Raw genomic sequence first — 144,179 nt, 5'->3', positions numbered from 1 at the left:
GGCGCAGTCGGTTAAGCATCCGACTTCAGCCAGGTCACGATCTTGCGGTCCGTGAGTTCGAGCCCCGTGTCAGGCTCTGGGCTGATGGCTCAGAGCCTGGAGCCTGTTTCCGATTCTGTGTGTCCCTCTCTCTCTGCCCCTCCCCCGTTCATGCTCTGTCTCTCTCTGTCCCAAAAATAAATAAAGGTTGAAAAAAAAATGAAAAAAAAAAACAAAAAAAACAAAGTTCTAGACTAAGGCCACAACTCTAAAGACAGAAATGCATATAAACTCTCCTTTGAGCAAACTTCTTTTTGGACTCAGAAGTAGGCTGAGATTCCAACCCACATCTTCTGTTCTTCGAAGGGGCTTAGTACTACCTGCCTCCCACCCATCCATTTCACCTGTCTCTATCTCACTTTCCATCCCTGTAACCTCTAAATAGCCCATGTTCAGTCCCCTCAACCCTGGCTGAGAGATGTTCTAGTTTGGTTCATGGATCCTCCTTCCTGACTGATGGGCTCCTACTCCAGGACTGAGTACCCGCCTCCTCTATGTGGTTATTCTCCACAAAAGAAGGCCGTCTTGATCCAAGTCACGTCCCCTTCCCAGGGGCTGCCGGCATTCAGTGACTGGGAGACGTGAGGGTACAGAGGCCTGGACACCTGACCCTATTTGAGATGACTCTCGAGGAGCCTCCTCCTCGGCAGCTTTAGCTGCCTGCCAACCTGGCAGAGACCTGATTGTGGTTACGCGAGATCTGGGCTTCTCTCCCCTTCCAGTTTCCTGCCTCCATTCTCCCACAAAGTTGATCCCGAGAGCACTCCTCAGGGACAACTTCCTGAACTCCAAAATCTGCCCCCCAGTCAGCTTCCTAGGGAACCTGTGCTTAATAGACCGCCCTTTCACTGAAATACTAAACTCTCCATGAAGCTACCCATGTTAAGGAGCTATTTTGTTCCCTCACGACCACTAAAATTCATATCAACAACTACCTACAGATAATGAACACAAAATCATATTTATGGTTTATATTTAAGAATTTTTTATGGTGATAAAAAGCACATAACATGGGGCGCCTGGGTGGCTCAGTCAGTTAAGCGTCTGACTTCAGCTCAGGTCATGATCTCTTGGTTTGTGAGTTCCAGCCCCGCGTCAGGCTCTGTGCTGACAGCTCGGAGCCTGGAGCCTGCTTCGGATTCTGTGTCTGCCCCTCCCCTGCTCACTTTCTGTGTCTGTCTCTCAGTAATAAACACACATTAAAAAAACTTTTTAAAAAAAAGCATATAACGTGAAATCTACCATTTTCACAAAGTTTTAGGTGAAAAGTACAGAACTGCTAACAACATAAGCGTTGTTGTATGGAAGATTTCTAGAACTTTTCACCTTGCCTGACTTCTTCATCTTGCATGACCCATTGCAAGAAGCAACGTTCCATTTCCCCTTTCCCTAGCCCCTGGTAGCCACCATTTCACTTTCTACTGCTGTGAGTTTAACGGCTTCAGATCCCTCATATAAATGAAATCATACAGATTTGTCTTTCTGTGGCTGGTTTATTTCACTTAGTATAATAGCCTCCAGAGTCCTCCGTGTTGTCAGGTATGACGGCCTTTCTTTCATTTTCCATTCTGGATAATATCCCATTGTGTGTATACATCACATTTTCTTTATCCATTCATCCACTGATGGATAGTTAGGTTGTTTCCACCTCTTAGCTATGGTAAATAATGCTGTAATGAACATGAAAATGCAAGTATCTGTTCAAAATCTTATTTTCAGTTCTTTTGGATACATACTCAGACATGCACTTTACTATGAATTGTCTTGTTTACTTAGTGATCTTATTATACACATACCTTAATATCCTTATTGATCAATAGAAACATATAAAAATACACACATTTGGATTCTGTTTACAGTATCCTAATCTTTGCACATTATGCGGCTATAAACCCCAGGAAATCTGAGGAGGGGTATTATTTACAGGGCTGATTTGATCTTGCCGAGATGAAGGGCATGAACTAGATCAGCTTTTCACAATCTACGATTTGTAAATGTCCAACAGTGGGTCAAAGCACTTGGGAGAGTTCGTGGCAACCATTTCCATTTCTCCAATGTTAATCCATTCATGAAACAAAATTTTTAAATGTTTTCTTTGTAACGCAACATGGAGTGAGCTGGTAGAGATCAAGTGAGAGATGTAATTAAGCCCTTGAGTACCACGCATGGATGTATGTATGTATGACTCAGTTGTACCTGACTGGACACCAAGGTAGTTTTGAGGGGTATGAAAGTTTAATTTTTTTTACTACTTTTAATTTTGATCATATCCTGTGTAATGTGTACCCATATTAGATCATTCATTAAAAGCAGGAAACGTGAAGAATGAATGAACGAAATTTAATGAAAGGCATACAAAGGACAAAAATCTAAAATTTTGTTTCATGGTGATCTTTACTACATCTAACTGGTCAAAATTCTTAACTGGAATTTTAAATGTATTCTTTGAGCTTAAAAATCAATGCTAAAAAGATAAAACACCTGGATGGAATGCCGCTAACTTGACCTTTACGTCTTTGGAAATAATGATTACCCAAACTCACAAAGCATTTTGCAAAATATGACTGAAATAATTTTAAATGGCCTCTCCTATTTGTTCACCTATAAACAAAACACAGAATTATTGGGGAAAAATTACAAATTGCAAGATTTCCCAATAGCAGATAAAGAAAGTTGCATCTGTAAACATTTAATTTTTTTTAACGTTTATTCATTTTTGAGAGTGAGAGAGACAGAGTGTGAGTGGGAAGGGGCAGAGAGAGAGGGAGACACAGAATCTGAAGCAGGCTCCAGGCTCTGAGCTGTCAGCACAGAGCCCAACGCGGGGCTCGAACTCACGGACAGAGATATGACCTGAGCTGAAGTCGGATGCTTAACTGACTGAGCCACCCAGGCGCCCCGCTTCTATACACATTTAATACCATCATACTTAATATTCCATATACATTTGACTTCAAAATAAAGTGCATCATTTAATTTTTATTATTTATTTTTAAATCACACTTTTCTTGTATAATTAATTTAAAAGAAATTAATGGGTAGATGTCATTTATCGTTTGTAAAAAAGCTAAAACTTCTATGTCTTAAGAATAGCCATAAAATGTACTAAAATGTAACAAATTACACCAGGGTGTCTCAGGAGACACTGTATCCTGGGTCTATCTCAGCAGAGAGAATACATTTAGATGAAGCATCACTGCGACATCCAAGAGAAATTGGAAGGCAATTTAAATTTTTTACTGCTGCTTTTGGAAAGCATTAAAGAGAAACTATATTTTTAACTCTGAGCAAAATGTGTTTAAAATCTCTTTATCTGAGACTCTTTCAGTGTCTTTGGCAAGGCATTTGCCCTTAATCTCCCTTCTCTCTCCTCCTCACGCCTCTGAATTCTTTCTCCCTAAATCTTTGCATGCTTCTGATTAACTTACATATGTAAAACCATTTGAAATAAAAAGGCATCCCAGGGAGCTACTCAAGCAATAAGGGGCTCTTTCTCTTAATGCGGGTATCTACACTCTTATTTTCTTCTAAGATTCTTTCTTTTAAATTGATTTATGATTTACAGTCTATAAAATGTATAGATCCTAAATGTACAGCTTGGTGAGTTTTGACAAATACATACACTTGTGTAACCAATTCCCAGTATTAACTATTATAGAACAGTTCAATTAACCCCTTTGCACCCCTGTCAGGCAGTTCCCCGCAATTAATAGAGTCAATCAGCATGATAATTCCTAATAATCATTTTGGGATTTATCCATATTTTTCACGTAGCAGTACTTTGTTCCCTTCTGGTGCTAAGTGGTATTTTGCTGTATGAATATAGCATCACGTGTTTATCCATTGTCGTGTTGAGGTACGTTTGGACTTTTCCAGTTTTTTGCTGTCTTGCTACTTTGTGTATAGTAACATATTCAACTATCATGCCTTTGCTTAAAACCACGTTGTTAATTTCTTATCCATCATACCAGGCAACATTTGAGTCTAACAGTAGCATATTTAGGGCAGATTATGTAGCAACCAGAACAATTACATTCTGCTGGATGGGATATAAATTATTGTAATCACTGTGACAAGCAATTTGGTGATCTTTAAGAAAGTCGTAGGGGCACATTCACCACTATCCAGTAATCCCACTCCTGTTTATACCACTTGAAGAAATTCACAGATTCGTGTGTAAGGAGTTCTCCACAAAAATGCTCACGGCAGCACTTTTTACAAAGACCAAAAAACATTAAAACAGCATAGACGTGTTGTCAAAAGAATGGATAAACTGTGATATATATCGTTAAATTAGATATTATATAGCAATGAAAATAACTAAATATGAGCTACTTGGGTAATTGTCACAAATGTAATATTGAGCAAAAAAAAAGCAAGTTTAACAGATGTTATGATACTTTTTGTTTAGATACTTAAAAGAATAAAAGAATAGCATATATTATGTGAGAATATATCAAATATATAGAAATGGTAACCATCATAGGGAGAATATTAGCTACCTTTGCAGAAATGAAAAGAGAATAAGAGAAAGCTTCAACTAATTTTTTTCACTGGGATGTGGATACCTGAGTGATCATCATAATATCTCTTGTGTTTTCTATTATGTCTGAAATATTTAATAATAGCAAATTTTCTTTCATGGTACTAACTCACTCAGAAGCGACCCTGTGATTCAACAAATTCCTAAGAGGATATCAAAGTAAAAAGAGTTGAAGCCAGAATGTTTGGGAGACGTTGAAGTAGCTGAAATTCTAGATTCTTGATTCTGTGAATCAGCATTGCAAATAGTTAAGCATGATGAGTGAGACACTGGGTAACCATTAAAGAATATCTGATCTTTTCTCAAGACTGGGGAGGTTGCTTTGAAAACACATTTTCTGTTTGATCCTTTTTACTATGTTGTGCTCAAACATAACATTTAATTAGATCAGAATATGAATATATAGATAACTTGGGGGCAGTGGTATGCTGGTAAATGTTTAGCAACCTGTGTAGGGGCAGGAGGGCAATAAAAGCTTGATTTGTAGCAATGGTCCATTCCAGTGGTGTAAACATTCCACCATGGTTGATTTATGCTACCATAAATCAATGATTTGAAGAATGCAAAGTTGGGAAGAGATGTGCACAGTTGGCTAGTATGAGCAGGCTCTGGCATATTAAGGTCAGAAAGAGTTGTCACAGATGACTTCTAGCGGTTAGAGAGGTCTGACACAGTAGAAGTCACCCACTCCCCAAGATGATACCAGATTTTCCCCAATGATTAAATGAATACGGAGTGACTCAACAAATACACTGGGGGAGGGGAAGAAAAAGGGTAGAAGAATAAGATCTTTTTAAAAAATTTTTTCTAATGTTTATTTTATTTTTGACAGAGAGAGAGTGTGAGCAGGGGAGGGGCAGAGAGAGAGGGAGACACAGAACTGGAAGTAGGCTCCAGGCTCTCAGCTGTCTGCACAGAGCCCGATGTGGGGCTCGAACTCACAGATGGTGAGATCATGACCTGAGCCGTAGTTGGACGCTCAACCGACTGAGCCACCCAGGCACCCGGAGAATAGGATCTTACTAGAGAAAGTTAAGGGTGGTTCCCATGTTGATCTAAAAGTACAAGTTTACAACCTTTCCTGCATTTCAGAAGGTAAGTTTTATCCTTCTGGAAAACAGATGTTTCCAGTAAAATGCTTCCATGTCTCAAATACTCTAAATCAGAGGTAGTACATTGTTACCACAATGAAATGATGACATCCTTGATAGAACGAAGTCAACAAGTAGTTAGAAGAGAGAAACTTACAGCAAAATATCTGGAAATGTATGGACTTGGTTACATAAGGGGGAGATTACACATAGGCACAGTTTCTCAATTCCCAGGACTATCATGGAAAGAGCTAGAGATGGACAGCTGTGCATGATTTCATCTGTGAGGCGAAAGCATACAACCACGTGAGAGAAGTTTTTCGCACATCCGCATAGAGGTCTCAGGCCCTCTTGAACCTCCTTCTCATTGCTGCACTGTTGGAAAGTCTTAGAATATGACTCTGGCTGTTCAGCAGGTGCATGAATCCAGTGTAAAGCAACCCCCAAAACTAAACGTTGCTAAACGTCTCCTGAAAGTCAGGAGTCAATTTTCCAGGCTCTTTTCTAAGCCCATGCAGACTTCAGACCTGTTTGAAGTTTACTCTTCCTGAAGGCAAATTAAGAAAAACTTAGTGACAAGATGAAAACCTCAAATAACGTAGGAAATATTGTAATTTAAGAAGAATTTTTGTTTTGTGTCTCATTACCTTCAGCTCAGCACCGCTGGCATCCACAGTCATTAAATGATGGCATTCAATACGTGAACTTTTTCTTTAACCTTAGATCAAAACTAGAAAGATGATCTAACCGCAGAAGTTTCTTGTTTAAAGTTAAAACGGATGAAAGCCTGACCGGTGGGATCTTCCTAGGAGGACTTAACATTTCTATCTCAGCTTCTTTGTTAAAAGATTTAACATCCAATAAAATTTCTAAAATTTTCATTTGGCAATGTTCTGCACATGTAGCTGGCTTATAGTAAATATTGCTATATATATATAACTTAAAAAAACACTTCTATTATTTCCAGAGAGCCATAAAAATAAATTTTGCTGTTCTCACTGTTTAATAATAGATTTTTAATTACTGTTTATTTTTTCCTTGGGATTTGGGAGGTTTGTTTCATTTTCTGTCTACTTTATGAAGAAATAACATACCCAATTTATTTTTCAAGAATTTATGAACACTTTCAAGAACTTGGTTCTTATGTTGGTTCCGTGGTCTTTCCAGCTACCGAGGCTTTAAGGCACGGAAAATACAAATAGTAATTCAAAAGAGAGCTGCTTTTCAGAGATCCCACACAATTGACTATCAGATGACGTTCTTAACTTCTTTATGCCCTCAACTGAAATGCTTTTAAAAACGCATTTTTCATACATTGAACTGACACTTAGAAATTTGTAGGGGGGGAGGAGTTTTTTCCCCTAATCTTTTGGAGTATAAACAAATGGCTTAGAAATTCCACCTAACTTAATTAAAAAGTAGCCCCATTGTAAAATATAATGACTTTGTTGGAAAAAAAAATATACTCCTTTTTATGATCTTTTTTGATTCACTCAGTTATTTATCTACAATAGGTAACTTTTGGTTAATATCATACCAAATGCTAAAACCAATTGCTAGTATCTCAGGGAAGAGCAGGTTTTCTGAACTGACCCAGATTAATCAGATTAGATTGGAGATGATCGTCTATCCCCAAGCACTTGTCTCAGCCTGAAATTTCAATCAAGAGTTATTTCTTGGTAGTCTAAAAGTCTTTTTGTCTTTTAGATTTCCACTGAAAAGAAATTCCACTATTTCTTTGTACCTGTCTGTATTTTTTTTTTCTTGCGGCAAAGAGAATGCATTCCTTTTAGAGTATGAAAAAATATATGCAGTGTTTCTAGATAGGCTAATTCTTTAAGCTGCTATCAACTAATGTCTTGATGGAGATGAACTGACAGCTGGTTGAGAACTTTATAGGTACCTTTCAGGGCATAAGTGAGATGGAAATAGGAAGAAGACATAGAAAGAAAGGCGAAGAGGAAAGACGTACTTCCCCCTCGTTCCGAATACTGTCTCAGGGACATCTGTTTGAGAATGGCAGATTGGACAGGTGCATTTTCTCATGCTGCCTTCAGGAATCTAACCAAAATGACAGTAAAGAGACAAAAAAAAGGTAAAAGCCATCATCCCACAGGGTTAAAGAGAGTAGTAGAGAAGTCAAGAGCAGACAGGTCAAAAAGAAATCTAGAAATAGAAAAAGACACAGATAAATGATAAAGCATTCAGGTGGCTGGAGAAAACTGAAAGCTACCTGCCTTTCCAGAAAGCAGATCCGTTGTCCCCAGAGAACTACGAAAAGGCTGAGGACCGACACATGGTGGGCAGATGCATCTCAAAAAAGGAAGGATGGTTGAGATTCCCTATAAGAGGCCGTTCGGACACTGATCCTCCCTCACCCAATGGCCCAGAATTGAGCACACTCTTGAGAAAAGGACTTGGGTTGTGAACAGTGGGGATCACAGCCTCACCATACTCTATCCCCAGACCTGGACAAGAAGGAAGGACCAGGAGGGGGAATGTGAGTTTCTTGGGCACCAACACATGGTGTAATAATGAAGTTCTGAGGTCACTACTTAGATTTAAACAGACATCTCTCTTGGGAATCTGTGGCACATAACTCAAATGAGCATGTAATTAAAAAATCATTTCTATTTAGTTGTGAATTGCATTATAAAAATTGCAGCTTTTTAATTTTTTACGCATTTTCTTAATGATGTTTTGCTTTGTGTAATATTAAAATTAGTTTTAATTCCCCATGCACTTGCTGGCTAAGAGTGAGGAGAGGTAGCCTGAAAATGGAGTGGGTGTTTACAAATGCAGAAACCACAACGATGGATACCTGGTAAACACATTCTCGCATAAAATGGCAATGACGTTAAATTTATCCCGGATCTCCAAGACTAATACAATTCCAGCCATTTTAAGAATCTGTAACAGTCAGTAATGATTCCAGGAATCAAGATGATCATTCAGGGCATATTTATTCCAAGTGAATAAAAGGCAGATGACTTGAATCAACAGCAAAATAGTCACAAAATTAAATGCAAGGAATGACATCATCTCAACAGATTTCATCTCCCAGAATAGTGGCAAAACTCAAGAATAGTCAGCAACATACACAAAATGTTTGATCTCCAGTCTTGTTACTTGACAGGTCAAAGATGCCCATCCCTACACGTTAATGTTGTGCAGTGGGTTGGATGAGAATCTTCCTCATTAAAAAAACAAAACAGCAAAACAAGGAAGCCACAAACCTTTTACAGAATCAGCAGTAATGGTTATGTGCCCCGAGTGGATTTTCATCTGCTCGTATGCACTGGTGGGCATAGGTAATCATCTGCATGTTTCCAGGAGGTATATGCTCACAAAGAGTTTTTAAATATATGATATCGCAAAATATTTTTTGTCCCAAGCCAGCTTGTGTCCAAAGAGAATTCATCTTTCATATTCTCTCTCACTTTCTTTTCTTCTTTTTCTTTTTTCTTTTTTCATTTTTTTTTTGCCAGTTAGTGAGATGTTCATAAAACCATGGAAATAGATAAACCTTCTATAACACAGGGTTGCACTGCACATCCTCGCTCAGAGATCTTCTTTTCAAAGAAGATTCTTTAAGTTATATGTAATTAAAGGAGGAATGAAGCATTTTATGAAGAAAAATGGAATGCAATTTTTCAAGTAAAACAAAGTTAATACATTTTTCTTGACATCATCTTAGCATTCAACATGTCAATGATTTAGAGTGCAATCATTATTTCTTCAATGCATATTCTCAGGGTTAGAGGAAAGACATTTTTCTTATGAGACAGGAAGGTAAATGAAGAGCTATTAAAGATAGTGATGTATGTATTCACCAGGCTTGAAGGTCACATGTCTATGAATGCCCCAAAGTGCCACAACTCTGAGCCCATATCTACCCTCTTGGAAACTTAATAATATTCTAATTACATCTGTGAGTTTTCCATGATTCTTTCTAAATATGCTGTCCTTCCCATGGGGTTGGCCATTGATGCTTTGACATAAGATTGCCACTCTGCTAGGCTCAGCCATCTGGGGCTAATAATGGGGAAATTACAACACAGAATAACTATCAGTGTCTGCTGTAAATACATGGCCTGAGACCCTGGGTTCATGGTCATTCGCAGAGTCATAGAGTGTTCCTAACTGCTGGCCGCACTCAACATGGAGGTGTCAACTCACATCTCTAACAAAGCTTCTTATCATCATACCTCTCAGTATAGCCTCTCCTGTCCCGAGACCCCAACTGAAAGAATATCTCCCTTTCACCTTACTGTGAGCTTTGTCTTCTTGTCACAACTCTCCATTTTTCCTAGTTGATTAACCGGAAACTAGTTTTTCTAGTTGATTAAGTCAAGAAGAGACACTTCCCCCTACCCACACCCATCACGGAGATGTAGCCTTTTCCTCTGGCCCTAACAGGACAATTGTACCTGAACACAGTAGCCCTGCATGGAGTCATTTCTTGGCATCCAGGTCGTTCAGCTCTTAGACAAGCTCATTGCTAAGAAACCAAAGGCCCACAAAAGCGTTCACACACAAAAACAAATGTCCTTCCTTTCCTGGTTTCTTTCCAGTGCAAGTTTAAAATTATGTCTGTATCTCTTTCTTGAAGTCGTCTTCATCTGAGATTCTCATTCCAAAAAACAGCTGCTCAAGCAAGAATACATGCAATCTCAAAGAATAAATTATAGTATACAAGCAGCCGACATTATAAATATATTCATAAAGCAGAAACACATCTCTCAAAGAAGCAACAAAATCTGTAGAGACATAGCTTTGCCAAAAACTTATGCACAACAGTTAAAATTACCAAAGAGACTACATAGTTTCTCAGTTTATAACATCTGCAGTCATGTTTACATACTGAGGAAAAGAGCCAGAGAGGAAGGAGATGCTAAAATGCAGAATAAGAGATACATGCAGATAAAAAGATCTCTTAAGAGGACTCTAATTAGGGAACAGAATGAGATGGAAGTTGGAACACGAATGGGTACAGTGAACTTGGGAAGAAGGTAAAGTTGGTTAAGTTTCGGAAACAGAGGTCTTGGAAAAGACTTCAACCTAATAACAGAAACCTTTAATACGATTGGGGGGGGGCGCCTGGGTGGCGCAGTCGGTTGAGCGTCCGACTTCAGCCAGGTCACGATCTCGCGGTCCGTGAGTTCGAGCCCCGCATCGGGCTCTGGGCTGATGGCTCAGAGCCTGGAGCCTGCTTCCGATTCTGTGTCTCCCTCTCTCTCTGCCCCTCCCCCGTTCATGCTCTGTCTCTCTCTGTCCCAAAAATAAATAAACGTTGAAAAAAAAATGTTTAAAAATACGATTGGGGAATAGATAGGATACAACATCAGATTTATTTCAATTCCACTGGTAACTTCTGCATGGTTAGTAAATAAGCCTCTTCACTGGCCTGAGTTTGAATTAACTTCATAAAACAGAAGTATCACTGTATCCCTGCTTATGTGTCCCATTAAAACATAGAAATAGCAAATGTGTGGCCATGGAGAAGTAGAAGACATCCCTCAGGCATATAATATCTTATCTACAATCCAGAGGCCATATATACAAGAAGCCTTGTATACTTGCGGGATAATGAGAGCACAGGCACTAATTGAAGCAGACAGAAGGCAAGAGTCTCTCCTCATTAGTTTGAATGTCTCATACTGAAGGTAGTTAATCATTAGGTCTATGACATGGGACATGAGCTGCATCAGATGTTGTGAAGGAGATTCCCAAATAGCACCATATTCACCATTTGGAAAGGTTGCCTGTTCTCAGAATTCTGGTGGAAAGAGAATGAGTTTTGAAGTTCTGTTATCTTAATATTCCATCTCCGTTGTTTATTATCTGTGAGCCAGACATGTCTATAAACCCCTTTAACAAGATGGCAATAAAAATGGTACCTCACTAGTTGGCCAGCCTTTCTCTCTCACCTTAGTGAGAGAGCACTGGTTTGAGTCAGTGTAAAAGACAGAAGTACAAGAGCAACCGCAGGGAACAGGATGATAAAAATGTCCAGAGAGTCTACGTAGGATAACATAAGTTGTCTATGTGGGAAGAAAATGCTTAGATACCATTGGGGTCAGAAACCAGTCAGAAACTGAGGCAACACCACAGAATCTCACAGATGGAGTGCCTCAGGGCTCAGTTATTGTATATATTCTCTGCATATATTCTATATATATTCTGTCACTGAATGTTTTCATCCAGATCCTCGCCTTTAAATACCAACTTACTAGTTTCCTGGCGTTGCCATGGCCTTGGTGGTTACCACAAACCAGGGGGCTTAAAACCACAGAAATGTGTGGTCTCACAGTTCTGAAGGCTAAAGATCCAAAATCAGGGTTTCAACAGGTCCAAGTTTCCCTTTCCCCTGTAGTGGAGAATCCATTCTTACCTCTTCCTAGTTTTTGGTGGTTTGTTGGCAATCCTTGGTGTTCTTTGGTTTACAGCTCCATCCCTCCCATCTCTGCCTCCATCAACACATGGCATCCACCCCCTCCCATGAGTCTGTATTTCTGTGTCTATTCTCCATTTCCTTCCCATAAGGACACCCACCAGTCACATTAGATTTAGGGCCCATCCTAAATTAGTCCTCTTGCCTTGACTAATTACATCTGCAACGACCACATTTCCAAAAAAGTCTATATTCGAAGGCACTAGGGGTTAGGACTTCAACATATCTTTTTGGAGGGCACAGTTCAACCCATAATAACATCCATACACTCATGATTCCCAAATGTGTATCTTTATAATGATCCTGAGCAATTTCCCAATTGCTTACTTGGCACCTCCACTTGGATATCTAAATGGGCATTTCAACACATGCAAAACGTCTCAACTGTCCTACCTCCGCAAGTCGCCTTTGTCTTATTGTATGGGGCTGACATCTGCCTCACTATTCAGTCTCAAAATCCACAAGTCATCTGTTGTTCCTCCCTTACCTTCGTCTCCTACATATATCCCATTAACAGTTTTTTCTTATTCTTTGACCTCCATGAGGGGGGAGGAATAATTCATTTCTCTCATCAGTTCTGGCACCATACAGGTCCAAATCACCATGAAACACAAAAAAATAGTCTCCAAAATTATCTCCTTGCTTATCTCATCATCACTCTAGAATCCATTCTCCATATGGCAATCTGTCATTTTTTTTAAAAGACAAATCGAATTGCAACATCCCTCTTCTTGGAATTCTTAAGTCTTCCTGCCATATTTAGAATGAATTTTGAACTTCTCACCACGGTCTGCCAAAACTAATGAGGCTTGAGTCCAACACCACCCTCCCGTCCCACTTGTCTTAGCCCAGCCATGCTTGGAGTCACTGACTGCAGAAACTCTCTCATTCAAATTGTCCAGGGTCCAAATCTGAAAGGCTCATGAAAGTAGGGAGGAGAGGAGTGGAAGAGCGGGGAGAGAAGGAAAGCATAGCAATGGGCATTTCATGGTTGCAGGGAGACATAGAGAGCACCCACTTTTATATATTCGCGTCCACCCAATCCCTTTTGTTTCACTGCTGCTTTCCGGTTTACCTGATACCTCCAAGTTCCGAGCATTGCAACCGGGTTACCTTTTGCAGATACTTCAGCTGAGGTGTCTTTTCTCTCTGCTAGGTCAGGTGCTTCTCCTCTAACGGACTCCCTAGCTTCCAAAACTCACAGCAGTCTCTTCTACAGATGTCTTCTCTCCTATTCTGTTTGGCCTTATGGATTGACACACTTTTAATTCTTACTTTGTCCTCGGTGAAGGTTGCGAGTGAGAGTAGATCCATGAGTGTAATCAAACTGCCTGATTTCTAGGAAGTATCCTTTTCATTTATTTGGTTTCTCTATTCCAACTCTATTACCAGTGGCAGAAAAACCCTGGATTTTTAGCAAAGTAAATATGATGTCATGTGGGTAACAACAATGAATGGGGGGATAGGTTAGAGTAGCATTTGTCGCCTCAGCACTGTTGACATTTGGGGCCAGAGAACTCTTTGTTGTGGGAAGCTGTCCTGTGCATTGTAGGATATTTAGCAGCGTCTCTGGTCACTACACAGTTGTAACAAACTCCCAGTTGTAACAAACAAATGCATTCAGCTCCCAGTTGTAACAAACTCCCAGTTGTAACAAGCTCTGTTACAAGCTCTGTAACTGTCACTACACAGTTGTAACAAGCTCCCAGTTGTAACAAACAAATGCATTCAGATATCATTAGATTTCTCCTGGAGGGTTTCATGGGGGAGATCTCCCCTGATTGAGAACCACCGATTTAGAGAAAAATGGGAGTACTGTTACCAGGGCAAGGAGGAGAGGGTGACAAACACAAGAACGATCCTCGGTTTTCATCCACGAAAATATGACTTAGAAAACCTCTCAGCAAGATATATCTTCATACTTCCCACCCTATCAAAAGGAGATAAACTTCCAGATATAAAATAAGTAAGTGACAGTGGTGCATTATTGGACAGCACGGAGACTACAGTTAATAACACTGTGTTGTATGTTTGAAAGTTAGTAAGAGAGCAGATCTTAACACTTCTTATCACAAAAAGGAGATTTTTGGTAACTATGTGTGACATTGGATGCCACCAGACTTTCAGTGGTGATCATTTGGCAATGTCCGCAAATATCAAGTTATTGTGTCCTCGACCCGAAACTAATATAAAGTCATATGTCAGTTATACCTCAGTAAAGAAATTCTTTTGACTCTACATTATCATATGACCTCAGGAAAAGGAAATCAGACCCGAGGAGAAGCAGGAAGCGGAAAGCGCCAAGGTGGCTCTGAGGAACCCAGCAGTAGGATCCTTCCATCTTCATACATATGTTCCACTATTTACAACATTCAGCATCTCTGCAGTGCAAGGTGTTTGTTTTCTGTCACCAACCTTCCAATATATGGCATATATAATTTTATATTTATCACATATTCTTTTAAGGAATATTTACTTCCTCCTTCCATATGTCAGAGACCACTGAGGGTACTGCACATACAGCAATTGTATGTGATATTCAGAGACGCTGCCTCCGTGGTGCTTATAATCTTGCAGGGCAACTGATAGTAAATAGCAAACTGATCAATAAGCAAATTAATTCGGGTGGTGATAAATGCTACACAGAAAATAAAAGAGCGTAATGTGTTAGAAATTAACGGCGGTGGGGGAGAAAGCAGAGAGGCAAGATTAGACTGGGAAATTGGGGAAGACTCACTAAAGAGGTGACATCTCACTCAAAACCCAAAAGACAATTGCAGGAGATAATTAAAGGTTTTCCGTATGAAGACCTAGAAAGAGAAATCTAGAAGTAAAGAGCCAGTGCCAAACGTATGTGGGTGTGTATGTGTATACACATGTGTGCATGTGCCCCATGATCTGAATGTTCGTGTCCCCCCATTATTCGTATGTTGAAATCCCAGCTCTCACAGGTGATAGTACTAGGGGAAGGGGCCTTTGGGTGGTGACTGAGCCATGAGGGTGGAACCTTCAGGAATGGGATTAGTGCTCTTACGAGAGAGACCCCACAGAGCTCCCTAGCTCCTTGTACCATGTGAGGACACAGTGAAGAGACAGTCAACTAGGTGGCAGGTTCTCACTAGACACCGAATCTGCCCAGCACCTCTATCTTGGACTTCCTGACTTCCAGAACCATGAAAAATAAATCTGTATTGTTCATATCCACCCAATCTATGGTGTGTATATATATATATATATATATATATATATACACCATATATATATACATATATATATCTTATATATTTTTTACAGCAACCCAGATGACACTATGCACACACACACACACACACACACACACACACACACACACATTTATGTTAACTTGTCTACTTCCTCATTCTATTCATTCATAGTAGCCTCTCCCTCATTGACACAGGCCAGCAAATGGTCATCGGAGTTGCCTGCTGTCTCCTAGTCCGACCTCCTCCACCTTGAGCTCCCACTATTACCTGCCTAATTATTGTGGTATTTCCCAACTTGAAATCATCTGATGGGCTGAATTTATCTTTTGGTTCCAAGTAATGCTTGCCAGTCCAGGGATTGACTTGTACATCAGATACCCTTTCCTAATGTCATCAAGTCTGTGACAGAAAAAGATCAGTTAGCACCAGAATACCTTCCTGGAGTTTCTGAAGAGCACGAATGCAGTCACGTCAGTTTCTTTTAAAGAGCCTGTGGGTAAGCAAGGTTCCTGACTGACATATCTCTTGAAATCACCAGCTGAATCACCCTTTGCTGTGTACTCAAAGTCATTCTGCCCTTCAGCTCTGCTATCATTCATGTTCCATTTTTAATTTATCATCCAGAGAAATCCCTGGAAGGTATCAGAAAAATCGTCCTGGCAGGAGCAGAGGTTAAAAGCAAATAGATCAGTATATGTCTCCCTCACAACAGTGTTGAAACTGACTTTCTGTGGACACTGAAATGAACATATATTTTGGATTTCTTAGTTCACATTCTCTGGTGTGAATCATAAACTCGAGTACTAAACCAAAAATCGTTGCACAGCCATCTGAGCCAAATTACATTTAAAGCTCTGGGTAGACTATCCACAAACAGAAAAGATGCGATTCCTACCTTTAAGGGTTTACGCTGTGGTGGAGAAATGCAGTGGCTATTTACTGCCCAGAACTCTTTGAGTACCCTTCCGGTGTTTTTCAAATTTTCCACATGAACTGGTCTGACTCAGGAAGATGCTAAAAACTCAACATCTCAGCCTCTCTGGCAACCAAGGCACAGGCATATGACTGTGCCCTTCTGGTCACATGCATTGTTAAGATATAAAATATAGAAGGTACTGTGAAGATGAAGGAATAAATAGAATCTTTTTTTTTTTTTTTTGGTGAGGGTGGCATGGCTTTGCAAAGTCATCCAGGCCAGAGAGAAATAATTTATAGAGATTCTTATATTAGTTTTTGGTGCCCAAAGTGTAGAGTCCCCAGTTAGGCAGGCTTACGGTATAATTTGGCATTTTCTAGATTTGTGCCTCCCAATATGGTAGCTAATAGCTCTATGCATCTGTCCACCTTTCAGAATGTGGCTCATATAACTGATGAACTAAATTTAAAATTAATTTAAAGTAGTATTTTAGGGGCACCTGGGTGGCTTAGTCAGTTAAGTATCCAATTCTAGATTTTGGTTCAAGTCATGATCTCACAGTTCGTGGGTTCAAGCCTCACGTCAGGTTCTGCGCTGAGAGTACAGGGTCTGTTTGGGATTCTTTCTCTGTCTCTCTCTGTCTCTCTCTGCCCCTCCCCCAGTCACATGTGCACCCTCTCTTTCTCAAAATAGATTTTTTAATGTTTTTTAATGTTTACTTATTTATTTTGAGAGACAGAGAGAGAACGAGTGATGGAAGGACAGAGAGAGGAGAAAGAGAATCCCAAGCAGGCTCTTCACTGTCAGTACAGAGGGCTTGAACTCATGAGCCATAAGATCATGACCTTAGCTGCAATCATGAGTTAGATGCTCAACCAACTGAGCCACCCAGGCACCCCCCCTAAAAATAAATTAGTATTTTAAAGCAGCCACTTCATTTAGTTATTGGAAGACATTTAAGTATAGTATTTGGAACAACTTTTGGTATGTGTATCTACTTTTTCAACTATAAATTTTATGAAGCCAAAATCCAGATCAGATTGTCTGATGGAAGTTTAGTATTCAAATTGAGATAAGCTGTTAAGGATAAAATACACAAAGGATTTTATTTTATTTACTTTTTATTTATTTTTTCAAGTTTACTTATTTATTTTGAGAGAGAGAGAGAGAGAGAGAGAGTTGGGGAGGGACTGAGAGAGGGAGAGAGAAGCCCAGGCAAGATGTTCACCATCAGTGCAGAGGCCAATGCGGGGCTCGAACCTACAGAATCATGAGATCACGACCTGACCAAAGTCAGAGCTTAACCAGTTGAACCCCCCAGGTGCCCCAAATATACAAAGGATTTTAAAGACTTCTTATAAAAAAGAATGTAAAATATCTCACTAATACTATAATTAGTAATTACTTATACCTTAATACTATACATTGATGGTGTGTTCTAATAATATTTTGGATTGATCAAGGTAAAGAAAATATATCTTTAAGTTAATTTCACCTCTTTCATTTTACTTTTTTAACATGGCTGTGGAAGACTTTCAATTACATATGTGGCTCGTGTTATGTTTTTATTGGACAGCAATTTCCTAGACCAGTGGTTCTCACATTTTAATATGCATCAGAATTACCTGGAAGGCACGGTGAACTAATACAGTGTTTTCATTGAGAATGGCAGAAGGAGATGAATGAAGCAGGAATCTGAAGAAGTGACCTTTCAGGTGAGGTCTGAAGGTGAAGGTTTGGGAAGAGGACAGCCACAAAGAGAAGGAATAGTAGAAAGTAGGGTCAGAGGCAAGAGAATGAGCGGTACTTCTGAGAAGCTCCAAGAGGCTCTTGTAGCCAGATCGCAGAGCAGAAAGATGAAAATGTGGTTAAGAAATCGGAAAGGCGGGGCGCCTGGGTGGCGCAGTCAGTTAAGCATCCGACTTTAGCCAGGTCACGATCTCGCGGTCCGTGAGTTCGAGCCCCGCGTCAGGCTCTGGGCTGATGGCTCGGAGCCTGGAGCCTGTTTCCGATTCTGTGTCTCCCTCTCTCTCTGCCCCTCCCCCGTTCATGCTCTGTCTCTCTCTGTCCCAAAAATAAATAAACGTTGAAAAAAAAAATTAAAAAAAAAAAAAAAAGAAATCGGAAAGGCAGATAGGAACCAAATTGTTCATGGCTCTGTTGGTCTTGGTAAGGAATCTGAACTTTATTCAAAGTGCAAACACATGAGAGAATTTCAATCAGTGGAATATGGGATCTGATAACATTTCTTTTTTTTTTTAATTTTTTTAATGTTTATTTATTTTTGAGAGACAGAGACAGAGCATGAGCGGGGAAGGGGCAGAGAGAGGGAGACACAGAATCCGAAGCAGGCTCAGGCTCCTAGCTGTCAGCACAGAGCCCGATACAGGGTTTGAACTCATGAACTGCGAGATCATGACCTGAGCTGAAGTCGGACACTCAACCGACTGAGCCTCCCAGGCGCCTCTATAACATTTCTAAAAGACTACCCAAGCTAACACTTGGAAAACAGATTGAATATGAGCAAAGCAGGTACAGGCTGAGCACTAAAAAGTCTATTGCAACAATAAAGGGGGGGGGGGTTAAGTAAAATATACTAAAACAACCAAATGGAATTCTAAGCAGCTACTGACAGTAATGATTATGAAAATTGTACAAATGCTGAAAATGTTTAGAATTCAATATTACCTGACACAAACATGGAATATAAAATTGAGCAGACATTATGCTTCAACTATGTGAAGTTATATATGCATACAAAGACTACATGGGAATTTATCCCACATACATCAAAGAAGAAAAATTAGTAAGAACATGGATGATACTTTTCCTTTTCCAAAGAAATAATTTTACTTAATATTACTTTAGAACAATATAAATTGGGACACTTCCTTCTGTTCATTGAAAGAGTTCTCTTGCCTACCCTCTTAGTAAGGTGAGATATTTTTACCAGCCCAGAAGGTAAAATTGTTGATAATATAATTGTTGATAATATGAGCCACATCTGCATTTGTGTTTAACCCTCCACAGTGAGTTCCAGTTCGTGTTTTATGACGGAGACACTACTTTTTCTAGACAAGTCTTTGCACGATACCACAAAGGAGATATTATCCACTTGAAGAATTCCTAATTCTTTTAAAAGTAAATGCATCAGATCTCCAATTGGAAAGCAATGGGGACCATCTGATTTCAAATCTCCTCATATAACCTCACACCAACAAAAACACGCGAAGTATCTTCTAACTAGTTATGATTTGTGTACTTAAATGCTTAATGATTGTTGCATGCTAACTTTATATCCTGCTACCCTACTGAACCACCTAACCACAAAGAGAGCAAAATGTATAAAATGAAAGCACACGAGGACTGTTTTTGGAGGTGCATTCCTCTATAACCTGGGAGTAAGAAGAGGCTCTCTAACCATGACTTCAAAAGTCAGATACCAAAAAAAGTAAAAGTAAAAAAATTTGACCTCTTAAGAATTAAAATAACTTGCATGGCATAAGCACCAAAAGACAAAGGAAAAACTGGTAGAAAAAAATTGCAAAACATGTAACTTTAAAAGATCAAACATGTAATAATTTTTTAATTGAGGGGAAAAAGCCCCACCAAACTCCTATAGAAAAATAAGCAAAGATGTGAATATCTAATTCACAAAATGATTGAAGGTAACCTATAGAAAGATGTTCGTGGTCACTCATAATAGCAGAAATGCAAAGGATACCACCTTTCCCATCAAACTGACCAAACAGAACAAAAATCAAAAGCTTAACAATGCATTATGTTGGCAGAGCTGGGGAGAAACAGGCACTCATATGCACTTCTGGTAGAGATGGAAAAATAGTACATTCTCTCAATGAAAGAATTTAGCAATATTTAACAAAAGCACATATGCATTTACCCTTCAACCCAGCAATTCTAAATTTACCCTAAAAATACAGCAATAATACATATTTTCAAGGCTATTTATTGCAGCATTGTTTGTAATTGTACATTAGAGGCTATAATGCCACAACATACTAGAAAAGTATGGTACACATCTTCGACAGAATACTATAGAGCCTTAACAAACGATGGAGGGTATTCGCGCTGGTTGCTGTAGGAATCCATGTATCTACGGTGAGGGCTAGGAAGGACCTGTGCCCACCAGCTCTTTTGTCCTTGGAGAAGTTTCCTTAAGATCCCCACCCTTCACTTGTTCTGAGATTAGTAAACAAATATCCTTCCCAATGCCCCAGGCACCTTTTAAACTGCTGCTTCTATGCTGTTCCTAGCAGGTTGTTTGCTATGCTGGCTCTTTAAGGGCAGGGGACTGTTTTCCATCCCACCCCCCACCCCCGCCCCAGATTTTCTCCTGCCCACTGAATTTCTAAAGTTCCTGATGGTAAGCCTGCTGGTTATAAAAACTTGCAAAGTTAAGCGCCACTGATTTTCAAAGCCAAATGTTATGAAGACTCATCTTCCAATGTGGGTCCCCCATGCCTGGGGTGCCTGGTGTGGGTCTACTCCTCTCCCCTCCTTAGGTTTGTGGGGTTGGTTAATCTCCCTAGGCATTTAGTTCCTGATCATGTCTCCACCCCTTTCATCCTTTTGATGTGGCCTCCTCTCTGTGATTTTCTGGGTTGGGTGCACTGATGTGGCTGTCGTCTAGGTGCATCCATGGGACGAGGTGAGCGTAGGATCCTCCTACTCCGCCATCTTCCCAGAAATCCTGGAGCAATAAAAAATGAATGAAGACAAACCCTATGAACTGATACGGAGTGATTTCCAAGATGTATTATTCAGTGAACTTACTTCCCTATAGACAGACTTTTTAAACTAAATTAATATTTCAAAGCATATGGTTATTACATGAACTCTCTCCCAAATTTCCTTTGAAAAGCTGATATAGCCATATTGAGTGAGGACCCCCACAAACTCAAAACCCACTTTTAATTATGAGATGCCCGTCAAATATCCTTAGGAGACATACAAATGAAGACTTCTAAAGGGTGGTTTGCCTAAACCTAGTGTGAATCAGGGATAGGTTTAAAGATCTCTGTTTTAACAGACCTGCAGGTATTTCTGAAGCCCACTAAAGCTTTCAGAACTATACTTCTAAACTATAGTGATTATAGTAATACAATTTATTTTAGGATTGTTGGGTTGATTAAATGAGACCTAGTTATTGAAGCTAACTGTAATAATTGCTGTTGAGAGAGCTCATCTGGAAGTACTTTGTCTCTTGTTTTTGATATGGTCCAAAGGGGAATCTTAAACTTCCCCCAAACCAAACAAGCTATTCGTTTTGAAAGACAGTGTAGCCCCTGTGGTAAAGGGTAGGAGCTCTGCTCTGAAGTTACATTTTCAGGGCACCACTCCTTGCTGTGTGACCTTGGGCAAAGTTATTTATTCGTGCAGGGTCTCAATAACTCTGCTCCTACAACAAGGGTGATAATAATTGCATCCACTTCATCAAGAGGTTGAAAGTAATTACAGTGTTAAAGAACTTAGAAACGGTTCTGACACAAAGTAAGCATTCAATACTCTTCCTGTGCTCTGAGTGCCATATTTTAGGTTATCTCCTTTCTTCTCTCTTTTTCTCCGCCCCCCCCCCCCCGCCCCCGGCTTGCTTTCTTCTAGATTTTTTGCCTTTGTAGGAGTCTTGCTTTTCTTGGCATCCACACATCTTCTAATGAAGATAAAGACCAGATACAAGTAGAACCCTAAATGTACCCACTTTTTTTTTTACTTATTAATGAGTAACTAATTGCAAGGAGTTATACTGATCTGACTCTATGGTGAAATATATTATCTGAAGAAAGAAAGTATGTGTCAGAAGAACTCAAAGGGAACCATCACAAAACTCAGACATATTCTATCATATCATACCAAAATCCAATATGGACCTCTCCCCATGGGGACTGCTGGGCCTCAGAAACAGACCTGGACAATCTGTGAAATTCTGTTCTCTTCTAACTCTCTGGTTCTAAATAATACTATAGGTTAACATTACTCACCTCTCATATGTCACCTATAGCTTTTTAATCATCTTCAGACGTTTAAAATGTTGGCTTATGTATCATCCAAAGGCAGAACTATAATATAAATCCAACAACATCAAATTACACATGATACATAATAAATGCTCATTGCTAAATATACATCTTAAAGTTTCTTAAAGTTTTCAAAGTTTCAGAAAGCCCACTAAAGAACAAATTTAAAGTTCTTAAAGTTTCAGAACTATGGCAGGAATTAAAATATCTTCAGAGATAAAACTGTTCAATTTTCAAAATGCGATAGTATGTAAAAGCTTTCATATTGTTAGGAAATATCCACTCTAAATGACATGACCAGACTAAAAGATTTTATTTAAAAACCCATTTTTTTACTATAAAATAATACACGTTTATTGTAAGATATATGGAAACCATAAGCAAGAATAAAGAAGTATGTATCTATGTGTTCCCTAAATTAGTATCTCAAAGGAAATACAATTTTGCTTCTTTCTTAGAAAGACTAGGAGCATTTTTCTGTATTAGTATTCTCCATAGACATGAGTTTAATAATGTAATATTGCAAAAGATGGATGCCATCTTTTTTTAAAGTTTGTTTGTTTGTTTGTTTGTTTATTTTGAGAGAGAGAGAGAGAGCACATTCACATGCAAGCAGGGGAGGGGCAGAGAGAACGGGAAAGAGAGAATCCAAAGCAGCCCTGCACTGTCAGCATGGAGCCTGATACGGAGCTTGAATTCATGAGATCATGACCTGAGCCGTAACCAAGAGTCGGACACTTAACCGACTGAGTCCCCCAGGTGCCCCTGGATACCATCTTTTTAAAGCTAGTATTTATTATATGCTATGAGCTATGTATAGCTATAGTGAAAATTCAGGGGGAATTATTAAGTAATAATTAATTAGAATTCTAGCACTCAAAAAATAGCTATTTTTACAAATTTGTATGTACTCTTATCTCCCATGTATGTATTAGCAATAGCTCTTAAAAAATCAACTTCCTTGAGGCATAATTTACACACTCCAGAACATGCATATTTTAAGTGTACTGTTAATGTGCATTTCCATGACTTTAGCACATGTATGCATCTGGGTGATGGCCACCATTATTAAGATATAGAACTTTGCCATCACCCCCAAACATTCCCTCATGAGACTCTGCAATAAAACTTATATTCCTACCCCATTCCAAGGCAATCATTAATCTGCTTTCTGTCATTATAGATCGATTTTGCCTTTTCTACAATATCATGCAAACAATATTATACAGTAATTTGTTTGTGTCTGGCTTCTTTGCTCAGCATATTCATCCAGACACTCATCCATGCTGTTGCATATTCTTCAAACTTGTTTTTACTGCCAAGTTGTGTTTCACTGTATGAATATACAGCACAACATGTTTATCCATGGATTACTTCCCTTGGATACTTTCCTTTCCCATTTTTCGTCTTAACTATGTATCTCAAGGACTTTCCCCATTATCTTAAAGTACTGGATATTAATCCATAATATGGATGTATCCTAATTCACTTAACTGGACATGTAAGCTCTTTATCATGTTTTAAAGTTATTATAAATACTGTTATAAACATGTTAACAAACTCAAATGTTAATGGAATCTGATTTGGAAATAGGATTCTTGGGCTATTGTCTTTATCTTTCAAAGGTACAGAAATATTTTTGCTCTTTTAAATTCTAAGGTTGCAAATGAGAAGTCTCATGTTGGATTCTTTTTCTAAGCAAACTTATTTTATTATATAGAAAAATTTATATTATTTTAAGTTAATGCTAGGTCAAATAGTCTCTAGGATATGTATATATGCATTCTTCTTTTTAAAAAAGGTTTCCTGGAACTCAGTCGCCATTTTAAATTTGAAAATTCAAATTTTATTATAGCTTGGAATTTTAAACAATAATCTTTTTAATATTTGTTTCTTCGTTTTTTTTCTTTTAAAACTGCATCTAGCTTGCATATTATTTTCATATTCGGTCTCTTCTCTATGCAGTAGCATTTTTTATATTTTTATTCATGGTTTGTATTTCTTTGCATATTTTTCTGTTAGAAAATATGCCCTCTCCTTGAGCCTATCCCCTCTAACAGCCTAAGTTGTTTTTTTTTTTAATCTGTGACAATTTTGTAATTTTTCTGTGATATTTTTAAAATTCCAAGTCAAGTTTTATTTTAATTTCCAGAAACTCTTTTCTTCCCTCTAATGCTGTGTTTTAAGCATTTTCATTTCATATAGATTTGTGTAGGCATGTACATACATATATACATACATATTTTGCACCTAAAGCCCCTGAGTACTTTAAGGTGGACTATCTTTTGCAATGGCAAACCAGGAGGCAAGCCTGCTTGGCCTCTTCCATTGACATGTGTGAAGAGAAGGTTCTCTGTTCTCAAAAGCAAGCTGGGATCAACATATTCCACTTGCCACTGGCCTCATTGGCAACAAGCTGCCAGTCCCAGAGCTGGGTGGGAGCAGTCCTGCCCTTCATCTCCAGATGCCTGTCCCCACCACCCCAGTCCTAGGGTTCTGCATCCAGTTTTATCTGCAGAGGAAAGCATCTTTCCATTCCAAAAACCTTCAATATCCTTCTCCATCTTTGCAAATACTCACTTACATGCGTTTCTTCTTCTTTTAGGACGTAAAATCCTATATACCTGAGACTTCCTCCAGTTATTTACAAATTCTCACAGCTACTTAGCAATTGTGTTCCCCAGCAGAATGTTGAGATCAGGTTAAGAACAACAGAACCCACTGATAAAGTTTCTCAAAAACCATGGATTAAATGTCTGGATTTTAACCCAAGAGCAAAACGAATGCACTGGGTTTTAAACCAGTGAGTGAATGTGATAAAATCTATAATTTAAGAAGAAATATTCTAGTTTTAGTCTGGAGAATATCCTTGGAGCCAGGGAGACTGGTCGTAATGGAGACTCTAAGAGCCTAGCTTAGAGCAGAGATAGAAGGCAAAATGCAAATATATTTGAATGTTGTTTGGGTGCACCATCAGAAAAACTGTGTGACAGATCAGCTGTTAGAACTGAGAGAGAGGAGCAATTGACCGGGCTTCTTATTGGACAGGTGGATGGCTAGGCCTTCACTGAAGCATACAGCCTGCTAGGGTTCTCCGGTTATATTTTTTTTGAAGGTGGTTTTTCCTCCCATCTTCTTACACCAAAGCAGCAGCATATTGATAGGACTAACCTCCTAGAGGAGGACAAACTGCATTAAACTGAATGTGTATTTGAATTTTGATACATATTGCCACATTGTTCTTAAAAGTTGGGTTGTTGGTTTTTATTTTTTATTTTATTTATTTATTTATTTGGTTGATCTGATATATGAAAGAATGATGTCTCACTGTCATTTTGGTTTTCACTTTCATTTCTTTTTGGGGAGTTAGGATGTTTAGAAGACTAGAAGACCTAGATAGATAGATAGGTAGATCAATCTATTAATATTCCTGCTCAGTTTTCTATTGGTTTTCTTTTCCTTATTGATTTTTTAAAATTTTTTAATGTTTATTCATTATTGAGAGACAGAGAGACAGAGCATGAGCACGGGAGGGGCAGAGAGAGGGGGAGACACAGAATCCGAAGCAGGCTCTGGGCTCTGAGCTGTTAGCACGGAGCCTGACGCGGGGCTTGAACTCACAAACTGCAAGATCATGACCTGAGCCAAAGTCGGACATTTAACCGACTGAGCCACCCAGGTGCCCCTTCCTTATTGATTTTGAAGTTCCTTACATATTAAGGAGATCAGGACTTTACCTATCCTATGCATCGTAAATATTTTTCCTAGTTAAATGTGTGGCTTGTCATATACAGACAGTTTTATTTCTTATGGAGTCAAATTGGTCAATTTGTTTCTTTCATGACTTCTGCGATCCTATAATGCTTAGAAAAGCTTTCCATAATTATTTACATGTCATCTTTCCATTTTTTTATCCAATACTTTTATAATTGCATCTTCAAGTTTAAATACTTGATTCGTATGCTACTGTTTTGATGAAAGGAGATAAGAATCCACAGATGCTTACTTAAGGCCCCAGCACTATTCACTGGGTAACCAATCATTTCCTCTTCTGCTTTAAAAGTATCTTTTTTAGGGGCGCCTGGGTGGCGCAGTCGGTTAAGCGTCCGACTTCAGCCAGGTCACGATCTCGCAGTCTGCGAGTTCGAGCCCCGCGTCAGGCTCTGGGCTGATGGCTCAGAGCCTGGAGCCTGTTTCCGATTCTGTGTCTCCCTCTCTTTCTGCCCCTCCCCCGTTCATGCTCTGTCTCTCTCTGTCCCAAAAATAAATAAACGTTGAAAAAACAAAATTAAAAAAAAAAGTATCTTTTTTAAAACTATAAATTTAGGGGCGCCTGGGTGGCGCAGTCAGTTAAGCGTCCGACTTCAGCCAGGTCACGATCTAGCGGTCTGCGAGTTCGAGCCCCGCGTCAGGCTCTGGGCTGATGGCTCAGAGCCTGGAGCCTGTTTCCGATTCTGTGTCTCTCTCTCTCTCTCTGCCCCTCCCCCGTTCATGCTCTGTCTCTCTCTGTCCCAAAAATAAATAAGCGTTGAAAAAAAAATTAAAAAAAAAATAAATAAATAAACTATAAATTTAATTTCTATGCATATGTATCTCCATTTTTGGATTCTCCAGTCTGATCCATTAAGCCTATCTATTCTAGTGTTAATGAAAACTGTTTCAATCATTGTGATGTTATAATATGGTTATTTTCTGTTGAGGCTTATCCCATTCATACTCTTTTGAATTTCTTTAATAAATAGAGAGAATTATCTTTATTCACTTACTCAAGCTTTTTTTTCTTTCATGACTAAAACAGAACTTTCTAATCGATTCTAATTTGCATGAAAGAAAATGATTGAGTGTCTGTAACTCTATTTAAGAGCTGTATAGTTGATTCTGTCTGATTTTCCACATACACAAGCATATCATTTGCCAGTGGTAATTTTTGCTTCCAATTTTTATAACTTTTTTCTTTCTCTTGCCTAATTGCATAGGCCAGTAACTCCAGAACAGCATCAACCAATAGCGATGACAGTGTACATTCTTGTTGTGTTTTCCACTTTACTGACAATGCTTTAGGTGTTTAACAAATAAACATTTTATCAGCTCTCAGCAGAGAAGCTACACACGGCCTCTGACTCTCCAATTCTTCTGGGCTTTCTTTAGTGGCTTCCTTTGTCCAGAACCTTCAACCCTGCAACTGCCCTACCCTTGTTGAAAGGTGAAAAGTTAGATTCTTCTTCACTTATTGCCTCCAAAGGAAAAATTGGAGCGCAGGGCTGGAATTCAAAAGAGCAACTGCCAGAGCACCGGGCTGGAAGAAGTTCCCTCTTGCTCCAGGACTCAAGCCACAGAAGGAAGAACCCGAGGGTGGGGAGGAGTCGGGGCCACCCCCGCCCCCAGCCCCACGTCGGTGCCACCCGCGGAGATGAAATGTGAGTCCGGGTGGCCCAGGACGCCGGAGCGGCTGCCTAGCCTGCCGCCTGAGCGCCGCGGGCAGAGACAAAGAGACCTCGGCCCCAGCGCAGCCCCGCGCGCCCCGGCCGGGCTCCCCTCGAAGACGCTCAGGGCAATGGCCCGGTCCCCGCGCGACCCCCCTCTCGGGAGCGCTGCCCTCTCCCTCTGACCGCGCTCCGGCTCCTCCGCGGCCCGGGCTCTCCCTTCCCCCCCCCCCCCCCCCCCCCCCATCAGCCCTCTCTCCAGTCTGTGCGTCTGTCCGTCTGTTCTGGCGCGCAACCTCCGGCCACCGGCTTGGATGGACGCGCTGAGGCTGCCCGGGGGTCCAGGAATCTTGCTTCCGAAGCTGGTCCTGCTCTTTGTCTACGCAGGTCAGTGGCCTGGGGCGGCGGGAGAGGGGAACGAGACTTGGGACTGAGCTCGGGTCGCCCTCTGGCCACGCGGGTTGGGCGGGAGGCACGGGGACCTTGGTGGGAGAGCCGAGACGGGGTGGTCCCCGCCGGGCAGCCAGGGAAGCCGGCGTGCTGCGACCCTCGGCTCGACCTCCCCCGAGGTTTTGTTTTGTTTTGCTCCTTTTCTTTAACTTTCCCTTTCCCCTTTCCTCCTCCCTTCTCTCTCTGCAAGCAATTTAAAACTCCCAGTCCAATTTAAAAATCCCAAACGCACATTTAGAGGATTTCACTCTCTGGATAGCGTTCCATTGATCCTGTCCACGACTCAGGAATCTGGGGGTTGAGGGCAGAGACTGAGGGGTGGGAGAAAAGCATTTTTTTTTTAAAGTACCCGAGATTCAGAGAGGTGTTTGCTGAAGTTTTAACATGAACTAATGTGGTGACTTTTCCATTTCAAGGTAGTCTATCTCCTCTCCTTGCTACCCCCCCACATTCTGAGTATTTCGAAATATAAAGCCTTAGACCATCGGGTTTTTTGTTTTGTTTTTTTTTTCACTTTAGAAGATGATTCTCAAGTGTGGTAGTCTGGATAATTGGATGCTTTGAGTTCAAATAGGAGGTTTTCGGGAGGCGTAAATTCACCCAGAGTCTAATCCTGTTTTCATCGATTTCGTGAAACACTGTTTATAGGTGAAAGGAATTTCATTTCCCTCCTCCTAATTATTCTTCCTGAGAATTGCTAATAATTGATAGAGCAAAGCGGTTTTCTTGTTTCATGATTGATATGGATCTCAAAATGGCTTTTCACTGGTTATTCATGTATAAAGTTAATTACACATGTGGTTTTGCATTTGCTTCCTATTCACAAAAGAAGCTGAAAGCAAAGTTCTTTGTAAAATGTTTTCATGTCTCTCGCTTCCTAGGACAAAAAAAAAAAATCACAGGCTTACCTGTGACCTTGCAATAGTAAATTTATGTAGCACTGTGATTTATTTCTTGATACTTAACAAAGATTGCGACTGACATGAAGAGGTTCTTCAACATTATTGAACGTGAACGTCAAGAGAATTGAACTTCTCATTCAACCTTGCCAGAAATGACTCCCCAAACTTCTATAGAAATTTTCAATTTATACACTAAAATGTGAATTAGTGGCTGTCTTTAAGTTATTTAAAAGATATTTTATGGCAAGGAAAATGCTGACTTTCAAATGCAAAAAATTCATCAAAGTAGGAAAAGAACTTCCTACTTAATGAGGAGAAACTGCATTCTCATCCGTTTGCGTATTTCTGTACCTTAAAGTGTATTCCAGAATTTGCGAAGCTAAAAGAAACAATTGCGTTATTGGCTTTATAGTAAAATCTTCCCATTCGTTCATTTGAAGCAATGATTCTTTTCACCTCCTCTGTTTATCCAAAAACAAAAATAAAAATAAGAAAATAGAACAAAACCTCACTCATCTTTACTCAAGCACACCGTTGAACAACAACTTACATTTTTGTCTATTTTATTCCCTGTGGTAAACTGAAAGCTTCTAATGCACAGGCTTTTCCTTCCTTTCGTCCTGTTCCCCCACCCCACCCCCACCCCACCTCCACCCCCACCCCACCCTGCGCTTGGTGAACAATCCCCAGGGTTCAGGAAATCTGCAAAGCCTTCTGGCAACAAGTTTGGTTAGTTTAGAAAGTTTCTCTGCATTCATTTCTTCTCTTCTTAGGCATACCCCCCTCAAAAGCTACAGAATAACTACAAGCCAATAATACTAAATTAACTTACTATCTTTGATAAGAAATATTTAGCCAGTGTGTTCTTTGGTGTTAACTCCCGAACTCTTTGCTTCAGAAATCCCTTTATGCTTGCCTTATTTATTTACCCAATATTCACTGAGTGAGGCATTTTGAGTGTTATATAGGACAGAGGCCTTGCTCTGAGTTTCATCTGGGAGATAAAGGAGGCCTATTATAATGTATAAAAGGCTGTGTCATAGGCGAATTACAGTCATGTGCCAGAACTGTTCACAGGAGGGAACCTCATAGCTGGCTTAGGAGAGTAAGCTCCAGGAAGATGATGTCTGTTTTGTTCAGCTTGATGTTCAGAGACTGGCAAAATACCTGGCCCATAAGAAGAACCCAATAAGTAATCGCTCAGAGAAATTGAACGTAAGGAGGAATTTAGGGACTAGATAGGGAAGCCTTGGACATAAGGAAATGGAGGAGGATATAATGTGAACAAAGGCAAAAACCATGAGATATATATTTGTAATGATACAGAATTCATTTTGGTTGGAACTAAGACATGTGGCTGGAAGTGAGGACTGGGGGATGATGAGGAAACAATGCCGATCTAACAGTTGAGACACCCTGCTAAATAAATTTCCAGCTTTAATGGGACAAAAACCTATGTAGATGCACCGCCTATAACCTGAATTATTTTCCCCCAAAGCAGATGCACTAAATTCATGCTCCCTTTGATAAGGAGGTACGGGCGAAGTTTCTGTGCCTAAAGCATCACGTTTTGCTGTGGAACCACCTTCGGAAAGAGACCCGATGACATTTATGCTGTTATCCAACTCCCACCGCAGGCAACAAAGACAGGATTTGGCCAAGGTTTTACCTTCCCAGCCTCAGCCAGGGACTGCCGTCCCCTCCCTTTCCTTCCTCCCTTATCCTCAGCTGTAGCTTACAAGAGCCATTTCTGAGCATGTGCTTTGCAACCAGATGTCGCTTTTCCTGTGCCACGAATTCCTTGAGGTGGGGGTGAGGGTTGGAGAACCTTCTTCCACATCATGCCTTTGATTCAAGTCACTGAAGAAAGTTTGAACTGGCTACTTTTCAAGAATATTCACTCGAATATTAGAGGTAATATCAATTATCTTCTGAAACAATTGGAATGTTCCATTCTTTACAAGTGAGAAAATGCTCCGGTGCCTTCCAAATCCGATTTTCACAGAATTGCTCTCCACTAAACTGGAGAGAGCAACTGACATAGAAGATTTGACGTGTGGTCAAAACCTCAGTTTGAGAATGTTGCGATTGTGAATCTGTTTGCCATACTCTTATATCTGCCCTTGTCAGTTGTTTAATTCTGGGAAGTAGTAGACAGGAGTGCTAGAAAATGCCATCAAAATAAGGAACAACTTGTGACACGATCCTGATGTTTGCTGCAGGTATCATCCAGCTCCTTGGCTACAAGATGTCGGGCTTGGTTTCCTGTAACATTGGTTCAAAATATTTTGATAACACCACATCCTTATAATAGTAGTAACTGGAATACAATAATAGTAATTGAACCTTTGATATTCATGGAGAGTTTAATAAGACATCACTATCAAGGGCATCATTCCGAAGGCACCCCATGAAGCTACTTACATATGGGTTGTCCTGCTCACACAGAAAAAATGGGGACATCGGCTCTTCCACTCTCCGAATGGCTTTAGAGAACATGCAGCAAAACAGCCCGGTTAAGCCTCTTGAGACAACTAACTAATCTAAATGTTCGAATTAACTAAACAGCACTAAAAATGAGAGCTATAGAAGTTCATAGGGAAAAATGAGAAGATAAATAGCCTTAAAAAGTATGATGCACTCTGCAAAGAGCATACCTTGTCAGTAGGTCATTAGATTGTGCTTCTGTCTTCAAAATTTAGCAGTGGTTTTCAGTAGAGTTACTGAATCTTACAAAGTAATTATTTCTTCCTCTCATTTCTTCTTACCTCATCTCAGAAGAAAACATTAAGGTTTATTAATTTATGGGGTAGAAGTAAAATGGAGGGGGAAAAAAGGTGAATGTTTTCATGTGTTCTGCAAAGGCCATGCATTATTGAAAAAGATCAATGAACTTTGCTACTTTGTGATGACATTCATTTGTCAAGAATCATCCTGTCAAGGAGGTGATTTAAAAACAAAATCTAGGGGCACCTGGGTGACTCAGTCGGTTCAGCGTCCAGCTTCGGCTCAGGTCATGATCTCACATCTTGTGGGTTCGAGCCCCGTGTCTGGCTCTGTGCTGACAGCTCAGAGCCTCGAGCCTGCTTCAGATTCTGTGTCTCCCTCTCTCTTTGCCCCTCCCACCTTGTCCTCTCTCTCTCTCTCTCTCTCTCTGTCAAAAATAAATATACATTAATATTTTTTTAAATCTAAATTTTTCTTTCTGGATAAATCAATCACCTGGACACACAGACATAATGTAACATCTTGTACTTTTCGGTTATGGTTTGACAGACAAGCAAAAGTGTTACATAATTTAGATAATAGTTGATATTACCTCTAGGGATTGAGTTGGAAAGGACTTCCTTTGTGATTCTTGAACACGTAACTTAAATTACCAGACTATATTTAGTGCGTTTCTAATCATGTACCTCAAACTCACATATCCATGATAATTTATACCAGTGATTGTAATTAAATAATCATCTGAACTTGTTAAACATAAATCATTTAGGTGGCACGAAGAATTTTTAAAAGCTAGGGCAATTTTTATTCAAATGTGGGGTCTAATTTTCCTTGCCGAAAACATATGGAAGAAAAAAGACAGTAATTTGGCTTTATCAGCTCCAACATGTCCTTTCTACTCAGAAAGCACCTTTTTCCCTTCCCATAGTGCTGTCTCATAACTTGTTGATTCTTAAATCTAACATTAAATAAATTCTTAATTATTCACAAGATAGTTATCTACGGAAACGCCTTCCTACAACTAACCCGTTATCTTCCAATCCAGATGAATTGACAGGATATGCAGACTCATTTGTGTTACCATATGTGTGCAAACTGTCATTACGAGGGTAAAACAAAATGTACAGAAAGAGTAACATATAATGCATTGTCATAAAAATATACATTATCTAAAAAGTATCTCCAGTTGACAATATACACGTCAATAACACATGCCATCAAATGACCTTAATGTGACCCTCAAGTCAAAAGACTTTATCATTTCGAAATTGTTATAAGAATTCTGTTGCAAAATTGAATGGCTGATCTGTTGGATCATTCATTTCTCCTTCCGTTGTCCCGTTCAGCACTTCCAACTACCAGTTATGGTGTTGGATGAAGGAAATTCAAAACAGAATGGTCTTTGCCTCTTCTGGATTTACGTCCAATAGGGAAGGAAGACTAGTTTAGATGCTTATTCATGTTTTAGAATTCTGAGTATGCAGAATGAATATCTAAATGCACCGAAGTGTGGTCGCTGACCGATGGAGATATAAAATAGAATATTTTTCATGAAGCTGTGATTTCAGAACTCTAAAGGACGTGTGTGGTGTTTCTTTTGCAGAGGATTGCCTTGCTCAGTGTGGCAAAGACTGCAGATCTTACTGCTGCGATGGGGCCACGCCCTACTGTTGTTCCTACTACGCCTATATTGGGAATATCCTCTCGTGAGTACTGGTCAAGTTCGGCAATACTGATGCTCTTTCCATTCCTCAGTTACGTGTTCACAAAGTACCAAGGTATAGAGGTAGGGGCAAGAAATTTTAAAGGGGGTTGTTTTTTTTAAGTTTATTTATTTATTTTGAGATGGGGAGAGAAGCGGGGCGGTGGGGGGGAGCCCCAAGCAGGCTCCACACCGTCACATGAAATGCTACATGTGACCTGAGCTGAGACCACATAAAACGCTTGATCACATGAAACACTAGATGTGACCTGATCTGAAATCAAGGGTGGGACGCTCAACTGACTGAGCCACACAGGTGCCCAAAGAGTGGTTATTGACATAAAGCCTTCCCTGGAGGTATTAAACACTCATCACTATCTACAGTGTTATATTATCTAACAAAATATGCAAAGTGATATGCAACATAAGCTTCTTTTATTAGAAGAGGGTTAAGAAGTATTCTTTCACGCTTAATTTGTGTTCTATAATAACAATGTTTTTAGTCGACCACATGCATATTACTGATCATTTTTTAACATTGTCAATTATATGGTTTTGTCTGCTTTGTTGAAGGATTTGTAAGTTAGAATTTGTCATTTAATTATGGCTAGTGTATTTTGCCATGTATTTGTCTATCTCATTCAGTAGATGAGAGACATTATGAATAAAAACAGTTAAGATACGAAACGTCAATTTTCTACATAATGTATGTTGAACAACTTCGGGAAATAAGCTTAGAGCCCAAGAAAGTCTAAGCATCAACCCTGTACGGTGGTAACCAAGTACAAACACGAGTGAAACAAACACGCATAGACTGTGTTTAACATTCCTCCATAACAAATTGAGAATTTATTTTGGAGATGCCCCTGGGCAAAGGGACATGGAGAAGCTGGAACGGCCTTCAGGGTTGTATGTCTGAAGGGTTTGCAATTCTTTGTTCTTCTACATGGATCTTAAAGTCAAGAAATTAGAAAATTAGGAACGTAAAACTTTTCAGAGTCAAAAATCACACGTGGCTTTCAAATAACAGCCAGGATCTAGTCTTTTAGACTAGCTCCTTAGTTTTTATTTTTTAAGTGAATATCACGATAACTCATTCTCCATTTCCTGAGGACAGAAGAGCTGGCACCACATACACTTTCTAAAATCAAAGTTGGGGCTGATAGTGGAGATCATAACTGTCTGAATAAGGCCAAAAATAATCATACTTCAGGATACTCTTGAAGTCTGACATGGCTCTAAGACTTGTCAGGCTGTAATAAAGATTGATGAACGGAATTTAAGCATTCTTGAAGTGCAAAATAAACTCTAAATAAAATGTTTGACATTTTCTCCCGGAAGTCTTGCTGAAAAAGGGTTTAAGTCTCCCTCTTACATTAGAGATCAGTCAGAATGGTATTTACGGGATTAATCAGCTCAGAATACGCTCAATATAAATATATAAGGATGTTTCACATTTGTATGTCACTTCTCACTCTTGAAGTACTTTAAAATAGGGGCGCCTGGGTGGCTCTGTCGGTTGTGCGTCCAACTCAGGTCATGAGTTCCGTTTGTGAGTTCGAGCCCCGTGTCGGGCTTTATGCTGACAGGTCAGAGCCTGGAGCCTGCTTCGGATTTTGTGTCTCCCTCTGTCTCTCTGCCCTCCCCCATTCACGCTCCGTCTTTCTCTCTGTCTCTGGAAAATAAATAAACATTAAAAAACATTTTGCAATTTAAAATAATTTAAAATACGTAATTACTAAATTCCAATTTCATTTTCCAGTGGATTCCACATGCCAGCTGTTGGTGTTTCAGGGAGAGGTGCAGGTGGGCTCAAAAGGTGGTATGGATTTGAGGAAATAAGCTTCAGAGTGATTCCGTGATTCTCTGGTCCCCTGGTTCCTGGTCCCATCCACTAATATCCATTACTGTGTGCGTTGTGTCCGTATTTGTCACCTCACAGCTAACTGCACCCTGGGGAATACAGAGAGAAGAAAAAATTACTAAAATCAGAACTTTAAAATTTTAAATTTACAGATGCGCTTTGTATGTTTTATATTGGCATTCAGATTTACATTTTTATGGTAGGCATTGTAACTCTTTAATTTTACCCTTGGCTAAAGTAAAGAGTTAGTGGAATTGATCTATTTGTCTGGGTTATTAGGGCCATGGACTGGTTATATTTGAAGAGAAGAATTGTGTTTTGAGTTAGGGGGAGAATAAACACAGATGGTGTTATATTTCAGGCGGTTATAACTGAATTCTGCGTTCAAAATAGAAGCCATTAAGTAAATCCTTTGGTAAACAATTCTCAGGAGAAAAAAAAAAAAAAGAGAAGCTTTAAAGTGTTTTCCCCCACTGAATAAAGGAGAATACATTTTCAGGATTTCCAGTAATTGTTTAAGATTTGAAAAGAGTTCTTAACTCCACCCAAAGCTTTTTTTTTTTTTTAAGTTGTGGGGGGAAAGGAGATAGAAACAAAATCATTCCAAGAATGCTTACAAAAGTTCTTTCATGCACATGTTTTCAAATATTGCTATTTTGGAACACATAAACTACCTTCCTCTCTTCCAAGTATCCAGCCACATTCTTGCTAAAATCATTTTAATCATCCTAACGGAAAGTTAAATCTTTGTCCTTATTAGAAAAGTAATAAGGAAGAAAGCTGTAAACACAATGGGATGTAATGTATCCTAAATGGCTAATTTTATAAATTGGTTATAATTTGCTTTCTATTTTTGTATGTTTTCAAAATAGAAGATATCTTGGCTCAGCTTAAAATGAACTAAAAAGAGTGCAAAGTACAATCTGGGTCATTCTAAACCGTTCACAAATCGGTAAGGTAATGTGCAGTCAATCCTCATCGCTGAGGCCCCTCTAAAATAATCAGAGAGAAGTGTTCAGCCCTAACTCTGTTTCCTTCAACTCCCTTTTCTGTTTTACAAATGAACCACTAAGGTTCATTTGTAAAGAGATCCCAAGAGCTAAATTTACCTTTTAGTTGAAAAGCCTTACTTACATTACTCAGGTCCCTTGTTTTTAGACATTTTACATTCTAAATATGAGTTAATTTTGACAAATAAATTTAGATTCTACATCCCCACATTTTTTTCTTTTTTCAGTTAGGAATTTTTTAAAGTTTATTTATTTATTTTCAGAGAGAGGGAGAGAGGGAGAACATGGGTGGGGTAGAAGCAAAGAAAATTCCAAACAAGGTCCACACTGTCAGCACAGAGCCTGACACGGGGCTTGAACTCACAAACTATGAGATCATGACCTGAGCTGAAATCAAGAGTTGGACGCTTAACCGACTGAGCCACCCAGTCACCCCCCTTCAGTCAGGAATTTTTAATTTTACATGTGTCTCCTGAAAAATTTTAAAAATTCAACTTTTAAAATGGCATATCTACTTTTTAATTGGAGTATAGTCGGCATATAACATTATGTTAGTTTCAGGTGTGCAACATATTGATTCAATATTTGTACATATTGCAAAATGATCACCACAGTAAGTCTATTTTAAATAGCATATTTATTTTTGATCATTATGGTCACACATACTAAGTTCAATATAGAAAAATAGTGCCATTTTCCAGAATTTAAGAATGTTTTCACAGAAGTCAGCATATACTATGTAATCAGTTATTTACAAATACATATTGAGTGCTCATTAATTACTCTAGCAGTACTGAGCTAGGTTCTGGGATCCAAGGATGAATAAATGATATACCTTGACCTCTAGGATCTCACAATCTCATAAGAGAAGAAAGTGAAGAACATTTAATTCTGATTCAGTGAATTCATCTATCAAGTGTTTTTGGAGGGCCAGGAAGAGAGAAAACAGCCAAGTCTTTGTGTGTAGTGTTTGGAAAGAAATGTTTAGGGAAAGTCTCATAAACATGAAATTGGATCAGAGTATTGAAAGATATTTATATAAATGGACAGCCAAGAAAGGGAGGTACATTCCAGACAGAGACTGTCACTTGCAAAGGCAAAGATATAAGAATGGAACTGGTCAGTTTGAGAAAACCCATGTTATTCAATGATGCTGTAGAAGGAAGGTTAAACTTTAAATACAACATACGAATAAGTAGGGAAGACAAAAGATAGGTCCTTACTTGCACATACTTTTAGTGGTCATGCTTAACAAAACTGAAACAAAATAATGTATTATTTTTCTTGATTAAGATAGCTGGTTTTATATAGAAATGACATACTCTTAGATACTACTATGACAAAGAACATGGGTGAGAAGGGTACCAAATGGACATTATTTTATTTATGCCATAAAGAAAGGATTTGGAATAAACACTTTGAGATGTTGCGCTATTTAGAACAACTTGTGACAAGATACGTGACCTTGGAATTATTTCTCCCTTTTTGAGACTTTTTGTCATCATGAGGGTAATTACCTGAAGATTAAAAGCCTCACTGTGCTTGAAAATGAGAATTGGGTCAACTCAAGAAGTAAACAATTTGTCATCAAAATGATTCTCAAACATTTCATTTAGCCACTCTTCCCCGTGAAAAATAAATATCTGTGATGAATATGGAAAGGGATATTTCAATTTTTTTGCTGCTGATGAAGTTTAATTGACATGCCTGAGGGACAGGATCCAGCATAAAGACGTGGTTTGTAGAGTACTCTTTAGCATTGGAAGAATTCAAGGGGATAGAGGGTGCACTTGAGTGGCTAATTACTGTCAGTAATGGAATAAAGTAAAAACTTTACTGGACGCGAAGGGAAACTGCTATGTGAGTAAAAAAAAGTATTGTCTGGTGTCGAATAGGAGCCCAATAATGCCTAGGATGGACTTAGTGAGCCCGATAACAAGATATAAGATTTAATCCTTTTATTCAGAAATAGATATTTGCTTTTCCAGTATGCCTCTGTAAAATACAGCTCTGTCGAGGGATTCCTCAGAGCACCATCTGGCCAACACAAAATCCCCGTGGGGAAAAAAATCAAGAGGAAGAACTAATAATGGAGACCCTGGTGGGATTAAGTTTCTTTTCTCCTCAATGAAATGTGAAAGATGTATTGCCCACAGTTTTGCAAAGACAGCTAATAAATATCACCACTGTGATTTTAGAACCATGTTACGCATGAAAGCAAAACCGAGCTAAAAGATAAAGGTTTCATATTTTCAAATGGCATTTGAAGCGTATGCTCATTAAGTAGCTGAACGTTCTGAATAAAACACGTGGGCTCTTCAAATACTGACTGGGACATAATGTATTTTGAAAGGCCCTTTGGTATTGGGAACATCATTTAAATTAATTAAAATAAAATATTCTTAGTACTTAGATATGAGAAAAACAACTCTGAAAGGTGCTTACTGAGCAAGCCAAAGTTGGTGGGGTGAGGGGGCAGGGTCTTACCTTTAGTATGACACAAAGACAAATAATTAATATAATGTTAAAACAAATATGAATTTGGCTTCAAACGTAGTAACAAATTTTGTTTGATTAAGAATAACGTCAGTGTGTCTCAGAAGACATTTCTATTTTATGGGTTATTTTATAAAGATGTTTATACAATAAACATCTAGAAATCTAAAACTCTTCTCTGTCAAATCTTACATTCTACTTCATCGTAATTGCCTCTGTAAATTAAGCTTCAATGTCAGAAACATAATTTGTGTTTAGAAAGAAATGGATGAAGTTTCTAGAACATGTTCTCAGGAATTTGTATCTATCAATATGTAGACAGAGATTCTGTGTTCTACACCAGGTTCTGGGGGATAGAGCCTTGAACCAAACATGGTTCTTGCCCTTGAATTATTTATAAGCTACTGGGGAGCATAGACCTATAAAGAGATAGTTTAATCTACTGGGGAAAGTGCAAAATGCAGTGGAATTAGGGAAGAGAAGCTTTTAGTCCGGTTTGAGGGTTCTAGGAAAGCTTCTTGAAGGAGAGTAATTCTAAGATTAACCTCGAAAAGAAAAGCAATTGATATAATGCATCGCTCACTTGGAGTTAAAAGAAAAGATTTAGCAAACTAAGAATACAGAGGAAAGTCTCTTCACCTTATAAATATCTCAAAAAAGAAAAACCTCCAAAAAACAAAAAAACCCTACATCAAACCCCAGACTTAGTGGTACAATATTATATATCACCTTTCCCTTTAAAGCCACCCGTAAGGCAAGCTGGCATCTAGGGCTTCTATTCAGCATCCTGGTCAGTGTAACTAACAAGACAAGTTAAAAAGAGGTGATAAGAATTGGATAGGGGGGAGCTAAGTTGTTATTTATTAATGCTATGATTGCCTGTACTCTTCAGACTATAAAAATGAATGAGAATTCACCAAGATTGCCGTATATAAGCTCAGCGTACAAAAATTAGTGCATCCCTCTATATCAGCAACATTCAGACAATGTAATATGTATGTGTGTACCCAAATCTCATTTATAACATCAAAAATGATAAGATACCTAGTCAGAGATCCAGTAATAGTATATGCATGGCATTTATGGAGTAATATAAATATATAAAATTTTTGAGAGAAGAGAAAGCTACAGAAATGAAAAGATCTATCAAATATTAGATGTGAATATTGTAAGGATATCAATATTGGTATATGTCAGTTCTTCCTGAACTGTATGTAAATTCAGTGGAATTCTAATCACAACCCACAAGACCATTCTTTTTGTTGTTGCTGAGTTTGATAGACTGAGTGTAACGTTTTCATGGGATAGCAAAGGGTGTAAGAAAAAAAGAGATGAAGAAGAACAAAGTGAGAAGACATGCCTTGGAGACATCAAGATTTATGATAAAGTTATAGTAAATAAATTGTGTGATATTGGTTTACAGGTAAACCAATAGAATATAGAACTTAGAAATTGACTCATATATATATTGGGCTTTGACAGATAACAGATGGCCTTACAGACCAGTGGAGGTGGGTGGGTTATTTAATAAATGGTGCATTAGCTATCCATATGGGTAAACATTAAATTCGCTCACTCCGTCACACCGCACCCAGAAGTCTATTCGTTCCTCTTGGATTAATTATATAAATGCAAGAAGCCAACATTTATCGCTTTTAAAAAAGGGAGAGAATGACATTATGGTATCAGGATAGGAAAGAGTTCTCAAATAAAAGGTAAAAACACAAGTACAACTACTAAAACTAAAAACCAATTAACTGTATACTTTTTAAAAAGATTTTCATCCCCATGACTTCTTTATTTTGTGACAGGCAGTGTGTATCTCTTAGTCTTAACCTTTAATCCACATGACCAATGTGCGTGCACAAAAAAAATAAGAGAGCAGAGAAGTGGAAGGGCATTAAATGTATAGAAGATGCTCTACCCAGTGAGCCAAAGCTGGGAGATGAAATACCACTCACACCCCTCAGGCTGGCAGTGCTGTTCAGTGTGACATGAGCCGCTGTTCACTGAGCCGCATGAGCCAAGGTGAACGGAGCTCACATTGCTGGGGAAAGAACGTCACCTGTCATTAGCACTTGGGGAGCAATTTGACCAAGTACAGTAAAGATGAACGTGGGCATACTTTGGAGGTTAGCGATTCCTCTTCCACGTATATTCCCTACAAATTTCCGAAATATGCAACAAGATTTATAATATTGGCAGACGTGTTAAACTAGCAAAACATTGGAAGCAACCTCAATTTCCATCAGAAGAAAATGGATCCAGTATATTCATACAATGGAACGGGATACAGAAATTACAGTGAATCCGTGCATATTGGGGCACCTGGGTGGCTCATTCGGTTAAGCATCTGACTCTTGGTTTCGGCTCAGGTTAGGATCTCATGGTTTTGTGAGTTCAAGCCCTGGGTGGGGCCCTGTGCTGGCAGCACGGAGACTTCTTGGCATTCCCTGTCTCCCTCTCTCTCTCTCTGCCTCTCCCCCGCTCATGCTGTCTCAGTCTCTCTAAAAAATAAATAAATAAGCTTAAAAAAAATCTGTGCATGTTAATGCATCACTATAGTAAATCTCAAAACTGGTAATGCTATGTGAAAAAGAGCTAACAGAAATAGACTGTGCAAAACATACTATTTGTGTGAAGTTAAACACATAAAATAATTCTGTGCATCACTTAGGAAACATGGGCATGTGGTAAATGTGTAAATATCTGAGGGAGCGAAGGGTATACATGAATTTGAGGATTTCCCAGGACTGAGGGATTTCCTGGAGTGCAGAATTTTCAGTGCCACAATGGAGACAGCCCTTGGCAAACTGGGACAAGTTGGTCGCCTAGACACCGTTGGGCAATGAACTCAATTCTGCTACCGTGTGGAGAGAGCCTCAGATCCCAGAGGTGAAGGCCTCCATCGTACAAGACATCCTTCCACTTCAACCATCAGGGGCAAGTCCAGGTGGCCACCTGTGCTTCTGACCAACCAGCTACAGATTGATGAATTTGTTGGAGTGACCCGCAGAACCCAGAGAAACATTTTACTTGGTTATAAAAGGATCTAACTCAGGAACAGCAAGATGGAAGAGTGCAAAGGGCAAGGCCTGGGGAGAAGACTCCGAGCTTCTGTGTCCCCCTAGCAATCTGTTGTCCCCAACTCTCTGTGTGTTCACCAACCAGGAAACTCTCCAAACTCTGTCCTTTGGGGGTTTGATGGGAGCTTCATTCCAGAGGCATGATTGGACTCAATCTCCAGCCCCACTCCCCTCCCCAGAGGTGGGTGGGTGGGACTGAAAGTTTTCCATCCCTTATTACCCGGTTGGTTGCCCTGGCCACCAGCCCTCATCCTCAGATGCTTTCCAAAAGTCACCTCGTGAACCTAACAAAAGACACCTTTAGGAAATTTCAAGCATCTGGGGAGCTCTGTGCCAGAAACAGAAGGAGGGCCAAATATAGATTTCTTATTATAAGCCTCAACAGCCCCTCGTTATCATGCAGATTCTGGTTTGGTAGCTGTGGGGTAAGACCCGAAATTCTGCAATTTTCACCACCTCCGATGGGCTGTGGATGCAGCCCAGCCTCCAAGCACACTTGGGTAGAGGAGGCTGGCGTGACTTGCCAACGTCCTAACCTATGGAATGAAACGGTAGAAGAGATTAGGACTGGAGGACTGCTGGCATGCGGGGCTAGTGACTGGGGCTAAAAGAAAGAACAAGTGGATGGTGTGCTGGAACTAATAGGAAATATTCAAGAAGGTTCCGAGAGGGGAATTAATTCCGTTTTTAATATGTTGAGTGGCGGGCCAGTAGGGGAGCAGCGGTAATAGACTTTATAGCCTATGGGCTCAATTCAGTGGGTCTTCAAATGGTGAAATGGACTAATGTGAACTCCGTGGGAAGCCTAGAGCAGGCACAGATAGATTTGAGAGGACAAAGCCTAGAGGTGCTGGTTGAAAAAGGTGTAGAGAGAGGTGTATGAAAGAGAACAGCAAGCCAACCAGAGAGCCCCGGGGAGATTCGGGAATACACTGTGAGTTCTTCCCTTTCTATATTTAATCAATCTTTTGAAAAGTGTTCTACATCTATTTCAGCCTCCCTTAGAGTGTTTTCTATCCCTTCGATATTCCTTCGCCTCTGTGTAAATCGATGTGTTCTTCACTAATCAGCCTGACTATACCTCCCGTGGTGGGGACCCTAAATGTCCTTATTTTCTCCTATGTGCTTTTTATGTTTTATTATCTAAAATATATTAGTTTAAATTAAATTAATTAAATTAAAAATATATTAGTTTATTAATCTTCAGAATGGCCCTCATGACCGAGGTATTGTTATTCCCTGTCTGTACAGATGAGGAAGTTAAGCTCAGAGCTGGGTAATCTCTCTAATTTTATACAGCTACCGTGTAATGAGCTGGCACTTAAAACTGTGTGTGCTCGATGTCTTACTGCCACTCCCCACTGGTTCCGGAAGATCTGAAGATTTCAAAAGGGATGAGTAGACACTACTTATTGCTGTAAGACCTTATGGAGACCTAAACACCGTACTTTGGGGAGGGCGCTTTTTTACCCCTAACATCTGGATTAAATTCCCTCCCTTGTGCTGCCATAACATTATCCTTTCTCTACTCTGTTATTATTTATCGCTTAGCTCAGGTTCCAAAATTGTCTTTCTGCCCTTCCATACTCTAGACCCTGAGAGGGTAAGAAGCCAGTGTGGCCGTTTACCATCAAAGGTAGAGGGGTGGAACCAACTGAATGATCCATAATGAGCTGTTGTTTGTTTTTTTTTTAAGTTTTTATTTATTTTTGAGAGAGAGGCACAGATTGGGGGAGAGGCAGAGAGGGAGAGAGAGGGAGAGAGAGAGAATCCCAAGCAAGCCCCATGCCGACAGCAAGGAGCCCAACGTGGGGCTTGAACCCACGAAACGCAAGATCATGACCTGAGCCGAAATCAAGAGTTAGATGCTTACCTGACCGAGCCACCCAGGCGCCCCATTAATGGATTGTTTAAATGCAGGTCAGTCCTTCATGTGCTCCCGAAGAACCGGATATATTGTGGGTTCTACACAAATATGTATCACCTGGATAAATACAAAACAAATTCGGAAATGTTATTGATTTCAGAGAATTTCTTTTCCTGCAGTATAAATCAGGTGTCATGAATGGAATGGTCTCTATGTAACCACGCATCAGTTTCTGCTCACACCATTTAGGATAAATTATAATCAGATGATAGGGATCAGACTTTGAAGACCGATTTGATTATGACGATTTGACCTCTTGTCACATCTCTGGAGTGAATGTGCTCCTTCCAGGATGCCAGCCCATGATTACTAAGGGAACAGCCTCCTTGCGACTTGAGTCACGTGCATAATTTGGGGAGATAAAATGTTTTGCTGACAAAAGTGAGGAGGGACGAATTGGGCACACACGGTGCTTTTTACGGGATTATCCTGGGCGAGTTCTGGTGGGCAGCTACGGGCCAGAACCCATGTCTCCCGCCTACAAAATGTTAGGATGAACACACCCATAGCTGATGAAAATTTCAGAGGGCAGTGATAACCTCATAAAGCGTAATAGGATTCCAACCGAAAGGGCCACGGGTGAAAGCCTCGACCGTTTAACCCGTAGTAACTCAGAGACAAATGGAATTTGTAGTTTCAGTATTCATTTGTAAGGAAAGAGGAAGAAGAAAGATCTGACACGTAACAAGAATGCTTTTTTTTAATGCCCCTGTACCAATCTGCCAAAAATAGAGCAAAACATGACAAATGACTCCAAACATACTCTGTATGAATTCAGGCTGTTAAAAAAGGTGGGCAGAACTGTATCTCCCTGAGCTGCATTTTGCAAAAAGTAAGTGCCGCCTGTGGTTGCAAATAATCACCTGCGCAACGTTGATACAACATTCTTTCTCTGCAGACACCAGGAACAATATAAGGTCAACCTCTGAAGTATTATACGTGAAGAAATACTTAAATGTATCAAGTTAGTGGTGAAAACTCCACTTGACAATTGCAATCCTGAGCAATACGTATCCTTACATTAAGCAAATAGACCTCTTCGCCCTTTGCCAGGTGGAATTCAACAGAAAACAATTCTTTGTGATTTCTCTTATTAACTGATAGAAGTCTTAGTGATAGGAACTTGTAGAAGAAAGACCAAGAATGTTTGGATTCACAAAAAATGGATTTGAGTTTCTCTTGCTCTTATGCTCTGCAAACTTTATTCTCCTAATGTCACCAAGCCTGGGTTTATTAATTTGTAAAGAGGGAACAGTAGTAACAACTTGCCTACCTCTCAGAATTTAGCTAAAGGATATATTTGTTATTAAAAGCAGTTAGAAAGGGGCGCCTGGGTGGCTTAGTGGGTTGAGCATCCGACTTCGGCTCAGGTCGTGATCTCATGGTTTGTGAGTTGGATCCTCGCATCAGTCTCTCTACTGTCAGCATAGATCCTGCTTCGGATCCTCTGTCCCCTCTGTCTCTCTGCCACTCCCCTGCTTGCTCTCTCTCTCTCTCTCTCTCTCTCAAAATAAATAACCTTAAAAAAAACATTTAGAAGAACTGTGCACATTTTCCTGTCATTAATGAAAACATTGGGCTTTGCAAATCTCTGGAGTTGAGAAGAGAGAAGCAAAGTGACTTCTCCAAGGTCATTCAGAAATCCATGACTGATCTGCAAAGTGAGTGCCACTTTGGGTGTAAGACCTCCTTGGTCCTCCAGGCCAAAACATAGGCTTCTGTCCTCAGGAAAGCACCCTCAGCCTTGAATGAAATAAACGACCTTTTTAATCAAATGTGATTACCATCTCTTAACCACAAAATCTACTAATTAAGCACAGTGTTCTGCCGCCCAGCAATTGCTAAAAGCGTAATACAGCCCAGAAAGTCATGTGCATACAATAGACAAACGCTCTGTGTTGCCCTAGGCTGACCTATGAATCAGAGAAGCCAACTCAACACTGGGGTAAGGAAGTCCAAATAAAAATATATAAACCTGATTTATTAAAAAAGCACACAGGTAATAGCAAATATCGGGGAGGCAATGATTTGTTTTACTAAACTATTCCTTATAGGGTTCCAATTAATTCCCCTTTCAAAATTTATTTTATTCACAATTTTTCAGAAATGTATATTGTACATAAGTCTGGTTCATCTCTGTGGATGACATGTCAGTAATTAATACACAAAAAAACGTGTTCTACCTGCTGACCACTTAGGGGCACGTGGGTGGCTCAGTTGGTTGAGTGTCCGACTTCGGTTCAGGTCATGATCTCTCAGTTTGTGGGTTCGAGCCCGGCGCCGGGCTCTGTGCTGACATCTCTGAGCCTGGTGCCTGCTTGAGATTCTGTGTGTGTGTGTCTATGTGTGTCTCTCTCTCTACCCCTCCCCAGCTTGTTCACTCTCCCTCTCTCTGTCTCTCTCTCTCTCTCAAAAATAGATAGACATTAACTGCTGACCATTTCAACAGTGATCACAGTACTCTATAGATCTGAGTGTGCCTTTGCATGTAAAAGCTTAGAAATGCCCTGATTAGGCTTTTTAAAAAATGTCTTAATCAGCAGTAAGTTAGTGCTTAAAAGACAAAAATTAAAAAGGCAATGACTTGCCTCTGATGATATTGTACATAACCTACATTTGCCACATCGCCAGATTGAAAATATTTTCGGTGGTAACGAGTAAATGCCAGATGCTATGCTGAGTAAAAAGCCATTGATCATGGCAAGGATCAGCTGAGGTCTATCAGTCCTAAAATGAGTTCCTGTGTACTCAGTTTGTTGGCTTGAAACAGCCAGCTTATTGCACATGCTATATATTTTGCTTCGCGTTTGTGGTACCATCGTTTCATCTCACTACCTTTCATGGCCAGGATTGGCTCCAGTTCTGGGGGAGACACAGAAAGTGCGCTCCACTCTCTGCCTCCCGCTGAATGCAGCTATAGAATTGGGGTGGGATACAGGAAAAGCCCTTTCAGGTGTATGGAAAGTAAACAGTAGCAAACAGATTGGGGAACAAGACCAAAATTAAAAGTACTGCCTAAGTAGCCATGAGTTTACCAGTGGTTTCTTCCCCCTCTGTTTACTCCACTCTGGACTAAACGTAGCCCAAAACACAGAAGTAGCGTACACGGACAGTCAAGTAGATACAGCAGAATCTCTCCAGCTAAGTAACCCAGGACTCCGCGTGCCGGAAGACCGTGGGGGAAAATACCCCGATATTTTTTCTTTGCTCTGCTCTCTTGCGTAGCTCCCAAGTGATCCTTTGGTTGCTGCAACAGGGCCAGGGGTGATGGCAGCAGCAGGAGCCTAACATTCCAAGAAAGGGGAATCTTCCTTTCTGATCAGGGTGATGTTATACCAGGACGATGGGGCAAATCCCCCTGCTTTTCTTCTGTCTTTGTCCTCCTGGGGTCCACCCTGGCTATGAGCCCATTTGTAGAAACGCGCAGAGGGCAAGGTAAATAAAGCCCATTTTTTGACCAGAGAACTGCAAGTGTTGTCCCAGGGAACCAGAAAGTACCGGTGAGATCTTTGTACTAAAATGGGAACTATACGGAGATTAGCAAGGCCCTGTGTGAGGATGGCATGCAAATTTGTGCAGCGTTTCATTTTTTTTTTTTTTTTTAATGCTTGGATCCAACCCTAAACGGTATACACAGAACTTGAGAGCTGAACACAGGCTAGGCAACTAGCAACTAGATCCAAACCTGACTGCAAAGGCTCTGGAAATGGAACTCACATTAAAACCACAACCAGCAGTCTGACTGAAGCTTGTGGTCTAAGTTGAAACTGGTTGGTCGCCTGCTGAAACAAAAATCTCAGAATTCTCCAATACACTTCACACCAAAATCCCCATAGCATAAGACTCAAAGTCCAGGATACAATTCAAAAGCACCCAACATACATACAAACAAACAAACAAACAAACAAACAAGGAATCTTAACTCGAGAGGCAAACAGTCATCAAGTAACAGACATGTTGGAATTCTCTGACAGAGCCTCTAAAGCAGCTATGATGAATAGGACCCAAAAAGTAAGGACTAACACTACTTGAAATTCATGAGAAGACTGAAACAGAAAAAAGAAGGAAATAGGAAACCTGAAGAACCAAAGGGTAATTTCAGAACAAAAGAAATTCAGGAGCTAAGGTTTAAAAGATTCACCGGATGGGCTCGGTAGCAGAGTAAAGCATACGTGAACTTGGGGACAGAGTAGTAGAAATTACTCAATCTGAGCAACAGAGAGAAAAAATATTGAAGAAGAAGAAAAGAACAGAGTCTCAGGGAAAAGTCTAGCGTTGATGTCACAGAGTCCAAGAAAAGAGGACCACGATGCTTAAAACTTCCCAAGTTTGGTGAGAGAAACCACATACTCAAGAAAATTCAACCGACTCCCAAGAGGCGAAACTTAAACAAATCCATACCAGGCACATCCTAATCAAACTACTGAGAAGTAAAGAAAATAAGATCTTGAAAGAAGCTAAAAAAATAAGCAACAAATTACCTCCTGAAGAGCTACGATTTGAAGGAGTCCACATTTGTCATCAGAAACCATGGAGGACAAAGTGTCAACATTTTGTGATGTGATTTATGTGATGAAAGAACAGAAAGATGAGTCCACACTTCTATAACCAGCAAAAATATCCTTCCGGAATAAAAGTGAAATAAAGATATTTTCAGATTTTTTTAAAGTCTATTTACTTATTTTAAGAAAGAGTGGGGGGGGTGGGTGGGGGAGAAGAAAGATAGGGAGACACAGAATCCGAAGCAGGCTCCAGGCTTTGAGCTGTCAGCACAGAGCCAGACCAGCGGCTCAAATTCATGAACGGTGAGATCATTACCTGAGCTGAAGTTCAACACTTAACCAACTGAGCCACCCAGGTGCCCCAAGACATTTGCAGGTTTAGAAAAACTAAGAAAATATTTAGCAGTCAGACCTGATCCAAAAGGATTGCTAAAGGAACTTCAGAAAGAAGGCAAATGATGCTGGAAGGAAACTTGCAATATCAGAAAGGAAAGAAGAGTACAAAATTGGCATGTATTTGGGTAAATATAATAGTGTAATTTTCCCCTTTTGAGTCCTTTAAAATATGTTAGACTGTTGGATGCAGAAACATACACATTGTAGGTTTGTGTTGTCAGTGGAGGGAAATGCTATGCATAACACAACCATAGCATAACGTGGAGAGATTAAGGGATCTGTAAGACAGTGAGGTTCCGCCTTCCAGCTAAAGTATAAAACAGAACGTGAATAATACGTGATAGACCAAACGTATCAGTAATTACATGGGTGGTCAAAACACATCAACTAAAGGACAGAGAATGGATTTTGTTTTTAACTGACAGAAATTTGTCCTGTCTACCTGATACTTCAACTACAATGATATAGGTAGCTTAAAAGAATGGGAGGAGGGAAAATGGGGAGATGTTGGTCAAGGGGTACAAAGTTTCAGGTATACAAGATGAATTAAGTCCTGGAGATCTGCTGTGTAACCATGAGATTATAGTTAGCAATACTCTATTGTGTGATTGCTAAAGGCATAGATCTTACATTTTTCTCAACACACACACACAAAAGAAAAAGGTAACTGTGAGATGAGGGATATGTTGATTACCTTGATTGTCGTGATTAGTTTACAATATATGAAAATATTGAATAATCAGGTTGTATACCTTAAATCTACGCAATTTTTAAATTAATTATCTCTCAATACAGCAGGGGAGGGGGGAAATGAGCTATCAAGCCATGAAAAGAAAAAAAAAAAGTAAAAGGCTAGAGAAAATACAGACCGTGCAAACTTGAACCAAAAGAAAGCTAGTGTGGCTACATGAGTGTGAGACAAAGTAAAGTCCAGAGCAGAAAGTATTACCAGAGATAAAAAGTGATATTGCACAGTGAGAAAAGGGTCCATCGATCAAGAAGACATAACAATCAAAAAGAGAAATTCAAACTGTTGATGTTTGGTTTCTGTAAACAGCAAATAGACTCATTATTTGTTGCTGAAGCGCATCTTAGGAGAGAGCAGTGTGTGTCTCTTGACGTACATACAGGGTTAGATGAAATTATTTGCATTTTCCCTTTGTTCATCTTTTTTCTTTTTAATTATGAGTCATGGCAGCGAATTGTAGATAATACCATGGAAGCTTAGAGTTACTGTATTCTAATTCTAAACCAACCTAAAACTTGGCAATTCCTGGCATTTTTATGTGTAATCACCTCAACTAGGAAATGAGATATTTTAAGGAGGTGGCCCACACGTGTGGTGCACCAAAAACCCGTCGCAGTGATGGCAGAGATATTAATTTAATGGTACCAGATGCAGGGGCACCTGGGTGGCTCAGTCAGTTAAGCATCCGACTTCAGGTCACGATCTCACGGTTCGTGAGTTCAAACCCCACATCAGGCTCTGTGCTGACAGTTCAGAGCCTGGAGCCTGCTTCAGAGTCTGTGTCTCCCTCTCTCTCGGCTCTTCCCCTGCTCATGTTCTGTGTGTATGTCTCTCTTTCTCTCTCTCTCTCAAAAATAAATAAACATTAAAGGGGGGAAAAAAGTACCAGGTAGACAGAGTGCCCTGCAGGTGACGTGAAAAGAAGATAAAGACACAAGCAACAGAAAATGAAGAGAATTGATAATTGAATTTTGTGGTAAAAGTGACTACAATAATGAATTTCAACTTAGGCTTATTTTTTTTTAAATTTTTTTTCAACGTTTTTTATTTATTTTTGGGACAGAGAGAGACAGAGCATGAATGGGGGAGGGGCAGAGAGAGAGGGAGACACAGAATCGGAAGCAGGCTCCAGGCTCTGAGCCATCAGCCCAGAGCCCGACGCGGGGCTAGAACTCACGGACTGCAAGATCGTGACCTGGCTGAAGTCGGACGCTTAACCGACTGCGCCACCCAGGCGCCCCTCAACTTAGGCTTATTAAGAGAAATACATTACTTCATGAAACGTAGAAGAGAATTTCAGAAGGGAAAAGAATAGACTATTAAAACCAAGAATCTAATCAGTGGCAGGCTTTCCCAACTATGTTCGTACATTTAAAAAAAAATTCATTAAACTATTTAAAAGAATGATCTTGGCTTTTCTCTTCTAATCTAAATATTTATGAGAAAGGAGAACTCACCAGGAACTGCAAGACCCAAAAATTCATTCCTTTCCTGGTGCAGGAAGAAAGTAGTTCATGAGGGAAAAGAGCTTATCCTGAAATGATTTATCCAAAGCCAGTAAAATCTGTTCTACTTTTCAGATTATGCTATTAGGAAGACTAACCCCTAGGTGTTTCCATTAATCGATAGTATGATTTAAAGACCTGCACAACTTTGTAGTTTTTTTTTTCCCCCGTGCTGCGTCATTTATTTCAAATAACGCTTTTAAGGCTATATTAGCATACAAGAAACAAAAACGTATTTATCCATTTCTTAAATCACACCCAAGCTTTTAAATGCCCTGCAGTTGTAAACACCAGACATTAATTATGTCTGTTCATAGGAAAATAGAGATTTCACAGCATTTACATTAGTTTATTTATTTTTAATTTTTTAACACTTATTTGTTTTTGAGAGACAGAGGGAGACAGAGCATGAGCAGGGGAGGAGTAGAGAGAGGCACACACAGAATCCAAAGCAGGCTCCAGGCTCTGAGCTGTCCGCACAGAGCCCGACGCAGGGCTCCAGCCCACAAACCTGAGCTGAAGTCATGACCTGAGCCGAAGTCAGTCCCCTAACTGACTGAGCCACTCGGGCACCCCTACATTAGTTTAAATTAGAGGTTCCTAAACTTCAGTATGCATCAGAATCACCTGAGAGTGCTTGTTAAAACTACATTTTCCTAGGACCTAATGTAGAAATTCAGGTTCAGTAGGTCCAAAATGGGAGCCAGAAATCTATATTTTTATTAACCAACAAATAGCCCTTGGGCTACACTAGTCTAAGTTAACTATACCAAAGTACATTTCATTTTGGACTCTACTATCCTGTTTAGTTATCAAATTAAGAAATAGAATCGAATTGTCATATAACAAACCATAACTTCTTTGCCTTTATGCAGACCTAACAAAGACAGTTCAAATAACTACAGTAAGTGTTTCCAGGAGTATTTTTATTGAAAATAAAAGGCTATAAAGATTTACTTAGGTTTGATCAAAGTAATTGAATAGAAGGAATGACCAATGACTTCTTGGTAAGCCCACAGCAGTCATTCTTACAAAGCTTTTACCGTTACCAACAGTAACGGATTGTAAAATGGTGATAATATTAGAATCTGTCCCATGGGTGGCTACGAAGAATAGATTAGTTTGAACTTATGGGCCACTTAGAACAAGAGCTAGTGCTCAATAATTTTTGGCTACTATCTCTTCTTCTCCATCATTATCAGTTATATGCTACATGTTGGGCAAAGCAGGTAATGGCATGAGCGTAACACAGGAACTGTGCTGGTTCAAACATTTTTTTCCTTGGCAAAGAGAATCAAAAACGTAGGAATATAAATACAGTCTTCACCAGGAAAGGCCCAGACCCTTAGCTTAAATGCTGCACGTGGGAGACCTTCTCTTGCTCTATTGTAAGAAAAATAAAAATGAGTCTTTGCACCTGGGGTTCCCCATCTAGAAAAAATGTACCCTCAACCTTGCTCAGCTCTTGACTTTGGGTAGATTACGCTTCTGTCTGCATTGCCTCAGTGCTGGGGAACTGGCATTTCCACCTGATGGTTTTTGTGCCTATTTATTTATTTATTTATTTATTTTAAGGTTTATTTATTTCTTTTTTTTTTTTTCGTTGCACTCTGCTAACAGACAGAGCTTTGTACACCTTTTATTTATTTTTTTTATGAAGTTTATTGACAAATTGGTTTCCATACAACACCCAGTGCTCATCCCAAAAGGTGCCCTCCTCAATACCCATCACCCACCCTCTCCTCCCTCCCACCCCCATCAACCCTCAGTTTGTTCTCAGTTTTAAATTTTTTTTTTTCAACGTTTTATTTATTTTTGGGACAGAGAGAGACAGAGCATGAACGGGGGAGGGGCAGAGAGAGAGGGAGACACAGAATCGGAAACAGGCTCCAGGCTCCGAGCCATCAGCCTAGAGCCCGACGCGGGGCTCGAACTCACGGACCGCGAGATCGTGACCTGGCTGAAGTCGGACGCTTAACCGACTGCGCCACCCAGGTGCCCCTGTTCTCAGTTTTTAAGAGTCTCTTATGCTTTGGCTCTCTCCCATTCTAACCTCTTTTTTTTTTTTCCTTCCCCTCCCCCATGGGTTCCTGTGAAGTTTCTCAGGATCCACATAAGAGTGAAACCATATGGTATCTGTCTTTCTCTGTATGGCTTATTTCACTTAGCATCACACTCTCCAGTTCCATCCACGTTGCTACAAAAGGCCATATTTCATTTTTTCTCATTGCCACGTAATATTCCATTGTGTATATAAACCACAATTTCTTTATCCATTCATCAGTTGATGGACATTTAGGCTCTTTCCATAATTTGGCTATTGTTGAGAGTGCTGCTATGAACATTGGGGTACAAGTGGCCCTATGCATCAGTACTCCTGTATCCCTTGGATAAATTCCTAGCAGTGCTATTGCTGGGTCATAGGGTAGGTCTATTTTTAATTTTCTGAGGAACCTCCACACTGCTTTCCAGAGCAGCTGCACCAATTTGCATTCCCACCAACAGTGCAAGAGGGTTCCCGTTTCTCCACATCCTCTCCAGCATCTATAGTCTCCTGATTTGTTCATTTTGGCCACTCTGACTGGCGTGAGGTTATACCTGAGTGTGGTTTTGATTTGTATTTCCCTGATAAGGAGCGACGCTGAACATCTTTTCATGTGCCTGTTGGCCATCCGCATGTCTTCTTTAGAGAAGTGTCTATTCATGTTTTCTGCCCATTTCTTCACTGGGTTATTTGTTTTTCGGGTGTGGAGTTTGGTGAGCTCTTTATAGATTTTGGATACTGGCCCTTTGTCCGATATGTCATTTGTGAATATCTTTTCCCATTCCGTTGGTTGCCTTTTAGTTTTGTTGGTTGTTTCCTTTGCTGTGCAGAAGCCTTTTATCTTCATAAGGTCCCAGTAATTCACTTTTGCTTTTAATTCCCTTGCCTTTGGGGATGTGTCGAGTAAGAGATTGCTACGGCTGAGGTCAGAGAGGTCTTTTCCTGCTTTCTCCTCTAAGGTTTTGATGGTTTCCTGTCTCACATTTAGGTCCTTTATCCATTTTGAGTTTATCTTTGTGAATGGTGTGAGAAAGTGGTCTAGTTTCAACCTTCTGCATGTTGCTGTCCAGTTCTCCCAGCACCATTTGTTAAAGAGGCTGTCTTTTTTCCATTGGATGTTCTTTCCTGCTTTGTCAAAGATGAGTTGGCCATACGTTTGTGAGTCTAGTTCTGGGGTTTCTATTCTATTCCATTGGTCTATGTGTCTGTTTTTGTGCCAGGTTTATTTATTTCTGAGACAGAGATAGAGCCCGAGTGGGGGAGGGGCAGGCACAGAATCCGAAACAGGCTCCAGGCTCCGCGCTGTCAGCACAGAGCCCGACGCGGGGCTTGAACCCACGAACCACAGGATCATAACCTGAGTCGAAGTCGGATGCTCAACCGACTGAGCCATCCAGGCACCCCTGTGCCTTTTTAATACCCTCTGAGGCAGCCTCCGGCCACAGCGAGCTTCCTGCCTGAGCTGGGCAAGTTATTTCCTGAGCATCCATTATTGTTGCTGGAATACTCAGTCTGAGCTCGGTAGAATCTATAGTGGCCCTAATGAAGCTTTCTTTTTATTGCGTGGGCCCCTTCATTGCATCGAAGGGGGTGCATTTTTGTAGCACTTGTCAAGTAGGATATTTTGACTGTTTCTTTTAAGACCACAGTCTTTCCACTTCAATTACTTCTCCCTCAGGGGCTTTGGAATGGCTGTACCGTTTTAGGGACCAGCTGGGGGGTAACGGGAATTGTAGGATATATTTTTTCTAAGTTTAGTATATATTTATGTGGTTTATAGTCACTTCCATATATAGCTGTAACTGTTAGCCATTTCTGTATAGGAATGCTTCCCCCAAATGATCAAACAGCCCCATCCATCATGTTAGAGGAAAGACTGCATTATCTTTCTCTTCTCTGTCTAGGAAAAGATATTACGAGTTACTGTTACATGAAAAGGAGCTCAAAGAATTTGCAGCCACAAAATGTAGTAAAACATAAAGGAATTTGTTCTGCTGAGTTGTGTCAGTCAGTTAATCAAATGTATCTTCTGCAAAATAAAGGGTCCTCAAAAGTCTGCAAGCTTCAGACTCCAGGAAACGCTGATCTACCTACTGCTGGTTTTTGATTAACTGACCTGTCTATACTCTGTAGTCCTATTACTTTTAATTTTTAATTCATGATATTGTAGAACTTTTCATAACCCAGGACTACATACATCATGTTATAGCAGAAACATCAGTTGCTGTTATATTATTACCATTATTAATTATTATTATTGTTATCAATGCAATTATTGGACCTTGGGATGAGGGGAGGGGGATATATTGAACCAAACCTGTTCGATAATAGGAAGTGATTTCCTAAAGTCGTTTTGTATTTATGTTTTATTTATAAATTTTTATACTGTATTTTTAAAACTACATTTTAAGAAAAATCAAGAGACTTAAAGCACATAGAAATATTATCCTAACTTTTTCTTAAATTAAAAACTAAGCAAGGGTGCCTGGGTGGCTCAGTTGGTTAAGCGTCTGACTTCGGCTCAGGTCATGATCTTGCAGTTCATGAGTTCAAACCCAGCGTCAGGATTTGTGCTGCTCACAGCTCAGAGCCTGGAGCCTACTTCGGATTCTGTCTCCCTCTCTGCCTTCTCTCTCTCTCTCTCTCTCTCTCTCTCTCTCTCTCAAAATAAGTAAACATTAAAAAAAAAGACTAAGCATGGGGCGCCTGGGTGGCTTAGTCGGTTAAGCGTCCGACTTCCGTTCAGGTCATGATCTCACAGTTCATGAGTTCAAGCCCCGCGTCGGGCTCAGTGCTGACAGCTCAGAGCCTGGAGCCTGTTTCCGATTCTGTGTCTCCCTCTCTCTCTGCCCCTCCCCCGTTCATGCTCTGTCTCTCTCTGTCCCAAAAATAAATAAAAACGTTGAAAAAAAATTAAAAAAAAAAAGACTAAGCAGATCATAGTTTTATTCATATCTGTACTGAAATTGCATTTTGTTTTAATAGTTACAAATTCTTCCTGCTTTATTTTGTTTTGGAAATCTCTAATATCTAAAGGTAGCAAGGTCCATCCCATGTCCATCTAAGAAAACACCTAATGTCAGCACTTATTCAAATTATTTTAAAGTATCTGTTTAAGCTTTCATTATTGAAAAGTGAATAAGGTGAACCATCTTTCACTTTGTTAGGAGTACCGAGTTAACCAGGAGGTAGAAACTTCACCATAGAACTGTCTGCATGTGCGATCACTCATTCACTTTGCTATTTGGGAATTAACCTTCTAGTTGCTTCTTTGTAAAAAAAAAATTTTAACATTTGTTTATTATTGAGAGACACAGAGAGAGATAGAGCATGAGCGGGGGAGGGGCAGAGAGAGAGAAGGAGACACAGAATCCCAAGCAGCTCCAGGCTCCGAGCTGGCAGCACAGAGCCCGATGCGGGGCTCAAACTCACCAACCGCGAGATCATGACCTGAGCCGAAGTCGGACGCTTAACCGACTGAGCCACCCAGACGCCCCTACCTTCTTGTTGCTTCTTAGTATCTTTCAATAAATAAATGTATATATAATTTCTAAATTATATAAATATTTATTTCAATAAATAAATAAATAAGCTTAACTTGAGAGCGATGTGGGTGGGCCCTAGAGATATGGTATTTGAGCAGAGAAATAAAACCAAATGAGGAAGTCAGCTAGATTAAAGAATACCATTTCACCAGGTGGGAGGCAGATCTGGAGACCCTGAAAGAATGTGATAAATGAGAAAACAGAACTTTAAAAGTAAAGTATGTTGAAATAGTACAAATATCTTGTATTTGTAATAAAATTTATAATTTTAACATAGAATTGTTTTCCAAATTAGGAATTAAATACAGACCAGAATTCATAGTACAGAAATGTCGTATTAATGTTTTCTGGAACATTTAACCTGTTCTGAAATGGTTTTGCCATTTAGCTAAATTGTTCTTTTGGTGTCATTTTATACTCAAATTATAATTTATGTTATTCTCTAAATATTTAAACCCATCTGTCTATAATAGTAAAAATATATAAATAGATGCTATGTTTTAATTACAAAGTTAACCTTTAAAACCCATTTAAATGTTAAGCAAATTTAATAAAATTATCTTTCCTTCTGATCCTGTCATTAATCAATGTAACCTAAGTATCACCAGTATACATCACAATCTATACCCGTCAAAAGTGTCATCAGAGATGGACCCTGACTACAAAGAGCTTATAAATTTAGTTGTGTAAGTCAGACAAGATTTATAAACATTGCATTCTTATGATAAACATTCAGCTAATAAATCCTAAATAAGTTTTGATTTATAAATCCTTTCATTGCCCTTGAGATTCTAGGGACTGATTTATTAGTCAGTATGCTAAAATCTATAATTTGATCAGGCATAAATCTTATTCTGTGACTTCTGTTTTAGCCTGTAATTCATAAATCCTGGTCAGTGTAGGTTTTCAGTTTTCTAAGTGTTCTGCATTTACAGTGGGTCTCAGAAGTACATATTTTAGGGTGTTAATGATTAAAAGTGATAATTTGCATATAATTCGATTAAACAAATACAGCAGCTGAATAGAACTTGCTCTGTATTCTAGGGAGTGAGTTTATAGAAATGAACTCTAAACTCAATGATGATTTCAAAGTATTGTAGCTGGAAGAACAATAAAATATTAAAATTAAAGTAATTGTTGACTGTACCTGCCAGGTTAGGATTGGTGTGCCAGAAACCATTAATTGTCTTCAAGTATCCACTCTCTTTTTCTGTAGTAATGTAATTTTCACAGAGCACAATATCTGCCCAGGATAAACACTACATTTCCCAGTCCTCCTTGCAGCTGGGTGTGACCATGTGACTAACCTACAGCCAATGGTACATGGGCAGAGGTGATAAGTGCAATTTCAGTACATATACTCTGGCTGGAATGCAAAAGTGGTTCAGGTCCAAGTAGGGAAGGGAAGGAGTGTAGCCCCCCGTATGACGCTATCTTTTGTTGTCTGGTACACTTATTCCGTGACAGATAGATGAGGGAGAAAACAATTTCTAACATCCTAAGACATTAATTAAATCTCTGTTATAGCGCATATTTAATAAATATTAAATTTTATATTTATGCATTAAATGCGTTATTTTTTTTTTTAATTTTTTTTTCAACGTTTATTTATTTTTGGGACAGAGAGAGACAGAGCATGAACGGGGGAGGGGCAGAGAGAGAGGGAGACACAGAATCGGAAACAGGGTCCAGGCTCTGAGCCGTCAGCCCAGAGCCCGACGTGGGGCTCGAACTCGCGGACCGCGAGATCGTGACCTGGCTGAAGTCGGACGCTTAACCGGCTGCGCCACCCAGGCGCCCCTAAATGCGTTATTTTTATATTGTACATTGTATTTAAAAAATTCTGTTTGCCAGGAACTCTGCTAATCACTGTGGAAATACAGGTAAACATGATTCAGTCCTTGCCTTTGTTAAATTTACCCCTAAGTAGTAACTTGTTTCTTAACACTTGAATACACGGAATTGTTTGTAAATTTGTTTTCTGTTTGCTGGCAGAATATAAAAATATAATTAGGGTTTGTATATAAATCCTGTGTACCACCCTACTAAATTCACGGAGTACCTCTAGTAATTACTTTGTACAGTAGTTTGGATTTTCCATGTAAAAAATTATCTGCAAACCGAATTATACTTCTTCCTTTATGTGTATGCTTTTTTTTTTTCTTACTTCATTGCCCTAGAAATATTGAATAGAAGTTATAATATCTTTGCCTTGCTCCAGAACTTAGGAAGAAGCAACATCCATTAAGTATGACAACTGAAATTTTTTTCATTGATCTTCTTTGTCAGATTGAGGAAATTCTCTTCTGCTCCTCATGATTGTGGGTTCAGTTTCATCAAATACTTTTTTGCCTCTCCTGAAATGATTGTATGCTTAGCTTTCTTGTAATGTGAATTATATCGATTTTCAAATTTTAAACCACCCTAACGTTCCCGGGAGTATCCCTACTTAGTCATGATTTTTTTAAAAATCTTTTTATATGTTTCTGACTTTAATTTGGTAAAGACTTTGTCACGAATTTTTGCATCTATGCTCATGAGGGAAGTTGGTCTGTAATTTTATTGCCTTGTAAAGTCTTGTTGTGTGCTCAGGGTTATACCAACCTCATATAACAGCTGAGGATGTGTTCTTTCCATCTCTATTTGCTGAAAGAATTTTGTGAGATTGATTTATTTCTTCCTTAAAGGCTGGATGGAATTTTATCAGTGAAGCCATCTGAGTCTACAGTTCTATTTGGGGGAATATTTTTAATAATGACTTTAATTTTAATTTTTAATATTCATGAGGCTATTTAAATTTTCCATTTCCATTTATATATTTTAAAAAATTCTTTTCACCTGAATCTTCAAATTTAATTTTATTAAGTTCATAATATTCCCTTACTATCCTTTAGTATCTGTAGGATTTTTAGTGATAAACCTTCTTTTATTCTAAGTATTGCTAATTTGTATTCTTGTTCTCTTTCTTTTTTAAATTGGCCTGTCTTATCCAGGAGGTTTTCAATCTTATTGATATTTTCAAAGAAAAAAATTTTTTTGAGGATGGGTTTGCAAGGGTGATCTTTCAAAAAATATATTTTGAGCAGTCACATCTGCCAGGTCCTGGGATCCACACAGTCCCTGCCCTCGTGGGCTTAGTTCCTGGAAGGAGCCCTGTGGAAAGTCTTGGAGAAACCTGAGGCAGTGGGCAGCTTCCTTTTCTTGGGCAGAGTGGCCAGGGATGTAAAGAACAGTGGCCTGGCTCTCAGACATGCCCTCTCGGCTAAAGAGGGCTTAAGTCCCCTTGCCCAGATTCCATGTAGCACTTCATTCCTTGGTTTTTACCTTTGGGCTTTGTTAATGTTCTCTGTTGTTTTCTCACTCACTGATTTCTGGTCTTGGTTATTTCCTCTTATTTATTTTATGTTTGCACTGATCTTCTTTTTCTAGCTTCTTAAGTTGGAAGCTTAGATCACTGGTGTTATAACTTCTTTTCTAATATAGCCATTTAAAGGTATTAGTGTCTCTCTAAGCATCATAGAGTTACATCCCACAAATGTTATGATGAACTTTCATGATCATTGACATGAAAGTGTACTCTAATTTCCTTGATGACTTCTTTTTTTGACTCGCCAGTTACTTGGAAGTGTGTTTCTTGAATTCCAGATATTTATAAATTTTCTTACTTAATATCATTTTATTATTGATTTCTAATTTAGTTCTCTTTTGGTTGGAGAACATACTCTGGAATATTTCAAATTTTAAACTCTGTTAAGATTTGTGGGGGCACCTGGGTGGCTCAGTCAGTTGAGCGTCCGACTTTGGCTCAGGTTATGATCTCACGGTTTGTGAGTTCAAGTCCCGCATCGGGCTCTGTGCTGACAGCTCAGAGCCCGGAGCCTGCTTCGGATTCTGTGTCTCCCTCTCTCTCTGCCTCTCCCCTCCTCATGTTCATGCGCTCTCTCTCTCAACAATAAAGGTTAAATTTTTTTTTTAGAAAAGATTTGTGTCTGGTCCAACATGTGGCTTTAGTGAATGGTCCCTGTGCATTTGAAAAGAAGGCTGTATACTACACTTGTTAGGTGCAGTGTTCTTTTTTTTTTTTTTTTTCAACGTTTATTTATTTTTGGGACACAGAGAGACACAGCATGAACGGGGGAGGGGCAGAGAGAGAGGGAGACACAGAATCGAAACAGGCTCCAGGCTCTGAGCCATCAGCCCAGAGCCTGACGCGGGGCTCGAACTCGCGGACCGCGAGATCGTGACCTGGCTGAAGTCGGCCGCTTAACCGACTGCGCCACCCAGGCGCCCCGGTGCAGTGTTCCATAAACGTCAATTATTCAAGGTTGTTGATAGTCCTGTTCAGGCGATCTATATTCTTTCTGACTTCTTATATAGTTGTTCTATTAACTCCTGAGAGAAGTTGTTAAAAGTCCAACCAAAATTGTGAATTTGTCTGTTCCTCCCTTTAATTCTACTAATTTTTGCCCCGTGAATTTTGAAACTTTTTGTTTCTAAGTGCAAATGCATTTCTGAATATTAAGTCTTCTGTTCAATTTTTATTTTAGCATTATGAAAATATTTATGTATTTATATGTTTTCCTCCCTGTCTTTAAGAGAGTTTTATTCCAAGTTTATTTATTTATTTTTGAGAGAAAGAGAGAGGGAATCCCGCTCCCCCACTGTCAGTGGGGAGCCCATTGCAAGGCTTGAACTCAGGAACCATGAGATCATGACCTGAGCCAAAATCAAGAGTTGGGACACCTAATGTATTGAGCCACCCAGGCGCCCCTTTAAGTAAGTCTTTGAATTCAGAGTACATCTAACTGAATTTTTTTTATTTAAAGTAACTTCCAGGCAGACAGCATATAGTGCCTTTTAACCAACCAATTCCCTGCCTTTTCACTGGAGTATTTAATTTGTAATTAATGTAACTTTTGATGTGGCTGGATTAGGTCAACGTGGTTACTATTTGTTTTGTTTTTCCCATTTGTTTTGTGTTCCTCTGTCCCTCTTCTCCTGTCATTTTGAGTTCATTGAAATTGCTTTTAAAATTTCATTTTAATTATCAAGTGGCTGTTTTGCTTACCTCTTTGTATTATTATTTTAGTGGTGATCTACAAAGCACAACAAACGTCCTTGATTTTTCAGTCTGTTGGAAGTTAATAACATAAAAGGTAGTAACTCTGCAATCTTTTTGGTTTTTTTTAGTCCAATCTTATAGGTTTTTTTACACCCTGTAATTTATGTTATAGTTCTCATGTTTATTACACAAGCTATACATGCTCGGATTTTTGCCTTAAATGGTCATAAATAGTTTTTAATTAAAATCTGAATTTTTATCTGGAATCATTTCCCTTGTGCTGGAAGAACTTACTGTAGCTTTTCTTGAACGCAAAGGCTGCTGGAGAATTACCTTTGTTTTTGTTAATCTGAAACTGCCTTTATTTCACCTTTATTCCTAAAAGTTATTTCTGTTCCAGGGAGAATGCTGGGTTCACAATTTGTTGTTTTTATTTGACACTCTAAAGATGTCATTCAACTATATTTTGGCCTCCAGTGTTTCTGCTGAGAGAAGTCATTGGTAACTTGTATTTTTGCCCTGTATATGTTATGTGTCCCTTTTTCTTCTGGAAACTTTTAAGATTTTCTTTATTTTTTGTTTTCGTTTGTTTAACAACTGTCACCTTTCCAACTCTTGTGTTCGTTTGTTTGCTTTTTTTCTATTTATACCACGTAGAGTTCTCTGAGGTTTTTGAATCTAAAATTTTGGAAACTTTTGTCCATTCTTTCTTCAAATGTTGGGTTACCCAATTCTATCTCTCATCTTTTTCTAAAACTCCATATGTAGTCGCTCTTTTGATACAGTGCACTAATCACTGAGACTCAGGTTTTTTCCTATCATTTTTTTCCTCTTTGTTCTCCACACTGTATAATTTCAGTGGAGTGATCTTCAGTCACTGACTCTTTTATTTCCACCATGGTTGTCCAGCCTATCCAACAACGTTTTTGTCTCAGATACTGTATTTTTCACTTCCAGAATTTCCGTTTGATTCTTTTCTTATGGTTACTATCTCGCTGTTGAGATATCCTGTTTATCCATTCATCACAAATATATTTTCTTTTATATCCTTGAGCATACTCATAACAGCTAAATTAAATTTTTTGTGCTCTAATTCTGGCGTCTGGGTCATCTCAGTTGCCTTTCCTCTTGATTATGTGTCTAGTAATTTGAGATGTATCCTGGACGTTGTGAAAAGTACATGATAGAGATTATATTCTGGTATTTCCCTGCGCATTTGATTGTTTGTTTGTTTCATCAGGCAGTTAACGTGACAGGACTCAAGTCCTAATGTTTGTCACCTCCGCAGTGGGTATCTGCTAAAACCTCGGTTCAATTCTTTTAGCCTCAGGGCTGCTCACGGTTTATGCATGCATAGTTCAGATGCCATCCTGATTTTTTCTCCCAGAATTTATGTACACAGTTTGATATTCCCCTTCCCCCTTTCCCCAGAGTTTCCCCTTTCCCTGATTTCCTCCCTCATTTTCCATCTGCTTTGACAGTCCTAAATTCTGACCTCTAATTCCTAAAAATGGTACACTGTAAAGATTTCTATCCAAGATTTAGTGAATCTGTTTAATCTGGCCAGCGCATGCCCTTTAGCAAAAATCCTGATCAACAGGAAACTCACCAGTTCCTATTCGCTTCTTCCAAGTTTTGACTCTCTTCCAGTTTATGCCTGCTTTTCGTTTCGCTCCAGTGACTTCGGGGAGATGTGTTTTATATTGACGAATAACTCAGTTGCTACCTGTGGTAGGGTTGTACCCATAAGAGCTACTCCACGTTTACCATTGTACCAGAAGAAAAAACTGCCCACATCCTTGGTTGTTGACTTTGAGAAACTCAGTGTAGTGTCCTAAGCAGAGACGCTAAAAGCAGTTAGGGAGAGTCTGAGAAAAGTTCTTTAAGAAATGATTTCCTTAGAACACAGAATAGATGTCTTCCTTAAAGTGGCATTGCATATCAACCTTGTTGTCTCACTTTTATATTAAATCAGAGAGAAGAAGATATGCTACTATGAGCAGAAAAAAAGATGTGAATCCCAGACACAATAAAATGCTACTTATGAATTTATGAATGCATCAAAGCGCTGTTTAAACAGCATAGGCTGAATGCAAATGTCTATCTGAACTTCCTCCTGAAGCCTCACAAAGCAATGACAGTAAACGAATTAAGAGAAAAAAAAATTCACAAGGACAAAAAGAAGACAGCAGACAACAAAAGTAACATTTTGAAATCTGGGAAATAGTTTAACCACCGGTAGCTGCTTTAGACTGGAGAACGCAGCAATCTGAGTCTGTTGAGGCAGCAAGCCAGAAAGCCAGTCATTTTCGCATAAAACTATGAAAATACTCAGACCGGAGACAACCCGTGCTTGGAACGCAGGTGTGCAAAAAATGGGGCTGAAATCTGTAGCGTGAACTGAACTTTTTTTTTTTTAAAGATTTATTTATTTTTGAGAAAGAAAGAGAGCACAAGTGGGGAAGGGACAGGGGTGGGGGGTACAGTAGATCTGAAGCGGGCTCTGCCCTGATAGCAGCAAGCCCAATGCGGGGCTCGAACTCACAAACTGGGAGATCATGACCTGAGCCGAAATTGGATGCTTAACCGACGGAGACACCCAGGTGCCTCTGAACTGAACATCCTTAAAAGAGAAGGCAGACTTCCCATCTTCCCTCCCCACCCTGGCTCCATCAAAACAAAACCTGGGATCTATTTTTAGACAGGTTTGATCAGATAGCCTCTGGATTTGGAGACAGCAAGAAGAGTTGAGGTTGGAGGGTGAGTTACTATGCTGAAATCAGAGGGATTATGGGAAAATCTTCCCACTGAAGAGAGATTTGTTCCCTGCATGGCTCTGGAAAGGCCTGCAGCCAGGCATAGATACTTGAGGTTGGAGATTGGTGAACTGCCTTCTGGAAGAAAATGGATCCACTCAAAAGTATAGACTTACAGTAGGATTTTTAACCATTGGGTCCATGAGCACAAAAATTCATTTTTGTTTCCACTAACCTGCAAATTAGCATCTCCGTCGTTTTTGAATGTAGGTAACAAACCATTGTAATAATCACAGTACCCGTCACTGTGTCACTGGTAGGAATCACGGTAATCTTTTTTATCACATTATCCATCGCGTATATCTTGAAATAATATTTTCATTCATCATTACTTCAGCAGTTATTAGATCAAACTCTAAAGCTTATTATATGATGCATTAATAAAAAGCACATATTATTGTTTCACAGATTTATTTTTAAAACTTTGCTATAATTGGTTCCATGCATTTAAATACATTCTGAAATAGGGTGTACAGGCTTCACCAGACTGCCATGGCACAAAATAAGTTAAGATCCCCTAAAATGCAGATACAGGCATTTGGAGATTTCCCCCAGCCAAACAAATGATCTCATAGTGAGATGCACAGATCACGAAACTACACTTATGCTTCCCAGTCTAGTTCATTTGGGCCTCACTTTTTTTTTTAATATATGAAATTTATTGTCAAATTGGTTTCCATACAACACCCAGTGCTCATCCCAAAAGGTGTTGGGCCTCACTTTTAAATATGATTTGACAGCTAAGGAAGACCAGACATTAAGGACAACCTCTACTCTGAAAGGTAGAGCCAGAACAAAACAAAATAGGGAGAAATAAAGAAGGGAGAGGAACAAAGTGGTAAAATAAACTCATGAAAAAAGAACATCATGATTAATATCCAAAGAGAACTAAGAGACTCTATTTCATCTGTAAAACAAGACCAGAACAATACACATACAAAGGAGCAAAGAATCCAAAGGACTTCTTGAAAACTCAATTAAGATAGATTCAATAAGGGTGCCTGAATGGCTCAGTCTGTTGAACATCCGACTCTTGAGTTTGGCTCATGGTTCATGAGATGGAGCCCCACGTTTGGGATTCTCTCTCCTCTCTCTTTCTGTCCCTCCCCACTTCCTGCTCGCTTGTGCACTTTTCTCCCTCTCTCAAAATAAATAAACATTAAAAAAAAAAAGATTCTCTCTTCTTGTGCCCCTCTAAAATAAAAGAAAAAGATAGCTTCAATAAAATGTTCAACAGATGTGTGGAAAATAACATTAAGGACAACATTACTCTTTTCCTTCTTCCGGGAAGTGGGAAAAAAAAGTCAAAGAAATGAAAATGGTATTTTATTTGCTCTGCCTAGTCTCCATTTCCAAATCATTGCCGTGGTTAGTGAACACCTTCTGATCTCCACTTCTGCACCCTATCACTCCCCTACAATGCCCCCACCCACACCTATTCACCTATATAGGGGCAGCTGGTTGAAAATGAGAGGGCAGAAAATGGGTTGGTTTTAGGCAGGGTACCAGTAACTTGCTCTTTCCATGGACCACAGTATCTGATAAACGAAAGCTCATCTCTATGGTGACTGCTACTGTTCTTACCAGATATTTCTAGTTGTCTGCCTACCAGCCTCATGGCGGTAGGCTCCTCCTTCTCCGTAGTTTGAGGTTAAGCATTGCCCTGTGGCTTACTTCAGTCTTACATCTGCTCTTTATGTGTTCTGGGTGGTGAACCATAGGGGGATGCGACGCCACACCGAAGAACAACATAGAAGAAGCCAGCTTGGACCCTTTGGTATCTGAGCCTTGATCTTATGCATAAGTTACCTGGAGCCCAGTGGTTTTAAGTCAAACACTACATACATCAGTACCTGATTCTAGCACCACATGGTCTCTGAGTCCCTGCCTATACCATTTTTTCTATCTGATAAGCTCTCCCTAGGCCTTCTCCTGTACCCTTCACTTAATTAATTAGCAAACTTATCCATCACAGTCCTTTCCAATAATTCCCCTAGGAAAGCTTCTCTGAATCCACACATCATGTAAGGTTCCCTGGCTATATGCTCCTACCCTTGTACTTTTCCTTCACAGCGTTTACAAATTCTTGGCTCTTTCACATGATTCTTTGAGTGCAGGATCTTTGGCTGGGCCTGGTACACAGTAGGTTCTCCATAAATATCTATTGAATGACGGAACAAGTGCACCTAGCATCAAGAAAGCTGAGAATAAGTCTGGAGGATATAGAAATGATGCGTTGGGGGAATGCAGAAATAAAGATCAAGGCGCAGATGCAAAGAGCCAGTCGAAGGGCTGGTGTGGTGGTGCTCAGGTAACATCCAGAAGCAGGTCCATTTCCATTCCAGTGTCTCAGGGCTGCCAGTGTTATAAAAATAGTGACTGGAAATCAAAGGGGAAAAGTTACCACTTTCTTTCTACCTACGTATTGAATTTTAAAAGCAAACCTTCAGGCCCTTTATAATCACATTAGAGTGCCTCCTGCCATGCTTTTCTAAAACGAAAGCCTCTGAAGTATGGAGGCCATGGTGTTTAAAATGTACTAAGTAAGGAGACTTACACCATCTGAAAAAAATCCCAAGTTCCTGCCATACCCGATTTTGAAATTCTATAATTTGATATTGCCTTCCTCTGGTAATGTACACTATTTCTTAATTCATAATAGATCATACATATGCCCATTTGTTAAAAGCACAACAAAACAGCTCATAGAAAAGCAGAGCTTAAGACCTGTGTGGCTTTCAACGATATATTACATCTTTCTCTTCCATGCTTCTCTGGAAACTCTGAGTCTTAAGTAGCCTTACGTAAGGAGACATACAAACGCACTGGTGGTCTAGTGGAGAGGCAAGTTACAAATATCTCCACGTGAAAGTACCTCAGAGTTCACTCAACTCTTGAGCCTGATAGAGAAACTGAAGCAGCCCTTGGAGGGTGGGATCTGAGAGTGACCATTGACCTACTGTGGCCCTCAGACAACCCTCAGAATGCTGACAGGGCGTATATAATGAATGAAATTAGAGAGTCTTCTACATTTTAAAGGGTGCTGTAACAAAACCCGATTTAAAGCTCATTGACTTTCCTCCATAGCCATAGTAAAGGTCTCATAAGCCTGTCTCTCTCCACCCAAACGAATAGAATGAGCGAAACTCCAACAGTACTGTTCTTTCTTCGTTTAATGTTTTATTTATTTTTGAGAGAGAGAGAGAGAGCGGGAGAGAGGGAGACACAGAATCCAAAGCAGGTCCAGGCTCCGAGCTGTCAGCCCAGAGCCCACCACAGGGCTCGAACTTAGGAACTATGAGATCATGATCTGAGCCAAAGTCGGATGCCTAACCGACTGAGCCACCCAGGTGCCCCAGTATTGTTTTTTTTATAATAGCTAAAGTATTCTGCATTTCTCCTTTTATAAATTTCCCCCTCCTGCTCTTTTCCCTCACTCAGCAAAACTAGTTTACTCCCTTAAACTAGTTTACTCTTTTTCCAAAAGAGAGACTCACTTTGAGCCAGGCTGTGTCTGTGCCACTCTTTTAACAGGAATTACACCTAGCAGCTGCAATGTCCACAGACAAATGCCCAGTGGCGTCTGGGAAACAAAATGAACAAAGAATGAATGAGTGAGTGGAAATAATACAAGTTAGTTAGGTAGAGTGTATTTCTGTCACAGCCATTCTTTAAAATGGGAGTAGTCCTATTTTCTTTGCAAGCGTAAAGAGTAACATTAATTGTTTAAGAGTTATGCAAGCAGCCATATGGTAACTGTCAAGTTCCTAGTAGGAAGCAACACACTCAAAGGGGAGATTGGAGAGAGTTTAATAAAAGGATCTTTCATAAAGGTGCAGATGGGGACTGGAGAAACCAACAAAAGATGGTGCAATGTTCTAGGCTATCAACAGCTGAGAGCCTTTACCAATCTCTAAGACTGAGAGGGACAAGGAAAGAGAATAGTTATCCAAGTCCAGACAGAGTACCTGTATGAAAAGGACCTCCCACCAGAGCTATGGCTATCCCTGGAAGGCAGCCAACTGACTGGAGGGATAGCCATAGCGTCCTAGGACTCATTCTCCTGTTCCTTTCAACCTCCAATCCCCCGTATCCAGTTTGGCCAAACCCAAGCATATGTCGGAAGGCAAGTTGGTGTATTGGTACAGTTGTTATGGGTCAGCCTTCCTGACTATTGAGCAAGACGGAGAGGGCTGGAAGGTGGGTCAGGAGGGGTAAGAAAATATGCAGTATATTAACACACAGTAGAGACGGAATGCATGGCCACCAACTCTGAAGCTGAGTGTGATAAAGTAAGAAAGCAGTGACTCCTATTCATTGATTCACTCATTTAACATTAGCCCTTTATTCAGCCCCCATCCTGTAAAAGAATTCTGCTAGGTCCTGAGCGTACAAAGAAATAAAGCATGATTTTTGCCTACAAGGAGTTGTAATGGGGCAATCAGACAAGTAAATAAGCAACTGACAACACATCATAGTGATATTAGTGAAATATTGACAACGTATTTTACAAGGTCATTCTTTTGAGATTCGGGTTGACAAATTCCTTACACTGATTTGAGACACATGCCGACAGAGTGCCAGAAATACTGGTGAATAGCATGACAGGTGTGCTTACAGCTCCATATACTTAGAATTTGCTACTAAATTTTATATTATTTGAATCAGTCTTAGAGCAAATACATCTGAGTTTTAAATTCTTCAAACCTTCTAGGCCTTTTGCCGTGAGAGAGTAAGTGGCTTTGGCAGGTTATGTTCCATGACCAGTGTTTGCTAACATTCACTTTTGCAATTGGTCCCCTCTCAGAACCAATCCCAAGCATCACACACAAAATACACACACACACACACACACACACACACACACACACACACACACACTGCTACCACCACCACCACCACCACCAATGACAAAAGCGATAGCCTAGTTGATGTTTTGTCACGACCAGTTCTGGCACGCGCTGCATGCCGTGTGGCCTAAGTGACAGGATACTCAACTTCTATACCAGTAAAATTCCTCCATTAACAAAACATAACTTGATTGCGGCAGAAAACGATCGTGCGGGCTGATTATGAAGAGCTTGAATTCCATAAGCATTTCTCAGCTCCGACGACTTTTATAACACACAAATACAAGCAGATTGACCAACCTAAGCTTCACAGTGTATGTCAAATGATATGGTGTGGGTTTGTTAGTCTCCAATGGAAGATCTGTTCATGTACTCACCATCGTTGTAGAGCTGCTGACCAATACATGTTCGTATTCCTGAAGATATCTACATCAGTGTTGTGCCATAACTCATCATTGTCACTAGAAAAAATGGGATGGGTGCAATAACATAAAACTGTCAAGAAAGGAGTCCTCATGGGTATTTACCCAAAGAAAATGAAAACACTAACTCGAAAAGATACATTCACCCCTATGTTTATTGCAGCATTGTTTACAATAGCCAAGATATGGACGCAACCTAAGTGTCCAGAGATAGATGAATGGATAAAGATGTAGTGTGTATATACAATATATGCAATGGAATATTACTCAGCAACAAAAAAGAACGTTGCCATTTGCAACAGCTTGGCCGGACCTATGGTATTTTGCTTACTGGAATAAGTCAGACAGAGAAAGGCAATTACCATGTGATTTCAATCATATGTGGACTCTAAAAAAAAAAAAAACAAATGAACAAATAAAAAGCAGAAATAGGCCCATAAATACAGAGAACAAACTGGTGGTTGCCAGAGGGGCAGTGGCGGGGGGTGGGCAAAATGGATGAAGGGGAGTAGAAGGTTACGGAATGAATGAATCAAAAGGATGAAAGTTACGGCACAGGGAGCATAGTCAGTGGTTTTGTAACGTCATTGCATGGTGACAGATGGTAGCGACATTGGCAGTGAGTACAACATACAGGATAGGGAAGGTGAATCACTGTGTTGTTCACCTGAAACTAATGTAACATTGTGTGTCGATACTATACTTCAAGAAAAAATTAATTTTAATTTTTCTTAACATTTATTCATTTTTGAGAGTGAGAGAGACAAAGTATGAGCAGGGGAGGGGCAGAGAGAGAGAGGGAGACACAGAATCCGAAGCCGGCTCCAGGCTCCGAGCTGTCAGCACAGAGCCCGACGCGGGGCTCTAACCCATGAACCGCAAGATCATGACCTGAGCAGAAGTCGGACGCTCAACCGACTGAGCCACCCAGGCGCCCCAAAAAATTAATTTAAAAAAAGGCAAGGAACTTCCAAAGATCTTTTGCTTCCTTATTTTGAAGACCCATTATTACCAAAGATCTAAGAGCTAACTCCCTCTAAAGGCCTCCAAATATACCTCTGCTCATCAGTCATTCTAGCAAACAGCTTAAGTGCTTAATAACGTAAAATCCAGTAGCACTGAACCACAGTGACCTCTGTCAAAAACAACACTACCTGCAGCTGATAATTTTAAATTAAGTAAAATAGAGACTGGTGGTATTGTCCCTGATGGTCGCAAGCTGTGTCTCCCTGTGCCTTCAGGATCTTGTGTCTTTTTGTGCCACACTGTTGGTCCAGCCAGCCTCCGGGTCTGCAGTAGTGTGCCTTGATTCCCAGCCCGTGCCAACGGCTGCTGCTGGCTCCAGCAAAACCGTGTTCTGTATACATTTGACCCATTTGAAGCAAAGCCGAGAGTGATCATTTGTATTCTAAGATTCAGTTCAAAGTTGTGGTTATCTGTTTTCTTCACGCATTTTATGCTTTACAAATGTAATGCATAACACTCATTAATTCAAATTTTGAATTACATGTGTGTGTTCCATATGAATACATGACTCAATCTATAAAAGGTCATTTGTATCCAGTTTATCAGAAGCTCATTTATTTCATAAAACTCTTGTACCTTTCTAAAACGATGCAAAAGGAGCATATGTAACAAAATCTGATGTGACAGACACAGAATGGGCTTTGAACTCAGTAAGTAGACTTCTATTCAAATCACACATTTGCCACTTACTCACCAGGTGACTTTAGACAACTTAGTAAACCCCTCTGAGCCTGACTGTCTTTGTATGGTCAGTGGCAATGACAATACACAACTATTGGATTGTTGTGAGAAATAAGCAAAATAAGTAAAGTATCTTTGTAAAACATAGAGAGGAAGGACTCAGTATTTTAATTTCTTTATGTCCCTTTGTTTGCTATTAATAGTGGACGAGGTGTGTGTGAAATAGATACCAAACCAACAAAACTTTATGGTTTAGCCTGCCTGTCTCAGAAAACCTGTGTTGAAAAGGCTCATGAGAGATTTATTTGAATGTGCTTCCTTCTCTTACACACTTTCTTGTCTACACACTTTCTTGTCTGACGCCACAGATACTCAGTAACCGAGCTCCTCAATTACAAGGCAAATTGATTTCCAATTCGGACATTTCTTCCGATTATATAAATAAAGATACCATCTCAGTAGATTGAACTGAATCTTAGATTTTATTTTCACATTTTTCCCCATTTTAGGGTCTTTCCAACAAATTTCTAGCAAATGCTATTTACAGGAATTTCTAAAAAGAGACCAAAGGCTTTTAATTGTAAACCTTTTGAGCTAAAAGCAGAAATACAGTAACTAACAAAATGATAACATTTTGGCTCAAAATTAATATTTCTATTTCTCTTCTGCCAAAATGGTTTGCTTCTTTTTGATTGATAGTTAACCAGATTTCTACCAGAGCATTTCCAGATTTTTAAGTTTTTCCTTTACCCTTTCTTTATAGAATTGCTAAAGTTTATTTCTTGACATTTCTGTATGATGTTTTCATAAAACAGTCCACTCCTTTGTCTCACTATATTTTGTCTGAGCTTTTTTTAAAAAAAAAAGGTAGCAATGCCTTAATATTCATTACCTCAGACTTTGTAAAATATCGTATTTCTAAAGGCACAACAGGTGAACAGAACCTCTGATCGCTGAGGTGTTACATTATTTGAACAAAATATTCTCCGGGGACCTATGCAAGATTCTGATACCTAAAACCTGAATTTAGCTTTGAATTTGGCAGTGGAGCTCTTAGCAAAATAGCAGTGCTCTGGAGGAGCTGAGCTTTCTTTATGTATGATTCATCTGGCCATATTCATGCAAACTAAAAGAAATGTACAGAGACAGCAACGAAATGGAATACGTTCATCCCAACATAAGCCAGTTATACTTGATGAAAGTGGGAACCATTCAACAATCAAGTAACTGGGGCGCCTGGGTGGCTCAGTTGGTTAAGCATCTGACTTCGGCTCCAGTCATGATCTCATGGTTCGTGGGTTCAAGCCCCGCGTCCGACTCTGCTGACAGCTCAGAGCCTGCATCCTGCTTCAGATTCTGTGTCTCCCTCTCTCTCTGTCCCTACCCCACTCATGCTCTGTTTCTCTCTCTCTCTCTCTCTCTCTCTCTCTCTCTCTCTCTCTCTCAAAAATAAAGAAACATAAAAAAAATTAAAAAAAAAACCCAAATAACTGTCCTTAAAAGTGAAAGATTTCTAAATTCGTGGATAATATAAAGAACTACTATTAGATATTCTTTTTTTGGTTGACTTTCTAACCTTCGAGGTTTATACAGCATTCCTTGAGAAACGTAACAGTGGTTTGACTTTAATTTGTTATGTAACTTGGGTTATGCTACATAATTAAAATATAATGAGCTTACGGAACTTCATGCCTGAAAAAAAATTAAAAACCTAATATTTTAGAAGTTGTGCTTGCAGCTTATTGACAGGAAACACTTGTTTTGGTAATATTTTGGCCTGTGGACAAAGACAAGTAGGAAGCTGGCAGTAGGCTCCTGGCCTTTGCTCTGGCTTTAATTTGCTTCAAATGTCCAAATGCCCTTCTCTATGTTTCCTGGACAGAATAAAGTTATGTGAGGGCAGCCTTTCCTTGACTTCTGATCATTCATGTCATAAACACAATATTTGCAAGAAAAATAAAAAACAATAGAAGTGTCCAGAGCTTCTTCACTGAAGGAGTCAACTTTCTTTACTGTCTAATTCATTGCAAGCAATTGACTTGAACTATTGGCTTATGTTGTGCACGGAAAGGAATGCCTTCGCTCAGAGTTTTGAGAATTAACAGGGCCGCAGTGTTTGGAGGACATGGGATTTGTTCCCTAGATGGGGTTCCTGATTCTTAAAATGCCTCACCTTCTTGTCTCCTTTGATATCTAGAACCCTGAAATAAGGACAAGAGTTCCGACACCACTTTAAAGATGCAAACAAACAAACAAAACCAAGAGTCACAGAGGTGACGTGTTTCCCATAAGGCTCATACAGTCACTTAGTTAATACAGAGTTGTAGTAGTGGGCTCAAAAAGAAAATGGGAGAAAAAGAAATAGAAATATACAGACGTTAGTCAGGATGTTCATCAGGGCTGAGGCCTCTGGAGAATGATTTGATTTGTATTTTATTGTAAACGGCCACTCACTTTCATGTGGAGTCCGGATTGTAAGGGGCAAGAGAGAAAGCAGGGACCCCAGTTCAGAGCCACTTTGGGGAACAAGAGAGAGGAAGATGATTGTGATACTTCTATAGGCTACGATAAAAAAGAAATTTGTATAAATAAAAAATAAATAAATATAAATATATAAATTTATATTTATATATATTTATATTATATTTAAATATATATTTAAATTAAAAATATATATAAATATAAATATATATATTTAAATACATATATTTTATATTTAAATATATATTTAAATATATTATATATTTATATTATATTTATATATAAATATATACTTATATATAAATTTTTATATATTTATATAAAAATATAAAAATATAATATAATAATATAAATATATATATATATAAATAAAAAAATAGGGACAAGAATATCTACTCTATTACTAATTCAAGATTTTTTTTCCAGGAGCTTCCTGGTATTTTCGGTCTGGCCTCATCTTATCCACCAGAGTCAGATTTCTAAACTAATTCGATTCTCTCTCTCCTCTATCCGACACCTTCAATACTTTTTCCTCACCTTACATACGCAACTCCAAACTCTTAGGATGGTCCTAAGGCTCTTTGGAGTCTGGCCTCATCTTTCCAGACTTCCTTTCAGCCAAGCTCTCCACCCCTGTCCCCTAAGCCTGTGTTCTCACAAAACTGAACGGTCACGCTTTCATACCTGTTGTTCTTTGTGCCCAGAACACTCTAACTTTCTTCCTGGCCTAGAAAAACATAGTCATCTTCCCAGTGCCAATAACCCAGATCTTTTCTGGGAAATCAGTTATCCCAGGGATAAAACCACCATTGAATTCATTTCCCTAATAATGTTTTTCACAATTTATGCTCAATAGCTGTGTCTCCATCTCTCCCGATAGACTGTGAGATTCTCAAGGTCAACAACCTGGTCTTTTTATCTTTTCTCATCATTGTGTCCCTCAGTCTATGGTAGGGGCTCATCAGTGCTGATTGAAATAAATTAAGGTCTCTCTCATTATAAAAAAAATAATGACAGGTAAAATAAAATATTTTCTCTAGAAAATCAAGATGTGAAAGCAAAAGGTCCATTTTGATCAAAACAAAACTAAATTTTGTGAGCAATCAAACTGTACATAAATTGAGAGTATTCTTCTGATATATAAATAACCCTTAAAAAGTACCATCTGTGCGTTTTTCCATGTCAGTGTTTTTTTAAGTTTTTTTTTTCCCCCCCAAAGAGGGGTGATGTCACAGGTTCCTTTAAGATTGTGATAAAAACTGTTGGATCATTTCACAAATTCATATGAACACACAACTTTGCAAATAATTTTGGAGGCTTTCAAGCCCACTAAAACCCCTCATGGGATAGATCAAGACTAGGTGAAAGTATCTTCTGTAAGCTTTTAAAAATATATGGTAAATCTTCTCCATAGTTGGAATATTGCTCACATTGCCAACTGTTACTGTTCTCATAATGTGTCAATGTGCTAATAACTAAAGGTGAAATATTATGTTGTAGGCAGCATATAGTTTTGACAAAATATCACATAGAACATTACAACATCAGTATAAAACGATGTGGATTTTCATTCCAGATAGAATTCATTTGCAAATGATCACAGTGTAACCTTTTCAATCCATACCACCACAGATCCTTTCCTGAAGGGCAAAACAGCTAACAAGGAGCTCCAAAAAGAGAGAGACAGAGAGAGAGAGAAACATTTTAAATCCTACCTTAGCTAAAGAAATTAGTTGAATTCTTCCCAGATGTGAGCAAATATTTTATTCTCTCTCTTCCTGTTTTTTTCTTTGCTTTCAATTCAGAAGCTATGTCACAGATGAGCTATGAGTAGGTATAACAGAATGTATAGCGTGTATCCAGGACTGATTTTGTTGATCATTCTCTTTGGGACGAGATACACTCAAGAGTTCAACAGATGTAGCAGTTCCATCAAGGATTGTTAAAAAAAAAAATGATGGCAATATTATCACTTGGTCAAAATTAAAACAAATTAACGGAGGCCATTATTAGCTGTTATTGATTGATGTGAATTTGAATGTTCCTTTCGGGTAAGTTAGTCCTGATGGTTCTTATGGGAGTTTGTTTGAAGTTGGTGTCCATTCATTGTACCACCTGCTCACAAAATGTAAGAATTAAAAAGCATACCCGAGCATTTCTCGAGGTGAAATGTATTGGCAGAGCTGTATCTATCTAAATAGATTTCTTTAGCATATGTATAAAGTCATTTCAGTCTGGGCTAGCTAGCATTGGTAAGTTAACTCATGGGGAACCAAGGTCGCTGATTTCATCTCTGAAAAATACCTCTCACCTGGATTACTGCCATTGCCTCCTAGTTCTCTTTCTCAGGATACCCTCACTCCTGACCATCTCTTCTCAGCCCAGCAACAGGCTGGGGAGTGACATGATTCCTTCCAAAACCCAATTTTGGATCATGTCACTCCTCTGCTCAGAGCCCTTTAGCAGCACCCTATGTCCATGCAGAGTAAGGGCCAAAGTTCTTAAATGGTCTCCAAGTCCCTCTGGACCTGACCTGCTAACCTCTGACCTCATCTCCTACCATTTTCCCCCTGCGGCACTCTCCCTCAGCTACGTTGACCTCCTTGCTTGACTATCTGAGACCCAAATTATTCTCTGGTGGCTGTGCCATCTGCTTGGAGTGCCCTTTTCCAGGTGTTCACTTGGCCAACTCTTTCACTGCCTTCAAGTCGTTGTATCTCAACTTGCTTGTATCCCTTCCTCTGATCCTCCTTATCCTGCTGACTTATCCTTTTATTCCTTGTAGAATTTAATATCTTCTGACAATATTTATACTTTGTTATGTTTATTGCCGGTTCCTCCACTCCTTCCAAAATGTAATCTCTTCAAGGACAAGTGTCTTAATAATGTATTCCAAATATCTCAAATAGTACTTGGCACATGGTAGGCTCTCAATAAATATTTGTTGAATCAAATGAATGAATTGATTACTATACAGCCTAAGATTTACATATTAATTCATTCTGAAGATACAACAATGAATAAGAAGACAGGATCCTGTACAAAAACTAACCGATGTTGTCTCTACCATTAAGATCTATATTAAACTGTTTGCCACTGACCACAGACAGCCCTGAGCAAAGGAACAGGGATGGTTCTAACCACATCTATTCAATTTTGGGAGAAAAGACATCTGTTGCAAGGATTTCAATGATACTTCAAGAATGTAAATTACTGCCTAATTTTTGAACTCAGAGTGAGACATGATCCTGAGCCCTTTCCCATTCTTAAGGTAATCAGTTGGTGTAAAGCTAAATCCTACCATTTGTTGGTATGTCAGCAGGCTGAACTTTAGGAGGAGAATAGTCTGAGAGCCTCGTAAAACACAGATGTACAAGGAGTAAAGTAACATAATTTCTTCTTTTCATAATGAGATTAAAACAATAGCTTCAAAAACTAGTGTCCTAGACAACCATGCTGGGTGTGTAAGTCTGGATCTCAGACGATTGCAGATGTAGGACCAGACACGTCTCAGCATTGCCTTCCCAAATGCTCAGAGAGTAGCACCAACATCTTCAGCAAGCTGTGTGCAGTCAGCATAGGTGCTGTGACACCAAGATTCATGATCTTGTCGGCCAAGACTTCAAGGGCCACGTGAGAGGAACACTGACAATCCTTATCCTCTATCCAGTTTGCTGTAACAGAATACCATACTGGGTAGCTTCAACAATCGACATTTATTTCTTCTAGCTCTAGGAAGTCTAGACTTCTAGGGAAGTCTAAAATCAGTTAGCATGGTTGAGTGCTTGGTCCGGCCCCTGTTTCTGATTTAGAGACAGCTGCTTTCTTTCTCCACTGGAGGCGGGGGTGGGGTGGGGGGAGAGAGACCAAGCTCATAAGTGGACTAATCCCATCATGGGGGCTCTACCTTCTTGACCCCGTCTAAATGTAATTGTTTCTCAAAGGCCCCCACCTTCAAATATATTGCACTGAGATTAGGCCTTCAACATACGAATCTTGAGGGGACACAAATACTCAATTCGTAATAGTCGCCAAGAAATATCTGTGGAAATTTTCCGGGGCTCCTAGAGATTTAATGAAGAATTGTCTGGTCTGTGTCAAGTCCTGGGATTTGCTACGCCTTCTCTACCCACCTTCATCTTACTTTTGCCAATATGTCTGATACCTCATCCACTTGAGTCTTCTTTTAGAGAAAAAAATAAAGAAGGAAATATTTTAATATGAACTGAATATAGCTAAATGGGCGACTACGTTTTCTGCTACATTTTTCTTTCAGTAGCAAGCCATTTCTAGGAAATAATTAGGTTTATCTGACAGCAGTACTTGAAAGATTAGAAGTAATACCATATTAAAACTGCATATAACATGAAAAGTAAAAAAAAATGGATTCTAGAAAGAATCAGCTCAGATAATCCTATACAGGGTGTTCTATTTCTTTCTTATAATTCACTTTATTTGATAGGTACATTATTTTTAGCCTTAATCGTAGTCAATATTATAATTGGTTAGATTATCCGAGTGAATTCTTAAATCCTGGCTAAACATTTCTTTTATTATTCCATAGAATCCCTTCATTACTTGCTGGCTTGTAGAATAATCTTCATATTAAGTTAAGCAAAGAATTTTAAAGCAATATCCTTAAAGTATTTAACACATTCTAGAGGCCAATATCAGTGGCTTTAAGTTTTATGTATATTAAGCCATAATATACATGGCTACTATTGTCTATTTACACAGACAATTTAAAATGATTGCATTTGGGGAGGCCTCTATCAAAACGAGGGAGCTTATCCAGCAGAAACCATCAGATATTCTATCATTAATATTTTTCAGGTGCAGTTTCCAGAAGAATATATTTTATATTTTCAGCTTTAGTAATAGTTAACTTTCTTATAATAACTGCACACTCAAGATTATTTTTTTCATAATTTAGGACAACCCTAAATGGTTGTCCATCAATAAATGCATTAATATTTATCAAATGAGAAAAAAATACCTTTTAATACGCTTTTAAAATGTTCTAAATATAAGTCTTTCAAGGGGTCCCTGTGAACTATCAGACTGTTACAATGATGTAAATTATACAATAAAAGAAATCATACAGTTATTTAAATAGCACTTCTTAGAAGAATACATGATCAGAGGAAGAATACTCGAATCAGTATTTTTGTTAAAGACTTTGAAAAACAGATTGTATGCCAATAGGCCTGTATATCCTACTGGTAGTGAAAAGTACTTTTAGACTCAGATCCTTACATTGGCTTTGGAAGGGGTATAAAATGAAAAGCCTTAGTTACCTTCAATATACCGTTGTCTTCCATTTCATACAACTGCTTCTTTGAAAGAATTCCAGTGACCGGAAAGAACTGTATTAATTGAAAAGAACCGAGTCAAACATAAGGTGAGTGTGGGAACAAACCTCCGAGGGAAAAAATGCCCACATTGAGGAGCCTAAGAAAGTGAAACTTCGTGTGTACATTGTTCTTTAATACATTTTTGAACACTTTTTGTATGAATGCCATTCTAAGGCACTGTTGCTGGGGTGGGGCGGGGGGGGGCGGACAAAAACGTGTAAACAAACTCTAAAGCTCCTGGAGCTTATATGCAACTATTATTTCAGATTAAGGATAGAGCCATATAAATGGTATAGAAAGAAATGTCTATCAGAGTGGAGGAAAGAAAGAGATACCATTTCTGCACAAAGAGATCAAGGAGGGTTTTATTGAGGGAACATTTAACATGCAGGGAACGAGGTGTACCAGGGTTAATTGGAAGACGGTGAGTACTCAGGGGGACTGAGCACACTAAAATAAATCTGGAAATGGAATTTGGCCATGTGTGTGAAAATGACTTGGAAGGCCAGAAATCCAGAGCACCTGACCACAGCAACCAATATGTTTTTAGATTTTTTCGTGTGCAGGTTGGCACATGGGACACAGAGTACCCATGAGTGAGTTGTGAGTTTGAGTTCAATGGGCCAGTAATAAAAGAGACAAATATCTGTGCTCTCACATTTACCATGTTGAACTGTAAAAAGACCGCTTTGTCATTTCTCTATCTGCATTATTCATTTAATAGATATTTATTGAAAAAGTGTGACGGGCAATCGTAGGTAGCAGGGGGAATTGGTGTGGCTTCATTTGTGGCTGCCTTCTTACCTCAGCTCCACTAATAATCTCTAAGCCACAGTTTCTTCTTCTGTAAAATGGGGATATGCTGCTTCCTTGCAGCTCTTATGCATGTCAAATGAGGTATTGTAAGTAAAAGCCTTATCAAGGCCTGACGTCTAGTTAGGGCTCATTTAATAATTCTCTCTACCCTGGCCTTTCCCAGGCTTTGCTCTCCCCCTCCCTCTGCGTCTCTTGTCTTCCCCCACTGCTAGAGCCACTTAAGCCTTCTTTATAGATTTCTCTGCTCTATAAATCTCAGAATTAAATCCAAACGTAAGCAAGAATAATTTAAGGAGTCCTTACACAATATTTGGGACTCAGCTCCAGTCATTGTCTTGGTAGTAGCCTAGCTCTGACCTTGAGTGTGTTTCTGTCTTTGGACTTTTGCCCAGTCACCTCTTTACAACTCCGGTCTTTCTAAGACCCAGCTGCTATTTTCTCCTGGCCAAACGCCACAGCCTCACTTTATCCCCTTTTTTATTGGCTCTGTTGCCCTGGACCCCGGTCTGGTGAATGGAATCTCACTACTTACTGAATGTTGCCGATGTTTAGGGCCTGTCTGTTCCTCGGTGTATTTGCCTGCTTCTGGATTGGGTCCTGGGCTTGTGCCCTTCCAAGATTTTGTTTGTTTTTATGGAACTGAGCCACCCCTCCCCATTGCAGCTTTATTAGAGCACTAACTTGGGTCTTTTGCCATGCCACTGGAATTTCCTTGGACACTGCAACTAAGGAAATACGTGATTGCCCGTGTGCAGAGGCCTGGATGGATGCTGGCATTTGTCCCTCAGTCTACCGGGATCGTCACCAGGCCTGTCCATACCCACACCATTCGTAAAGGTACAAAGGGAACATAAGGCAAGTCCTTACACTCAAGGATTGCAGGACAAAGTAGGAGAAATGACACAAGAGTATGACTAAGTAGAGTGCAGGGCAAGATACAGTAAGTGTGTCAGAGAAGATCAAGACACTGCAAATTCACAGAAGCGAGGAATCCTATTAGGTAAATGCATTTCTAAGCTGCCAGGTTCAAAGTGACATCTGAGCTGGGATTTCAGGTTGGATATCAACAGACAGATGAAGCTACACAGATGTCAACACACAGCTAGAACATGGAAGCAACATAACAAGCTACAGGGTACCGAGGAAAGAGTAAGTAGTGGGTGGGAAGGCTGGAGAGAATCTGGTCTGGGCCTAGCTTATGGAAAATCTTAAATGCCTAGCTCGAGAAAAAGCACTTAAAAGGATGAGTATTAGAGATCAGGTTTAGTAGACAGCCACACAGGCTAGGTACTACTCAACCCCAGGAGGTCCCATTTGCATAGTGGGGGCTGGCAAACTTCTGTTTTATTTGGCCAGATAGTCAATATTTGAGGCTTTGCAGACCATGTGGTCTGTGTTGCAACTACTCAAATCTGCCTTTGCAGCCAAACGAAGTCACAGACAGCATATAAACAAATGAGTATAGATGTGCTCCAATAAAACCTTGTTTATGGACACTGAAATTTGAGTTTCACAGCATATTATTATTTTGATTGGTTTCAACCATTTAAAAATGTAAAAAAAAAAGGGGGGGGGGGCGCCTGGGTGGCTCCCTCAGTTGAGCATCCGACTTCAGCTCGGGTCATGATTTCATGGTTTGTGACTTCAAGCTCCTCATCGGGCTCTCTGCTGTCAGTACAGAGCCCACTTTGGATCCTCTGCCCCCTCTCACTCTACCCCTTCCCCGCTCATGCCCTCTCTTTCAAAATTAATAAACAGTTTTTTAATATAAAAGATGTTTTTAATTTTTTTTTCAACGTTTATTTATTTTGGGGACAGAGAGAGACAGAGCATGAACGGGGGAGGGGCAGAGAGAGAGGGAGACACAGAATCCGAAACAGGCTCCAGGCTCTGAGCCATCAGCCCAGAGCCTGACGCAGGGCTCGAACTCACGGACTGCGAGATCATGACCTGGCTGAAGTCGGATGCTTAACCGACTGCGCCACCCAGGCGCCCCAATATAAAAGATGTTTTAAGGGGCGCCTGGGTGGCTCAGTCCGTTAAGCATCCGACTTCAACTCAGGTCACCATCTCGCAGTCTGTGAGTTCGAGCCCCGCGTCGGGCTCTGGGCTGACGGCTGGGAGCCCGGAGCCTGCTTCCGATTCTGTGTCTCCCTCTCTCTCTGCCCCTCCCCCGTTCATGCTCTGTCTCTCTCTGTCCCAAAAATAAATAAACGTTAAGAAAAAAGATGTTTTTAGCTAATAAGCATACAAAATAGGCAGTAGACCAGATTTGGCCCATAGGTTATTGTTTGCTGACCTCAATCTAGACTCCATGTGAATGATACTCCTGGAATTAAGATACAGGCCATGATTGAAAACCATTGATGGCATTTATTAAAGACAAGCACGATACTGTCAAATCTGAATAAGAAAGAGATTAGTAAGAAGAGAGACAGAGATAAGAGATCATAGTTCAAGCTGTGTGTATCTGTGTTTGTGTGTGCATGTGTGCTATTTTGGACACAGTTTTTAACTGCCATGTAGAAAGTTCCTTCTGATTTGGACTGTTTATTTTTCTATACTCTCTATTCCGAAGTGTCCACACAATGTATGGTCATCAACTTGGAACTGTGACCAGCTCTGTGAATGTCTTTTATCCACGAGAGCAGCAGAAGTGTTTCAAGAGAAGAAAAACAATCATTCTCGAGGTTGTAATCTTCGTGGGAGGTGGGAAGGAACCCAAACCCTTGAGTCAAGGCAATAGTACATAGAAGTTGTTAGCAAAAGGAAACAAAGGAGCATTCGCTTGGCAATAGCCCGGTCCTATTTTATCATAACATCACATAAAACATCCTATAAAATTCACTCACTGTGCTTTCTGTTACGCTCCATTTTAAAAGCCAGCACTTGGACATGTGTCAGAAATCTTGGTTCAGTGACCTTCTGCTTCAGAAAGCTTTATCTCATTGTTGATAGGCTATCTGCATTCCAGCACGTGGCCGTGGGTATCTATTTGCAGCTGGCTTTATTCGATCCATTTCTTTTGTTCGTCACCGTAGAGTTATGTGGGCCAATGACTAGGCAGAAAAATTCCATGACAAAGTTCAATTAGCAGATTTTTATATGGATTTTTGTGGGTTGGTTACCACAGTACTGACTGGTTCCTGGACTCTCATATTTTAGGCTGTAATCGATCTGTGACCTTTCAATGACCATAAAGGTGTTCCTAATGTTTCGTGTGTGTATAACACTATTACTAGCAGCAAGAAACGTTTTCTGAACTAGTATCATAGGGGGAGCTTCTGTAGAGGCCCATCTGTTTAATGTAGGAAATACTCGTCTATCAGACATAGATACATGCAGGCAGAATGAGCTTTCTCAGAAAATAAATGGCAGGCTGAGTTAAAAAGAAGCTCTCTAGGGGCGCCTGGGTGGCGTAGTCGGTTAAGCGTCTGACTTCAGCCAGGTCACGATCTCGCGGTCTGTGGGTTCGAGCCCCGCGTCGGGCTCTGGGCTGATGGCTGAGAGCCTGGAGCCTGTTTCCGATTCTGTGTCTCCCTCTCTCTCTGCCCCTCCCCCGTTCATGCTCTGTCTCTCTCTGTCCCCAAAATAAATAAAAAACGTTGAAAAAAAAATTAAAAAAAAAAAAAAAGAAGCTCTCTATAGGGACAGTTTGTCACTTTAAAACAGGTGACTTGGACTCTTTCTGTCATGATGCTGTAGATTTCACTGAGTTTTCCAGAGAACCCAAAGCATATTTTAATAGTAGCATTCACACGTTTGAGTATTTTGCATGACATCTATTTATAAGATTACGCCTGCTATTGATGACATTTTTTGCATACGGAAAAATGATCAATAATCATGATTATCATTATTACCATTAAAATTTTACCATCACGAGCAATCTTGAGGTGACTTACAAAATAACTACATGTACGTTCAGTACCGTTTGATGTCTGACAACGAATATATTTATTAATTAGCCAAATCTGTAAAAATTGATGTCTTTAAAAGACTTTGATATCGCCTCAAATACATGGTAATGAAACTTTTCAAATAGCTGACAGTTGGCCAGTATTATACCCTGTCCTAACTACACCTCCATCCTTGGAACATAGGGTCGGCTTTGTGGCCTAGTAGCTGATCTAGGTAGACGCTCTCTAGCAACAGAGCATCAGATACCACAAGAGCCGCCAAACTTGTGCTTTGGGTAATCTTTAATGTTTAACATATATCATAATTTCCTTTGCATTTTCTTCATACTCCGTACATAGAAAATACACCAGTGCTGATACGTAAACAGCTCCTTACTTCGCTGCTTAGGCATCTCAGCCGTTAAGCAAGCAAGACTGGACATGGTACCGTTGTTTACGGCTCTAACAATGTTGATGTAGAACAGCATAATTCGTTATATCTCATCCAGACAGGCTTTCTAGGTTTCATACTGCATTATGTATGTACTCGCATTTGAACAGTCGCCTATATATGGTAATTCTGCTTGCAGACTTTTGTAGCGGAAACTAAAAAGTCTCGCTAATACAAGCAGGGTAGGTATTATTTTCCCCATTTGGTGGATTTGAAAACTGAGACCCAGAGATAATGATTGATTTATTCAAGGCAACATGGGTAGTGACTGGTTCAACAAGATCTATGCTCAGCTCTGCTGGATCCTACTCCTGTGCTCTCTCCATCTTAAGGAAGCCATTCCAAAGCTGGCTGTTGTGCGAAACTTGAGAAGTGCTCACCAATGCCCAGGGTTCCTTTCCTTGAAGGGCCCTTAGAAGACTACACTTCCCAACCAGCCCTCTTATAGTTAAGTGGGACCATGGAACTAGCTGACCATTGGACCATGAGCAGAAGTGATGTATGTCACTTCTGGCCTGAGTTATGTAAAAGACTCTGTGGGACCTTTCAACACAATCTCCTTCCTTTTGGGGGCAAGCATGGAGGCCATATGTTGACTGATTGGGGCCATGAGCTACAATGAGCCTGGACTCCTGAGTCACTGCATGGAGGAGAGCCATCATGGTTAGTCACCTGACTTAAACAGACTTTGAGGAAGAAAGAAGCTATCTCAGTTAAGCCACTGAGTTTTGGGCTTATGAGTCAAGGCAGCACAAGCTCAGCCTATTCTACTAAAACCCATCTAGATCCTCTCTACAGATGCTATCAACAGATGCTATCACCATTATCTCCTGCTATGATGTTGGGAGGGAGTACAAAAATTATACTTTGGCACTACTGAGAAAATAAAGCAGAAGGTAATATCAGGGTGCCTGGGTGGCTCAGTCGGTTAAGTGTCAGGTCATGATCTCACAGTTCGCGAGTTTGAGCCCTGGGTCGGGCTCTGTGCTGGCAGCATGGAACCTGGATTCTGTGTCTCCCTTTCTCTCTGCCCCTACCTCACTCATGCTCTCTCTCTCTCTCTCTCTCTCTCTCTCTCTCTCTCTAAAAAAAAATAAATAAACATTTTTTTAAAAAAAGAAGGTAATAGGGATTGGTAAAAAATTGGTTGCCACAATTTAAAATCAATGGTCAAGGAAGGACTCACTTAACAGATAACATTTGACCAAGAAGTCAAAACCATGCAGATAAATCTGCAGGAAACACATTCTCAGCAAAAGGGAATGGTCACGTTTCTGACATTTGAGGAGTAGCAAAGAGGCCAGTGTAGCTGGAATACAGTGACTGGGGGAAGACAGTAATGAGAAATGGAGTCAGAGAGTTAAGGAGAAAGAGGCACATCATGGACAGCTTTGTGGGCTGTTATAAGGACTTTGGCTCTTACTCTCAGGGAAAGCAGAAACCACCGGGAAGTGTAGTGACATAGTTTAATTTATATTTTTAAAAGATTGTTTGCTAAAAGCCTATTTATGCCATTAAACAGTTCTTTACACTGGATGATGTTGTTGCAATACAACCCTGATTTCAGGATGTGGGGTTTGGATACATGGCTAATTCACACCAAACCGACGCTGGTGGTGTTAACTCACACTGAAAATTATATGGATGACAATCAGACCTCTATCAAGGTTCCCAGTGACACCCTAGACTACAGAGCCCTTATTTGAAATACTTGCCATAAAGCTATCAAAGAAATCCTTGCAAGAGTCCTTATTCTCCTGAACCTCCACTGTAAATCATCAAAAATACTTGCATATAATTTCAAACCAGCGCTTGAAGTGTCCTAGGCAATGACAGAATGAAGACATTAATCTTCCAAACGCTTTGCTTTGTCATTTCCATCTGGATATTCAAAAGACACTTTTTGGCTCAGTGTCTCCCAAAATGGAACCATTCTCCACTCGCATCAGTCTACTACTCCAGAACTTAGGCCCACTGGATTCCTGGTCTTTGTTCAGAAAACCCTTATTACTCTAGTAGCTCGAGTCAGAAACCCCAGAGATTGCTAACCATTTCTAGAAAGTTCTTTGTCCTACACAATTCAACCCTTTCCCCTCACTTTCTCCAGTGTGACCTCGAATCCAGCCCGTGTTCCCTCTCATGCAAATTGCTGGGACAGTCCATAATGGATCACCTAGGTCCCATTCTTTGCACACAGCTACAGGAAGTATCTTTCTAGAACACGAATCTGATTGTGTCACTCCCCTCTTTGCAAGGATGAGCTAAACTCTTTGGACTTAAAGATCCCGTACCATCAAGTTCCTGCGTGCATTTTTAGCCACATCTCTTGTCACTTCTAGATTGCAATTTTTACAGCAGCTACACAAGACTGCTTGTTGTATTCCAAAATCCTAAGCTACTTCACACATCTGTGACTTTGCACGTGCCCTCTGCTGGAATATCGTTTCACCTTGTCTGACTGGCAAATTCCTACCGCTTTCAGCCTCTGCTTATAGATCATACCAACTGTGAAGCCTTCCCCGACCCCGCCTCCAGGGCCCCTCAGATGTAACTGTATTTCAGTGGTGCCTTAGAACTCGTATCTGTTGCCCACACCACACAATACTTTATATGCCAAGCCCCTGAGACAGAGGGAAAGGATATATATAGTAGGTGATTAGTCCACGTTGAATGAATTAATAACTCTAAATACCATTCTGACTCTACTGCCTGGTGTTGATATAATTAAGGGGATGTCACATCTGTATGCTGACCCGCATCCTGTGCTGCTCAGTGGGTAGAAAAATGGCATTGTGTTACCACATCCTTCTTGAGGGAGAATGTAGTAATTTCTTTAAGTAGTTTGTTGGGTAAGTTGATTTAAAAAAAACACTAATTTTGAATTTGTTTTTGCTCCGGTTTCTGGGTTGGTTGGGTGTTTTTTTTTTTTTTTTGGCTTTTTATTGCTTCAGATTGACTTATTTTTGTAATTCTTTGGCTTGCACCTGATGTTATTAAACGATTACCATTCTTCTTAGGGCTGACCTCATTTTCTTGTCCAGCAGACGCTTTGACTATGAAGGGGAAACCTGTTGAGAAAAATCAGCCTCTAGCTTCTTGGTTCCTACAGGGATCTGAATTCTAGAACTGTGTAAAAGTAGACTTGAGTTAAGAGAGCAGCTACTCTAAAAGTAATAATCAAACAGTGGGAAAAAAGTAAAGATGCTTGATTTTTTAAGGGACTACATTTTAATGATACCACATTGTTTAGTATTTATATTTTGTTCTTTTTTTTTTTTCTTATTACAGGATAGCGTATGTTCTATTGGGACATTGCTGTTTTTGCCTCATTAACTTGAAAGCCCTCTCTAGTCAGCATAAGGCATGTTTGGATGATGACTGCAATAATCTGCTGTTAGAACTGGCGGCTGAGTCATCTGTTTTTACAGGATGGTAGTGTAAAGAACTCAGTCATACATCTCGTGTCAAAATTGAGTGTGAATTTTAAAGTCAAACGTAAAATGAACCCTTGAGCGTACTCAAGTGAAAATCACGGCAACCCGAGGGCTGAGGGTTTTTGTAGCTACTATTTGATTTTTGACCCAGTTGTATTATTATAGTCCTTGTATTTTCATGCAGCAAGTGGAAAAATCCAAGCTCAGAACTCACTAGCACTGTTATGAAAAGGATGATATTAGAAATGATTTGAGTTTTTCTGTGATTGTCTGTAAACTGTGATCCTTTGCTCATTATGGGCTTATTTTCTTGTACAGTCATCAGTGGTCTAGTGCTTAAATGAGGGGTTAGTGTCATTTTGGCAAGTGGGCACCCACCTAGATCGGGTAGGGGAGCCTACAAAGGTCAGTGCACCTTTTGGGCCTGTTTCTCTTCCCTAAAATGGAAGGATTCCCAGGCTGGGCATCTGGGTCAGGTATCCGAGGTAAGATTCGGAGCATAGAACACACTGATGATAGAAACGTGTGGAGAGCTGCTTCAGACCAAGAACACCAAGCTCATTCTGCTGTTGCACCATGATTTAACTCTAACTAGGACCAGAAAATCTTCTTTGGGGAATTTGAGTTTGAAAATGTAGCTGCCCGGGGGCATCTGAGTGGTTCAGTCAGTTAAGCAACCGACGGTTGGTTTCCGCTCAGGTCATGATCTCATGGTTTGTGGGTTCGAGCCCCATGTCAGGCTCTGTGCTGACAGCACAAAACCTGCTTGGGATTCTCCCTCTCCCTCTTTCTCTGCCCCTCCCCCACGTGCTTTCTCTCTCTCTCTCTCTCTCTCTCTCTCTGGCTCTCTCTCAGTAAATAAATAAACTTTAAAAAGAAAAATGTAGCTACCTGTACAGTTCACCTTCAGGTCTTTTTAAAGCTTATTTTCTCTGTCACCTTCTTAGCATTGGCCCAGGATGCTTTGGAAAATACAGTGCAATGATGGTTGTAGAATTTGTGAATCAAAAAATGCAATGAAACATCATTAATGTATAGTGGAGGGAAAGTCCCCTAAATATCAGAAGAATGTCACACAGTTCATCAGCTGTTCCTGTCTAGAGAATACTTAACATAGTACAGATTAATTAGATTAAGGGCATGTTGATGACAAGGTGACTGTTGGCTAGAGGCAAGGGGACATTGAAGGTGGGTGAAGTAAAGGCAGTGGATTAGGAGTCAAGTGTAGTTAGGGTACAGAATGAAGGCTTTGAATTTCTCATAAGCCAGTTTTCTAGATTGGGAAGGGGACCCGAAGCCTCATATCAGCAGAGTGATTGCCTTTGGGGCCTGGATGGTGTTTTGACTGTTAGTGAGCACAAGGGGGCTTATTGAGATGGTGGCTAAGATCTACATGTTGATGAGTAGGGGTTTACATGACATATGCATAAAATCATTCATCAAGCAGTATTTTTAATATTTATGTACTTTACTTATGTAAGTTATACCTACACACACACACACACACACACACACACACACATGCACACACACACAAAACAAACAAAACAGATGGGATAGAACTATGCAGGACCTTGATTTTATACTTCTCCCAAGAATAAATAGTTCCTAATGCAGCATTACCGCCATTTCTTCTCTCACATCTCCAAAAAGCATTAAAAACACTTTTTTTTTTCTAATCTTAACCTAGTTTCTTCAGAATGTACTCTTTGGTACTATGTAGACAATAGCTTCCTTTTATTTTCTTAAACAGCAGTTCACAATTAGCTATGTGACTCTGTCATTGCCCTCAAACTCAGTCTCAGAACTTTATGATCCTATTGGCTTAATATAACTTAATAGGAATGATAATGATAATAGCTCCTGTTTATTAAGTGCTTATAAAGTTCCAGGGACCTGGTTACATACCTACTTATTTGATTTTCATAACAACCTTAGGAGTTCAATACAATAAATACGTGCATTTTTCTTGCAAAAGAAAAATGAAGTTTAGGGAGGTTGAACAGCCAATACATGGTCACATTGTGAAATATGGCAGAAATTTAGTTTTGTCTGTTATTAAAGCACAATCTTAAGCTTTCTGGAATGTACCACCTCCCAGCAGCCTCCAAATGCTCATGGAGAGGCACATCTTAATTGCAGTTCAGGTTTGTATGGCTTTTTACTTGCTTGGAGATAAAGAATTTTGGAGGAAATGTTAATTCTAAATAATGTACCATACCTTGGCGACCATGAGGCACTGTATGCAAAACAAAGTGTAATTAAGAGCATCAAAGCCATAAATGTTTAGCAAAGAAGGGCTATTGTTTTCTTTCTAATTTCATGTCTGAGCTGTGTTTTAATTCACATTAAATTTCTACTTTACAAAAGTTTTTTTTTCCTTTGAGCATGAACATTTAAAAAATAGTTTATCTGCCAGAAATGCAAAATATTACTCAAATACATCCTAACTTCTTAAACAGGGCACACCTTCCACCAAATATTAATCTCTTCTTGATCCTTGGACACCACTAAGATGTGCTGCACTCTTCGATCCTAATCAGAATGCCCCAAGGTGATATGAGGCTCTTCTGGGTTTTCTTTACTGGATTTATCCATATTATTTTATTATATTCCAAAATTATAATTATGTCATCATTCTTAACACCTGTCACCTCAGGTAGTTACCAAAAGGTTTTTTTTCCCTTGTAATGAGAACTTGTAAGATCTATTCTGTTAGCAGCTTTCAAATACAGCATTAATTACAGTTATTTCATTTCCTTTGTGTATGTACTCAGAAGTGGAATTGCTGGATATGAAAGTTCCACTGCTAATTTTTTGATGATCCTCCATACTGTTTTCCATAGTGGCTGCACCAATTTACATTTCCGCCAGCAGTGCACCCAGAGAAGTTTCCCTTTCTCCACATCCTCGCCAGCATTTATCGCTGGTCATGTTGATGATGACCATTCTAACAGGCATAAGGTGATATCTCAGAGTGGTTTTGATTTGCATTTCCCTGATGATCAGTCATGTTGAGCACCTTTTCATGTACCTGTTGGCCATCTGAATAACCTCTTTGGGAAAATGCCTATTCAGGTCCTTTGCCCATTTTTAATCGGATTATTTTCTTTTTTGTTATTAAGTTGTATGAAGTCTTCATGTATTTTGGATATTAACCTGTTATCAGATGTATGATTTGCAAATATTTTCTCCCATTCTGTAGGCTGCCTTTTCATTTTGTTGATTTTGCAATATGGAGTTCTTATAGCTGTGTTTTATCTCCTTCACTCACTTTTTTTCACAGTTGGCCTTATGCAATTTTATTGAATTTTCTGCTTCACAACTCCTTTGGGCTAACGAGAATGTTAATAGAAAAATAACAGAGCTAAAAATACAGATAGTAGAGCCTTTTAGAATAGTTTGAAAAAAATAGTTTGAAAAATTGGGGGGAGTTGAAACGTTCTTCTATTTAAAAAAAAAGTTGGGGCGCCTGGGGGCTCAGTCGGTTGAGAGACCGACTTCGGTTCAGGTCACGATCTCACGGTCTGTGAGTTCGAGCCCCGCGTTGGGTTCTGTGCTGAGAGCTCAGAGCCTGGAGCCTGCTTCAGCTTCTGTGTCTCCCTCTCTCTCTGACCCTCCCCACTCGTGCTCTGTCTCTCTCTGCCTCAGAAATAAATGAACATTAAAAAAAATTTTTTAAAAAGTGCACATTTAGGTTTTTTTGTCCCACCTCCTTTTTGTATGGATTCGTAGAATCTAGATTTTTCTAAAGGTACTTTTTCTTCTTTGTATCTTATGCTTTCGTTGTTACAGTTACCTGAAATACGTAATATCCAGACAAGTGCTTTATGGTGATTTAAAAAAAATGCTACTTTCTCAGGAGCAAGCTGATGGTTTCTGTCAGCTCCTTATTAGATGCCTTAAATCTCCAAGAGGCCACAGCAATGTATGTTCAAGAGTGGTCTCCAGGCAACGGGATCCCTGGCAGTTACTGCAGAGAGAGGACACAAAAGTGAACAGAAATGAGATGAGATGGTTAGTTTGAAGAAAGGAAGAATTCAGCAGAAATGTAGATGTATTTGAGATATATATAGATCTATATCAGAACTTTCTAGTATCTTGGAGATAGGTGTTGAGAGAAAAATTTTAATCTAGGATTTATTTCTTAAGTTAGATGACATTTTTAATCATTTATTCAGGACTTGTTGAATAGCATTTACATTTTTATCAGTAAAATGTAATGCAGAATACTCTGAAAATATCATTTTGATTCAATTTGATCCAATGCTCAAGTGACTTTTATCCTTTTTAAAGACTAAAATAAGCAGTTTAGGAAGGCAGGACTTACATGTTTCAAAGTGTGTCCCACGGCGAAAGAACAGACTCTAAATTATGTCACTAGTATCCAAAATAAATGAAGTCCCTGAATATTCTCTCCATTATAATAGTATCTCCCAGTGCTTTTAATGGTGATAACATTGCCCTACTGAAATTAGGATCCACCTACTTTTATTTTCATTGTTCACTTACCTCCAGAATTGAGTATAAAACAGACACCTCTAACTACAGCACATACACTGAGACCATATTTGGGGAAAAAAACAAACATTTGGGGGAAAAAACTAACATATGTGAATAAAGAAGAAAAAGAAAAAAAATTTATCACCAAAAATATTTATCTATAAGAGCACAGCACCATCTGTTCCACATGGTATTAAAGATCAGAGAATTTATTTCACCTTATTTTATTTTTTCAGGAGTAGAATTTAGTGACTCATCACTTACGTGTAACACCCAGAGCTCATCCCAGCAAATGGCCTCCTTAATACCCATCACCCATTTGGCCCGTCCCACTACCTAACACCCCTCCAGCACCCCTCAGTTTGTTTTCTGTATTTAAGAGTCTCTTACGGTTTGCCCCCCTCTCTGTTTTTGTCTTATTTTTGCTTCCCTTTCCCATGTTAATCTGTTTTGTTTCTTAAATTCCACATATAAGTGGAATCATATAATATCTTTCTCTGACTTATTTTTCCCTTAGCATAAACACTCTAGTTCCATCCACAGTGTTGCAAATGGCAATGGCAAGATTTCATTCTTTTTGATCACCAAGTAATATTCCTGTGTGTGTGTGTGTGTGTGTGTGTGTGTGTGTGTATGCCACATATTTTTATCCATTTGTCAGCCGATGTAAATTTGGGCTCTTTCCATAATTTGGCTATTGTTGATAGTGCTGCTACAAATATTGGGGTACATATGCCCCTTTGAATAAGCATTTAAAAAAATTTTTTAGGGGTGCCTGAGTGGCTCAGTCAGTTAAGCGGTTGACTTTGGCTCAGGTCATGATCTCGCAGTCTGTGAGTTTGAGCCCCACATCAGGCTCCGTGCTGACAGCTCAGAGCACTCTGTCTCTCTCAAAAGCAAATACACATAATGTTTATTTACTTTTGACACAGAGAGAGAGAGAGAGAGAGAGAGAGCATGAGTGGGGGAGGGGCAGAGAGAGAGGGAGACACAGAATCTGAAGCAGGCTCCAGGCTCTGAGCTGTCAGCACGGAGCCCAACGCAGGGCTCGAACTCACAAATCTTGAGATCGTGACCTGAGCTGAAGTTGATGCCCAACCAACTGAGCCACCCAGACGCCCCTTGAATCAGCATTTTTGTACCCTGTGGATAAATACCTGGTAATGCAATTGCTCGGTTATAGGGTAGCTCTATTTTTAATTTTTTGAGGATTTAAACTAAATGTCTTAACATTAAAATTAGCTACAGCCCACTGGTGCATTACAACATAAAGACAAACAATATGGGAGAGAAAATAAATTTTTCATTAAGTATATTATGAATGGACCTAGACAGCACTTTAAAGTATACAAGGAATTGGAGCCCTCTCAAAGAAAAGACAGACACTGCCATATCTAATGTTTCTGGGTGCAAAGACCAAGAGAAATTGTAAAGGCCAAAATAATTTAATATTTCCAGTTTGCTGGAGGGCTTTACAGCCTGGAATAATTAGTGTGCAGGAAAGAAACAGTGACTTTAACTTTCTTTTAAAATGCTCAGATTCATAAATAACATATTCGTCTCTTATTGCTCTATAAATGTAACTTACTACTGTCAAACTTGCTGTGCCTTTTCATCTGCTCCCCGACTATCCTCCAAAGCAAGCAATATTCATATCTCCATTTCATCTCTTTTTGCAAGACCAACAACAATAAAAGCAGTTATCAAATTTATACACAGCAGATGAATTCTGCCCATGCCGCATTTTGAACTGGGGAGGAAAGTATCTTTGATCTCTTTGCCTTGGTTTTATTTCTGAACATCTCTGTCTTTAGTCCCTTGCCTTCCTGTACAGACTATTCTAAAATTTCAAGGCATACATTACATCGTGGGTGTGTGAACCAGTGCTTTATTTTAAAAATTTAGCTAGATTTTTTAAGATGCAACGAATATCTCTCTATTCATGTGTTTACGGTCATGGGTGGTCAGGTTTTGTTTTTGCTTTATTTTGTTTTGCTTTATTTTTCTACTTGGATAATATGTATATTCCTTTCTACCCTAACTCATTGAGGTATTACGGCAAGCAAGCCACGATCCTTTTGCTGCATGAATTTCCCATGTTTATTAAAATATCCTTATCCACTGATACTTTTTTTTTAAATTTTTTTTAACGTTTATTTATTTTTGAGACAGGGAGAAACAGAGCATGAACGGGGGAGGGTCAGAGAGAGAGGGAGACACAGAATCTGAAACAGGCTCCGGACTCTGAGCTGTCAGCACAGAGCCCGACGCGGGGCTCGAACTCACGGACCGCGAGATCATGACCTGAGCCGACTGATACTTTTAAATGATACTTAACAACTCCCTTAGGATGTGCTCTTCATCTTCAGTGCATTTTGCAGACCATCATTAATTCTCACGACACTTCAGGGAGGTAGAAAAGTGGGCATTACTGGCCAGAATTGTATTTGGTCTAACTGTGGGAATCCATGCATCAAGAAAACAAAATGAAATTGAGACCCATTACCACCACCGTACAGATGAAGGAAATGAGACCAAAAGATTAAATGGTGAACCAAGGAGGAAAGGGGAGCTTGTGTGAATGGAATGGAAAAGCTTTTTCAGTTCTGCTGCTCAACCCTAGGTCTTTTGTATCTACCTGGTTGCACACCTTTCCCTTGGCTAGGGAAAACAAATGGAACCTGTGTGTGATGCATTCTGTACAAAAATTTCTCTTAAGAATGATAAGATGTAGCAAAGTTAAAGAAAAACATTGCTTAATAATCACACCATGATGTAGGTATCCTAAATTTAGCACTAGAACTGGGGAAGCATCTGTTCAGAGTGGACCTTTACCACCTTAGTGATTGTTTTTTGAGGAAATACATTGATTACTGGGATGTCTTAGAGGAAATGTCTGTCTTTTTCTTTAAATGTCTAAACAGTATATTGAACAAGCAGGACGTTTGATAAGCAAAATTCAACTCTAATCCACTACCTTTTCACAGGAAGCTTTTCCCCTGCCATGGCTGAAAATTTGGTGGATCTGTGACTTTCCTGCTCACTCTTAGTCCTTAAATCTTCTAAGTTCAAAACACTCCTGTTTGGAAATTAAAAAAAACATTTTTCTAATCTTTATTTTTGAGAGAGAGACAGAGTGTGAGCAGGGGAGGAGCAGAGAGAGAGGGAGACACAGAATCCGAAGCAGGCTCCAGGCTCCGAGCTGTCAGCACAGAGTCCGACACGGGGTGGCTGGAACTCACAAACCATGAGATCATGACCTGAGCCGAAGTCGGACGCTCAACCCACTGAGCCACCCAGGGGCCCCTCCTGTTTGGAAATTTTAAATGCCTAATTTAAGATGCAAACATTTCAAACTTCGGCCCAGGCTTCTCCCCATCTTCTCACTGTGGACAATATTTGGTGGGTCACCTGTGTTTGGAAAGAGAAATGTGGCCAAGTGCTTTTTCCCACCCGTTTCCCACCCAGCAGCTTCCCCCCCACCAACCCCCCACCCCCCACCCCCCAATGCATATCCAACCAACCGATGTGAAAGTTGCAGGACAGAAGAGTGAAAAGAAGGGCACAGGAAAGTTCCAGCTCAGTTCCTAATACTTAGCCAGCTTCTTACCCTGTGCTGGGCCCCTCAGACAGCAGTCTTCAGGAGTTGGAGCTTCTCGGGGCACCTGGGTGGCTCAGTCAGCTAAGCATCCGATTTGGGCTCAGATCATGATCTCACGGTTCATGAGTTCAAGCCTCATCAGGTTCTGTGCCGACAGCTTGGAGCCTGGAGCCTGCTTCGGATTCTGTGTCTCCCTCTCTCTCTGCCCCTCCCCCACTCATTCTCTCATTCTCTCTCTCTCTCTCTCTCTCTCTTTCTATCTCTCTCAAAAATAAATAAACGTTATTTTTTTAAGGAGCTAGAGCTTCTCCTCAGCCGTCCTAACCTCAATATAATGATATTAGGCGGCGGGGCCTTTGGGAGGTGATTGGGTTTAGATGAGCTCATGAGGGTGAAGCCCCCATGGTGAGATTAGTGCCCTTCTAAGACGAGGAAGGGACACTAGAGCTTTCTCTTCCTGCCGTGGGAGGATTCATTGGGAAGGAAGACAGGAACAAGATAGGAGGAGGGCCCTCGCCCAAAACCAAACCTGCCAGCACCTGGATATTCAACGTCCTAGAGTCCAGAAAGGTCTGTCGAGAAAATAAATGCCTGCGGTTTCAGTTGCATAGTCTGCGGTATGTTTATCGAAGCCTGAGTTGACTAAGACACTGCTCTGTACTTGCTGGGGTGCAAATTCCCCACACCCAGCCCTTTCCCCCTCCCTCTCTGCACTGCCACAGATCCCCTTTCTGCCAAAAAGTACTGCATTTTGTTCCTTTTTTCCTCCCTTTCCAGTTTCTCTTCCCATTCCTCAAGACCATGATTCTTCTTCAGCCAGTCTGATCCACTCACTGATATTTTGGCATCCCATGTGCATTCAGACCCAGCATCTTTTCACTAATATAGCCTCTTGCTTGGCTGTCCACCTCATTTCTGGCCTCTCACTCACGAATGCCCTTGGATTCTGCTCTACAGACTTTTTTCAGTGTCCCAAATGCACTGTATTTCCGCCTCATGTGTCTTTTTCTTGCCTTGTTGTATTAGTTACTTGTGGATGCTATAACAAATTACCAAAAACTGTTGCTTAACAGAGAACAACAGAAGTTTGTTCTCATATTTCTGGGGGCAGAAATCCAAAATCAAGGTGTATGAAGGACCATGCTTCCTCTGATGGCTGTAAAGGAGAATTCTTCCTTGCCTCTTCCAGTTTCTCATGGCTGTCGACATTCCTTGGGCTCATGTTCAAACTTCTGCCTCCATGGTCACATTGCCTTCTCTTCTTCGGTCTGCCAAATCTCCCCTATGTGTCTCTTATAAGGATACTTGTCATTGGATTTAGAATCCATTTAGGTAATCCAGGGTCATCTCGTGATCTCAAAATCCTTAATTTAATTACATCTGCAAAGACTTTCCAAATTAAGGTAATGTTCACAGGCTCTGGGAATTGGGACATGGACATGATCTTTTGGGGACCACCATTCCAACCACTATACTTGCCCATTACTTCCTTCGTCTCTTTTGCAACCTTCCGAGTAGCATCTCTGTCTCCATTTTTGCCTCTGCTCCATATTCTTCTTCCTGAAACACAACTCTATTCCTGCTACCAACCCTTCTGCTTTATAGTTTCCCCTTTACCATGGCTTTCAAAGCCCTTCATGATCTCATCCCAGTTTAGCTCACCAAACTTGTGTGCAACCACTAGTCAGATATCTTCCTGCCATCAAAACTGTATACAGTGCTTGCTGTACTGAACTTTTCTGTTTTGAAATATGCCCTGTTCTCTCTCTTGCTTTTCCACAGGTTGTTTCTTCTTCCTGAGTACTTTCTTTTCATCCTGGGCTAACTCACCTTTCAAACCTCATTTTAATTACCACTTCCTTGATATTTCTTACTGTCTTTTTGTTTAGTTGTCTTTCTTTCCTGGTAGAGAGGCCACTCGGACACCTTCTATGTCACTGTTGTGTCCACAGCTTCTAGACGTATACCTGAATAGGTACTTCATCCATAGATGATGAATACATGAAGAGATATATCCATCACACTTTTTCAAGAACTTATCAAATGTAAAAGATGGAAATCTTATACAGCTGATGACGAATTTAGCTGCTCAAATTTCAAACCAAATGAAAATATGACACAGGTGAAATAAAGAAAGTAAACGTGAGATTCAATGCAGACTTTCTAATTCAATGGAGAGCATAAAATCAATATTTACACCTGGGTCTCCCTAAAAAAACCATGTTTTGCTTGGCTTTCAGTGTAGAAAAGAATATGTATTTCTTATGTTTTAAAACACAACATTCAGGCACCTTGATCTTAAATTGATTGATCCCCCAAAAAGCAATTATTAGTTTCACATTGTCATAATGTTGTTGTCAGGGACAGTATGTATGACTCCTTCTCAGGTTGGTCATGTGACATGAGCCACACTTCACTGAGTCCATGGCATTTTAATAACTTGAACTTAAAATAGTAAAAGACCAAATTATATTTGTTAGCCTCATGTGGTGCAAGAACTTCCCTTAGGGAATGATATGAGAAGCAAACTATCCTCTAGTAGCAAAAGGGAAAAAAGAGGTCAAGATTTATGGAATGGAGCTGAAAGGCTTAATGGCTACTTTTCTTTGTAGGCATGCTTCTCACAGCACTCCTGCTAGCTGATTTGCTTTTAAAAAATGACCTTGTCTGTCTTATAGATTAAAATCCAAATTCTTGTTAATGGTTTATTTTATGTTCTGTGACTTGAGTGATAGAAGATTGATAAAACAGTCTTTGAAATCACAAAATGGTGAATTGATTGGCATAATCCCAAACTGTTTGCATGAAATCAGTTATTGGTGCTGTTCCCTAAAACTTTTTATGATTTGTATTTCCTAATGAGGGTACATTGGTGAGGAAGGATCATTTTTAAATTAAATCTGAGCAGATGTGTGAATATTTTAAGGACCATTCAAAATTATTAAGACTGCTGACTTTGACTTTAAGTTAAGAAGAAAAAAATAGAAAGCTTTGGTGCCGATGCAACTTAGTTACATAAGCTGAGTATTCTTTAGTAACCTCTGTACATCATCAAAAGCAAATAATTAATATGTCACTGTCCAATCAATACCTGTCGTTACCAGCAGATAGTTTTGAGTTTGTCATCTCACTGAACCTTTGCAGTCCAAAAACAGGAGAAATCTGAGTAACGGTTATAAATGACTATAGGAAATTAAGGGTCACCTTCCCATTAAGATTCATTCACATCTGGTAGGAAACTGATCTCCCTTGCTAAATGTGGGTTGATCATAAATAGAATAGGACATTGAAACAATGGGATTGAATCAGTATGGCAATTTCTAGATTGCCGGGCTAAATTTTCTCCTCATTTGGGAAACAGCAATCTGCCTATGTTCATAGTCCAACATCTCTTTTAATGGCTATACATGTAAAGGTTGCAAGCATTGTTTAATTTCTGTACCACTTTATTAATGTTTTACTAATTTTGTATATAAACAATCAAATACTTTTCTCTATTGAATATTAATTTTGTAACTTCTTTCCACACTTTAAGTGCATTTAGTAGATTTGAGAACCTGAAATAGGACTGAAAAGAAAATAAAAATAGCATTCATAACAGCACTCCATCCATCTAATTTCTGTAAATGAAAATGTGTTGACTTAAACTACTGTCTCTGTTTTGTTGAGAAATTGCTGCTAAAATTACCTTTTTTCCTCAGTTCCACATCACTGAATCCAGCTGACTTTTCCCCTGGGCTCCATCCTTCACCTCCTGAACCAATTTCAACTGAGGCAGAAAGTCCTTAAGCAGCTTTAAACCCTCTTTGTTACACTTAGTCATTGATTACCAACTTTGACTGATATTAGCACCACCAGGGTAACATTAAAAATATAACCCCTAGCTGGATCTCATCCCCAGGGATTCTGATTTAATTGATTTGGGTTAGGGCGTGGGCATCAGTATTTTTGTGATGTAATTTAAATCTAATGCGAATCCAGAGTTGACTGCAGCCTTCATTCCAAGACAAAATGAGACTGGCTTTCATATTCTATACCAAGTCAGGTGCCCTGTGGGGCCTATTCAGCTCTACAATTCTGGGAGCCTAACCACACCTGGGTCCTTGGAAGTTTCATCTCTCTTGGAAGGTAGTCTTTCCAGGACCCACCCATGGGCTTTATTTTGTTTCCTGAGTTGGAACTCCTTACAATGTCTCTTTCTATCATCAAGATTCTTGCCCCCAAAACAGAATTTCAGAGAGGTCAAGTCACAGAGCTCATTGATAATGGAGATGGGATTCAAAAACTGGTATGCTGATTTCATATCCTGTGCTCTGACTCACACCAGTGCATTAATCAGGATAATTTTGCAGAAACTGATAAACCCTGAAATCTCAATGGCTTGGCCCAACACCATTTTATTTCTTGACCACATCAGCAGCTCACCTGCATGGCTGTCTCAAGCCATGCCTCGGTGACTCAGCCTCCTCCCATATTGTGAGCTTACCATCCCAGAATCCTTTGCTTCCAGTCACATAGACAGGCTAGGGTGGAAGAGGTGAAGAAGAAACACCAAATCTTAACTAACCTTGACAGGAAGTGATGCATCGTTCCCTTTAAGATTCTGTCGGGAAGAATTATTCACACAGTCACTCCCCTCCAAACTGCAGGAGAAGATGAGAAATGGAGAGGAGCACGTGGCTGTTACTATTCCTGCAGCAACTGCCTGCCTTAGGTGCCTCTGCGGAACGAAAGATTATTATTTCCTTAATCTCCTGTGGCTGTGTTGCTCTTTATTGGATCTGCTTCTTTCTGTCCAATCAGCATTAATTTGTCAGAAGAATTGTTAAAGAAGAACCTTTAATCTACAGTAATGACTTACACTGTAATTTGCTATTCTGCCTGTCCGCACAGGCAATAGAAGTTACTTGAGTAAGTATAGGTATTCTGCCAGGCTGCACAGTTTACATTGGCCAGTTTTCTTCTCGCCGGTAGAATTGTTATTTCTCAGGCCACTCCTCCTGCCTTTAGTTGTTCCTAATAGATGGGATAGGATGAAGTTTGCCTGACTTCTGAGACATGCAGAAACATGGTTCACTCAGATGGTTCAAACCAGGCATAATTCCTTCCCTGTAGGTGGCATGGCTCAAGGAATGAGTAGCCCCTTGGCCTATTGGAATGTCAAAGAATACAGTGAAATGTTCAATCGCATTGTAATAGTTACTCTTAAAAATGCGCAGAATCCACTTGATTTTTGAATCTTTTATTCTCTTTATTAAAAAATAGCATGTAAGATATCTTCTATTCTGTTGTGTCATGGTGTAGCCATTTTTTGTCAAGATCCTTAAGATAAAACTACATCCAAAGTAGGAGTAATTAATTAAGAGCTGATTAGATAATATGAATGAGTACATGCAGTTATAATTACTTATGTAAGATATGTAATACTACCTTGATAATTAATTACATCTCCACAGACTTGAGATTGTTGTTTGTATTAACTATAAATGAGATAAGAAATACTGAAAAGAGATAGTCTCTTTCCACCTCAGAATCGGAGGTGATGTTGGGAAAGAGATTTGTGTGAATGAATATAGCTTGAATTACAATTAGCCAACATTCATAAAATTCTGTTCTTGTTGGAGTGTAATTATCACACCGAAATTTAACCCTCTTCTAATCTTTTCTCAGTGTTCATTAGGCTGAGATTTCCACCTCTGGTTTGCTTTCCTTTTTTTGACCTGCAGCCGCTGTGTGATTAAAATGGAATTTCTGCTAACTGGTTGTGGTGGAGGGAGCTGGAGGGGACCTCTGGCATCATCTGATCCAGTGAGATTCTAACTGTGCAAAGACCTGGATCAGAAGATCAGATTTCATGAAGCAATCTAAGAAAAACTCAAAGATTATTATTTTTAATGTACATTTTACAGAGGTTTAAAGACGGTTGTTTCAAAGAAGGATGGTTAAGAGCTCGTTGATTATACAAATAAAGCAAACCTTCTATCCATGCATGCTCGTTATGTTCAAAATTTAAGTAATACAATATTACAGAGCAGATATGCCTTTTATAAACATATTCATCTTTGGAAAACACACTTGATTAAAGACAGACCAGGAAAATTTATCTCCTGCGCTTGGTATGGCACCTTCTGGGCTGGACCCTTCCCTTCTTCCCTGTGACAGGTCTCTTCTTTGGGAGAGATAAGATTTCTGGTGAACTAAATCCCACTGAAGTGTCACACATTTACAGGGTAGTGTTGCACAGTGAAATAAGGTGCCTCCAGATTCAATGACTTCTAAGTCCTGGGAATGTCCAACAGCTTTGGATGACTGGTGGATAACACAGAATTATGATAATCCTTTCAGAGTTTGAACTTGATGACTTTAAGGCACTGCTAATTCTACTTTCTATGCTGTTCTTGAACTCCCTCCTGTCTGCCTTCCTCCGTATCCCACTACTGTGGTCAGGTTCAGTCTCGTGACATCTTTTTCCCAGATAATTACAAAGATCTTGTAATAGGACTGCCCGGACACAGCCTGGTACCCATCAACTCCACTCCACTCCACATTACTCTTTGACTGGCCTGTGCTTACAGCTTTTCACTTGTTTTCCATAAATTACAATAAAAAACCAAGATCTCGGCAGTGTCAATGAAGATCCTCCCAATCTGCTCCCTAAATCATGGCTTACTCTTCAAGAGATTTGCCTCTTTCCTAGTCCAGCAGCCCTTGACTTTTCATAATCCCTTTAACATATCATGATACACTACATTCCTATGGCATTTATATGTTGTTCTTTTGATCTTGAGTGTGCTTCTGCTCTAATCTCCTCAATTCCCTTTGATTAAGTCCTAATCTTCTTTTAGTAATCAGAAGGGGTTTACCTCCTTCAGAAATCCATCCTCAAACACCCCCCAACCACTTAGACACTGCACCCTCTTTCACTCACACTCTCACACGTACCCAATCTCTACCCACACATGCTAGCACATACACTAACACATTTGGAATCGGCACTGGCTGCTCTCATAGAACCTGGACTAGGCTTCCCCATTTGCACCTAATGCCATGCATGACTACATGCATGTGTGTCTGTGTCTTCGTCAGTCTTTGTGTTTCTTGAGCCTTCAACATCGTGTCTAAGCTAGAAGAGATACTAAGAAGTGTTTGATATTGCATAATTCATGATTCTCTCCAACCTTGAGATTAAATTATTTTTTTTTTTAAATAAAGTCAGCTAGAATAGATGGCCACTAGAAATCCTCATAGTTCTACACGTGCAAACCTGCCTGAAGCTACCTTTTTGACTTTGTGACACCTTTAATATATTTGGATGAAGGACAGACAAAACCAGGATTTGAGGGCATTTGTCTTTTTCATTCTCTATCATTGTAGCCCATACTCATAAATTCAAACTTGGACCTGGAATCCTAATCATGTCAACTACACAAAGTTATAGTGTGTGTGATAGTCTGTGTCATTGTATGCCAAAACTTTTCCTTTCTTCCTGAATTGACCATCTCTATTTCCCCCATGTCTTTCCTCATTGGTTATATATTGCAGGTCTGGGGACAAGCATCCGACCCAAGCTGGGCCAATTGTGATATTCCTGGCTGTGGGCAAGTGAGTTGATCTAGAGGTGGGTCCCCAACTCCAGCTAGGCCAATCTCATTCTTTCACTGGAAGTGTAACTACTGGAATGACACATCGTTGAAATCAGTGTTTCTCTCATGGCTAATTGTAAGCCATAAAGCTCAGAAATTGTTTGAAGCTGTGTAGAGGCAGCCACCTACGGTGAAAAAGAATGATGTTGATGCTATGATAAGGATGTATTGATTGTGCATGACTTTAAGAGTCATTAAAATGAGCCTGAGGCTAGATCCTACAAAGAAGCCAAAGTGTAACACTTCCGATCAACCACAGCAGGCTGGCACAGCTGAGGTTGTGAGCAAGACGTTCAGAGAGGTGTGATCCAACAGCACCTCTTGGGTCTGGGCAGTCCCAGGCTCGTGAGAGTTGTTGGCCGATACTAAATGTCAGAACTGAGCAAATCATTGACAAGCCTAAAATACAAGATGGCCCCAGCAGACAGTGATCAATTGCAGGCTTGTCTCAGCTGAGGATGGGGACTTGCTAAGGTCCAGGAAGAAGATCACAGTTGTTTGGGTGGGAAGGCCAACGTATAATGTATGGTCTAGCCATTGGTAAAACCACATGAGGAAACACCAGGTTAGGCAGCACATGGGCTCACTACCAACGACCCATTACAATATCAAGGTCTGTTACCAGCTTCAGCAGTTAATTTGGAAAGGTTTACGACCTCCAACATCCACCCAAGTCCTATGGGAACCTTATTAAATTTTTAGAAGTCTACGCCTGGAGGGCAGCTGTTATTCTGCCAGGTCCATAACTGTGTGAGCCTCTCTCCATGCTGGAGTCAATGAAAAGGAAAACAGATTACTCTGAGGGCTCTGAATTTTCATATTCAGATTCACTCTCTTACATCTTAGATGCTCTCAGGACTTAAATCTCAACAAATACATTTTCAGTAGAAATCCCCATAGTCACTGTTAAGAAACTTGTTTGTGATTTTTTTTCCCCACTCAAAATATGACTTAAAAAAGTACAGAAAGAAAAAGATAGTCCTGCCTAAAGTAATTATCATAAGCAAGTTAAGGTAATTAGCTCAGTATGAAGTTGCAGCAAAGGTTACTTCAAAACGGTGAACTGTGCCAACGCACTATAAATGAGAGTATTATATCTACAAGCAATTGGAAATTTTTTAGGTTTGAAAGACAAACTTATGTGGACGTAGGGAAACCTATGTGCAGTAGCTGTATCCATTTAAATCTCGCTTATGATGGCATATCTCATATAGTCTTCATTTCAACACATTTTTATGAACTGCATTTCATGCAGCAAGGGGCCATGACCCCGAAGACATTCTGCACTCTGGCCTCTTGCTTACTCTCCAATTCAATCAGTCATCAGGTCTTAGAGCTTCAATTTCCCACACATTCCAGGAATCCTTTCTCCTCTCCTTCTCTGCTTTCCTTCGAGACTGTTCATCTTTATATGCCTAGTGCTTATTAGTAGAGTGAAGGGACTCCGTAAACTTTTGCTGAATAGATGAGACAATGAGAGCAGGCTGTCCACTGGAATATAACCAGCTCTGTAGGGGGAATTAGGACACTGAGCTCTATTCTTTACCATGAAACTGGCTAGAAGATCTTTATCTTCACCTCTCACAGATTTGGTTTTCTCACCTGCAAAACAAGTGGGTCCGTTTCTATTTCACAACGGTACCCTGCAGATCAAAAACGTTTATATGCTACTAAGAAGTATTAAGAAATCATTGCTGCTGTCTTTAGTCTATGACATTTATACTGTTTAAAAAACAACAACAGTTCTCTTTTGCTGAGTCTGATCAAATCCTTTAATTATTTTCTTGTCTTCATCTTATATGCCTACAGATAGGGTCTAAAATTCTTGAAGGCAGGTACCATATATCATTCAAATTTTTTTTGTATCATTCAGATTTTATCTCAGCACCCAGAAGAGTGGCTACCACACATTAGATGCTCAGAACCGATTTCATGAATGAAATAATGAATGTTGCTATCTAGCGGCAGCCATTTAGAATTGCAGGCATAATGCTAGAACTAAATCAAACACCTCAAGGGCATGACTGGAAAATAAGCTGATTTAATTGTGGATCAATACCACTTTTTGAGATGTTGCTGTTTTATAAACAATGAAATGAAACATTTTCTGCATTTGCAAGAAAAAGGTTCTAGGACCTTCTGTAACTATGAATTGTTGCATTTAGACATTGACTGACGGTACATTATGTTGTGCTATCCCAAGTCTATATTGGTAGCAAATCAGATAAATGATATTTGGAATCCACACACTGTATAGAAAATATCATGGAATATAGTTTAGGGAATCTTCAATCAGATTGCTGTTTTCCTAAATGAAAGTCAAATTTATAAATAACCGTTATTATCAATATTACTATTATTTTATCATACACATTTGATCTTCATTGAACTTACTTCATAAATCTAATATAGGTATGGGGAACTTGTTCAGAAAATTTGGTCGGTGGAGATAACTGAAAAGCAACCAATTCTCAAAGGGTATCTTCTGGTTTGAATTATTCTTGCTTTCTTCATCGGTCAAATCATTTACCATTGAACTCCAGTGATAAAATGTTATTGTGTAGATCACCCTACCAGTCACAACACATTCAAGATCATTTGTCATTCTCATTTTGTATTCTCTTTGACATCAAGGCATTGTAGAGATTTCTTGAAGGTCTCTCAGTGAATCATTAAAATTTAGCTGTATATAAGATGTAAGATGAATGATCCCAATTTAATAGAAGTTGGATGTAGTCTCTCATGCTTTCTTGGTTTTGACATGCTTTTTTGGAACTTTTTCACAGAGATGTCAGAGTACCTGTATGCTACTTAAAACTGCTCGTCCGTATTGAAGTTTTCTTTTTGTTTATACTGTATGCTAATCTTGGCGAAGGATCTGTATTATGTAAGCTTGGGTCAAGGATTGTGTCACACACACACAAAACACACACACACACACACACATACACACACAAAGTGAAATAACAAAGATTTTAATAATTTTTTTTGAAGTATTTCTTTCTCTCTCATGAAATCCAGAGATAAGCAATTCAAGGCTGATACAGCATCTCCTTCAAACCTCCATCCCGAGGAGGGCTGTCTTCATTTCAGAAAGCAGGACAGATGGAGGGTAGGATGGAGGGACAAAAAACCCATTCAAGCAATTTTTTAAGGAGGTTTCTTGAGAGATGTCACAAAATATTTTACTTAAAACTGACTTTTCCAGAACTTTATCACATAAAAAAAGACCAGCTTTAGGAATCAGGGAGGTAAGCAATAGTATTTATTTCAGGTAGGCATGAGTTAACCGGCAAGAATTCTTTTATTAAGGGAAACATACAGAACAAATACTGAAGTAGACAACTCTCTACTACAGGATTGAGTCAGGAGATTGGGTAGATTTATTCATGTAAGGAAACGTGCTCACTTTGGCAGCACATATACAGAGAAACATTAGTTTCTAATTTTGTTTTTAATTTTTTAGGGCTTATTTTATTTTTGCGAGGGCGGGGGCAGGGGGGAAGAGACAGACCGCAAGTGGGAGAGGGGCAGAGAGAGAGGGAGACACAGAATCTGAAGCAGGCTCCAGGCTCTGAGCTGTCAGCACAGAGCCCAGTGTGGGGCTCGAACTCACAAACTGTGAGATCGTGACCTGAGCCAAAGTTGGACACTTAACTGCCCGAGCCGCCCAGACGCCCCTAGGTTCTAATTTGACTATGAGGATAACAGAGAAGTTACCGGTAAACCACCTCTCCCAAAAGGATAATTTGAATGAAGTTAGTAAAGAAGATTAGCATGATAAAAGGCAAAATAAATTATCTTGAGCATATCTGAATTTTACAGGATTTTTTTTGCAAGTAACATAGACTTATTGGGAGAATCTTACAGATTGATGTTTCTACCCTCCTAAAATAAGCATTTTACATATGGGGTTATAACAATATTTGGTCATGCTTTAACCATTTGAAATTATAGTAGTCTTACTTGATTTATATATTCTGCATATATTTATATATTTATATCAGATATAAATATATCTGTATATATTTATTTATATATTTATATCAGATATATATATCTGATTTATATATTCTGATTGATTTATATATAAGAGAATATATAAATTCTTTATTATATTATGGGTGTACGTGTAGCTGGCTAGAGAGAGACAGATATAAACATAGATATATGTAGTTCTGGGGTCCTCTTGTAATTAATGGAAGTTACAGAACTAAATATTTTTAATATTGAAAACCATACTCCATTGGGTTTGTTTTTCTTTCTTAGCATTCTGTAATAACTTATCAAAGCAAGAAAATGAATCATTTTTAAATTAAGCAGTTCAGAATTTTACTAAATCCAATACCTTATCGATCGTCAATACATTTAGAATAAAATATTGGTTTTAAAGACTTCTGGACATGAAAATATTATACCACAATATTTTAATGCATTGGATAAAAGAACAGTTATTGAGCAAATGGAATAATAGATTGAGGAAAAAATTTTGCCAAGCTTTACTCTGTCCACGTGTGCAGTTTACTTTCAGCACTACAGTTGGGATATTTTTTTCTTTGCTTTAACTCATTGCATATGGATCATCATAAATAAATAGGATTATTTAGTAGTCCCTTCTTTAATAAAGAGGGCCTCTGTTTCACTTATAAATTTTCATTGTAATAAGAGATGAGGCCATTTTAAGTTTATTCTTTTGAAATCGTGGTCATTTTTTTTCCAGAAAACTCCCTCTTCTAAAAATTGTCTCTCCCTTATTTTTCATGTACTTCTTAAAAACTCTTTCATCCATATGCAAAGTTTCTCCTAATGGAAATATTCTGTAGTTCTGCCTGTATCTTGTATGGACATCAAATATTTCTGTGGCCCTTTTTATTATCTTATTTTATTGAGATTGGTGTTATTAGATTATTGCATAGAATATTCATTTGTCCTTTGTATTATGCTGTTTTATAAAATGCATTTGTAAGTTGGTTATGTCAGAGAAGAAGAGAAATATCACAGTGGTATTTTTTCATATCTATTATTTACCGCAAACATTATTTAATTGTAAAACCATGTCAAGATATCTGTATTAAATTGCTAGATAACAGTGCTGACCCTAAAAGTGTGTCGTAAGTATTACTGTGCCAATGGCAACATTATGAGAATCTTTTTTACTTATGAAAAGCTATTTATGGAATGAAATATATTATCTCTGAGCCTTGTTATAGACCACAGATTTATAGTATCATTAGAGCCGCTACAAATACATTTAATATCTTAATTATAAAGTCTCATTTTGGTACAGATTTTCAATCTATAATTTCATTCAAGTTTTTCATTATCAGCAGATGGTCAGTATCTACCCATGGACTTAAACAATACACACTAATAGGCATTTGCAAATATTTTGGAGAACAGAGAAGGAAGCATGTGGGGTGTCTTTCCTCCTGACAGGAATCACTTCTCCTATCAACGGAGTGTCCTACAGTTCAGCTCAATTCTGACACTAAGTCCCTGAGTTGGCGTCAGACTCCACAGGTTTAAGGACTCAGTCCCACAAGACTGTCCTCATTTCAGATGCCAGTCACCAGTATCACGTTCCCGGGTTACCCACACTTCCATCTAACGTGGTTGTAAAGTCAGGGATTCCCACAGCCTCCTCCTTCGGGGTTGAATCAATGCTAGAATTCACAGGACTCAGGAAAACACTTTACTTGGATTTACCAGTTACCATAAAGGATACAATACAGGAACAGCAAATGAAAGAGCTGCATAGTGCAAGGTCTGGGGGGAGGTGGGGCATGGAGCTTCCAGAACTTCCAAGCACTTTTTAGATACTCCCCCTTCTACAGCATTATCTTGTGCTCACCAACCCAGAAGCTCTCTGAACCCATCACGTAGGGGTTTTTTGGAGGTCTCCCTGTGCATGCATGATTAAATCACTGGTCATTGGTGATTAACTAATTTGCAGCCCCAGGCCTCTTTCTCCGAGGTCAGAAGTAGAGCTGAAAGTTCCAACCCATTAATAGTGCTTAAGACTTTTTCTAGAGATCAGCCCTCTTCTTATAGCTGTCTAGGGGCCTCCAGCTACCAGTGATCTATTACCATACAAAAGACACTTTTATCACTCTGTAGATTCTAAGGGTTTGAAGAGCTGTATGCCAGGACCCTGGGACCAGACCAAATGTTTATTTTTTTTTATTATACCACAAAGCAGGAGTAATTTTTGTATTGAAGTAGCAACAGAAATGAACTACGGTAAATATCAGTAGGGGTAATCAAAAAGTATATTCAAACTTGGCAACTCTCATGAGTTTCTAATTAACAGAATTAAAAGATCTTCCAAATACCATAGACTGTTAGATCTTCAGTACAAATTGCCCGGCCTATGCAACCACTTGCTTTGTTACAAGATCATTAGTGGCATAACGTTTTAGAAAAAGTCATCTAGGAAAAACCAACATTAATTTATTCGCAAGTGAATTAAATCAGACATCAGTATACTTTTTCTGTAACAGGTGAGAGTAACTATTTTAGACTTTATAGACCATGTGGTCTCACAACTATTCAACTTTGACATTAGAGCACCAAACCAGTCAGACAACATGTAAACAGATGGGTTGGGCTTTGTTCCAGGAAAACTTTTATTTGCTAAAACAACTAGGCATGGCCTTAGTTTGCCTACTGTGGGACTAGGCTGAGTAAAACAGCATTCACTATAATAAATGATTAAAATTAACAATTAAAAAAAATAATTTGCTTTAACAAACTTGGATTTTTGCCTATTGATTGTTGTATATAACCAAGAAAACTGAATGTTTTTGTTTAGTACTAAGCTTACAGAATTATTCAATACCATGAGAAGATAATTATTTCTGAATTTTTTTTTAGAATTCTTGAAAGGTTTTGCAGTAGTCTCCTGAAAACAGATTTGTCTTTGCATACATATTTATCCAAATTGTGCTTTAAAAATTTTTTTTTATGTTTATTTAGTTTTGAGAGAAAGAGAGAGAGAGCATGAGCAGTGTAGGGGCAGAGAGAGAATGAGACACAGCATCTGAAGCAGGCTCCAGGCCCTGAGCTGTCAGCACAAAGCCCGATATGGGGCTCGAACCCACAAACATGAGATCATGACCCGAGCTGAAGTCGGACGCCCAACCAACTGAGCCACCCAGTGGTCCCTCAAATTGTGCTTTATAATCCAGAAATCAGAAGTTAAAATTTAAAAAATTAATAGCATCAAAAATTTTAAAAGTATTAAAAATTAACAGCATTTTCTTTTCTCAAGAAAACTGCCCTTTCAGGTTTAATTCAATAATAAAGAAGTGCCAGTAAGAAATACTTCCATTACATTACACTCATCTGTAACGTAACACATGACACATGAAAAGATGCTCAGCGTCACTAATCATTCACGAATCAGCCATGTGAGTTATCCACCTTACACCTGTCAGAACTGCCATTGCCAAAAAGAGAAGAAATAGAAGTGTTGACGAGAATGTAGAGGCAAAGGAACCCTTGTGCACTGTTAGTGTGGCCACTGTATGAAAATAGTATGAAATTCCTTAAAATAGATATAATTTTTATATTGATATATATTGTATATAATAAATATTACCTATTTGACATATTAATGTATATATGTACATACATATACATACAATGAAATATTACTCAGCCACAAGAAAAGGTAAAACCTTGTCATTTGCAACAACACGGATGGACCTCGAGAATATTCTGCTAAGCGAAATAAGTCAGACGGAGAAAGACAAATACCGTATGATCTTACTCCTATGTGGACTCTAAAAAAAACAAAACAAATGAACCTCAGGCCAAAAAAAGCAGAATCAGACCTATAACTACAGAGAACAATCTGATGGTTGCCACAGGGGAGGGGGATGAGGAGTGGACAAAGTAAACGAAGGGGAGGGGAGACACAGGCTTCCAGTTATGGAATGGATAGGGGGATGAAAGGCACAACATAGGGAATATAGTCAGTAGCCCTGCAATAACGTGGTATGGCAACAGGTTGTAGCTACTCTTGAGTGTAGCAAAACCATAGAGTTAGCTAGTCATTACGTTGACCACTTGAAATTAATGGCACATTGTAGGTCAATTGCGTTTCAATTAAACAAAGAAATACTTTCATTACAGGGAACGAATTTTATAGGTGATATTTCCATCACAGTTAAAGAAATGTGAGATAATAAATCAATCATTCATTGATTTATTAAAGATTTTTTGAGCACCTCTAATTTGCACAGGAAAAGGTTTGGAATCATATATGTATATCAATGACATACGATTTTTGACCTGCCAGCCTAAATTAACAGCTATATCTTTAAAGATATTTTTCACATTTTCATCTCTTCTAAAAAGGTGTTTCTAGGGGCGCCTGGGTGGCGCAGTCGGTTAAGCGTCCGACTTCAGCCAGGTCACGATCTCGCGGTCTGTGAGTTCGAGCCCCGCGTCAGGCTCTGGGCTGATGGCTCAGAGCCTGGAGCCTGTTTCCGATTCTGTGTCTCCCTCTCTCTGCCCCTCCCCCATTCATGCTCTGTCTTTCTCTGTCCCCAAAATAAATAAACGTTGAAAATAAAAAAAAAAATTAAAAAAAAAAGGTGTTTCTATATTTCGCTTTAAAAAATCACTTTATAATTTTAAACAATTACCCTTTTTGCCAGTATTTTATTTCTCAAAGCCCCATTGCCTGACTGGACCTACTTTTTCCTATTCTTCCCTCTAAGCACAACTTGAAAACCCTAGATGTTATATATAAAACAAACAAGAAAAGTTTGAAAGGTGAAGAGAAGGTGCTAGAGCAGCTAGGATTCCCATGCCTAAAGAACACAAGAGTGAATTCCTTGCGCTTTCTCTTGACTCATTTATCCCAGACTTGGAGGCAACCGGCAACCCAGAAACACCAGTGGACACATACAATAAAAGCCCCAACAAAAGCCTAATCTTTCCAGCCGCGGCACCAGTAAAGAGGCAGCCTCGCAAGACAGAAATCTTTCAGACAATAACAATTTGACTACAAAACCACAAAGGAAACAAATACAGCCCCATCCTAACATCTACCAGTAAAGGTCAAACGGGAGCCCAAACCCAACAGAAGAGCTACAAAATACGTGGCGCAAAACTGATGAAAACGAAGGGAGAAACAGACAAATATTTAGTATAGTTGGAGCCTTCAACATCCTCCCTCATCAATTAGTAGAATAACTAGACAGAAAATCAACTAGGATACAGAAGAACTGAACATCATCAACCAGCCGAATCTAATCATTTACCAAACACCCTATTCAACAACAGAAAAATAAACCCCAGAAATAGTCCCAAATAATGGCCAAATAATGGCCAACTATTTTTTTTTAATGTTTGTTATTTATTTTTGAGAGAGACAGAGCATGAGTCAGGGGAGGGGCAGAGAGAGAGAGGGAGACACAGAATCTGAAGCAGGCTCCAGGCTCTGAGCTGTTCGACACGGGGCTCGAACCCACAAACTGTGAGATCACGACCTGAGCCAAAATTGGACGCTTAACTGACTGAGCCACCCGGGCGCCCCAGGGCCAACTCATTTTTTAGAAAGGTACAAAAACAATGCAATGGGGGAAGGATAGTGTTTTCAATCAATGGTACTGGAGCAGTTGGATGGATATCCATGGGGAAAAAAACTACCCTCAACCTCAACCTGACACCTTGTCCAAAAATTAAACCAAAATGGACCATAGGTTTATTTTTTAAAATTTTTTTTTCCAACGTTTATTTTTTATTTTTGGGACAGAGAGAGACAGAGCATGAACGAGGGAGGGGCAGAGAGAGAGGGAGACACAGAATCGGAAACAGGCTCCAGGCTCCAGGCTCTGAGCCATCAGCCCAGAGCCTGATGCGGGGCTCGAACTCCCGGACCGCGAGATTGTGACCTGGCTGAAGTCGGACGCTTAGCCGACTGCGCCACCCAGGCGCCCCTGGACCATAGGTTTAAATGTCAAACATAAATCTAATAAATCTTTTAGAAAGAAACATAGGAGAAGTCTTCAGAACTTTGGCCTTGGTGAAGAATTCATAGGCACGACACCAAAAGCTTAATCCATTAAAGAAAAAATTGAAAAACTGGACTTTATTAAAAGTAATTTTTTTTCTCCACAAAAGACCGTTAAGAGGATGGAAAGACAAAATACAGACTGAGAAAATATTTGCAAAGCATATATCTGATAAAAGACTTCTATCTAGAATTTATGAAGAATTCTTAAAAGTTCAATAGTAAAAACACAAACAATCCAACTAGAACATGAATAAAAGACATGAAGAGATATTTCACTGAAAAATAAATCCACAAATAGGGGGCCCCCCGCGGGGCTCACTCAGTTGAGTGTCCGACTTTAGCTCAAGTCATGATCTCACGATTTGTGAGTTCGAGCCCCATATGAGGCTCGCTGCTGTTAGGCTGTCAGCCCAGAGCTCGCTTCAGATCCTTTGTCCCCCTCTCTCTGCCCCTCCCCCGCTTGCACTCTTCCAAAAATAAATAAAGATTTTTTAAAAAAAGATAATACACAGATGGTAACTAAGCCCATGAAAAGATGTTTATACCCCTGCCCTCAGCCATTAGGGAATGTAAGTTAAGATCACAATGAGATATCACTACACGCCTATTAAAAAAAAACTAAAATACAAAATAATGACAATACCAAATGCTGGCAGGGATGTAGAGAAACTGGATGTCTCATACTCTGGTGGTAGGAATGTAAAATAGTACAGCCCTTCAGGAAAATACTTTGGCTGTATCTTTTAAAATTGAACGTATACTTTTCAAATAACCCAGCAATCCCACTTTGGGGCATTTATCCCAGAGAAATGAATACTTATGCCCTCACAAAAACCTGTACATGATTGTCCATGGCAGTTTTATTTGCAAAAGCCAAAACTGGAAATAACCAAAATGCCCCACAATAGGTTCTGGATAACCAAACTGTGTTATATCCATACCATGAAATACTACTTAATGATAAAAAGGAATGCATTGGTGTGCACAAAAGCTAGGATGGGCTCCAAGGGTATTATGCTCAGTAAAAAAAAGTCCATTTCAAAAGGTGATATACTACGTGACTCCATTTGCATAACACTCTTGAAATGACAAAATTATAAAAATGGAGAACAGACTAGTGATTTGAGCAGTTATTAACGGTGGGGAGGAGGGAGATGGGTCTAACTATAAAGAAACAGCACGGGGAAAATATTTGTGGGCAAAATATTTGCTTGCCATAGTGACTGCATGATCTTTGCCTGTGTTAAAATGGCACAGAACTAGGCACACACTTCATCCTAATGTCGCCTTCCTGATTTTGATGTTGTACTGTAGCCACCGGGCGGAAGAGACACAAGGATCTCTCCGTACTATTTTTACAACTTTCTAGGAATCTATAACTATTTCAAAATAAAAGCTTAAAAAGGAAAATATGTACACCTGGCGGTCCATTCTTTCAAAAAAAAGTACATTCCCTACACTTTTTTTCAAGATTTTCATGATGCCCAATTTCTCACACAAATGGCTTCTCTCTTTCCGACAGTTGACGAAACCAAATTATTTATGTGTCAGAAGGTTACTGCTTGTTTATTGTTTCTCTTAATTAATAATGGAGTAAATAATGCTATAAATGTTTTACTTGCCATGTCTTTAATAACTAATTTACAGTTGCTAATGGGTGTCAAAAGATCAAGGACACCAAAATCATGATTTAATCAGAAACCTCATTTAACACATTAGTTGCACCCTCAGTATTGACCTCACAGGCACTGTTGCTGGAGCTGCTGACAAGAAAACAAAATGTGACTCATTTTCTACTTTCCTCTGTTTAAAAAATGAATTAATGAATATAAATATGTACCAACTTGATATCTTAACAGCTTCCATAACACTTATTTCGGAAACTCTATGCCTGAATAATTGGGCCATTGATTACTTCTGAAGCATAAATTAAGCCCACCAAATCAATCTTATTGGGACTTCAAAATTACCATAAAAAGGTTTCCAGATGACTTTTGGTTTACTTATTTCAAATTATTTCCTTTGATAAATCTTTCTTTTTTGAAAAGACTTATGTATTAAATTGTTAGACTCTGTCATTCTTTAAGTACTAATAACAGCACATCCAAATACATCTCACATTCTGCTTTCATAATTTACTAACAAAGTTAAGATGCATGTAGGAATATTTTATTTTATTTTTTTATGCTTATTTATTTATTTTGAGAGAGGGAGAGAGTGTGTGTACATGAGCAGGGGAGGGGCAAAGAGAGAGGAGAGAGAATCCCAAGCAGGCTCCACGTTGCAAATGTGGAGCCCCAGGCGGGGCTCAATCCCACAAACCACGAGATCATGACCTGAGCTGAAATCAAGTGTCAGAAGCTTAACCGACTGAGCAACACAGGTGCCTCAACATGTAGGAATATTTTAAAGAAGTCTATTGGAGTCTATTGGAATTATTAGTGGCATTCTGTTTTTTAAGAGCAGGAAAAGTCATAAAAAGGAAATCTCTTCTGAAAAGAACAAATACATGTTCACAATTCCTGATCTGCAGTTCTGAAATCCTCCAAACAAAACAATGACAAATATATGCATCTCCTCACCTTTACTGGGGCGCCTGGGTGACTCGGTTGGTTAAGCGTCCGACTCCTGATTTCGGCTCAGAGCACGAGCTCACGGTGCGTCAGGCTCTGCGCTAACATCTCAGAGCCTGCGTGGGTTCCTTTTCCCTCTCTCTCAGCCTCTCTCTATCTCTATCTCTCTGTGTGTCTCTCATAATCAATTAGTAAACTTAAAAAAATATTTTCACCTTTACTGCAGAAATGTAAATGTGGGGGTGCCTGGGTGGCTCAGTCAGCTAAGCATCTGACTTCACTCAGGTCATGATCTCACAGTTTGTGGGTTCGAGGCCCACATCAGGTTCTGTGCTGACAGCTCACAGCCTGGAGCCTGCTTCAGATTCTGTGTCTCCCTCTCTCTCTGCCTCTCCCCTGCTGGTGCTCTCTCTCTCTCTCTCTTCTGAAATAAATAAAATAAAAACATAAAAAAAATTTTTTTTAAGGAAATGTAAATGTGTATGTGCTCGGGATGCTGGCCCTGGAAGAAGGATCCTACAATATATGGTGTGTGTACTATATTCCCTTTACAAAATCTTAAAATTTCTGATTTAAGAGAAATATCTGGCCTCAAGAGTTTGGGACGAGAATCACAGAGCTGTCTTAGAAAAGTCTAGGACAGATTATAGGATAGAAACAAAGTATAGAATAAAAAAGGATAGAGGGATGCCTGCGTGACTCAGGGAGTTAAGCATCGCCCACTCTTGATTTTGGCTCAGGTCGTGACCTCACAGTTGCGCGATCAAGCCCTCCACACCCAGGGTTGAGCCTTCTTAAGATTCTCTCTCTTACTCGTCTTCTGTCCCTCCCCTGATTATCATGCCCACACTCTCTCTCTCGAAAATTAATGAAATAACTAACTCAATAAATAAAAGTATAGGATAGATATTTATATGGCATGAAAATATGCCAGATACATGTCTGGCAAATGAGTCCAGGAGTACAGATATTTCGTGATATGAAATCTGAGAAAAGAGTCAGATGATCACCCGGCTGACCTCTGTTTAATTAGTAAGAAAACTAGGTGGGTGGGGGGCATTCAGCAACTTGCCCAAGGTTACTCAGCTACAGCTGGAACCCGGGCAGTCTGGCTTTAGAAATCATTCTTTTGAACCACAAAAATTAGGTTACTGAAGACTAATTTTGAATGGTTCCACTGCCGCAGCAGAGTGGGATGCAGTCTCTAAGTTAAAAGCACAAGGATTTGTGGAAGTTCATGCCCTTATAGGCAAAACTCTAGGCTCCAAGAAAGTGTCAGGCTGGCTCATACATAACATTGGAGGATCCTGTTCATTGGGCACCATGAACAGCCCCAAAGAAAAAACTATGGGTGCTCTTACACCGTGGATTTCATCTGTCCAATGGTAGCCTTCCACACTGAACTTTCGAGCAGCTAATCAGTGCTTCTTTTTTAAAGAGCAGAAAATTCAGGATCACCAAACATTTAAGGAAAATGCCAAACATGAAACAGATCAAAATAATCCATAAAAAGGAACCTAAACAGGACGGAAGAAATACAAAGTGTAGAAGAGAACATTTCAAAAAATTATACATCATTGTACACCATTCTTATAAGAGGAGCCAAAAGATAATACATGAAAATAAAGGGGCGCCTGGGTGCTCAATTTGGTTGAGCATCTATTTGTACCTTCAGAGATTAGAAGAAACTATATCCATGAAAGCAAAACAAGACATTATACAATAAGGGGGTGGGTGCAATGGACGATAAGATAGAGCATCCAGAAATTAAAAATATGACAACTGAAAATTCAATAAAACTTTGGAAGGTAAAGTCAATGAAGTTCCCCAGAAAGTAGTTCAAGAAAACAGAGATCAGAAAACTTAGAGAAGTTATCCTGGAAGTTATTTCAGAAAAAGCTTCCAGAAAGAGAAACAGATAAAATGGTGGAACGGAAATCATCCATTTATGGAACAATTTTAAGAACTGAAGAATGAGCCTGCAGACATGAAAAATCCTAAGGGACTGGAAAAATAATTTATAAAAAAATCCAAGCACATTAGGCAACTTCAGAATACTAGTGAAAAGAAAATGCTAACAACTTCTGATAACTGTTTGAAAATTTTCTTAAGAATTTGGGGGTGGGGGCTAATAGCAACATGCATATGGAAAGATGGGAACTCATGGAAATTCCATAGATAAAGTAAGTGTAAGAGAGATGAAAGTTACCAATGTACCTTGCTTGACTCAGCAGTAAGCGATGTCATGGTAAATGTCAATACTGATGACTGATTTAACCATGGATAAAGTTTGTCTGTGGGATCGAAATTCCCAAATACTTCTAAGAGGAGCCAATAGATAATCCATAAAAATAAAGGGGCGCCTAGGTGGCTCAAGTCCGTTGAGCGTCTGACTATTGATTTCAGGTCATGAAATCACAGTTCGTGGGTTCAAGCCCCTCATCTGGCTCTGTACTGACATGTTGGAGCCTGCTTGGGATTCTCTCTCTCTCTCTCTCTCTCTCTCTCTGCCCCTCCCCCACTTGTGCATGCTCTCTCTCTCCTTTCTCTCAAATGAATAAACATTAAAAAAAAATAAAGGAATGTAACTGTATTAATGAGAAATAAGAAGAAAGGTACTAAAACAATGTTTGAAAGAGTTGAAATGGTTACTTCTGGGGAGTTCCCCAAATTAGAAAGTGAAATTTTTCTTTATTGTCCCATGTCTATACACTGTTTTTTGTTTAAAGTTTATTTATTTATTTTGAGAGAGACAGAGACAGTGCAGAGAGAGAGAGAGAGAGAGAGAGAGAGAGAATCCCAATTAGGTTCCATGCTGTCGGTGCAGAGCCCTACGTAAGCCTCAAACTCAGGAAATTGTGAGATTATGACCTGAGCCAAAATGACAATCCGGACGCTTAACTGAGCCACCCAGGCACCGATCCCATATGTTTAAAATAAATCTTTAGATATACATTCAAATTTTTGAAATATAAAAATATAATTTTCTCCTTGCAATCATCTGTCAATACTGGTATTCTGCGAATATTTGCCTTTTCACTTGTAGTATTAAGTTAACCATGTACCATGAACATTTCACCCCAATCCATGTGGATCTCTTCACCTTTTTAAGTCACTATATAGGATTCATTCTCTGGTATATTACATTTTTTTTCTTTTTGTAATTTTCTTGATATGGATATTAAGGTGCTTCTGATATTTTGTTATTAGCAACAACACATTGAGAAATACCCTTGTTACATTATTTGTGCCCACACGTGCTGTATTTCCTCAGAAAGCATTGCTAGAAATGATGCTGCCTGTTGAAAATTTACCTTTTCACAAAGATTTCCCCATTACTTTCCAAAATGTGGACAAATGTAGACTCTGAGAAATCATACTGTGTACACATAATGATAATGGTGATTCTTTCATGCGTTATTTTTCCCTTCTATGATTTTGTTGTGAGAGATAAAAGCCTTCCAGAGAAAAACATAACGTTAAAGAACAAAGGTGTTGCTTGCATTGTTTCCAAATTTAATGAGAATATTGTTTGTCGTAACTGTTTCCTGAGTAGTTTTTTAAAACTGTTCGGTTTGGGGGCACCTGGGTGGTTCAGTCAGTTGAGTGTCCAACTTCAGCTCAGGTCATGATCTCACAGTTCGTGGGTTCGAGCCCCGCATTGGGCTCTGGGCTGACAGCTCAGAGCCTGGAGCCTGCTTTGGATTCTGTGTCTCCCTCTCTCTCTCCCTGCCCCTCCCCAGCTCATGCTCTCTTTCGCTCTGTCTCAATAATAAATAAATAAACTTAAAAAAAAAAAGTTTGGTTTGGTTTTCTCTGTTTTGTTAAGAAAAAAATATCCCAGTTCTATTTTGCGAAGAGTTTTAATAAAGATAAACGTTCAATTTTCTTTAATATTTGGGTATTTATCAAATTGTTTTCAGTAAATGTGTACTCAGACGATAGGTAAATCCTTTGCTGCTTAGGTACACAGCAGAATGTTTTTTTAATTATTGTTTTCGAGAGCATATCTGGATAATTGTGTTTTGTATAAATATCTGGATTTCTAAAACCAGAATCTGAACGATAGTTTCACTGTACTGAAAGAGGATTCCCTGACGGCTTATAACGTTTTCCTATCTCTTGAAATACACAAGACTACTCACTTGACTGATTCAGGGAATTATCTTTTTTTTTTTTTTAACACTATCCTTAAGAAGATTTGTAAAGGCGCATTAGTCACATAGTCATGGCGCTGTATTTGAAAGACTTTTGAGCCTTTTCAACAAGTGTACTTTTGTTTTGTTTTTTTAGGGGCACCGCGATTGCTGGCATCGTGTTTGGAATTGTATTCATCATGGGGGTCATTGCGGGGATTGCCATATGTATCTGCATGTGCATGAAAAACAACCGTGGGACCCGGGTGGGCGTCATCAGGACCACCCACATCAATGCCATCTCCTCCTATCCCGGTAAGCACAATCGCTTACTCCTTCTGAAGGAAGAGTCAGATTTGTTAGTTATGCTCTATGCCTTGGAGAGAGGAAACATTGAAGAGGTCACCACACTCATCTCCAAGAAGGTAGGGCATTTCTAAATTAACGTAGATTGAAGCTCTAACTTTCAATGGAGATTAATTAGGTCCAAGTAACAAAATCTACCTCACATCTGAAGGTATTCGTATTTTTAATGCCTGTCTCATTGACTGCAATTCCCAATCAGCCGGAGTTAAGAGAAATAGACAATTCACGCCCACTGTGTCTACCAGCCAGAGTTCTGACAAATAATTCTAGAGAAAGTGTAAGTGACATGTCTTAACAAACTGGCATCTGACCTAGTAGGTATGTATGTCTTAAGGAAAAGTATTAACTAAAGTTTTTACGTTTTTCCTCTTTATGCAAGGAAAACCCTCTTAACATAATAGCAAACTTCTCAACAAAGAAAATTCTCAACAAAGGTAATACATTAATAATTTGACAGGTATTTGACGAGAATCTGCTAGAAGTTCTACATATAAACATATTGAATACATATGACTCTACAACCAAATACTCCATTTTACATTAGGTGATTACACAGTAGAGTTTTCTAAGTCAGTCTGTATATATACATTTTGACATATAAAAAGGAGTTAAGTTTTAAATGCAATACATTCTTAAAAAGATAATTTCCCATCCACTGTATGGTCTTTCTCAGCTCCTTTATTTATTTTTATTTTTTTAATGTTTTTTTTATTATTTTTGAGACAGAGAGAGACAAAGCATGAGCAGGGGAGGGGCAGAGAGAGAGGGAGACGCAGAATCCGAAGCAGGCTCCAGGCTCTGAGCTTTTAGAACAAAGCCCGACGCAGGGCTCGAACCCACGGAGTGTGAGATCATGACCTGAGCTGAAGTCGGACGCTTAACCAACTGAGCCACCCAGGCGCCCTCTCAGCTCCTTTAGAAAAGAGGGTACCTCGGGGTACCCTCTCCAGAGGAACAGTCAAAGCCAGGGGTTCCTCATTTTAGCCAAAGTAAATGGCAAATTCCTGACTGGGGGCTACAAGGCAATGCATGAACTGGCTCCTCTTTTTATTTGTCTGACGTCATTTCGTTCTCTACTCCCTCTTGCCACTCTGGCTCTAGTCATACTCTTCCTTGAACACAGAAACAGGCTCTGTGTGCTCTGTGAACACAACAGGGCACACTCCCATCTTAGGGCTTTGCCTAGAACACGGACTCCCGCACTCAATTCAACTCTTTGCTCAAAAATCACCTCCTGACTGAGGGCTGCTCTGCCCACTCTATTTAAGAGTGTATTGTGTCCCTCCCCATTGTGTCCTTGTTCTACCCAGTTTTTTTCCCCAGAGTACTTTTAATCTTCTAAGATACCATATAGTTTATCTCATTGTTATATTTACTATTTTTTGTCCATCCCCTCCTTCTAGAACATTAGCTCCACAAAGAAGAAATCATTGTCTATTCTGTTCACCACTCAATCCCAAGTATAATACCGGGACTGGCACATAATGGCCATTTAAACAGATGTAGTTGAGGGGTGCCTGGGTGGCGCAGTCGGTTAAGCGTCCAACTGCAGCCAGGTCACGATCTCGCGGTCCGTGAGTTCGAGCCCCGCGTCGGGCTCTGGGCTGATGACTCAGAGCCTGGAGCCTGCTTCCGATTCTGTGTCTCCCTCTCTCTCTGCCCCTCCCCCGTTCATGCTCTGTCTCTCTCTGTCCCAAAAATAAATAAACATTGAAAAAACAATTAAAAAAAAATAAACAGATGTAGTTGAACAAGAGAGGAACACCACTCATGACAAGATCTGATGTAGTTATATACAAAAACCTAGAGAATTTACTTTAAATTCCACCCTGGAATATGTAGCTTTTACTCACACAAAAGCAATTCACAATGTGTTTTCTTTCCAACTTAGTAAAAATATTGTTGGGATTAGTGTAATGATGTTAGAACTCGAGGAAAGGGGAGAAAAGAGGGGGTTGTTTTTTATTCTTCACATCTCCCTGTTTTTACCTAGTCAGCCCATAACTCAAGAGAACAGAGGAGAGTCAGAGAGAGACATTAACTAGAAAGAAGACAAGGAGAAGCCCTCTGTAGATAATATTCCAGATACACTTTAAAAAAAAATTCTTAATGTTTATTTATCTTTGAGAGAGAGAGAGAGAGAGAGAGAGAGAGAGAGAAAGTGGGGTAGGGTCAGAGAGAGAGGGAGACATAGGATCCGAAGCAGGCTCCAGGCTCCGATCTCTCAGCACAGAGCCCGACATGGGGCTCAAACTCAGGAACTAGGAGATCATGACCTGAGCCAAAGTTGGACGCTCAACCAAACTGAGAGGCGCAGGAGCCCCCAGATACACTTTTGCTTGACCAAAAAAAGCTTAAATTAAACATTAAAGATTTTAAAACATTAAAAAATATTTTGGGGGGCACCTGGGTGGCTCAGTCGGTTAAGCATCCGACTTCGGCTCAGGTCATGATCTCGTGATCTGTGAGTTTGAGCCCCGCGTCGGGCTCCATGCTGACAGCTCGGAGCCTGGAGCCTGTTTCGGATTCTGTGTCTCCTTCTCTCTCTGCCCCTTCCCCACTTGTGCTCCCTCTCTATCAAAAATAAATAAATGTAAAAAAAATTTTTTTTAATATTTTTTTATAAAAGTAGAATGTAAAATACAAAATATTTGAATGTGAGGGCTTATGTTTTCTCGGGTTTGAAGTTTCTATTTCATGCATGGATACATGTTTTTGAATGGCATCATATATTCTGGCAGATCACGACAGCATGTTGCATTTTCAGTAAATGCATTGTTCTGGGAACCGAATACCGTGAGAAACATAATAAACCTTATGGTGGAAGCATTTTTACTGCAAAAAGGCTAGGTCTTCACAGACATAATGTGCTTGATCACTTCTCATTTCCTTCACAAAGTAACTAATTAAGCTTTTACTTAAGAGATAGGAAAACACACAGAGTAGTAATGAATGCTTTTCAAAATCTTTCATCTGTAGACATATTACATATTTTTCCTCACAGTAATTAAATAACCTTGTGACAAATGAGGCAACCACCCAATTTATTGTATAGTCCTACAGCCTGCGGGCCACATGCATGAGTAGAAAATAATTTGGCCAAGGTCATCTTATTCCTTGCTGAAAGGGCTCATTGAGGACACCTGCAGTGAACGCTATTTCTGTGCACTAGAGAGATTACTGAGAAAAGGTAGTCTACCACCCCCAATACTTTGTTGGACAATGACCTTCCAAAATAGTTTTTGTTCCCGCCATGTTGGGTAGAGTGAACAGTGTCCAGTTTAATTACAATTATTTGTCAAGTCTTATAACTTCCACTACTTTTCAGAACTTCATTGTGAGCAAAGGAAAGTGATCGTGCTAACCCTTTTTTAAAAAATAGGTTGGGATGATACACACTTGAAAGAAAAGAATACAGAAAGACCACAACAGAAGGCTTTGCAAAGATATAAAAATCAACAAAAGGAAATCAAGGAATTTCAATGCTATCAAGAAATCTGAGATCTGAAGTACATTGTTGAGTCCCCTGCTGATTGCCTAATAGATGATAGATAGATATATGGATAGAGATAGATAGATAGATAGACAGACTGATTTGGGTAAACAGTGGAAAAGGAGGGGGAAGTTCTTGCAAACAGAAAAATGACAAAGGGGTTGTGAAATTGGAAAAAATCATCATTTTTAAAACCATCATAAGAAAAGGTTGGGGGGGTGCTTGTGTGGCTCAGTAGATTAGGCAGCCAACTCTTGGTTTCGGCTCAGGTCACGGTCTCATGGTTCGTGGGTTTGAGCCCCACATTGGCTCTGCAATGACAGTGTGGAGCCTGCTTGGGATTCTCTCTCTTCCCCTCTGTCTCTGCCCCTCCATGCTCCTCTCTCCCTCTCTCAAAATAAACAAATAAACCTAAAAAAAAAAAGTTTGGGACAAGAGTCATTAATGATGCTGAATCTGGGGGAAGAGGCTACAGGGCGGCAGGACATTTGCAAGTATCTACTCCCAAGTTTGCTGCTAGTTATAAGGGGAAAGATAGAAACCAGACAGTAGAGAATTCAAACAACATCTTGACCAGCCAGTAAAGTCACCAAAAAAGGACAGATGGACATCTTGCACCTTTGGGTATTAGTTACTCTGAAGATGACACAATTGTATATGTGTAGGATTCTGGTTGAAAGTTTACAGCTTGAATCTAAGCATGAAAAAAAAAATCTGATAAAGCCAAGTTGAGAAGCATTCTATAAAATAACTGACTTATGGTCTTTAAAATCTCCTGGAAATATTTCATTAAGAAATCAAAGCTCTAGGGTGCCTGGCAGGTTTAGTCGATTAAACGTCTGACTCTTGATTTCGGCTCAGGTCATGATCTCACGGTTTGTGAGTTCAAGCCCCGCATCAAGCTCTGCACTGACAGTGCGGAGCCTGCTTGGGATCCTTTCTCTCCCTCTCTCTGCCCTTCCCCTGCTCATGCTCTCTCTTTCTTAAAATAAATAAGTAAAGCTTTTAAAGAATTTAAAAAAACTCAAAACTCTAGGGGCACCTGAGTGACTTAGCTGTTTAAGTGGCCAACTCTTGATTTCAGCTCAGGTCATGATCTCACAGTTCATGAGATGAAGGCTTGTGTACGGTCCTGTGCTGAGTGGAACCTGCTCTCTCCCCTCTCCCTTTGTCCCTCCCATGCCGTCTCTCTCTTTTAAAGTAATTAAACATTCAAAAAAAGAAATCAAAAATCTATTTGCATCATTGAATTCACAAATGAGGGTAACCTTATTAGTATTTGCACTGAACACACAAAGACTTTCATATACTTATCAAAGGATTTGGTGATATGAGGATAGTATCTTCTGATTGTGCCTATATTCTTACAGAAATTAGAAACAAGTCTTCTTCTGAAAGTGGGTTGAGGAGATGTTTATACTTAAGGAATCTCAGAGGGGCAGGGAAATACCTAAAGAAATACATAATTTCCAAGCAATGCCAAGGGTTTCCACACTTAAGAATATAGTCATTCCTTGAAAGTGAAATCGGTTGTTATAATTGTTCATTTTTCTCTAGCCACTTTAAGCTCCTAGGTACCAGTCTGGGAGAGCCAAAAATTTTTGGGAAAAATTTTTTTTGAAACATGTTAAAAAAAAGTCATGAGATTCACCTGGCCTACCAGATATTAAAGCCATTTAAAATCAATAATAACTAAATGGGATATTAGTACAAAAATATATGCCTTGTTCATTGGAATAGAACAAATAGATTAAAATTTCACAAACAAAAGGAGAGACAACAAAGCAATGTGAAAAATGAGGATTAAGAAGGCACGTAGAGGGGCGCCTGGGTGGCGCAGTTGGTTAAGCATCCGACTTCAGCCAGGTCACGATCTCGTGGTCCGTGAGTTCGAGCCCCGCGTCGGGCTCTGGGCTGATGGCTCAGAGCCTGGAGCCTGTTTCTGATTCTGTGTCTCCCTCTCTCTCTGCCCCTCCCCCGTTCATGCTCTGTCTCTCTCTGTCCCAAAAATAAATAAACGTTGAAAAAAAATTTTTTTAAAAAGAAGGCACGTAGATAATTTGGCTTAGCCAAAAATTTTAAATTTAGAAAAAAATAAACTTTGATGCAAATATACACCAAATAAAATAATACATAAATTTAAATGGAAAACCTCAGAAATAGTTTGGTTATGTATCAGATATCTGAAAGAGGAGATAAATGTCTAAGTTTAGAAACAACACAGAAGAGATAAAAAAAAGATGAAGCATATATTTTAAGTATAAGTTTTCAACTGTGGTATGTCAAGGTAAAAAAATATAATTAATCATTTTGACAGTTATTTTTAGAAAAATACCTAGAAAAGATACACACTTCTGTATATTTGTTCATATCATATTATGTTAATTATATTTTGATTCGAATTAAGATCCCACTTTTTAAATTACCAACCTAAAACAAACTAAAAATCACCCAAGATAAACTACAAACAGCAAACAAGTTGTAGAACAATGTGAAATCCAGCTACTACCAAAGAAAGGTAAAATGAAGAGCTATTGTTTTCACCATTAAATTACCAAAGTGTTAAGTGATAGCCAGTTGGTTGATTCTTGGAATTTTATTTTAACAAACTAAGTCAAAATAATAATACCAAAAAAAACCTATGTGTAGAAAGAAAGTCATCACTCCATTATTTATAATAATAAAAAATTGTTAATTTCAAAATAACTGAAGAGTCAGAATAATATGCAGACATTAACAATAAAGTTTATGAAGAATATGTAGCAGAATGAAAAAGACTGTGTTGTAATACAAAGTAAAAAAAGCATATACTCATTTTACATGACTACAAGGAAATAAAAACCATAAATGACTAGAAGAGAGTATATAAAGATGGCGACAAAATTATGGATGATTTTCCTGTTTCCAAATTTTTTAAAATAATGTTGTATACGTTTTGGTAGCACTGTGCATCTTCCCCTTTATGTTTGCTTTAGAGATGTTGGCCTGAGTGGATGAAAAGCATTATGTTTCTTCTATGAATTACATAACATCTGTAAATTTTGTAATATTGTAGAAAACTATAGTGACATTAAGGATAAACAGCATAGGTGCACCTGGGTGGCTCAGTTGGTTAAGCATCTGACTTTAACTGAGGTCATGATCTCGCGATCGGTGAGTCCAGCACTGCATTGGGCTCCATGTTGGCAATGGAGCCTGCTTGGATCTCTCACTCTCTTCTCTCTCTCTGCCCCTCTCCTGCTTCTCCCCGTGGTTTCTCTTTCTCTCAAAATAAAATAGATAAATTTAAATTTTAAAAAAGGATAAATGGCATATTTTCCCTACTGAAATCATAGAATTGGAATATTGATTATGAAAGAATTTCAAAGGCACCATCAAATCATCACCAAAGATGATTTGACCTTTAAGAACAAAGCCTCTTAGAGTTAGTCAGGAATTTTCTAGAATTGATACCTTAAAAAGTTTACTTCCTAGTGAAACCTTATTATCGCAAGAAGGAAAGATTATCACAGTCCACAGTTATACAAGTCTTATTTCAAAATATCTTCCAGTAGCTGGTGCTATAAAAGATATGCCATGTTTATTTCATGATGGATAGTCCTCAAAATATTGCTCTTCTGCATTATGTTATCACTTTATCAAAATTCAAAGGCTGTATGAGTAGAAAGCTATATGGCTCTAATCATATCTTAAATTTTCATGTTCAACATGCAGCTGTATAAACCATAGGGAATCTCACTGAAATGTCCTCTAGCCGTTTTAATGCAGATGGCAAAACATAAACACTTTGTTACATAAATAGACACTGTCACGGCTTCATGACAGAGAATGATGCAGAGTCAATCTGTAGAATCATTCTACGTGTGCTCCTCAAGTGGGAGGCAAGGAAACCTTCCGTATAAAAACAGCTTAGAACCACACGCTTATAAGAAACAGTTCAATGGGTATCCAGCTGTAACTTCCTGTTTTACATGGAGCCTGCATTTCTTGGCTTGGATGAAGTATATTATAAATCTCTTTGTCTCAGTCTTCCTAGATATAATGAAGCAAAGGAGTGGGTGTAATACAGCGGGAGTGTGTGCTTAGAGTCCACAGGAGTTGTTCCATTTTGTTATAGAAAACAAAGCTTGTGATAGCCCGGACTCCAAATGTTTAATTAAAGCAGGCTTAGAGAAGCTGTATACAGCTGCATCCTCTGCCATGAGGCCTTGGCCTGTAGAGCCCACTAGACACTGGCAAAGCCTTTGCTCAGTAGAGCAGTCCTCAGAGGACATCCTGCCCAGTTCTGTGTCTCCATTTTCCTCTTTTCTCGGGTGACTCAATCCTGTGTCCTCACATCCCTGAGTACAGGCAGATCAGTAAGTGGTTCAAGTCATCAAGCTCTTGGTAAAGCAAGCCAAGTTAAAGGGATCCAGAAGAAACATTGTTCGTGTTGCATACAGGGTGAAGCCCTATGTTTGTGCACGCATATTAATCAGAACACTATCGTAATCTTATTGGTAAGAGCACAATTTAGAAGACTTTTTTTAAAGATTTTATTTCTAAGTAATCTCTGCACCCAACATGGTGCTCGAATCCACCACCTGAAGATCAAAAGTCACATGCTCCACCAACTGAGCCAGCCAGGTGTCCCTGGAAGATATTTTAGAAATAAGTTTATTGAAATGTTGCTTGTTCTTTTCTTCAATCGTAACGTTTAAAAGGCTTGGCCATTTTTTGCATTATTATGACAGTAGTCCTGTGATTTAGGCTACATTCATAGTAAGCAATTAAGGCATGTCAATTTCCAATTAGAATCATGATCCTGATGATAATTCAACTACTGCCAAATCATCAGAGGGGTTGCTCAGATGTTGCAGAATGATTGGTTCTTGAAGACATGGAGTACATAAGGGGTGCTTCTCTTCCAACCCTTGACACGGGATTGGCACACTACAAAATAGACATCCATACAGAGTCGTGATAAAGTGTATTAAATATGATTTATAACACACTGACATATATTAACAATAAAAAATTAAGAAAATTTTGCAAATAATACTTAGAAAACGAAATTCTTCATTCCTATTCACAAACGTGCTTGCCTAAAGCGAGAAAAACCCTCACTTTTTTTCTTATTCCTATAATGGTTCCATGACCTTCTGAGTTGCAGGAGCCCAATAAAGGGTGCCCAATACCTGGACACCTTCTTTCACTCTCCATCTCTTTCTTGACCTACCCAGTCATCAAGTAAGCACTCAGCTGCTCAAGATCTCTTCTGATTTTTTCACTCAATGCCATGACTCCCTTACACTCTTTCACATATGCTATTACATCATTTCTCCTTTCCTTCTGCCCACTTCAATCCATACGGCTGAGACAATCACCTTCCCAAAGCATATTTACCAGCATATTAATATATATATCTGTTGTGCCTGGGTGGCTCCATCAGTTGAGCGTCCAACTTCGGCTCAGGTCATGATCTCACGGTTTGTGAGTTCGAACCCCACGTCAGGTTCTATGCTGACAGCTCAGAGCCTGGAGCCTGCTTCGGATTCTGTGTCTCCCTCCCTCTCTCTGCCCCTCCCCTACTTGTGCTCTGTCTCTCTCTGTCTCTCAAAAATAAATAAATGTAAAAAAAATTTTAAATATATATATATTTATAATATATATAAATATATATAAATATATATATTTATATATATTATAAATATATATAAATATATAAATATTTATATATATATATATATATCTGGTAAATGCACATCACACACTCCTTATGTGATATTCAGAGCCCTCCATGATGATGCTACAATTGGATTCCTCAACACTTTTTCCCATTTCCACCCTCCACGTACTTTTTGCTTTCAACAAAAGTGTTCTTCTGCTTCTGTGCTTTTGCTCAGTCTTGAATTAGCCCCTAGTCTTTAATTTATCTGCCCTTTCACATAATTCCAAGAAACTTCCCTAAGCAGCCAATTCTAAACATTTTGGCCAATGGCGCCATTTTTTATAGCACCTACCCTTTCATATACATGCATCTTCAACCAAATAAAACTAAGATTTTTTTCAGACAAAAATTATGTCACCTCCCAAAGTGCTCAGTCCAGTGGCTGAAACATAGTAGACACTTAAGTATTTGCTAAATGTCTGACGCCCTTTACCTTTTCTTTTTCAGTGGCACCACCGCCCTATAGTTATGACCATGAGATGGAATACTGTGCCGACTTGCCGCCTCCCTACTCTCCCACCCCACAGGCTTCCGCGCAGCGTTCTCCACCCCCTCCTTATCCTGGAAATTCAAGAAAACAGTCCTTCTCCCAGAACAGAATATGTGCCAATCAGAGATCTTGCTTGGAATAAAAGGCTTGCTCTAAGGAGTACATTTTTGGGTGAAACAATATGTCGAGTAGAATGTCCAGGCTAAGAAACACTGAGTTTTTATCCTTCTCTGAGCTGACCCCATCTGACGTACTGTTCAATTTGATGGTATCATATTTGAAGAGATGTACCGGTCAATGTAAGCACATTCAGAGAAGAGTAACAAGATAGACAAAACATCTGAAAATCATGTTGTTTAAGGAAATTGCAATACTGATCCTGGAAAAGAGAAGAATTAGGAAAGACAGGAGGACAGCCTGGACTACCTAAGGAGACAACTATATTCAGCGTTGCTTTAAAAGTTGGAACAAGAATTATTCATTCTTTCATGCATCAATAAATACTATTCAAGTGCCTAAGAGCTCACTCTGTGTCTTCCACTGTTTGTGAAGCACTGGATGGAAGCTACAGAAACTTTGGTTTCTGGACGAGAACAAGGAACTTTGGTTTCAGTATAAGAAAGAGGAGTTGGAGCTTCCTTATTCACTAAATTGTTTTGTGAAGTTCTCTATTACCAAGACTTCAAACAGAATCTGTCTATCTCTAGAAAGGACAGCTAAATCAAATGGTAGATGGATCCACTGGGCCCCAAACATTCTCTTCATGTTTTAGGTAAGTGTGAAGTAAGTCTCTATGCCTCCAAGAATTAAAACAACTGGAAGAGTTGAATCTTCTCTATTTAGTTTGACAGCTAAAACAAGATCAAAGGGACTCAACAGCTGCTTAAAGCCAAGTGCTAGCTACTGCTATCTAAAAATCATGTGACTTTAAGTAGTGTTTTATTATGAAAAAGGTCATTCCAACTGTCGGGGGGGAAAACCGTATTGAGTTCCACAAGCAACAAATACTTCTTTTCAGATGAAGAGATTAGAAGCCAAATATTCCCATGGGATTTTACATCAAGGAGTAGACTCGTAGAACTTGACAAAAAAGATATACAACAATTTACAAAAAGAAGAGAGGAAAATAGAATTTGGATTCTGTTCTGTGGAATTCCATTCATATGTAGCTTAGTCAAATTTGTTTCCCTTTTCTTTTATAATACTTTAAAAACCTACTCCCTTGAAAAAGTTATACAGTTAATAGAAAGGTTATGATAGTGACACCGAACAGTTGCCTTTTGCCAAAATCCAAATGTTATGAAGTGCCTACCTTCAACTATAAAAGTTTTTACTAAATAATTTTAATGTGCCATATTTTGCTGCAATTAACCTTAGCATTTATATTTTTATGTGGGTCCTCTCATGTTTTTAAAATTTACATTGACAAAATATTGGGGGAGAGTGATGTCACCAAGATGGTGACCTACATCATTACTGAATTTGCTCCCCCTCACAAGAAGAACAAGTAACAACTATCCAAAACAAGACACCACTGAGAGAATCCTAGAACACAGGAGTGAGGCTGACGCACCCCCCTGAACTTCAGAGACCAAGACAGACTGTAGTAGAGGGGTAAGAGAAGCGACTACATGTTGACTGCATTGCCCCTCCCTCAGGACAGTGCAGCACCACGGGAAGAGATGTCTCCTGAGCCTCCAGTTCCTCCAGTGGAAAAGAGAACCCAAAGGAGGACAACTAACTGCCCCCCCCACCCCAGGATGATGGATCACTCTGTGGCAACCCCTACTCTGATCTCATACCACTGGAATTGCAGGGCTCAGCCACTGTAAATATAACTGTGACAGAGAATGAGGAGGAGCTTGCAACAACCAGCCCATGGATATTGGCAGACCAAGTTCATACTGGCGGTGCCCAAATAGTAATCTCAACCAGGGACTTTGCTCATCTGTAGAGCCAAGTTGGGACACACTCTGATCAGGGAACCCAGAGGGGTGCAGATCTGCCTTATTCACATCCTCAAACAAGAAGTTTGCCAGCCCTACAGCCCAGTTTTCTCACACCCAGGAAGGGTACTGAGTCACAGCCCCACCAACTGTGGAGATTGCCTTCAGCCCCATCTGACCAGAAGGGCTAGAGATGACTCCTGGAAGCTGCGTGACCGAGTGACACTTGAGCTGAAAGAAGAGCAGACAGAGGTGATAGTTTGCAGAGCCAATGGCCTCATTTGGCCAGGGAACTTGTGGTGTGGGTCTGCTTGAGTTAAGGCAACAAAGAGCTTTACTGGTTTTAGAGCTGCTCCTCTTCTTGCATCCAGGCAGGGAATCTAATTCATAGCCTTGCTTATTGCTGAAGACAGCCTGCAGCCTATCTGAGCAGGGAACTTAACCAGAGCACACAGGAAGCTGCATAGCCCATCTAACAGCCCTACATACTGTGGGACTCGAAGAGAGTGCAGCCCTTGGCTTCCTCCATCTGCACAGCATCACCTGACAAGGGAATTCAGTGGACACTCAGGCCTGATTTGTGCCCCAAACAATGATTTGTATGGGTCCTGAGCCCTGGCTGCTGCCCTGCCAGAGCAGAGAAGCAGGTAAGATAGCTCCATCTACTACTGAATATAGACCCAGTCCCAAACATCTAGTAAGTCTGAGCAGAGAATAAGACAACTGAGGACCCCATCCTATAGCTTCATATGGATAGGGAACCAAGCCAGCAATCATATCCAAGTATTTTCAGCCAGTGGTAAACACACTCCATCCCTCTCTTCAGTGTCTGAATAGATGCCTTGCCTAAAGAAGTCCATAATAGCAGGTCCCACCTGCCCAAAGGCATTCCAACAGACACACCCACCTAAAATGAGCTGACTACTGAAGAGCTATCTCTGCCAAAACAAACCTGTAAAGTCTGGAAAAGGAGGTTAATTACTCAAATGCTCAGGGCTGCCTGGGTGGCTCAGTCAGCTAAGTGTCTGACTTCAGCTCAAGTCATGGTCTCACAGTTTGCGGGCTCAAGCCTCACGTCAGGCTCTGTGCTGATAGCAAAGAGCCTAGAACCTGCTTCAGATTCTGTGTCTCCCTTTCTCTCTGCCCCTCTCTAACTCTCTCTCTCTCTCTCTCTCTCTCTCTCTCAAAAATAAGTAAACATTAAAAAAATTTTTTTAATTACTCAAATGCTCAGATACCTATGCAAGAAATCAAGGCTCATGAAAAATCAGGTAAATACGTCACCACCAAAGGAAACAAATTAAGCCCCAGTGACTGACCCTAACGAAATGGAAATCTATAAACTATCAGACAAAAAATTCAGAATAATACTCCTAAGGAAGTTTAGTGAATGACGTGAAAGCAGAGACAGACAACTAAACAAAATTAGGAAAACAATGCAGGAAAAAAAAGAGTTTGACAAAGAAATAGCAACCAGCAAAAAATAAAAACAAAAACAGAAATCCTGCAGTTAAAAGATACAATAACTGAACTGAAGAATTCAATAGAGAGTTTCAAAAGTAGACCTAAACATGCAGAGAAACAAATCAGCAACCTGAAGGATAGGGCATTGGAAATTACCCAGTCAAAGGAGAAAAAAGAAATTTTCTTTTTTTCCATAGGGCAAAGAAAACCCTATGGAAATTAAAGGATAATGAAAACCAACAATATTTGCATCATAAGAATTCCAAAGGAATAAAAGGAGAACGGGACAGAGAGTCTATTTAGAGCAAAAATGGTTGAAAACTTACTGAACTTGGGGAGATAAATGGATATCTAGATCCATGAGGCCCAAAGGATCCCAAATAGGTTGAACCTAAGGGTATAGGGCTACTCTAAGAGACATTATAATTATATTGCCAAAAATAAAAGGCAAACAACAACAACATTTAATAGCACCAGGAGAAAAGAGAACTTACATACAAGGAACCCCCCATATGACTATTGGTAAATTTCTCAACAGAAACTCTTCAGGCCAGGAGAAAATGGGGTGACATACAAAATACTAAAAGAAAATAACTGTCAACAAAAATTCTATACCCAGAAAAGCTGCCCTTCAAAAATGAAGGAGGGATAAAGATTGTCCTGAACAAACAAAAGCTGAGGGGGGTTCATTACAACTAGACCTGTCTTGCAAGAAATGCTAAAGGGAGTTCTTTAACTCCCCTTATAATTAACACAAAAATAAAAACACAAAAAGGTAGCATGAATCTCACTGACAATGGCAAATATATAGTCACAATTGGATTATGCAATATGGTAATAGTGATACACCATTCACAACTCTAGTTTAAAAATATTTTTTAAGAATGTAGCAAAAATAACCATAAATACAATAACCTGTTGTTATTTGCACCATATAAAAAAACCATAAATTGTAACAATAATCTAAAATGTGAGAGGCAGAGGGGAGCCTAGGAGGCTCAATTGGTTAAGCATCTGACTTTGGCTCAGGTTATGATCTCACGGCTGGTGAGTTCGAGCCCTGCATTGGGCTCTGTGCTGGCCACTTGAAGCCTGGAGCCTGCTTCAGATTCTGTGTCTCCCTCTCTCTCTGCCCCTCCCTTGCTCGTGCTGTCTCTCTCAAAAATAAATAAACATTAAAATGTGAGGGGCCGAAATAAAAATGTAAAGTATAAAAATTCTATTTAAGTTATTAATAGGTTTAATATAGGTTTAAAATAGAGTGTTATAAGTTTAAGATATATTATGCATGCCTCATGGTAACCACAAGGGAAAATCTTGTAGTAATAACACAAGAGAACACAATAAATAAGTCAAACTATATTGATACAAAAAAAAATCAAAAACACACACAAAAAAGACAGCAAGATAGAAAACAAGGAACAATGGATCTACAAAAGAATGAGAAAAAAATTAGCAAAATGGCAATAGTAAGCCCTTACCTATAAATAATTACAATAAATGTAAATGGATTATATTCTTCAATCAAAAGAATGGCAGAGCGGATAAAAAAATTCAACAATATCAGCCTTAAAAAAGACTCACTTTAACCTTAAATAAAAGAAAAAAAAGGCAAGTATAGCTACACTTATATCAGACAAAATAAACTTTAAAAATAATAAAAAAGAGTCAAAGAAGGTTATTATGTGATGATAAAGGAATCAATACATCAAGAAGATACACAATTGTAAATATTTAGGTGCCCAAGAAAAAAGCACTTTAATACATAAAGCAAAAACTAACAGAGTTAAAAGGAAAAATAAACAGTAATCCAGTAATAGTTGGAAACTTTAATACCCTACTCTCAACAATGGATAGATCATCCAGACAGAGAATCAATAAGGAAACAGTGGATTTGAACAACACTATAGAACAAATAGACCTAGCAGATGTACACAGAACATTCTGTCCAACAGCAGAATACACAATCTTCTCAAGAGCACCTAGAACATTTTCTAGGACAGACCATATGTTAGGCCACAAAACAGGCCAGCAAATTCAAGAAGACTGAACTCATACCAGTAGTGTGAAACTAGGAATCAGTAATAAGAGGAAAACTGGAAAATTCACAAACACATAGAAATTAACATTTTCCTGGGGCGCCTGGGTGGCGCAGTCGGTTAAGTGTCCGACTTCAGCCAGGTCACGATCTCGCAGTCCGTGAGTTCGAGCCCTGCATCAGGCTCTGGGCTGATGGCTCGGAGCCTGGAGCCTGTTTCCGATTCTGTGTCTCCCTCTCTCTCTGCCCCTCCCCCGTTCACGCTCTGTCTCGCTCTGTCCCAAAAATAAATAAATGTTGAAAAAAAAAATTAAAAAAAAAAAAAAAGAAAGAAATTAACATTTTCCTGAGCAACCAGTGGGTCAAAGAAGAAATTAGAGGAGAAATAAAAGTTTATTGAGACAAATGAAAATGGAAACACAACACACCAGAACTTATGGGATGCAGCAAAAGCAGTTCTAAGAGAGAAGTTCATAACAATAAATGCCTACATGAGAAGTAAGAAAGTTCTCAAACAACCTAACTGTATGCCATAAGGAATTAGAAAAAGAAGAACAAATTGACCCCAAGGTTTGCAGAAGAAAGGAAATAAGATCAGCACAGAAATAGAGAATAGAAAAACAATAGAAAAGATAAACCAACTAAGAGTTCTTCTTTGAAAAGATAGAATTGACCAAATCCTAGCCAGACCAACCAAGGAAATAAGAGAAAAAAATTAAATCAACAAAATTACAAATAGAAAAAGAAACATTACAGCTATTACCATAGAAATTCAAAGGAACACAAGAGACTGTTAGAACATAAATTAGTGCAGCCACTATGGGAAATAATATGGAGGAATCATTAAAAAATTAAAAATAGAACTACCATATGATCCTGCAATTCTGCTCCTAAGAACATAACCAAAGATACTGAAAACACTACCTCAAAAAATATATCTTGTACCCTCATATGAGTTCATAACAGCATTATTTACTATAGCCGAGACATGTAAACAGTCTAAGTATCCATCAATAGATGAATGGATAAGGAAGGTATGGGGTGTAGGATGGTGTGTGTGTGTGTGTGTGTGTGTACACAATGGAATGTCATTCAGCCATTAAAAAATGAAGAAATCCTACTATTTGGGACAACAACAATGGACCTTAAAAGTAATATCCTAAGTGAAATAAGACAAAAATAATCCTGTATGATCTCACTTATATGTGGAATCTTAAAACAGTAACAACTCATAGATAAAGAGCTCAGACTTGTGGTTTCCAAAGGTGGGAGGTGGGAGGAGGGGGGATAAGAGGAAGGTGGTCAAAAGCTATAAATTTCCAGTTTAAGATAAATAAGCACTAGGGATGTAATGTACAACATAATGACTAGAGCTAACACTGCTGTATGGTATATAGGAAAGGTGTTAAGAGAGTAAATTCCAAGAGTTGTCATCGTAAGAAGACAATTTTTTCTTTTATTCTTCTTTACTTTCCTTTTATCGTATCTATATGAGAAGACGGATGTTAGTTAAACCTATTGTGGTAATCATTTTACAATATATGTAAATGAAACCTTCATGCTGTGTGCCTTAAACTTACACAGTGATGCATGTGAGTTATTTCTCAATAAAACTGAACAACAAAACTGTGTATCACTTCTATTCATTGAAAGAACACTGATAATCATAACTTCCTAGTAGCTGGTTAGAAAGATCTTTATTACAAGTCTGCTTAAACACTGCACTGCATGCCTAAAAGAACACTGGGAGCAGATGATCAAATGTTTGTGTTATTTGGCAATTAAATCTAAAAAGTTTAATCCAACGTCATTATCATAATTTGGTGAAATCCCAAAATGACACTAAGAATTTTGCTGAATAAAATAATCAAAAGAAATGCCTTAAGGTTTAAAATTACAGTTCCGGTCCTCGTAGTTAGGAAACTTAGTAGTTAATATATGTAGCATATTTTTCTTTCAAATACGTTGATCTGACTGAAATGCACTCTGTCAGTGAGATCTAAAAGCTGGATTTGTTTTGAATGTACTTGCTTGAGTCTTAGGCACTGACGATTTTCTGGCTTATAAGACACAAAGCATTCAAGAGCTCCAGACTATTCTAGTGACTGAGATTTTAGCACAGTTTTAACAGTACATGTGCTTTCTCTCTCTCCTGTAAGTGTGATCACATCCAATTACACTGCAGCTATGTGACTCAGTGCTGGGGTCTCTGTGACGTTCACAGTGTTGGTTGCAAATGAACCGTAAATTCCTTAGGAAAAATGGAGAGGAAAGGAGCGGCGGAAATTGAATTCTCATCATCTTCGCCATCAATAAACATTTACTGCGTACCTCCTATGTTCTGCAAACATTACCCCCATAGGAGCCATTTCAGTCCACACCATATCTCTTCTTTGAGTTGTTTTATGGCTACCCTTAAGGCTCAGCACAGGCCCAAAGACCTACAGCCGATGACTATTTTTACTATTTGTAGTTAGTGTCACAAGAGCATAAAGGTGAACGTTACCAGTATAGACTTTTGGAGCTCACTGATATTTTCATAGATGATACATCTGAAAGGAAAACAGCATACAATGTGAAAGCTTTGAATTACGGTTGTTCAAAAACCAATGTGTGTGCTGTGGCCAGTGTCTACAATATGCAATAAAGTGAAATGACTCATTATACCAAGGGTTATGTTTTAATTGTCTTGTGTCCGTTTTGTTTCACCCTCCATTTCTGCTGATTTAGCCTCATTCTTTTGTACAGAAACACAGGGCTGAAGCCGGATAGACTTTATTTTGAATCCTGACTCCTGCCTGTATTATCTGAGAGAGGCCACTTCATCTCTATGAAATTTAACTTTCTGCTCTGGAAAATGTAAATAATATAACGAGGTTCATCAGGTTTTGTGAAAATTGGATGAATACACGCAAAATTCTAAGTATAGTGCCTTGCACATAGAAAATGTTCTCTAAATATTAACCAAAAATAAGTTAACAAAAGAATAACATAAGGACGGCAGCCTCTGGAATCGTGCTGTCCAACACATTAGCCACCAGCTACATATGGTTATTTAAATTTAAATAAATCAAATTTAAATTAGATGAAAAATTCTTTTTTTTTTTTTTTTGGAAAATTCACGTCTTCAGTCTCACTAACACATTTCAAATGCTGTATAGCCTCAAGTGACCAGTGGCTACCATACAGGGCAGTGCTGCTCTAGAAAAATCTAGGCAAAGTGCAGTGAGGTAGCAGGAAGGAGGTTACGAAGAAGGATACAGTCATCTCGTCCGGGAGAAACTGAGCTTTGCCAGCGAATGGTGACATCCTCCACAAATATGTGCAAAGAGGCCTTTGCTGTGGAAGTGAGGCTGGGGTCTGCAAGAAGCCCACTCAGTCTCTCCTCAGGGCCAGAAGCAGGGGAGGTATTGCAAGAGCTGAAGGGCTGAATCTAGAAGAGGGACCCTGGCCCAGGAGCTGGTGAGACAGAACCACAGGCCCTTCTCAAAGTCTACTCAGTTCTGCTGAACTGCCCTGCTCCACTGTGGAAGCCATTATAGGAGCATCCAGGGCCAAAGGTATCTTCCCAAGGTGAGGCACTGAGGTGTGCTCTTCCGTTATCTCATAATCTTGTTCCCACCACCAAATGAAAGCCGCGCTTACCATTCTTCCATTCTATTCCCAATCCGTCCCTGCTTAGCCAAACCCATTTTGCCAACTTTTGGCCGTAAGTGAGGTCAAGTCCAGGATGCATCAGACTATGTTGAGTCTGTCAAAATAGTGGAGAGCTGGGTGCTATTGCTTTATTTTTAACTTAATTAAAACACCCTAACACCACAATGCCAAAGTCATATGGTCACATAATCGCTTTCCAGATCCTCAATCTGAATGTGGTTGAAATGCGGTTTTAACTAAAGGGCCAAGTTGCAAGGGAGAGAGCTGAACTTGTAAGTCCAGTGCTTTTCTGGTATGACCCCACTGTGTGGTATGACTCATTTCAAACCGAGTCAGGACCTCCAGGAATGAAAGCAACATAACTGGATTCAAAAAGATCTCCAGATGATTCCGATTTCCACCCTAATCCCCACCACACCCCTTGCCACTTACAATGGTTAAGGCAGAAGAAGGAATGAAGGCTTCAGAGTGAGAGACCGTGTTTTCTCTCACCTCTGCCGCCTTCTAGCTATGTGTTCTGAGCTGAGTAACTTGGTCTCCACAACCTCGGTTTTACCTAAAACATGGGAACACCACCACCTTTGCCAGGTTGTTGCCATGATTATAGACAGTATACAGAAAACAACTGTCATAAAGATTCTCTCTGGGTTGGTGAGTACGACAGATACAAATATATATGCCAATTCCCTTTACAATGCTTGTTCTCCCACTCCTGAGCCTTACCACTTCTGTGAGCAGATACAATAGTTATCCATTGCTGCGTAACAAACTACCTGAGAATTTAGCCCCTTGAAACAACGTTAACGATCTCAGTTTCTATAGGCCTGGATCCTGGGTATGGCTTAGTGGGGTCCTCTGACTCAGGGACTCCCACGGGTCACCTCCACGTGCACCTGACGAGGGCCTGCCTCCAAGCTCTTTCCTTGACAGGCTTCTATTCCTGGCGGGCTTTTGGACTCAGGGCCCGATTTACTCACTGGCTGTTGGCCAGGGACCACCTGCAACTTGAAATATGTCTGCTTGCTTCCCCAGCGCGAGCAAGCAACGAGAGCCATAAGGCGAAAGTACACGCAAGCAAAACATAGTGCCAACGAGAGGGGAGTCACAGAGTTAAACGCTAATGTTGGAACTGACATCCCATCACTTTCGCCACGTTCAGTTCCTTCGAATAAGGTCACCAGGTCAAGTCTACACAAAAGAGAAGGAGATTACACAAGGGCACAAATACCAGGAGGTGAGAGCACTGGCTATCTTAGTAGTCAGCCTACCACAGGAGGGATATTTTTTCTCATCCTTTGTGGGTCCATTATGTGGAGTTTACGCAATCTTTCCTAACAGGACTGTACCAGCTCCACAGCTGAAAGAATCACAGGGCCAAGCTTGGCTGTGATCAAATTGCTTTTAGTGAACTGACGGGGGCAGAAAGGAGCTGCGAGGATCCCAGAGACATGCTGACTGGGTGAGTGTTGCATTCCTAAGGAACACTGAACCGAGATCCATAAGGTTTGTGTCTCTCGTGAACTTCATCTATGAGCTGCGATACAGCACATCGAATTTTGGCAGGGAACAAAGTAAACCAGGTACCACATACCTTATGGACAAGTCTTAACGTGGCCCCGGTTGTAACCTTTGTTTTAACTTCGTGCCAAGATATTTAATCTCCATGAAGAAGAGAATTCCCAGACGAGTTTCCAGATGAGTGTTCAGTGGACCAAGCTGCTACCTAACCTAATCTGGAATACCTTCACTAAACATGGGAAACAAATCTAAGGAAATGTTTGCAACCGCAGGAACGTGTGCTGGGGACTTTGCCTTCTCTGGATGCATTAAGAAATAAATGGTTTTAAAATGTCCAGCTAGACTCTTCGATTTTAACCTGTTTCAGCTCTGCTTTCCCTTTTCCTACCCAGCTTTGAGCAGCTTTCGAGTGTGTGCAGCCCGCCTCCTATTAGTGCGAAGGGGAGGCAGGGGGATCCCTTTCTGAATCACATTTGGTCATAGGCAATAAGTGAATAAGAGATCTCATATTGTCTCCATGATCTGAAGGATGGATAGAACCAAGTGATCTGATTTTCCCATTTCTGTATCTCATTGTGAGTTAATGTCTCCATTATCACACAACTTGTGCCTTATTTTCGGGGTGGACTGGGAAGAATGTGAAGGCAGTTCAGAAGAATTAAGTCGTTAAAGTCCAGTCCTTTCTGCTTTGTCTATGAAAATGCATTGGAGACCACTCCCTGGGTCTCTCACCACTCCCTGAACACACAAGACAAACTTGCTTCTTCCTCTTCTTTTTTTTTTTAATGTTTATTTATTTTTGAGAGACAGACAGTTTGAGCACGAACTGGGGAGGGGCAGAGAGAGAGAGAGAGAGAATCTGAAGCAGGCTTCAGGCTCTGAGCTGTCATCACAGAGCCCGACGCGGGGCTCGAACCCACGAACCGTGAGATCATGACCTGAGCCCACGTCAGACTCCTAACAGGCTGAGCCAACCAGGCACCCCCAAACTTGCTTCTTCAAAAGGCTTCTCACTTCTGTGGACCCCCTGCTCATCTTCATGTAGCAAAAGGGCTTATACTCTGGGAGGTGTGATGATTTCTCCTGTCAAAATTCAGATTCCCACTTCTGCCCCTGCTTCTACCTAGTTTGTACCCTCCTTGTATCCCTTGTTACAGTTTGTTAAATGTCTGTTTTTAAGAATTAGAAGAAGAGGGGCTCCTGGGTGGCTCAGTAGGTTAAGCTTCTGACTTCGGCTCAGGTCATGATCTCGCAGTCCGTGGGTTTGAGCCCCACGTCGGGCTCTATGCTGACAGCTCAGAGCCCGGAGTCTGCTTCGGATCCTGTGTCTCCCTCTCCCTCCCTGCCTCTCCCCACTCATGCTCTGTCTCTCTCAAAAATAAATAAACATTAAAATTTTTTTTAAAAAAAGAACTAGAAGAAGAGAGTTTACAGTGAGCAGCATATTCTCAGTGGGGTCCGTAATCCAAGATAGGGGTCAGAGAACTGGCACAAAGGCTATAGTCTCAGTTTTTAATTGATGGTATACATAGATCCAGATGTAGCTGGACTGTGTCATTAAGTACGGTATTAACACATGTCACTCAAGTAAATGAACATGCTCCTCTTGACTGACTCACTTAGTGGGAACGAGACCACACACCAGTTTGGGAGCTGTGCTCTTACAATTCTTCAGATTAAATCTGGGCTCATTTTTTACATAAAAAGAATACCAACCAAATATCAGAAAATAATTGTCTCATAAATCACATTTCCCATAGAACAGATTACAATGTAATTTAGACTTCACAAGCAGTGTCCAAAGGATTTGCTAAAGGCATTTTTACTAAAATAAGATTTCATCGTTTTCCCATTACCATTTCCTCAGGGTATGTTAAAAACAAAAAAAAAAAAAAGAGGGGCGCCTGGGTGGCTCAGTCGGTTGAGCGTCCGACTTCGGCTCAGGTCACGATCTTGCGGTCTGTGAGTTCGAGCCCCACGTCGGGCTCTGGGCTGATGGCTCAGAGCCTGGAGCCTGCTTCCGATTCTGTGTCTCCATCTCTCTCTGCCCCTCCCCCGTTCATGCTCTGTCTCTCTCTGTCTCAAAAATAAATAAAATGTTAAAAAAAAAATTAAAAAAAAAGAAATAAGAGAAAAGAAAAGAAAAAAGAAAAGAAAAGAAAACACTGAATATTCAGAAATGAAGCAAAAAAAAAGGAGAAAGAAAAAGAAAACTGGTGGAAATAGGTTATAAAATGGCTGCCATCCTTTGTGCCGTTATCATTTGATATGTATAGAGAGCATTAGTGTGTTTATCCAAGTTCTGAAAAAGCAGTTATACGATTGTAAAAAGATTCTCAATGAAATGATCCTTAGAAATGTATTACCTTACATCATAATAATTTTTTTGGTGCCAGGCACTGTTCTAAACATTTTACATTTACTTACATTGAATCTGCCGATCTCATCGTATAGATATTATTATCATCCTCATTTTGCAGATCTAGGAGCTGTAAATGTATCATTTCATAATCCTAAAAAAAACATCTTTCGGTGAGAATAGATTTCTAATGATGCAAAGAAATATATCCATATTTACTCTCTGCTTGTAGAGCTACCTGTGGTGATCCTGTCACTGATCACAGAAGCTGCCTTTCCATGGCTTGGGTTCTAAACAGATAATTTTACGTGTTTGAACAATCTTAATGACTCATATCCTTCCTTTCATCCTTATGGTGCAATTCATCACTTTCTCTTCTTCAGTTCCCACTTTTATGTACACTGTCGATGTGATGGAGAGTAAAAGGTCCCTCTGTTCCCTGATAAAGCACCTGGTCCCAGCAGACACCTGCACCCAATTATCTCTCAGGGCATGACTTTCACCAATACAGAAACCACTCTGAATTTTCTGTGAATGCCCTATATTTCTTTGGACCAGTACAAACGAATGAGTCAATATTTATTTTTTAAAAAAAGAGAGAGATAAAGGAAGAGGATATCTGCAGAGTGATGTAAATTTTTAAGTGATTTTGAAGGGACAGTCATGAATGTTGATAGAGTATATGAAAACTGTGAACACTGGCATCTACTTTGTCAGTATCTTAATATTCCTAT

The 144,179-nt window shown here is 39.5% G+C and overlaps 1 protein-coding gene and 1 pseudogene across 1 annotated transcript; both read left to right on the top strand.

Moving 5' to 3' along the window:
- Positions 1 to 27,551: 27,551 nt before the first annotated feature.
- CYYR1 (cysteine and tyrosine rich 1) lies at positions 27,552 to 134,971 on the top strand. Its single transcript, XM_047876434.1, has 4 exons — positions 27,552 to 28,112; positions 33,408 to 33,510; positions 120,562 to 120,719; positions 130,421 to 134,971. The coding sequence occupies exons 1-4, from the start codon at positions 28,040 to 28,042 to the stop codon at positions 130,603 to 130,605; spliced, it is 519 nt and encodes a 172-aa protein (XP_047732390.1). The 5' UTR covers positions 27,552 to 28,039; the 3' UTR covers positions 130,606 to 134,971.
- LOC125175851 (uncharacterized) lies at positions 47,383 to 47,482 on the top strand (annotated as a pseudogene).
- Positions 134,972 to 144,179: the final 9,208 nt, after the last annotated feature.

The sequence above is a fragment of the Prionailurus viverrinus genome, chromosome C2 (genome assembly GCF_022837055.1).
Source record: "Prionailurus viverrinus isolate Anna chromosome C2, UM_Priviv_1.0, whole genome shotgun sequence".
Lineage (NCBI taxonomy): Eukaryota > Metazoa > Chordata > Mammalia > Carnivora > Felidae > Prionailurus > Prionailurus viverrinus.
The sequence above is the reverse complement of the archived record's forward strand: the minus strand, read 5'-3'. Positions and strand labels throughout refer to the sequence as shown.

Bases quoted from the DNA above. Each gene is read 5' to 3' on its own strand.
- CYYR1 (XM_047876434.1), top strand. From the start codon at position 28,040: ATGGACGCGCTGAGGCTGCCCGGGGGTCCAGGAATCTTGCTTCCGAAG. The intron at 28,113-33,407 runs GTCAGTGGCCTG...TTTCTTTTGCAG, and splicing joins CCTGCTCTTTGTCTACGCAG to AGGATTGCCTTGCTCAGTGT. The intron at 33,511-120,561 runs GTGAGTACTGGT...TTGTTTTTTTAG, and splicing joins TATATTGGGAATATCCTCTC to GGGCACCGCGATTGCTGGCA.